Genomic DNA, 121,896 nt, shown 5'->3' on the forward strand with positions numbered 1-121,896 from the left:
AGCATGGCGGGGTACTGGACTTTAGATCAGGGAGTAGCTTCACGCAACCTGATAATTAACCTTTGGAGGATAGTTTCTGTATGGACTTTCCCCAAGAGCTCAGAGATCAAAGGCATCAACACAACAAGGGGGATAGGGCTTTCCAGCTTATGCGGCTCACTGAAATCCCAAGTGTCAGCCATCGAGAGCACAGCTTCACTACTTTAACAGTGGGGAGCGGGGCCCCGAAAGCTTCAAGCATAGGGGTCACAACGGACACTAATATACAGTGCATGGAGGCAAGGTACAGACCATCAGCAATACCAAAGGGAGCGGACTCCCGGACGAGCTCCCCTGAAGTGGCAGCGGCACCCAGAGACTTGGTTTACCTTTGTGTCAGAGTCTGCTTTGCGGTCGCAGCACTACCAACACTGCCTGAGTGAGTACACTGTCCTCCCCTGCTTCCAATCTGCACCACGCTCCTCACCACCTCCATCATCCAGAGTCCCGGGGCCTCCCCTACCCGTAGAGGGAACGTCATCTGGCTGCCCCACTCCATCTCCCTGGGTACTCCCATCGGCAGTGGCGGTACTCCCCTTATCGCGAACCACGGGTGGTGTCACAAACTCTTATCCCCTGTAAATACCCCCTTTTCATTTGAAGAGGCCGCAAGCCCCCGGGTCCGGAGACCCTCGAGCCACAGCAGCAACCCTCGGATCCGAGCGGTTCGACCGCTGCAGGTGCGGCACAGGTGCATATTGCTATTCCCTGCCTAACCGTCCCTGTGTACACTAGCATAGATAAAGAGATCTTTAGAAAAAGAATTTCTAAAGATCTTATATAGTATGCTAATGAGCGTGGGGACTAGTCCCCTGGGCATTGTTCCCCTTGCAAGTTGGCTTCATTAGCATGTTATTCCACCCTTGTTGGCGTGCTAACATGCTGATGAATGCGCAGCATCAGAGGATGATCTCACTCACCTCTCCACTGCTATCGCTGCCCGACACTGGATTTCGGCTCAGTGCGCATGACCCTGGAGGTTCAGTCATGCGAACTATGAAGCTGGATGTACACGTCCTGGCTTCAAACTGAAGTAGGGCACATGACCAAACCTCTGCGGTCATACGCACTGAGCCGAAATCGGACGCATGGCAGCGGAGAGGTAAGATAATGTTAGCACGCCCACAGGAATGTACTAACATGCTAATGGAGCAGACTGGCAAGGGGAACTAACGCCCCGGGGACTAGTCCCCGAGCTCATTAGCATATGATATAAGATCTTTAGAAAAGTATTTCTAGAGATCTCTTCATCTATGCTAGTGTATACAGGGATGATTAGGCAGGGATTAGCAATATGCACCCAGAACTGCTCGTGGTTCTGGGTGCATATTGAACCTGAAAGGTTCTCTTTAAGTGTTGCTGAACGACCGTTCCTTCTTGCTGTAAGTGTCGCGGGCGGGGAGGACGTCGCCGCTGCGCTCGCTAATGCTCGGGTCCGGCGCTGCTGCGGCTGCTGCTCGGTGGCTCGAGCGGTGGGCCAGATCCAAGGACTCGAGCGGCGCTCCTCGCCCGTGAGTGAAAAGGGTGGTTGGTTTTGGGGGATTTAGTCCGTGACGCCACCCACAGGTTGTGGTGAAGATGGGCACCACCACTGCTGGTGACGGGAATCCCGGGAGTGATGGTAGGGAGCAGCTGGGATGTTGTTTTCCCCCTCCGTAGGTAGGGGTCGGTGGTCCCGGGGCCCGGTGGTGTGACGGGGAGGCAGGGTCGGTGAGGTGAAGGGTTGCAGGGACAGCGCGGCGCGGTGCCGGATGGCACGGGTGTACTCACTCAGCAAGAGATGCACAAAGTCCTCGGTAAACCAAACGGCTGGATGGACGGGTCCTGAAGCCGGCTGCAGTGTCTCTCCCCGGACAGGTGATGGCGGCTGTCTTTCCCTGCACCTTTGTGTACTGTTTGACTACGATGGGTCCCCAACGGTAGTCCGCTCCCCGGTGTATGGATGCCGGAGGAGCCCGTTTGCCCGCAGGCGCTGGCTCTTGGGTCTCTAGTCTTAGGCGGTAGCTGTATACCCTCACGGTGCGGACGGTTGCCTTCTAACGGGTCTTTGGTTGTTAGGAAACCCCTGGGGTTCCTGTCACACTCGGATTTGACTGTTGACGGCGACTCCAAGCCTAGTCGGAGTCCGATGGCCCTGCCTGTGTGTGCTGGCTTCACTTCGCTCCCCGGTCGGTACCGGCGAGCCACCGCCCGTCCCCGGTCCTACGGTTCCGCGTTGATTCACCACTCCTGCAGACGGCCACCACCGTCTGCCAACCTTGTTGTCAGTGCCTGGGCCACAAACCCAGACACTCTCCACTTTACTCCTCTCACTTCCACCTTCTGGACTAAACTGACTCCTTTTCCCGCCTCCAGGCCTGTGAACTCCTCGGTGGGTGGGGCCAACTGCTTGGCTCCGCCCCACCTGGTGTGGACATCAGACCCTGGAGGGAGGCAACAAGGGTTTTGTGTTTGGCTACTGTTACTGTCTAATGGGGGTGGGGGTGTGGGGCTGTTACCTGTGACGACCTGGCTAGTTCAGGGCGCCACATAAGGAAGATCATACGAGGTTTCCGTCCCCAGCTACTTGGCGCCACCTGCAATGCTACGTCTTCCCGCTGGCGCCATCTTGGCTGAACACACCGCTGCAGCCTCTGAGAATAGGAAGGCATCCAGGGGCCCGGTAACCGATGAGGGAGGTGAAGAGGGTGCAGACCTGTGCAGAGGACGTTGACGCAACCCACGGACCATAGCGGGGGGATACAGGAGAAGAATGTAAGCATATAATACCGCCGATTTAGCTGATGCTGCGGGGAGCTCTGCAAGATGTTTCTCACTCTATCTGCTGCTGGGATCGCCCACACCCGGATATTTTTAAAACCGTGCGGATCCAGACTTTCACAGTTCGGGTCTGCCCATCATTAGTCTTGAGTTATTTAGAGGGCACACCAAATTTTATATTGTTATACAAGCTGTACACCGATTACTTTACATTGTATCCAAGTGTCATATCTTCAGTGTTGTCCCATGAAAAGATATAATGAAATATTTACTAAAATTTGAGGGGTGTACTCACTTTTGTGATATACTATATAAGGTCTAGCCTATTTACCAATCCCAGAAAAGAGTTACTGCACCATTTATTATAAATTGCTAAACAAAAATACATAATTGCTGGCAATAATAGAATGGTATCAAAACATAGGGCTTTGCTTGCCACATATGAAGCTGTGTAGCCACAGACTGATAAGTACCTATATTGACTCCTGTGTATCGATGAAAGCACAGAAAATGGCATGTTTGCATCAGAATTGGACCATGAAGCAGTTGAAGGTGACATGGTTGAATGATTCTCTCTTTTCCAAACTATGGTCCACTGGGTGCATGTGTATCACTTACTTGGAGAATATTGGCTCTAGGTCAGGAGTGGGCAATTAAGAGAGGCCATGTGAAAAACAATGACTTGTGGAGGGCTGAACCAACATGCTGAACTTAAGTCTGCTCATTATTATTTACATGTTTTATATTAATTTTTATCACTTAAAATTGAGCAGAATTAAGAATACCAACTAGCTGCTACTGCTAATACAATTTAAAGTACAGTTTCTTGTAACATGTATTCTTAACAGTAGCAGCTAATAACCATAGCATATATTGTGTTTTAGAAAACTGATTAAAAAACATAGAAACAGTAAGTGATATTGCTCTAATTATCCAGTCCTTGTACACACGTAGCCTCTCAAAAAGCACGATTTTCCCACAGAGCCCCCCACACAGTATGATAACTCCCCACAAAGCCCCTCATCTAGTATGGTGTTCCACCACAAAGTATGATTTCTCTACACAGTAGGATATACCCACACAGCCATCCCACATAGTATAATGTACCCACACAGCCCCCCACACAGTATAATATCCCCACAAAGCACTTTATCCAGTATGGTTTCCTACCACAAAGTATGATGCCACTACACAATATGATGTCCCCACAAGCCCTTCACGCACTATAACACCTCCAGAGAGCCCTCCATGCATTATGATATCCCCACAAAGCCTCTCATGCACTATGATGCCCCCACACAGCCCCCACACACAGAATGACGTTCCCACATTCCCCCAACTTAGTACAGAATCCCCAAACAGATCCCCATTCAAAATTATGTACCCCCACAGCCTCCATGCAGTATTATGTCCCCACACAATTCCCCATAAACTATGATGTCCCCCCACATCAGTTCATGCAGGATAATATCCTCAAGTTTCCCCCAAGTACTAACAATTTAAAAAAAGATGAAACTATTCCCTTGACCCCATTATCCCTTTGTTATGATCTTTGCAGTCTACAGAGGTTCTACGCAGTGTGCACGATGTAGTGATATCATCACATTTGCTGTGCTCTCAGGTGCACAGACTCAATGATGAAAGAGGGAGCTGATGGCTGGCTGTTCCATCATTTTGTACATTATTATGCTGGAGATATAAAGACACTGGGAAGAGAGCGGACGCTATTTCCAGCCCTCTAGCTGTCCTGGTCCACTGGTCCATGGGCTGTGCAGGAACAGTCAAAGGGCTGTACGTGACCCATGGGTTGCAGTTTGCTTAGGTCTGCTCTAGGTCGTACTTTGTTTTCACTAGGTTGTTTTCTTACCAATGTGATGTACTGATTCTGCTGATAATTTTTGGTAGTGGCAATCATGTGGATGTAATTTAACACCCCAACTATTTAAATATTGGTGCACCCTTTTATGGCATAAGATGAATTCTCTAATCGAGGTTGTCACTTTTAGCAGGATAATGCACCATGCCACACTGCAAAAAATGTTTATGAATTGATTAAGGTTCGTAGAGTTCATAGAGTTGTCTTGTGATTCAGATCCAAAATCTCAATCTGGTTAAGCATCTGTAGCACTGTTACTAAAGTAATGGAGGTCCAACGTCTCATTTCCCTGGACATTTATCCACTGCTCATGTCTCGGTGTCAGACAACACAGGAGTTCCTTTGGTATTCCATCCTTTGATGGGTCACACTTTTTATGACAGGCTGAGGGGGACCTACATAATATTTGGTAGCACTGTCCATATTCAGTCAATCAATAAAGAAAGCAAATGGTGTATTTTAAAAAAATACAGTACTATGGTACAAAGATGATTGGGGAACATTTCCAAGATTCGATTCCTAAGTGGAATCAATCAAATCTTAAAAATATTTTTTCTAGTGAAGGATGAATAATTATGTAAATTATTTTAGTTCCTATGAGTTACATGTTTTTATTCTCGTAAACTTCTTCATGACATATAGTATTTACTTGTAAAGCCACAGAAAATTAGAAAAAAAATCACATATTTAATCACACTTTATTACTAAGTATCAGCTGCTTAACACTAGAAGTCCCAGAGAGGGGTCATTTAACATTTCTACCTTTGGAACCCAGAGGCTGGTTGAATGACCTGAAGGATTTTAGCTAACTTCCTATAATCACCGTCTTTTGTTCTGTAATTAAGGCCATTACTGTCGTACCACAGGAGGTTGTTGTTTTCCATTCAGTTTAGCCATTTAGTTTCTAGTCAGTTCTATTCAGTTTGGACTAAAGCCCCCGTCACATTTAACGACTTACCAGCAATCCCGAAAACGATGTGACCTGATAAGTATCGCTGGTAAGTCGCTGGGAGGTCGCTGGTGAGATGTCACACAGTCAGATCTTACCAACGACGCAGTAACGATCAGCGACCTGTATAACGATCTTGGCGGGCGTTGGGACTGTGTTAGGAGGTCGTTGGTAGGCATCAAACACAGCGATGCGTCCTGCCGAGCAAGAAATTGCCTCTGAAGAAAATGGTCCCAACCATTCAGCAACGACTAGCGATCTCACAGCAGAGGGCCTGATTGCTGGTAGGTGTCACACATAATGAGATCGCTGCTGCGTCACAGAAACGGTGACGCAGCAACGGTCTCGTTAGCGATCTCGTTAGCGATCTCGTTGTGTGTGACGGGGCCTTAAGGGTCATTTGACCCTCTTTCGGGACTTCAGAGGGGTGCTCGAAATTTCTGGGAGTTCTAGTGTTAAACAATGTATTCTAGAGAAATCTGAATGCAACCTGAGAGCATAAGATTTTGCAAAATGCATAAATGTTTTTTTTTTTATCAAAGGCATTTTAATAATGATTTGAGTATATTTACTTGTGTAAAAAGCCCTTTAATATTTTCGTATTGTTACAAATGCATATACATAAATACACATATGTTTTTATATTGGGAAAAACGATACACAAATCAGTCATAGTCATATGGCACCGACTTCAGATGAAGATTGGTCTCATATGAACAATGAAGAACATTCAATGATTCAACGATTTACATTAGAATTATTATATATGACATTTGACCAAATTTCCAAATCATTAATCCCTTAAGGATGCAGCTAATTTTCTTTTTTTCGCTGTTTAATTTTTTCCTCCCTTTTTATTAGAGTCATAACTTTTGTATATTTCCATCAACATAGACATATGAGGGCTTGGTTTTTGTTTGTTTTTTTGTTTTGTTTTGCTGGATGTGATATGGTTGTGAACAACACTATTCAATGTACCATATAATAGAAAATGTGGGGGAAAAAAAATTGGTTTATTATTGAAAAAAACTTGCAATTCTACCATTATTTTGGAGGTTTTATTTTTAAATTGCTAAATCCAATTACTGAGATATCAGACATGTAGATTTTTACTTTTTTACTATTTTAGTGGCTTAAAAGAAAGCTAAACTATGTAAAAAAATATTTTGTTTGTGTCTCATTTTCTGAGACCCACAACTTTTCTATTGTTTTTTTGTCAATGGAGATGTGATTTTTTTCTCTTTTCTTTGTTTTTTTTTTTGCATGGCAAGCTAAAATTTTTATTGATACTTGATGAACACTATTTTTTGTTGACTTTTTATTGCATTTTTGTGAAAGATTCAACGACAAAATAATGGCAATTTTGAAATGTATTTTTTTTTCTTTATGACATTTACTGCCTTTTTTCAATCCATATCGGGGATTTGAACCTTGGATTGTTTGTACTATATACTGCAATATATAGTAAAAAAAAACCATGACCTGCCATGAAGCACAGAATGTGTCAGGACTTCATAGGAGAGCCAACATGGCAATAATCAGGGCAGACAGATGATATGGCCTGGAGAGGATTGTAGCGCTTTAATGCTGCGGTAAATAATTGACAGTGGCATTTAGTGGGTTACCAGCAGCAATCAGTGCTAGAGCCGATCATTGCTGTTAGTAACAGATGATGGCTTTGTAAAACAGCTGAGCTCACTCCAGACACCATGACTTGCTCCAAGAACATATTCATCATGGTGCATTAAAAGGTTAAAACGGACATTTACTTAAAGGGCTGATATGCCCAAGAGAGTTTCTGGTGGGATTCATACACATACATACATACATACATACATTCACATCTGGTGTTTCATATATATATATATATATATATATATATATATATATATATATATATATATATATTATATGAGGCTTTGAATATGATTCCAAGCTTTGCTTTTTGCAGTTACTAAGGCTCTGTTCACACTTGTATTAGGTCTTTTCTGCCAGATTTTCCTCATTTTTTGATGTTCAGAATAGTATAGTATGTTCTTAGGCTTTTATTCCAAAATATTAAAAACAGGTATCATGTATAAAATACATTTGGCTCACCAATGTGAAGAACGCTTACACGTTTCGGACTGGAGGCTCCTTACTCATAGCTATGAGTAAGGACCCTCCAGTCTGAAACGCGTAAGCGTTCTTCACATTGGTGAACCATATGTATTTTATACATGATACCTGTTTTTAATTTTTTGGAATAAAAGTCTTTAATTTTATAATCCTCTGGTCGAAGTTGCTGGAACATCCCTAAAGATTTGTGTCTACAAGATTATCCGGAATCCAAGTTCCCTGCACCGCCCAGGATTGATTGAATTCCTCCAGATACTACATGTGCTATGGTTCGGTGAGCTGACATATTTTGTTTTTTCTATAGTATGTTCTTGTATTCTATTCAGTAAAAATATATAGCATATATCTTACACAACCATTAACAGTCACGATTGAAAGAAGGATACTAAAGATTTACAATGTATAATGGATCGTGATGTGTCATAATTGATCCATTACGATTAGCATGGACCTTGTGAAACCAGAAACAATCATGCCAGTGTGAACTGACAATATGTGAGATAAGTGGTTTACATGATACATTTTTCTTTGCTAAGCAGTCTTTGGTGTTAAGTATAATGTTTGGTAGAGCAATGAGTTAATTCCCAAAAATACCACCATAAGGTACCTTAAAGGGAATTTGTTACCAAGTTTTTACTATGTGATCTAAAAGCACCATGAGCTGAGACCCTGATTCCAACAATGTGTCACTTAAGGGCGCTTTACACGCTGCAACATCGCTAGCGATGTCGCTAGCGATCGCCCCCGTCGTTTGTGCGTCATGGGCAAATCGCTGCCCGTGGCGAACAATATTGCCGATACGCATCACTTACCTTCCTAGCGACGTCGCTGTGGCCGGCGAACAACCTCTTTTTTAAGGGGGCGGTTCGTGCGGCGTCACAGCGACGTCAATCAGCGGGCCACCAATAGAAGCGGAGGGGCGGAAAGCAGCTGCATTAACGACACGCCCACCTCGTTGCCGGAGGACGCAGGAACACTGTTGTTCGCCGTTCCCGGGGTGTCACACGTAGCGATGTGTGCTGCCTCAGGAATGACGAACAACCTGCGTCCAAAATGAGCAACGACATTTGGGAAATGAACGACGTGTCAACGATCAATGATTTGGTGAGTATTTATGATTGTTAGCGGTCGCTCGTACGTGTCACACGCAACGACGTCGCTAACGAGGCCGGGATGTGCGTCATGAATTCCGTGACCCCAACGATATCTCGTTAGCGATGTCGTTGCGTGTAAAGCGGCCTTTACATGTCTGCTGCAGTAGTGCCAGTGCTCAGAATGCTGATCCCTGTATATCCCCGCTCACAACCCTGATTGACAGCTTTCAGTGGACACTGTACATTGACATACAAGTGGTAATCAGTGATGGGGTGCGATGACACAGTTGACTAGCAGGCATAAGATAAGTAGTCCTCTTGTGATAATCTCCTGCTAATAAAACAGATTTTTTTGAAACAACAACACACAGCCTAGCAAGTGACACATCTCCGTAATCCCAGTTTCAGCCCTTACATCATGTTACTCTCAGAATTCATAGCAAAAACCTGCTGACAGATTCCCTTAAATACGCATCCCATTTTAATGGCCTCTAAAATGTATGTGTCCATGGCTGGTTAAAATATCAAGTATAGGTAACAAAATGTTCCTGGTTTATTACCATATGACTGGACCAAGAACAATATCATTTTATTAAAAATGAAAAAAAAAAAAAGTAACGGTGTCTGTGACTATTCAGTTCTACAACAAATACCATTGGAACAGTATTGATAAATCTGTACGCCATGTTATTGTCTACAGAAGATTTAAAGCTCTGGTATACAAAAATATCTTATTGGAGAAAATATGTAAAAAATGTTTTTACCCTGTATAAGCTGAAAAATGACTAAGCTTGCCAAAATAAGAAATTCTATAAATAATGTATAAAACAATGTTCACTTGACAATTAAAAGCGCATTACATCTGTTTACTTCTCATTGCCTTCTGCCTTGCCGGTTTCTGCTGCACTGTCTCCTCCTTCAGACAAGTTGTCGCCTAAATTCTTATCTTTTATTGTCTTTTCAACTTTAGTGATTCTTTGTTTCAGTTTTAGTTGTGTGGAGTTGTACTCAGCTAGTAATCTGGCAAACCTTGTCTGTAAACTGTCAAAAGAAGCTGTCAGCTTCTCCACCTTTTCTTCCATGTCCTTTGGATCAGCCCCAGCTTTTGCGGCCTCCTCGTCAATTAGTCCATCTTTCATTAGGATCTGTTTTCCTTTTTCCTCAAGCACTGTCTTAGCCTCAGGGTACTCTGTGAGAGCCTCCATTAAATCATCCTTGGATAAACAAAACAAATCAGAATAACCAATACTTCGAATATTAGCTGTCCTTCTGTTTCCAGATTTGCTTCCTTTGATATTGAGTATACTGATTTCTCCAAAATAACTTCCATCGCTAAGGACTACAAACTGCGTAATACCATCATCTGCTACCACTGCGAGTTTACCTTCCTTGATAATATACATTTCCCGTCCAATGTCTCCTTTTCGACAAATATAATCACCAGGGCTGAACACTTGAGGCCTTAGCTTCAGGACTAACTCCACAAGTAATCCAGCCTCACAGTCTTGAAAGATTCTAACCTTCTTTAAGGTGTCCAAGTGGACATTAATTGCAATTTCTGCTTTCAGTTTGTCTGGTAGGTTTTTTAGGACTTCTTTTTCATCCATTGTCTTCTTATTTGTCCATAGATAGTCAAACCACTTAATAACCCTGGCTTCCAGATCTTTTGATACATTACGAAATTGCATATATTGCTTTATAGAGTCAATCTTGGACTGAAATTCTGCTCTTGACGCGTTCATATTTGAAATCATCGATCCCACATTACCAACAATAGTGGCAAATATCAGAACACCAATTAAGAAGTCAAATACCACGAAGATGTATTCTATATCCTTGACTGGAGGAGGTGTCTCCCCAATGGTAGTAAGAGTGAGAGTTGACCAGTAAAGACTGTAAATATATTTCCGTGCAAGGCGGCCATATTCTGGATGAGAAATATTAGGGTAGACCCATGTGTCATTTCCAAACCCAATGGCTTTAGAAATTGCAAAGTAAATGCATGCATTCCAATGTATGATGATTAAAATGTAAAGAACAAGAATTCCAATTCGGAACATATTTGGGTAATTGGTTCTAGTTTCAGTGCGATCGAAGAACTCAAACATCCTAGCAAAACGTAATAGACGGTTGAAGCGTAATTCTGGATATTTAAAGCCCACTTTAAAGTAGGCCAAGTCAGTTGGCAAAAGTGATAACATATCAAATTTAAACTGCACAGTTTTTGAGTAGTACTCCTTTAACTTCTTAGCATCTTTCACTAGTAAGCCTTGTTCAAGGAAACCTGAAAAATATAAGATTATATATCTTAAAAATGTTTGTTATATATTTAATGTAATAGGAGCTAATGTATGCATAATAGAGAAAACTAGCCGCTTCACGACTGGTTGAATTTGCGCTATCCGTTTTTTTTTTTTTAACTTACCTTCTTCTGAGAGCCGTAATTTTTTTATTTTTCAGTCAATCTGGTCATGTGAGGGCACATTTTTTGCAGAACGAGCTCTACTTTTAAATTAAAACATGAGTTTTACCATATAGTGTTCCAAATAGGAAAAATTGCAAAAAAATTGCGATTGCAGTATTGTTTTTGAGATATTTTATACACTATGTTCAAAATATGGTAAAACTAATGTGTTGGTGTGATGCCTGAGGTCAGTGCGAGTTCATAGACACCAAACATGAATAGGTTTACTTTTATCTAAGGGGTTAAAAAAAAAATCAGAAGTTTGTCCAAAAAAAGTGGCTTGCATTTTGCACCATTTTCAGCGACCCGTAGTGTTCTCATTTTTCAGCATCTATGGCTCATTGATGGCTTAGTTTTTAACAGTATTATTTTTGCACCGATGGTACATTTTGATCGCTTATTATTGCATTTTGTGCAAAATTTGTGGAGACCAAAAAATGTAATTTTGGCGTTTGGAATTTTTTTGTTGCTACACCGTTTACCGATCAGATTGATTGATTTTAGATTTTCATAGATCAGACATTTCTGAATGCGGCAATACCAAATGTGTGTATATTTGTTATATTTTTAACACTTTAATTTTCAATGGGGCGAAAGAGGGGTGATTTGAACTTTTATTTTTTTTTAAACTTTTTTTTATTTTACTAGTCCCCCTAGGGGGCTATAAGGATCAGTTGTCTAATCGTTCATTTATTTCTCCCAATCAGAGCAACACAGCTGATTTTGAGAGAAATGATCATGTCTTGTAACCTGCAGTACTCGGCTGCTGGTTACAGGACCTGAGTCATGTGAGCTACAGGAGTCATCACATGACCCTGTGCTACCATGACAACCATTGGATCCACATGATGAAGTCACATGACTTTCGGTGGCGGCCTGTGAGTATGCGATTATCGAGATCGCAATTAAAATAGCTTTGTCACATCTTGTGTGTGAGCTGAAGACATCGAAGAGGAACAACAGAGGGTGACGGAGGAAGTATATACAGTATGTACAGAATATGGGGGAGGGGGAGGGGAGTATAGGCGGCCACAGTATAGGGGGAGTGGAGAAATGTATATGTGGCCACAGTATGGCCAGAGAGGGTGAGGAGGGGAAAGTATATACGGCCACACAGTATGGGTGGGGAGGGGGATATATATAAGGACACACAGTATGGGGAGAGAGGGTGGAGAATTGGGATGTATATATGGAGACAGTATGGGGAGAGGGGGAAAAGGGATGTATATATGGCCACACAGTATGGGGAGAGAGGGTGGGGAGGCGGAAGTATATATGACGACACAGTATGGGAAGAGAGGACGGAGAGAGGGAATGTACATATGGCCACACAGTATGGTGAGAGAAGGTGAGGAAGGGGGTTGTATATATGGAGACAGTATGGGGAGAGAGGGTGAGGGGGGAGTGCATACAAATACAGTATGGGGAGCAAATGGAGGAAAGAAATTTTGAGGACACAATATTGGGAATTTAAGAACTATATGTGAGCAAGGGGGGAATTTTGAGTACATGGTATGGGGAGCAAGCGGGCAGAATGGGGAGTGAGAAAGAAATGTATGTGGACACAGTATGGATTGTGAGGAGGAATGAGTGCGGAGGTAGTGAGGAGACAGCATGGGATGAAATAAATGTGAGGGGGCTGTGACGACATGGACTCTCATGGGTTAAAGTTTCTTAACATTCAGCCAGGCAGGATGATAGATTGTTTATAGACGGGGATAAGTCCCTCATTGTTTTTACAAGACTCTTGTGGACTCATGTAATTGTGTTGGCCACTGAAAGCCAGACGTATTGTTTCTCCAGACTCTTCCAGTAATCATTGTATTGTAGTTGTGTATTGCTAATGTAATTACCTTAGTAGCCATTGTCTAGTCGGTGACTTGCAGATTACATGTATACCCTCAGTCTTTCTGTAGACATCATTTGGATGAACTTTGTCCATGCAGCTTGAGATTCATCCAATGGGAGAGGCGATCTTGTCCAACCAATCGATGAGGACGCAGTGTGCCCAGAGGGAGGGCTGTGGCTATAAGAGAGGATTTCTATAAGCCACCAGGTTGGTGAAGGTTGTTAATGGATGCTGAGGGATCCAGTCTAAGCTCGTAGCAGCTGACTAGAGAATCAGGATATCTTATGGCTTCAATCTAGGGACTCCGGTTCCGGTTGGAGACCATATCCACAGCCTAGGGATTTCGACTCCGGCTGCCAGGATTGTAACATCATACCAGGACTACCTAAGGAGGACACTCAGGTTGGGACAGTTCAGTCACCTGGAACAGACTTTGCAGACCTCAGACAGCTTCCTAAATCTTTCATTATTCCTTTCTCGGTGGGTGCCCACCAAAAGCGGGGTGCTGCTGGATTGGAGTAAATAGCCCTGGAACCTCTGAGGCATGGACATTCTAAATCCCTGGTGAGCCAGCGGAAGGGTGAGACTCTGTTGCTTGTTACATTTGTGTTTTGCTGGTTATGTGTTATGTGCCGTTAATTGTTTGGGGATCCAATAAAGTCTAATTATTGTGGTTCCCTCACCCTGTGTTGTCTGAGTAGTGTTACGCCCACGGTTAAGGAGGCCGGCGTTCAGTTGGGATGAGCCCTGAGCCACGCTGTCTTTCTAAAGGCGGCGGGTTTTAGTGGACGAGAGCACCCACTGAGCCCCGTGTCTCCACAATTGGTGGCAGCGGTGGGATACTACTCAGCCAGCCTGGTTTATCCAGGGGAGCTGTAGAGGACTTGTGTTTCTTGACACCGTCCAGGGCTCAACAACCGGGGAGGCACATAAGCATACCCAGCAAGCCATAGGGGAGGCATTCAGGTTTCGGACGCTGCCATGTCCAACCCCACCAGCTCAGCCATGGGACAAGGACAAGAGATAAGATACGACCGCAGCAGTAAATGGATGCTACAGGATCTGTGCCAGATGCAAAAGATTGAATACAGGAACACTGACACTCGGTCGGACTTGATCCAGAAATTGGTCCATTGGGATGCCCAGAATGATGTAGAGGATGATGAGGACACCGCCGATGTGGTATCAGAGGATGTAAACCGTATGTCTCATCCTAGATCCAGTGACAGTCTGGAAACAAACCAAGCCCACGCAGACCAAGTCAGGGAATTGTTGGCTGCATTGGGGCCTGAAGCTTCAAGAGAAGAGAGGGCTGGGGTTCTGCAATTCGTGTTTGGAGTTCCAATTTCCTTACCATCAGCACATACCTCCAGGATGGACCACCACCAACGAAGTCTTCTTCGCTACAGGGACGTGCCAGTGTTTAATGATTCCAGCACTGAGATACATGAACACTTGCAAAACTTTGAGGTGCTAATGCGTATGCACCAGGTGACCACAGATGAGTGGTCAAATACCTGTGGACAAGCTTGCCGGTGCGGGCCCAGGAGGCTGTCCGGTCACTTGGGCCTCAGGACTGCCTGGACTACGGAATTATTAAGGACACTTGGTTGGCCCTTTTTACCATAACACCCGAGAGACATCGCACTAAGTTCCGGACTATGTCTCGCCAGGGTGTCTCGTACGTTGAATTTGGCAGTCAACTCCGATGACACTGTAACCGCTGGCTCGATGGTCGGGCTGCCCACTCCGCTGCTGCCCTCCGGGATGTGATGGTGCTCGAACAGTTGCTGGAGAAGATGGACCGGGAAATCCGAGAATGGGTAGCTGACAGGAAGCCCGAAACCCCAGAGCAAGCAGCGCGATTGGCTGATGAATTTACAGCCAACTGACCCAGCTGGAGGCCCAATAGACCCACCGATCCGAGGAGGTCCCTCAACCATGGATCCAAGCGACCCCCAGACTCCCGTGCTGGACTAACTGATTACACCACAGAAGCCCCAACAAGACGAAGGTTTACCAACAGGGCCGGTGACTTGTCTAACCCACGGCGTTGTTATACGTGTGGGCGCCTTGGACACATGGCCAAAGAGTGTTTTCAAAGTCGGGGCCCCATGCCTGGAGCCCGTCTGCCAGTCCAACCAGTCATCATATGCAGAGATGAACCAACGAGACCCAAGGAATGCTACTCCCGAGAAACGCCAATAGCTGAGGAAGTGGTTTACCCAGTCCACACTCTACGACAGGCCGGACGCCGTAAGCCAGCCAACCTCCATCGCCGCATCCAGACGGTCAAGGTTGGTGATATACAGGCTCAGGGACTTCGAGACACTGGATCTTCCATCACCCTGGTCAGCCCAGATATTGTTCCCACCGAACATCATTTACCTGGCCGCCAAGTGACAATCTCCCTTGCTGGGGGCCAGCGCTTGAACATCCCTCTGGCACGAGTGCAGTTGGACTGGGGAACTCACCAAGGAGAAGTTGAAGTGTGACTCATGGTTGGCCTCTCCACCCCTGTTATTTTGGGAAATGACCTAGGACAAGGACTATCCAGCCAGTTTGTCACCGCCATCACCCGCAGCCAAGCCAAACACCATCCTGGTGCAGGTCATTCTACCAACCCTTCAGAGGAGAATCCTCCTCCTCAATCTTCAGCATCCTCCTCGGAGCCATCACATGTGAGTACATCAGACCCAACTGTGGCCATTGACTTGGGGAAGATAGATCGTAAGGAATTCAGAGAAGCCCAACTGACAGACCCCACCCTAGAGCTTATCCGTAGTGCGGCCGCCCAACCTGGGGGAGGAAATCAGGGGAAGGTGTATAGATGGGAAAAAGGCCTCTTATATCGGGAAAAGCCTGCATATTGCCCAGAAAAACCCTGGACCCCTGTACATAAGCTTGAGGTACCCCAGCAATACCGACCCCAACTATTGCGTTTAGCTCATGATGATCCTGCGGCTGGGCACATGGGGGCCAAAAAGATAGGGCGCGCCTGTTGCACAGTTTTTTCTGGTCAAAGGTCACTCAAGAAGTGCAAAAATACAGAGCCGCTTGCCCAGTGTGTCAATGTATGGGGTAAACCCCTTGTCTTGCCCCACTCCAACCCATACCCTTGATAGAAGAAGCCTCATTCTCAGTCTTTAGCCTCCTCCTCAGAGCCATCAAATGGCAAGAACCATGGAAATGCGGATGGGTTTTCCCGACAAGAGGAGAAGGATGATCGGAAGCCTATCATGTCTGGCTAATATTAAGAAGGGGGAGGAATGTGACGACATGGACTCTGATGGGTTAAAGTTTCTTAACATTCAGCCAGACAGGATGATAGATTGTTTATAGACGGGGGATAAATCCCTCATTGTTTTTACAAGACTCTTGTGGACTCATGTAATTGTGTTGGCCACTGAAAGCCAGACGTATTGTTTCTCCAGACTCTTCCAGTAATCATTGTATTGTAGTTGTGTATTGCTAATGTAATTACCTTAGTAGCCATTGTCTAGTCGGTGACTTGCAGATTACATGTATACCCTCAGTCTTTCTGTAGACATCATTTGGATGAACTTTGTCCATGGAGCTTGAGATTCATCCAATGGGAGAGGCGATCTTGTCCAACTAATCGATGAGGACGCAGTGTGCCCAGAGGGAGGGCTGTGGCTATAAGAGAGGATTTCTGTAAGCCACCAGGTTGGTGAAGGTTGTTAATGGATGCTGATGGATCCAGTCTAAGCTCTTAGGAGCTGACTAGAGGATCAGGATATCTTATGGCTTCAATCTAGGGACTCTGGTTCCGGTTGGAGACCGTATCCACAGCCTAGGGATTTCGACTCCGGCTGCCAGGATTATAACATCATACCAGGACTACCTAAGGAGGACACTCGGGTTGGGACAGTTCAGTCACCTGGTACAGACTTTGCAGACCTCAGACAGCTTCCTAAATCTGGCATTATTCCTTTCTCGGTGGGTGCCCGCCAAAAGCGGGGTGCTGCTGGATTGGAGTAAATAGCCCTGGAACCTCTGAGGCATGGACAGTCTAAATCCCTGGTGAGCCAGCGGAAGGGTGAGACTCTGTTGCCTGTTACAGTTGTGTTTTGCTGGTTATGTGTTATGTGCCGTTAATTGTTTGGGGATCCAATAAAGTCTAATTATTGTGGTTCCCTCACCCTGTGTTGTCTGAGTAGTGTTACGCCCACGGTTAAGGAGGCCGGCGTTCAGTTGGGATGAGCCCTGAGCCACGCTGTCTTTCTAAAGGCGGCGGGTTTTAGTGGACGAGAGCACCCACTGAGCCCCGTGTCTCCACAGGGGCACAAAATAGAGACTGGGTAGTGGGGGGTATGGAGAAAGGGCAGCATGGGGGGATAGTGTGAGGCCATAGCAAGGAGGAGTGTGTGATGAGAGGGCACAGCATAAAGACTGGGCAGTATACTATGTACACAGTGTAGAGGACAGTGTAAAGAGGGGGCTAAGTATTGAAAGGAGAGGGCACTGTGAAGGGCATGTACCATTAGAAGGACAGTGTTTGTATCATATTTTGTGCAGAGAACACAGTGAGGGGCAATTATTTATTCAGGGGCACAGCGTAGGGTAGATATTTTTATATATGAGTATTATAATCATTTTATTTATTTTTAAGGGTATCGTGTCGGGATGTGTGCTGCAGAAGACCGGAGAAGAGGGAACTCTGCAGAGAAAAGCTGTGAATGTAAAATGTCATAATGGTGTCTGGACAAGATGAAGAAAAGAAAGAGATGACTTGGATCAGAGACAACTTCATCTATAAGGTACCTGAATGTAAATGTTGATTTGTGATACTGACTAATTCTCATCAGTACTGTGGTTCCTGTATGACTGCAGACTGATAATGACTGATTACAACTTCCAGTATCTCCTTACCATTGTTAAGGATGTACTGATAGTTGTATTTTCATGCAATACAAATATATATGGGTCTGACCTGACAATACAATTGATATACCATATACTGATTGTGGTTCTAGCAATATATTTCTGTACTGACGAGGGTTTTAATGTTGTGTTTCTGTTCTTATGGGATTATATGGATGTATTTCTGTACTGCTGGTGGTTCTGGTGAGGAATTTCTGTACTACTGGTGGTTCTGGTGAGAAATCTCTGTACTGCTTATGATTCTTGTGAGGAATTTCTGTACTGCTAGTGGTTGTGATGCTGTGTTTCTGTTCTGATGGGGGTTCTAATTATGTATTTCTGTACCTATGATGGTTCTGGTGATTGTATACCTGTGCTGTTATTAGTTCCAATCCTGTACACAAGTAACAATTTATAACTTGTAATATTATGTTATACATGGCTATATTAAAGATGTTGTCAACTACTTCCTTAGGATAGGTCATCAATATCTGATGATGGATGGGGTCTGGCCCCCTTGCCAATTGGCTGTTCTAGCTAATGGCAGCAGATGGCCGGAGTGCTCAATTCCTGATCTTCTCCGTCTTCTGATATTGGACGTGGCTGGGTACTGCCCATCGGTGCCTATTCAAATCAATGAAGCGGATGTGCATTACCCGGCATACTTGTGCTCACATGACCTTCCACTCGTATCACTCGCATGGGAGAATCCTAAAAGTGTGCAGACCATGCATTGTTAGAATTCACAAGTCTGCAGTCACCTAGAGAAACTCAGGCATCACCACCATTAAGAGTATCCCTGAGGTTAGGGATATCATAGGGCCCCCTAGCTTGAGGGACAGCTTAGGAGCCCCGGTTCCCCTAAGCTGACACAGATGTCAGAGAAGATTAGGAAGTTCAGAAAAGAAAGAATGTGGAATACTGATAAACCTGGTTCCCCTAAAGTAAAAATTCCTTTAATAATGTATAAATTCAATACTTAGCAACCTGCACTTTACAAAGCAAGATTAATTTAAAGTACTTCCCTTATACTAAATATCGTAATGATATAAAAAATATTAAGATGGAATGGTATGTGATTGTAGTTGTAGTGTTAATAGGTAAACATTGGCAGCGCTCGTCCTAGAATAACTTACCAGTTCTGAATCTTACTAACGTGTCCATTATGTATATTAAATCTGCACTGTAATCCAGGACAATCCACAGGATAATGTTATTTCTCTGTAGTTCATCAAAACAGGATCTTCAAACACAGGAAAAAACAGTTGTCAGTATGACTGAAGCCAGTGAGAGGCAGGAGGTATCTTCTGCCATACTTACCTGCACACCAGAAAGCACCAGTTATACATGACAGGTACTGAGATGATTGACAACCACCTGTAGTAGAAGTTACTGGCTGGGTCAACTACGTAGATTTCCTTTTTCTTTCTATAATTAAATAATGCAAGTATTATGAGCACATCGTAGCACAAGAAATGTTACACGTATTAGCAAAGAGACTTCTGCAGTCAGTAAACTATTTACCTTTATATAACTGTCAATCAGGGGATTGTAAAACAATTACCAATTTAAAATGTGAAATATCAGGCTCATCGGCTGGGCCAGAATACCTGTATCTAGCGTTTTTAGGAAAAATATTCTATAATATAATTTCTCTTACGAACAAAGAAATATTTTAATTAATGTTATCATTATTATTATGATTAGTGTTATCCGGGAGTATTTTAATTTTATTTTTTCTCATGGGGCTAAGAACTGATTGGAAGGTAGTTGCTACCTACCTGCCTGTTCTGCCTGGCACCAGCTCAGAGCGGTCACGGGCCACTTCTGACAGTGATTCTGCCACACATCAACAGAGTAGGTCTTTTTCTTTCGGTCTGCTTTGTTGATGAGGCGTGACTGCCGATGTCATGCAGAGTTAGGGTATGTGCGCACGTTGCTTTTTACCTGCTTTTTACCTGCTTTTTTGCTGCTTTTTCTTCTGCGCTGTTTAATGCCAAAATGGATGTGTTCTTCTATTCAAGCAAAGTCTATGGGAATTTGGGTTTCTTGTTCACACTATGTTGTTCAAAATGCTGCCTTTTTGTGGCAGAACTTTGGTCAAAAACTCAGCTTTTCAAAGAAGCAACATGTCAATTGTTTTTGCCATTTGGGTTTTGCACTGCAAAGCTGAGTTTTTGACCAAAGTTCTGCCACAAAAAGGCAGCATTTTGACCAACATAGTGTGAACAAGAAACCCAAATTCCCATAGACTTTGCTTGAATAGAAGAACACATCCATTTTGGCATTAAACAGCGCAGAAGAAAAAGCAGCAAAAAAGCAGGTAAAAAGCAGGTAAAAAGCAACGTGCGCACATACCCTAACAGCAGTTAGGCAGCAGGGAGCCGGCTATTAATTAGCATGATATTGGGATGCCCCATTAAAAGAGCAGAGTGGAAAAGAAGCAGATGCTCTATTGACATGACATCAACGGAAGCCGCAGAATCACCAACAAGAGCGGTCCATTATCGTTCTGAGCCAGCAGAGATCAGGCAGAACAGGCAGGTAGTTTACAACTACCTGAATGTGTAAGGCACATGGGAAAGAAATCAAATAGCCCCAGATTAACCTTTAAACAATAAGAAACTTTAATAAAATTGAATGTATCAATAATTTAAAAGTTGTGGACACATTTGCATAGTGTTATATATTGTTCGTTCACTTCCTAAATGCAAAATTATGAAACTTTCTAAACAGCCTTCATTGACCATATGATAGCCTATGCTTTTGTTGCCTTCACACAGGTAGTCCTGTTTTGTTTTTTCCTGACAGCACTCTGCTTCTATCTGTGTCAGAATGGTTGGAGGGAAGCATCCAAGTCTTCAGGGAGTGCAGATCTTACAGGGTGTAGATAGGGAGAAAAAGAAAGCACACACTCCGGGGGACACATATCACATATGGTGTGTAGGAGCATATAGAGAACCTATGACTCCCACTGTACGTGAGCAGGGTGTAAAGAGACTCTTCTCATCGGCATCTGGAAACACATGAAAGACCTCCCGTAGGTTCTGAAAAGGCTAATGCAGTACAGGGATGAAACTTTTGTATATAAGAGGCAGTACCAGCAACCACTGACAACTAACAAACACATGAAAAAATAATTTTTCATGTCAAAGATGTCCATAGTATTTAATCTTCAATATTTTAATATATATATAGGGTCTGTGCGCACTGGGTAGATGTCTTTCTTAAGCAAAATCCGCACCCTCTGGCAGAATTCCGCACCTGCGGCAAAGAACGCACCCAAATTCTGCATGCGGTTTTACCACGGTTTGTTGTGGTTTTGGTGTAAATTTCCCACGGTTTTGTCCCTGCGGTTTTTAACCATTATCAATGGCAATACTGCAGGTACCTGCTGAAAAGAAGTGACTGCTGCTTCTTTTTGCTGCAGAAATTCTGCAGCAAAACCTGTAGGGAAAAAAAATGCACAGCATTTTGGATTTCTCATACATTTTGCTGGGGAAAAGACTGCATGAACTTTATGAACAAAAAACGCACCTATTCTGCAGCAAAAAAATGCGGCAAATCTGCGGCAAAAAAAGCAGTATGCGCACAGAGCCATAGAGAGGCTCTGTGCATATGGGACAGCGTGCCCACGGACTTTGCTGCAGGTTTGTCCGCAGGTTTCCCGCCGCTGCTCCCCGGAATCCGCAGCTATCCATTGCTGCGGGATTTGAGCATTTTTGTTGCGGTAAAACTGCGGGACAAGTGCGGAAATACCTGCGGAAGTCCCGCCTTCTATCTCCATAGTGAAAGGCGGGAATTCTGCAGATATTTCCGCATGAATAATTGACATGCAGTTACGTGCGACTGTGGGGCATCCGCAGCATATTCTGTGACGCCCTGGACTAGCCAGGTAGTCACTTACATACCAACATACACACCCCCACCCTAGGCAGTTACAACAGTCAGACAAAAACCCTTGTTGCCTCCCTCCAGGGTCTGATGTCCACACCAGGTGGGGCGGAGCCAGGCGGTTGGCCCCACCCATCGAGGAGTTCACAGGCCTGGAGGCGGGAAAGGTTTCAGATCAGTCTTGGAGGTGAAAGTGAGAGGAGTGAACACTTGAGGTGTCTGGGTCGGAGCCCAGGCACTGACAGCAAGGTTGGCAGACAGTGGTGGCCATCTGCAGGAGTTGGTGGAACTCCGCAGAGCCGTAAGGACCGGGGTCGGGCGTCGGCCCGCCAGTACCGGACCGGGGAACGGAGTGAAGCTAAGCACACAGGCAGGGCCATCGGACCCCGACCAGGCTTGGAGCTGCCGTCAATAGTCAAATCCGAATGTGACAGGAACCCCCGGGGTTCCCTAACAACCAAGTCCCGATTGAAAGCAACCACTCACACCGTGAGGATATACAGCCACCGCCACAGGCTAGAGATCCAAGGGCCAGAGCCTACGGGCAAAACGGGCTCCTACGGCACCTATACGCCGGGGAGCGGACTACCGGTGGGCAACCACAGGAGTCAGAACATTTCTAAAAGGTGTAGGGAAAGACAGCCACCATCAGCCGTCCGGGGAGAGCACAATATCAACACTGCAGCCGGCTGCGGGACCCGTCCATCCGGCCGTTTTGGTTTACCAGAGATTTGGTCAGTGATTGTCTGAGTGAGTACACCAGTGCTGTCCGGCACCGTGCCGCGCAGTCACTGCACCCCAGCCATCCAGCCTCCCCGTTACACCACCGGGCCCCGGGATCACCAAACCCCCTACCCACGGAGGGGACAACATCCCAGCTGCACCCCACCATCTTTCCCGGGATCCCTGTTACCAGCAGCGGTGGTGCCATCATCACCACGTCCCGTGGGTGGCGTCACGAACAATCTCCCTAACCAAAACCACCCCTTTTCACTCACGGGCAAGGAGCGCTGCTTGAGTCCCCGGGTCCGGTCCACCGCTCGAGCCACCGAGCAGCAGCAGCAGAAGCTCCGGACCCGAGCGTGGTGAGCGCGTCCCCTCCGCCCGCGACAATTCCGCAGCCGCACATACTGCAGCATTGATACAGCACTCCCCAAATCCCATAGGATAAGATGGGGAGTGTCTGTACTTGCATAAACCTGGTGACCGCTAATCCCCTAAGTGACTGACGTTAGCAGCCCTCTCTCATACTCACGATCCCCGATCCCCGGTGCGGCGTTGCACGGCGTTCACACTGCTCCGGCGGCTTTTACTATTTTGAAAAAGCCGGCCGCTCATTAAACAATCTCGTATTCCCTGCTTTCCCCGCCCACAGGTGCCTATGATTGGTTACAGTGAGACACACCCCCACGCTGAGTGACAGGTATCTCACTGCACCCAATCACAGCAGCCGGTGGGCGTGTCTATACTGTGCAGTGAAATGAATAATTAAATAATTAAAAAAAACGGTGTGCGGTCCCCCCAATTTTAATACCAGCCAGATAAAGCCATACGGCTGAAGGCTGGTATTCTCAGGATGGGGAGCTCCACGTTATGGGGAGCCCCTCAGCCTAACAGCTGAGCCTGACAGCTCAGCTGATCGCGCTACTTACCTCAGTTGCTGCGTGGAGCTGACAGGAGCAGCGGTGTCTTCTGCTGCTCCGTCACCTTCATGCAGCACAGCTGGAAGCGACGCTGGACTATCCTGGATTACGCCGGACATGGAGGGCTTTTTGGGGCTTATTAAATTGGTGAACCAGGGAATTTGTTAGTGTTTTTTTAATTCTAATAAATGATTTTTTCACGTGTGTGTGTTTATTTACTGTAACTTACAGAATAATCATGGAAGGTATCTCGTGGAGACGCCTGACATGATTAATCTAGGATTTAGTGGCAGCTATGGGCTGCTGCCATTAACTCCTTATTACCCCGATTTGCCAACGCACCAGGGCAAATCGGGAAGAGCCGGCTTCAAAATAATAAAAGCCGCCGGAGCAGTGTGAATGCCGTGCAGCGCCACGCCGGGGAACGGTGAGTATGAGAGAGTAGGGGAAAATGACCGACATGGACAGAGAGTGAGGGACAGAGATAGTGACGGACCGACAGAGAGAGAATAGAGACCGAGAGGGAGAGACCGACTGACAGAGAATAGTGATTGACAGACATTGTGAGACATCACTCGTTTCCAGTGTTTTAGGAAACATGCGAGAAATGTATTTAGAAAATCGGATGTCACTAGGATGGTGTGAGTGCCATCCCCTGACATCCGATTATTTACACGCTCACATAGACTTGCATTGAAGAGACTCGCAGTAGAAACTCGCAAAAAAGCAGCATGCTGCGATTTTTTTCTCAGTCCGATTTGGACTGAGAAAAAAATCGCAAATGCGAGCTGAATCATTTACTATTATGTGTCCAATTCCAATGCGAGTTTTTCTCGCATTGCTCTACTGCGAGAAACTCGCAAGTGAGAAGCAGCCCTAAGGGGTATTCCAGGTTTTTTTTGTTTTGTTTTGTTTTTTATATCTTTCTCTTTAACCCACTAAACCAAGGAAAAAAGTGGAGAGGAGATGCAGGCGGCTGAAAGTACTGGTTTGGCTAATTACATAGATTTCCATGGAAACAGCTTCAGGGTGGCATCACACATGGCCAGTTTTGCTTTGTTTTTTGTTTTTTTCTCCATTTCTGACAAATGATATCTGTAAGCTAAACACACTTTCAACAGAGAATTTTTGTGGGTTTCTTAGGAGGTTATTGGATTTTTTTTTTTCATATACCATGCTTCAGGTGTGGCATTTTTTACATACATGTTCTCAGAAACTTTGCTATAGGACTTAAGGGCCTGTTCGCAAGGTCATAAGTTAACCTCTATCTTCAGGATAGGGGATAACTTTCTGATAGCTGAAAGTCCAACCGCCGTGACCTCCACCAATCCTGAGATTTGAACAGCCCCAGCCGAATGGAGCGAAGGCCATTCCTCAAACCCCCAATCTATAATATGATTAAGTGATAACTTTTGAATTTGAGAACGTTTTTAAAATTTTGAAAGTTTAGAAACTATGTAAAAGATGTCTGAACTAGAAATAGCCACTTGAAAAATTGCTCGTTTTACATCAAGGAAAAAAAAAATGTGTAAAGGAAGCCTTAGACATTAACTTGTATGACCTGTATGTCCATGCACTGCACATATTGTATGATAATGACTCGCTAATGGAGCGACTGGACAAGTGGCAGCAGTAGTACTACTTCTGATACTTTTTCAATAAGGTTAAGTTAATTAAGGAGGATTATATAATGCTTATTGCACATCACCACTTTTTAACAGTTGATGTCGCAAACACACCTCTTTTCTCAAAGAAAAAAGTGTGCAGATATTTTACTCTTGACCCCTCTTTAGCAACAGCATAGCTATAATGAGCTACATAGTCTTGTAACACAAGTGCACCAACAGGCCCATTTTGCATTTACCATGATATTAACAAACAGGTTAAGGCCTCTGCCACACTCACGTGAAAATCACGCACGTGCCGCGAGACACGTATGTCCCCTGCGTGTTGCGTGTAGGTAAGTACATGTCTCCGGTACGTGTGGGCCACGTGTGTTCTCCATGTGCTATCCGCGATAACACACGGAGAACCGGTAATTTGCATACTCACGTGGTCCTTCCTGCTGTCCAGGGTACTGATATTCGGTCTACAGCCCTGCCGACTCCCCGCTGCTGCTGCGTCCGGCCACAGTGAAGTGAATATTAAATAAGCATAATGAGCGGCGGTGGGCACCAAGTGACAGCAGCGGCAGAGACAGGAGGGCTGGAGAAGGTGAGTAAAGATTTGTTATTTTTTTCTCTGACACGTGAGTTTTCACCGGCGCGTGTCACACAGGACCGCATCCACACTACATCCGTGTGGTACGGGTGCAGACCGTGTGACACCCGTGCTGCCGGAGAAAAACGGACATGTCAGCGTGTTGGAAAACGCACATGCGTACAAACGGACACAGACACACTTTCCGTATGGTTTTACGTGTGTGTGCCTGCTACCATAGGGTAGCATTGGTGTACGTGTCTCCGTGCCGTCGGTACATGCAAAAACGTACCAAACATGTACCGGCGGCACGGATGTGTGTTGGATGCCTAAAGCAGCAATCTAAACTTTTGTTCTGGGGAAGAATATCCTTGATATAGTTCTGACGGTGGTATTCATTGTTTTATTTATTTAACAAGCAAATTGAATAGATCACTCACCTGTCATTGCACACAGCAATGATGAAGAATTAAGTGACACGCTCCGCTCCATGTTTCATCATTCTCCCCCTGTACCTGCGCTCGATGTCACTGTGCAGCTGAGCGCGGTGACATCACTCCTGTGCGACTGCTGTGCTGAGACTGAAGCGCACAGAGCGCAGGATGGGAAGACGCTCTGACTGGAGCAGCGGGGGAACGAGGAGAGGTGAGGACTTGTTTGTTTTTTTTAGTCAGTAAGTACACGGTGGCTAGAGGCCTATAGGGATGCATTTTACATGGAAGTCTATAGGGCTGCATTATACATGGAGGTCTATGAGGTTGCATTATACATGGAGGTCTATGGGGCTGCATTATACATGGAGGTCTATGGGGCTGCATAATACAATTTGAAGGACACCTTATACATGACTATAGGGGCGCATTATACATGGAGGAATATGGGGCTGCATAATGCAATATGAAGGACACCTTATACATAACTATAGGGGTGCATTATACATGGAGGACTATGGGGTGGCATATTATAATATATAGGAAACCTTATACATGAACTATAGAGGTGCATTATACATGGAGGTCTATGGGGCTGCATTTTACATGGAAGTCTACGGGGCTGCATTATGCATGGAGGTCTATGGGACTGCATAATACAACATGAAGGACACCTTAGACATGGACTATAGGGGTTCATTATACATGGAGGAGTATGGGGCTGCAATATGCAATATGAAGAATATCTTATACATGAATATAGGGATGCATTATACATGGACTATAGGGGTCCATTATAGATGGAGGACTATGGGACTGCATAATACAGTATGAAGGACACTTTATACATGACTATAGAGGTGCATTATACATGGACTATAGCAGTCCATTATACATGGAGGACTATAGGGCTGCATAATACAATATGAATGACACCTTATACATGGACTATAGGGGTACATTATGCAGGGAGGACTATGGGGCTGCATAATACAATATGGAGGTCTATGGGGCTGCATTATAATACATATAGGACTATGGGGGCTGCATTATAATATATGGAGGACTATCGGGGCTACCTTATACATGGATTATGGGGATACATTATAAAACATGGAGGACTATGGGGGTGCATTATAATATATGGAGGACTATGTGGTGCAGTATAATATATGGTGTACTATGGGGTGCATTATAATATATGCAGAGCTATGGAGTGAATTATAATACATGGAGGACTATGGGAGTTGCATTATAATAATTTGAGAGCTATGTGGACTACTTTATACATGAAGGACTATGGGAAATGCATTATAATACATGGAGGACTATGGGGTTGCATTCTAATACATGAAGGATTATGTGGGACCCTTTATACTATATGGAAGGCTATGCGGGGGCCATTATTGTATTTGAAAAACTATATAGGATGGTGACAAAGATACAAGCATGGGATGGGAAAGTTTTGTGCTGAGGGAAAAAGGCTCTTTCCCTCAGCACCCAGCTTTCCCATGTTCTGATATGGGAAAGCTGGGTGCTGAGGGAAAGATGTATAGTAGAGCATGGGGAAGCTTGGTGCTGAGGACAAGATGGATATCAGAACATAGGAAAGATGGGTGCTGATAGAAAGAGGGATTGAAGATCCTGGGTGCTGAGCGAAAGAGCCAAGTGTCAGCGTTATTTTCCCATACTCCAAGTGTCCGCGTCACTATCACTTATACCATGTGTCTGTGTACGCGGAGGGGGGGCCATCCAAACTTTGCACCGTGGCCCATTAAACGCTATTTACACCACTGAGTGAATGCCTAGTGAGTGGACGTGACAGACTTATAGCTGGTCAGTTGTCTAGGTTGCATACAGTGGGTGGTTTGTGGTAACAGAGCAAAGGAATCAGAAGGCAAAATAGCATGAATCGAGAGAGAGAGAGAGGGTATGAACAGCATTGTAACTAGAAACCGATCCTCGAACGATGAGGCCCCAGCCTGTGTGAGCTGGAGGATGGAACTCTAACATCCAATCCTCTTAACTGTCAAGGTACTGTGTTACATTAACTGGTGTAGGACTCCAGTGGCCAGGTCCCTTACCCATCAAGGTACCGGGTTAACCTCTAGCAGTATGTATCGTAGTCAACCAACTGATCGGTGTCGACATCTCGCTGTGCAAAGCTTTATACCAGGCATTAAGGGTTGCCTAAGGGCAGTGGACCAGGGACTGCAGGAAAGGAAGGTGACTGTTACGCTGCACACTGTAATGCTAAATTGGGTTTCACTGGGACTCACAGGTGCAAATAGATCGGTTGTAACCCAGAGGGAAGTTGAACTGTGTCTGTTAATGCAAATTGAAAATGTAATATTCTGGAAGATATGTGCCATTATCTGGAGCATAAAGTTGTGAACAACAATGAACCGTCCAGTAAAGAGTTGTGGTTTAAAGTGAACAGTTGGTCGCCATGTGCGTGTTTGTCCTCATCTGGTTATGCCCAGCAGACATCAGTGGCAGCATGCGGATTACATAGGTTCCAAGCCAACACAGCCAAAGTCCACACAACCCGTCAGGACCAGGTATTTCATATAGCATGCTGGGGTTTCTGGAGTCAGTCCCTCGCACTTGACTACCACCTTGCACCACTGTACACCTGCAGGATCAGGAAATCCCTGTGGTACCCATACTAATAACTTATGTCATGATTGCCATGTCTAGTAGCCTATAGCCTGCTAATACAAACTAGTAGACTTCTGTAAAAATCAGCAATGTCTGCAGCCTGAACAGGCAGAGCCCGCTGTTTGTGTGAATTCTTCAAGGGAATTGTATAATCCATTATTGAAATATCTGCTAATAAATATATAAAAGGAACAGATAAAAGAAATCTCCTAATTGTTAGTCAAATTGATGACACTACACTTTACTGGTAATCCTTGTAAGGATACAGTGTCAGCCAATAATACTCAATCTTCTGTAGATTTTAAGAGCCTGAAGGCTCAAACATTGTCAATTAAGATTCTAAATCAGTGCAAAAGTAATAAAGATATGGCAACATTTCAGGTTAACAAAATGTTGCACTGTATGTGTAAGAGGGGGGACTTACGGTCGTGTACCCTCTGAAGACATCAATAATTGAATTGTATGTGTATTAGTGATAGATGTGTAAATTCCTCGTGTGTCTTTAGCTGCTCTGCTACCAGCCACCACAAGGTGTCACCGATCATGGTCTACCTAGGTAGAAGGACAAGCCTCGGTCTCAGGTAAAGGATAGGGCTGAGAGGGTTAATGAAAGCAAGTCCCACGCCCACAGTGAAGGGATATAGTATTTCCTAGTTTTAGTTAGTTAGGAGTAGTAGAGAAGAAAAGAAGCAGAGGTAGCAGAGTGGAGAGAGTGGTGTGTTGCTGTGAGGACGCTATTGAGGAGAGCAGGAAGAACTTACAGAAAGCAACTGATTTAGGCGACAGTGATCACAGAGGCAGCAGGTTTGAGTAGACATGAAGGGAGAAAAAGACTCCGAATTTAGGGAGTCCAGTGTTGTTCAGGTTTGGGGGACCCAGGGAAGTGAGGGTGCTGCCCGGCTGAGAAAAGAGTGAAAAGATAGCTGTTCTAGGAGCGAGCCTTGAAGGGGATCACGGTCTGTGGTAGTGGGCAGGGAACCCAGCGAAACATATTGACCCATGGGTTCCGGTGCCTTAAGAAGAAGGAATAGGTCAGCTTGCCGGCCAGTAAACCGTTCACAAGAAATTGCAGTCGCCAATAACTGTCATGTTTGTGCATAGTACAGAGGTACTATGCAGAAGATAAAATGAAGTGTACTGTCTGCTGCATCCTGTTCACATGTGTTGTGCACAGTAAAGATTGCCTAGTTGTAAATAGTGTATCTGTCATCCTTATCCGTGACTTCCATAGACCTGGTGAGGTTTGCAAAACGGCCAGCCCAGAGGTAACTAATTAAACAACCCCAGCACACACATACACCCAAACCTCTCATTTAAAAGCAGGGTATCGGGGTGTTGAACTTTCAATGCTCTCCTATGGTTACCACAACCCCGCCACGCTCACTTCATATACCTACTTATTGAAAGGAGAATTCTGCACCTTCTCCTAATGCATTCAGCCCTCACCCAGCACAGATTCCCATAGGCTACCCATGCCTAATCAGAAATTAGACCTTCCTGCCTTCAGTTAAAAAAATGTCAAACTAGCTTAGTTTTTTCTTGCAATTGGTTGCTACTATGTACACCAGTGATGCCCAACTTACACTCCTATGTTATGGGTAATTCCTATGTCATCTATCCTATCACCTAAAAGAATTCTAAATGTCAATGTTTATGATTATCTATTGTGAGATAGTAACAGGATAAGTGGTCGGGGGTTGCTATATTTTACTAAGAATCCTCCCATACACATCCAAGATTCCAGGAAATATATATTTCATTCATGACAGCTGGATATTTCTTGCAAAGTATAGTTTTGTGAGGGCTTTGTTTATTCCTGCTTCCTGGCTTGGTAGCCTTCAGTCACTAGGTTCCAGGTACAGTACAGCAGGACTGTTACCAAAGGCACCACTTAGGTCGGTTTCACATCTCCGGAATTTTACCGGAAGTGGGATCTGGCACACATGCAGTACAGTTACATTCATTTACTGTAGAAACGCGACACCATGCGGTTGTGTGCTTCATACACAACCGCATGTGTCCGTATAGTGTCGCGCTTCCACAATAAATGAATGTAACTGTACTGCATGTGTGCCGAATCCGGCTTCCGTCAAAATACCGGAGATGTGAAACGGCCCTTAGTGATTGGGCTGGAATAGCAGCAGGATGGAAGAGGCTGGGTTTAAAGGGGAAGTGACAGACATGGGAAAGAGGGCAGTTGGAAGATCTCAAGAGGCACCAGTTCAGAATAGGGTTTAAGTGTGAAAAGACGTGGCTTCACTGCTAGGGCCAGTCAGGGTAACCTTAAGATGGCCAGACCCTACAGCTCACACTGGCAGACTTATTCGTCTGGCTAGAGAGGGGCCCAGAATTGAACGAAGGTGAATGGCGTCAGGGGGAAGGAGACACAGCCCTGGGGCTTGAGTACGGGATCCGAGATAGCGGAGGGGAACAGGTCGAGGAGTAGTATCCAAAACTTAGCGGAAAGAAGGAAGGAAAGGAAGGCCATGTCTGTCATAACGGTGTGAAAAATAAAAGTGAACATTTCTGGTTGGCTAAGTGAGTTCTGGTGTTGCATGTGATACTGTCTGCGATGACTGCCAGCGGAGTAATGGACGCCCGCCTGAAGAAACCAGTAAGTGTCATGCACCACGCAAAGTCACATTCACATACAGAGTCTCTTTGGTGAAGGAGTGCGGTGTTCGTGCACCAAGGGCAAGCACCTTCCTTCATATGTGCTTCTTTCCTTATCAATGTTGCCTAACTCCTTCACACAGCCCTATCTAAATGTTTTATATGGTACCTTGAGTAAGTTCAGTCTTTAAGGCCCACCGTGTGTCAAGCTGACCCCACTGGTTTATACTGTAATACAGGGATCCCCAACCTGTGGCTTGACAGTCACATGTGGCTTGAGGGTCCATAATGTGTAGCTCGGAGCTATATGCCAATTTGGTTCATCAGCATCTGGTCTAGGAAACAGCTATGAAGAGCAGGTCTCGAGATGATGACTTTTGTGAATAGACCTGCACAGAAAAGCAGATCTGGGAGCGCTTGTACTGTGCTTAGATTTCATACTGTGGTGGGAGTGCTTGATGCCAACATACCCAATGGGGGGAATCCCTGGATGCTTGTACACTGTGATGAGCGTTCTGAAGGTGTCTCGTGACCCTCTCTCAGACTTGAATGTGGCTTTCAAGATATTAAAGGTTGGAGACCACTGCTATAGTATATAAACTGTAATCAGTCTATTATTTCCTATGTACTGAAAATGTTATATTTTTCTGTTAATACTTTAATCATAGCAAAACATTCTTTATATATTATTTTAAAATTAGGATTCCAAAAATATAGAATTTTTTATATGAACCGGAAAAAAACATGTTTTATCAATGCCTAGATGTTTAGTAAATGAACAGGTAAAGTTAAGATCTCTATGCAAATCATACCGATAAGTCCCTTTCCCAACAAGCACGACCTGTATATAAATATGCAGCCGCACAGTTCTTAGTACTTACTCAGGTTCCTTTTTATCTTCAGGTTTAGCATCTTTTTTTTCTTCCTTTTTTTCTTCCTTTTTTTCTTCTTTTTTTTCTTCCTTTTTTTCTTCCTTTTTTTCTTCCTTTTTTTCCTCTTTGTTCTCTTTTGGAGCATTCTGATCATTCTGATCATTCTTTTTGCTGTTTAATGCATTCACATGGAGAGTGGAAAGAGGCTTTTCAGAGAAGAGAATAGCACAGCCACAAGAGCGAGCAACCTAGTTTCTGCTGTATGAATTTGTGACCATTTTTTTTTCCAGACAGTGAGCACATTGTGAATTTGAAAGAATTGAATTATTTCTGCTTGACTTTTATATTGTAGAAATCTCACCAATTTAGTAAAAGAGGAAGGTTATGATGCTTGAGATATTATATGTAATGTGATGTAAGCCTTTACCTGACCAGGCTAACATTTAATGGGGCTAAAAAGACGTGTTTGGACAAGTTACAATGTTAATATATACAACGGGCTGCTGATAAGTCTTTGGCTTTACCCAGAAAGAAACGAGATAGGATGATGGAACTTTACATTTATTCCACATACTCTCCCCTGATGTTAACACACTTTTTACATCGGTATTCCAAGTTCTGTAAGCCTAGCAAAAAGAAGGATTTCCGTTGTGCCTCAAACCAGGCATCCATAGCAGCCATGGCATCAGAAATAGTGTGAAATTTGGTACCCTTCAGGTGTTTCTTCAGGTTTGGCAACATATGATAGTCAGAAGGAGCTAGATTTGGTGAATAAGGTGGTCGCTTGTGCAGTGTGAGCGGAGGCGTTGTCTTGCAGGAACAAGATTCATTTGGACAGCTTTCAGCGCCTTTTGCCCTTCAGACCTGGCTTCAATTAGTCAAAAAGTTCAATGTAATACCTTGCATTGATGGTGGAACCCTTTTGAAGGTAGTCCAGTAGCAGCACTCCTTCCTTATCCCAGAACACAGACGCCATCACCTTAGTGGCTGATTTTTTTAACCTGAACTTCTTTGGATGAGGAGAACCACTGTGCCTCCACTCTTGACTGCTTCTTGTTTTTAGGGTCATACAAATAAATCCAGGTCTCATCCATAGTGACCAGTCGATCCAGGAAGTTCTTATCACTCCGGAAACGCTGACAAATGGACCAGGAAGTTTTCACTCACATGCTTCTCTGATTTGTTGTCAAACATTTGGGGACCAACTTTGCAGATAGCTCCCTCATGTCTAAATGTTCATTGATCATGACACAAATACGTTCACGGGAAATCCCCATGATGTCTGCTATTTCTTTAGCTGAAATTCATCGATTCTCCAGTATGAGGTTGTGCACAGCATCGACGATCTCCAGAACAACAACCACTCTCTGTCATCCAGGACGTTCCTCATCATTGGTGCTGAAGTGGCCCGTTTTAAATTTGGCAACCCAGTTCTTAACTGTGGAATATGAAGGGCATTGATCCCCCAATGTCTGCGACATATCACCATGAATATCCTTTGCAGACTTTCCTTGCTGAAACAAGAGTTTTATCACTCCTCTGCTCTCAGTTGCTGTGAATATCACCTTAGAGTCCGCCAATTTGTTTTCCCGCGTGCATAGAACACTGTTGCCATAAGCAACAAACACAAAATTTTGAAAACATATATTAGACACATAAGGCTTTCATGTGATGTAACATCCGTTACTATAGAAACATAAAAAATCACAAAACCAAAGACTTATCAGCAGCCCCTTGTAGATAAAGACTTAATCATGAGAAAAAAAAAGTAAAGAAAAAATAAGTACATCCTCATTGAATTTAATGGCTTTACCGATTAGGACATAATAAAAAATAAAATCTTGTCTTTAGAAGGTCTTAAAATTAGGCAGATACAACTTCATGACACATTAACCGTATAGTGGTTGTAAACTTTGGATTTTAATATGGTGATGCTGCCGGTTATTGTGACTGCGTGACCTGTTTGTTTTTTATTATGACTATGTGGTTATATAACGTGTGCAGCATGAATGACTGGATAATGGACACAATTCTTACAAATACAATTAAAGCAAAGGAGATGACACAAGGGTCACTATACAGGGAGGTTGGACACATGACATCTATTGATTATGGAAGGTATATTTTGGAGTTCTCTACCACTGTCCACATCTAGATTTAGAGGTGTAAGAAGAATTCCACATCTCATTACAGCTATTACAAAAGACTTCTAGGGGTTTTCTTCTACAAAACAACTTACTCATCAGTATTGTTGTTGTTGTTGACATTGTACTTGGCAAGAACCCAATGACTGAAATCACATTAAATAATAGAAAAAAAAATTAATCAAACTACTTCCTAGAACAAGTAACACAGCAGATAAATAATGGGTTACTGCATGATCATTGGGGCTTTGTCTCAATATTAAAATTAACAACAAATTGGGTTTCCCTGATTGACAGTGGGAGGACAGACACCGATGAGTGACCTCCATCTACTCTGCCCTCTCTCTCTGTAGAGGACATCTATGATTAGATGCCAGCACATACTTAAGGAGGCGGTTAAAATGACCCCATTTACTATGGCCCATTTGTCCTCATTATTCCCACTGCAATTACCAAATCTGGTTATAGTAATTAACAATGTTATAGGTACTTGTCAACTCCTAGTGACCTTGTGCTTTAAGTATCATTTGGAATTTGTGGCTAATTCCCTTGATTTTAGCCTTAGGGTACCGTCACACTTTAGCGACGCTCCAGCGATCCTACCAGCGAGCTGACCTGTTCAGGATCACTGGTGCGTCGCCACATGGTCGCTGGTGAGCTGTCAATCAGGCAGATCTCACCAGCGACCAGTGACCAGCCCCCAGCGACACATGGAAGCGATGCTGTGCTTGGTAACTAAGGTAAATATCGGGTAACCAAGCAAAGGGCTTCGCTTGGTTACCCGATATTTATTTTGGTTACCAGCGCACACTGCTTAGCGCTGGCTCCCTGCACTCCTAGCCAGAGTACACATCGGGTTAATAAGCAAACCGCTTTGCTTATTTACCCTATGTGTACTCCGGCTACGTGTGCAGGGAGCAGGGAGCCGGCACTGGCAGCCTGAGAGCGGCGTACGCTAGTAACGAAGGTAAATATAGGGTAACCAAGGACAGCGCTTCACTTGGTTACCCGATATTTACCTTGGTTACTGCTTGCCGCAGGCTGCCAGAAGCTGGCTCCCTGCTCCCTGCACATTCAGATCGTTGCTCTCTCGCTGTCAAACACAGCGATGTGTGCTTCACAGCGGGAGAGCAACGTCCAAAAAATGAACCAGCACTGTGTGTAACGAGCAGCGATTTCACAGCAGGGGCCAGATCGCTGTTCAGTGTCACACACAGAGAGATCGCTAATGAGGTCACTGGTGCGTCACAAAAACCGTCACTCAGCAGCGATCTCGCTAGTGATCTCGCTATGTGAGAAGTACCCCTAACACCTTGAATCTCCAAGAAGCGTCACTTTTCAATTTTATTCATTTAATGGCCTGCTATAAACATTTAGTTTAGCCTTTAAAAGGTGTCCAGAGTAGGCAAGAATAAATAAGTCATTGTGTTCATAGAGGCCAGCAGCCTTTACTGCGGCACTGGGGTTGAGGGAACACATAAAGCACTACTGTATTATGGATAGAACCAACATGGGTGATATCCACTTGCAATGTAATTTTTTGGGACATTATGTACTGATATCATTGTGGGCATGATGCTTTGCATTTTGGAGTGTTCTGATTGGCACAATTAATTTGGTGGCACTATATGGACACTATTCACATTGGTGACACTATGAGAGCACTACGCTTAAAACAATTATTTTAGTGGACACTGCTATTGCTGGGGAAACCCTGCATGACACTATTGGATGCTCCAATTATCATAGTTAGTCTTTTGGTGTAAACTATGCAATTGCATAGGGGTGCAGTATGTTATGGCGCCCTACAGCTTTTATTAGATTCCATACTTTACAATTACTTTCGCATGCGAGACATGAGGACGTGATGTATAACATCAGGGCCCATTTATGGTGGTTGCACAGGGGTCCGCTACTATCTGTGTCTGTGCCCCCCCCCCCGCATATAGCTGTGTCTATACAAGGACAACGCCTAAGGTGAACACTTTACTCAAACGTTTTAACGCTTACTCACTAATCAATTGTAGAAGCTCTCCATATATGTTGTCTTTTAGAAGCCGTATCATCACATATTATTGTTTTTGTGGCACTATGTGGGCACCAACACAGACTCATGAGAATTCTACTTCGCATAAATATTGTTGGGACATATTCTGTCTGGGACATAACAGCAGGATGACACCATTAGGGCACCAGGGTAGGAAGATTGTGCTCGGAAAGTGGGTCATGACGTTTGCACAGATGAGTTGTGGCTGGAAGAAGCATTCACAATGGTCTCGGCTGGATGAAAAAGATATCTACACACAGTGAAGATGTCACCTGATAGGCAATGAGTGTAATTGCGTATTTTACCTGTGATTATCTGACCACTACTAAATTCTTATGTCTGTTCTGTAGAGCTGAATTTAATTTGAAAAGTAAAAATGTATTTAGAAACAGTGAACTGCTTTAATGTGTGTGGGGAGGAGGAGGATAAGGTACATATACATTGCTGTTTGTGCCCTTATCATTTTAATACTCTAGCAATGCAAATAGTACTTTATTAGTTTCTACTTTTCAGATCTTACAATCCAGTAGATTCTGGCTGGAAGCACACATGCTGTTTTCCTGCAGTTCTTGACATGGTTTAAAGAGAATCTGTCAGCTAAAAAAACATGATTAACCCGCAAATATGGAGTTAATCTGCAGGTTAATAGCATTCTGAAGCTGCCCGGCACCTGCATTGAGAGCCATGCTGAAATCGTGCCGCCCGTGCCCCTATCACTGAAAGCCTGAGGCTGCCGAGAGGAGTAAAGATTTTTTCCTCCAGGGGCTCTCACGACATCAGAATGCTTTTAACCTGCAAATATGGGGTAAATCTGCTGGTTATACATTCTGAAGCTGCCCAGTGCCTGCATTGAGAGCCTCTCTGCCTGACTGACAGCAGGCTCTGTACTGATGCAATTTTTAGTTGGCTGTCAGTTAGTGCAGGAACATGGTTGCAGCCGCTGGTCACTATACACTGAGAGGTGACTGAACCCGTGCCGCCCGCTCCCCTATCACTGAAAGCCTGAGGCTGCCAAGAGAAATAAAGAACATTTCCTTCCAGATATCTCATGACATCAAAATGCTATTCACCTGCAGATTAACCCCATATCTGCAGATTAATAGCAAATGTTTTTTATATGCCAAGTTTCCTTTAACTAGCGAAAGACAGAATTCCATACTAAAGGGAGCAAAAGTATAAAGCAAGCTCTTATAGTCCTACTCTCGTTTGTATCCTCTCCTATGTTAAAGTAAAAAAACAAACCTATATAGTATTTAGCTGGTGATCATTAGTAATGTACTGCATATATCTGATACCAATCAAATACCACTTCAGAAATAGTCTTATTACAGCTAAAATCATTAAAGAGTAACAGTCATTTTCATTTTTATTTCATAACTCGAAAGTACACATGAAGATCAAATGCTTTGTAATATATTTTGTTAGAGAAATTTGCTTCTTTCCTTCCTGGACTGATCATTCCTTATCAAAACTGTCAATCCTCTTGGAAAATCTTTCTTTATTGAATACATTATAGAGATAGGAGTGTAAAGGTGGCTCTACATGCTGCGACATCGTTAGCGATGTCGCTAGCGATCGCACCCACCCCCATCATTTGTGCGTCATGGGCAAATCGCTGCCCGTGGTGAACAATATCGGAGGTACACGTCACACATACTTAGCTTCCTAACGATGTCGTCGTGGCCGGCAAACAACCACTTTTCTAAGGGGGCGGTTCGTGCGGCGTCACAGCGACGTTACACAGCAGGCAACCAATAGAAGCGGAGCGGCGGAGAGCAGCTGCATTAACGTCACTCCCACCTCGTTGCCGGAGGATGCAGGAACACTGTTGTTCGTCGTTCCCGGGGTGTCACACGTAGCGATGTGTGCTGCCTCAGGAATGACGAGCAACCTGCATCCAGAACGAGCAACGATATTTTGAAAATGAATGACGTGTCAACAATCAATGATGTGGTGAGTATTTTGGATCATTAGCGGTCGCTCGTACGTGTCACGCGCAATGACGTCGCTAATGAGGCCGGATGTGCGTTACGAATTCCGTGACCCTAGCGACATCTCGTTAGCGATGTCGTTGCGTGTAACGGGGCCTTTACTGTCGCTTCAGGAGACCTTTCAGTGGAATCTCTGTCTGCCTCTAGCGCCTCCCTCCTTCCTCCTCCCTCCCCCACCTTTACCGCTAAATAGAATTTTAAAAGCAACAACTGCTATCTCCTATCTCAGAATAGGGGAAGTCTTCACTAAATACAGATTTTACCAATAAATTAAGAGTGAAAGATCAATCCAGGAGGAGAAAGAAGCAAATTACTCTGATAAGATATATCACAAAGTTGCCTATTTTCATGTGTATTATTGTTTTATATAATAAAAACGTACAATGAAGGTTATGCTTTAATTTGCCGGCAGTCTGGTTTGGGTGGTCTTTCATAGATATTTTCTTTGTATACCAAACCTAGCTATTGAAATAAATTGAGGTCCATTAACAGCTCTCTCTGTTCAGACAACATATGGCCTTGGAAGGTTTTTGATGCACAGAAAAGATAAGAAGGTGGATAAATACGGTGCATACAATGGATATAGAACATAAACCCAAGTCTTTTGTACATATGTTCTTGTGATTAATAAAATATACTGTTAGATTTATTACTCTATCATGCTAATCTTATTAACTGAGGCAATTTTCTCAAAAATGTTACCTGCATGGTGGTTTTGCACATGATGATCTTAAAGGGGGCTTTACACGCTACGATATCGTTAATGTTTTATCGTCGGGGTCACGTTGTTAGTGACGCACATCCGGCGTCATTAACGATATCGCAGCATGTGACACTGACCAGCGACCTTAAGCGACCTCAAAAATGGTGAAAATCGTTCACCATGGAGAGGTCGTTCCAAAACCAAAAATCGGTAATGGTTGATTATCGATGTTGTTTGTCGCTCCTGCGGCAGCACACATCGCTGTGTGTGACACGGCAGGAGCGAGGAACGTCTCCTTACCTGCCGCCGGCCGCAATGCGGAAGGAAGGAGGTGGGTGGGATGTTACGTCCTGCTCATCTCCGCCCCTCCGCTTTGATTGGCCGGCCGCTTAGTGACGTCGCTGTGATGCCGAACGTCCCCCCCCTTGAGGGAGGGATTGTTCGGCAGTCACAGTGACGTCGCCGACCAGGTAAGTGCGTGTGACGCTGCTGCAGCAATAATGTTCGCTACGACAGCGAACACACGATATCGCACACACGATGGGGACGGGTGCTTACATGCTCGATATCGCTAGCAATTGCTAGTGAATGTCGTAGCGTGTAAAGCCCGCTTTAGACTGTATTACATTTCATTGGCTAAAAGTCCCCGAAGCAATGACAATAATCATCACAGTGGCGGCCTTTGGTTGTAGCTTTAGTGTCTGTATCATTTATAGTTGTTTGACTTTATTTTTTATTTCCTTAAAATAATGTCTCTTAATGTGCTAAAATTAGAATTAGTTTTATAATAAATAAATTACATTATTACTATTATTGCATATAACCTACAGCTTAACAAAAGACAGTATTGTCCATCCACAAAGTAAATATAAGCATAGTAGACAAACGCCATACTTTTTAACCGTTTGAAAACCTGCCTGCTTTATTAAATTAAAGGGAATCTGTCACCAGGTTTTTGCTACCTCCAATTGATAGCATAATGTAGAGACAGAGATCCTGATTCCAGCGATCTGTCACTTGCTGAACTGTTTGCTGTCATTTTGATAAAATCAATGTTTTATCTGAAGCAGGTCTAGCAGTTATCTGACTTTAAAGCTCTAAAACTTAGCTTTTATTTAAGCTCTTTAAAATTCAAAGATAAACAGACAATTATAAAATACACTTAGGATCACCCTGCAGGTAGCCAAGGTGCATGTTACCATGCTGTAATGAACAACCCTTGGAAAAACACCAATAGGGGAATACAATTATGTGTAATGCAAATATCAATTACTGTCATACACAAAGCATTTTGAAGATGTTGGACAGAGGTTCCGTTATCTAAATGCCAAAAATTGGAGACCTATCTCCTCAAAGACAGTAAGATATAGACTATCTCCTTATACAGGGATCGCTTACACATAATAGAATATAAAACTTAAAAAGATCTCACCCATTTGGAGGATCTTCAGACGTTTGGTACGGCAGTTCGTCTTTTGGAGGGGTCACAAAGGGGCCTGTGGTCCAGGCTGGATATAGCTCGCCCTAAACCCCCTTGTCTCCCGTCCTTACAAGGACGGTCCACATCTGAACCTGTGTCCTTGCAAAAAGTAGTCCCACATGCCTCCCACCTCCCGACGCGTTTCGTCACTTTCTGTGACTCCTCAGGGGTCCAAGCATGAAAGATCATGTAGTGGGTCAAAGAATGGTGTGTGACCTGCAGAGTCCAAACACCAAATGCTGCCAACCGCCAGCCCCCTCATTGTTCATCTATAAGTATATAGTTAAGGGCCCGCACAGCCAATCCTAGCAACCTCCAAACAGGTGCAACTCATGAGTAATATACAAACTCACCATTTGGTTCATAGTCGTCGCCATGCCAACGGGTTTCCACGTGTCCCGGGCATTATGATGTTATCCAGACTCCATTATCCCTAGGCGTGCACCGCACTTCCGGGTGGCGGTCACGAGAAAGAGGCCTGATCCGCATCACGTGGTGCACTCGGCACCACGTGGTCAGACATGTGATCCGGCGCGTCACCCTGTCCTTCAGTGCGGTCCTCCGATATCAGGCACGCCCACAGAAGGAGGCCAGTTCCGCATCACGTGGTGCACTCCGCACCACGTGATCAGGCATGTGATCCGGCACGTCACAGTGTCCTTCAGTGTGGTCCTCCGATATCGGGCACGCCCACAGAGCACACAATCAATAATCACGCACAAAGTACAGAATCCCTCAAAGTGATTCATGGTGTTATAATGTCGTTGTTATACTCAATTATGTAAATGTGATTTTATATCAGGGAACCCCTCAACGCATGGAGGAGACCCAGAGATGTCACGTGATGTAAACATCACCACGTGATCCACCCTACCATCGTATCAACAACAGAGGGATTGCAGGCTATAAGCAGGCCCCCTGCCCCTCTAAAAGGGGGGCCAAACATGCCACGTAGAGTGTAATGTATTGCACTGTGCATATTAAAAACAATGCCATGTATCAACCAACAGTGGAGGGGGATACATATAGTAGGCAATTGTACTGCACATGTGACCAAAAACCATTACCTCTCAGAAGGGGACTGCTGCAGGTGAAAACACATATTTACGTGTTGTAGTGACTCATGATTACAAAAAAGAGTCCTACAAACACATGCAGCCTCATATTATCCCTGATATATTTCACATACATCACTAAATTATATGTCTAGATGTTGTGATATCACTTATACTTAGTAATGCAGCTCAAATTACACAACAACAATTTTATTTCAGGGGATTACTTAGGGTTATTTCTTTTCACCCATTCCCCTAGGGGAGTGTATATTAATCATGAGTGTAGTAGGAGTTAGTGTATTTTAACAAAATGACAGGGTGGCAGAAAAAATTGTTGTCTTTTGCCACACATATACAAAAGGAGGGGCCATAGTACACCCCAAAAATGTCCAGTAATATTTAGACAGATTAGAAGATGGCACATGTTTATAGATAGTAGTAGGAGTAAGTTCATAGAGGGGTGTGCGTCATATTGAAGATATGATGGATATGGGTAGCCAGGTTAAATATAGCAGCCATATTGTAGTTGTTCATTAAGACCCCTGGGTGAAACCGTATCCAACTTAAAGATCCACCTAGTTTCACGCTGTAGGATCAAGCGATCCCAGTTTCCACCCCTGATTGGTGGTTCGACTTTATCGATGCCAATGAAGGAGATCACAGTTTTCCTTCCTCCATGTATATTATTCACATGGCGCGCCAAAGGGGTCTCTCTCTTGTGTTCCATGTCACCCAAGTGATCCCCGATTCGTCGTCTAAACTCTCTGATGGTCTTCCCGACATACTCCACTCCGCATTCGCAGGTGGCTTTATAGATAATCCCTCGAGAGCGACAGTTGATAAAGTGACGTATGTCAAATTGTTCATGGGTGACATTAGATTCAAATTTCTTTGAGGTTTTGATAAATGGACAAGCTACACATCCTCCACATCTGTAACAACCTTTTACATTGGATTTCAGCCATGTTTCCTGCTGAGGTGTTTGAAAATGGCTATGGACGAGTCTATCCTGGATAGACCGTCCTTTTTTGTACGTGACATGTGGATATGTGCCAATCTTATCCTCAAGATCTTTGTCCATCCGAAGGATGGACCAATGTCTGTCCAGGATATTTCTTACCTGGTTTGATCCATTAGAAAAGGTCGTAATGAATCTAGTAAGACCCTCATCAGCCTTTGCAGGGGCTGGGACCAGGAGATCTGCTCTGTTCATTTTTTTAGTGTCATTGTAGGCCTTCTTTAAGACCCTGTCAGGGTAACCTCTTGCCAGGAACCTCCTTTTGAGGTCGTTAGCCTGGTTTTTAAAGGTACCCTCATCCGAGCAATTTCTACGCATTCTAAGATATTGCCCTTTAGGTATTCCCCTCTTGAGGGGAACAGGGTGATTACTTTCCCATCTTAGAATGGAATTAGTAGATGTCGGTTTTCTATATGTGCTCGTTCTGAGGGTACCCCCCTCCATTTTAGTGACCAGGACGTCCAGAAAGGGCAGGCTGGTGTGATTTGCCTCATAGGTGAAATGTAGTCCAATAGGGTTGCCATTCAGACTCCTCACAAAATCCCCAAGAGCGCTCTCCGTGCCGCGCCAGACAATGAACACATCGTCGATATATCGTGTCCAGAATTCAATTCTGTTTGTGTCACTTCCTTCGTCCTCACCGGTGAAAACCATCGTCTCCTCCCACCAGCCCAGGAGCAAGTTGGCATACGAGGGGGCACAAGGGCTCCCCATCGCGGTGCCCCTGCGCTGGTGGTAGAAACGGCCATCAAAGACGAAGTAATTTCTGGTAAGGCAGAAGTTAAGTGCTTTCAATATGAAGGCATTGTGTTGAGCAAACTGGCAACCTCTAGTGGACAAAAAATATTCCACCGCCTGTAAACCCTTGTCGTGTGGTATAGAAGAATACAAGGCCTCCACATCGATGCTCGCCAAAATGCAGTCATCGTCTATACATATCCCCTCGATCTTCCTGAGAAAATCCATGGAGTCCCTCGTATGCGACTGTAGGGATACGACGAATGGACGCAGAATAATGTCTAGGTATTGTCCCAGATTTTGGCAAATACTATTAATTCCTGACACTATAGGCCTACCCTTTAATGGATCCAGCCCTTTATGCACTTTCGGTAATCCATAAAAAGTAGCGACTACCGGATTTTGGGGCAGCAGGAATTCATGTTCTTTCTTATCAATAGACCTGAAGGCCAAAGCCTCATCCAACAAGTTTTTCAATTCAGATAGGAAAGGCTTAGTAGGGTTTTCCTTAAGAATGTCATATGCCTCTCTGTCTCCGAGAAGGTTCATGCACATATCGCGATACCTCTCAGAGTCAAGGACCACCACATTGCCACCCTTGTCAGAGGGCTTAATGACAATGTGGTGGTCCTGCTCCAACCCACGCAGAGCCAACATCTCCTCCCTGGTACAATTGAATGGCGCAAATACATTCTGTTGCCTCAATTTTCTCAGGTCCTCCGTTACCAGGTTAACAAAGACATCCACAGCAGAGATGTCACCCTGCGGGGGTGGCATCTTAGTGCTTTTGCCCCTAAGGCTGGTAAAGGGACCTTCACCTCTATCATTGGGATTTATCTCAGTCAAAGAGTCGAGCAATCTTACATCAGACAACATGTCGGGAGGAATTCCCAACTCCTCACAGGTTTTATTATCCTGCCTACAAAAATGCTTCCTCCATTTCAGCTTCCGCGCAAAGAGGTTGAGGTCCTTAACACTTTCAAATAGATCAAAGTCCGAAGTGGGAACGAAAGAGAGACCTTTTTTAAGAATTGATTCTTCCAACTCACTGAGGGGTCGTGAGGACAGGTTAAGGACCTGCATGCCTATTTTGGGAACTGGCCCCTCCCCTCCGTTCGGCTCCTCAGTGAGTACTCGCGATCTAAAAAATGAGGCCCCTGTGTGAATTGGTTACCTCTGCCCCTGTTGGTATAGGAGCCCTTTCCCTTTCGTCCTTGTCCCCCTCTGCCCCCCCTGGTGTCACTTTCAGAAGCCTCTGTATCAGAGGAGGAGGGGTCTATGGGAGTCTCAGTTTGCAGGGTTTTATTATTAAGGAAAACGTACGCTCTGTTTTCCCTAAAGTCTTGGAGATCGCGGACAAATTGTTTATGTTTCCTTTCTTTCACGTTATGTTGAAATCTCTCGATATCGTTTTGAAGTGTCAATTCTTTTTTAGAGAAGTCAACCTCTCCAGAGAATTTTTTAGCTGAATCTATCAATTCTCTGAGGCTTTCATTGAGGTGTGAGAGAGTATTTTTCTCCTCCTCCAGGAGAAGTCTCATAAACCTATGAGCACTCTCCGTGGCCTCTCTCTCCCACTTTTTGATGAATTCTGGACTTTTAGATCTATTCCCTGGGTTCAGAGTTATTCTAAGACCTCTAGGTACTATATTTTCTTTCAGATAGTTTTCCAAAGTTTGTACCTCCCACCAAGAAATGACTTGGTCTTTATACAGTCTGGTTAGATCCTTAAATATCAAACTATAGGTGGGGGTATATTTTTTGGTTATAGTGACACGATCAGAAAAAACCTCTCTTGCTTCCTCCAACCAGCTATCCGTCTTTAGGCCATCAGACAAAAATCCTGCCATATTACAGTAATATAAGAATAAAGCAAGAAATCACCAGTTGGTGTTTCTGGGGGACAATACTCACATACAGTTGGATATTTAGCACCAGTGAGGATAAATTACTAAAACTTAGCTTTTATTTAAGCTCTTTAAAATTCAAAGATAAACAGACAATTATAAAATACACTTAGGATCACCCTGCAGGTAGCCAAGGTGCATGTTACCATGCTGTAATGAACAACCCTTGGAAAAACACCAATAGGGGAATACAATTATGTGTAATGCAAATATCAATTACTGTCATACACAAAGCATTTTGAAGATGTTGGACAGAGGTTCCGTTATCTAAATGCCAAAAATTGGAGACCTATCTCCTCAAAGACAGTAAGATATAGACTATCTCCTTATACAGGGATCGCTTACACATAATAGAAAATAAAACTTAGAAAGATCTCACCCATTTGGAGGATCTTCAGACGTTTGGTACGGCAGTTCGTCTTTTGGAGGGGTCACAAAGGGGCCTGTGGTCCAGGCTGGATATAGCTCGCCCTAAACCCCCTTGTCTCCCGTCCTTACAAGGACGGTCCACATCTGAACCTGTGTCCTTGCAAAAAGTAGTCCCACATGCCTCCCACCTCCCGACGCGTTTCGTCACTTTCTGTGACTCCTCAGGGGTCCAAGCATGAAAGATCATGTAGTGGGTCAAAGAATGGTGTGTGACCTGCAGAGTCCAAACACCAAATGCTGCCAACCGCCAGCCCCCTCATTGTTCATCTATAAGTATATAGTTAAGGGCCCGCACAGCCAATCCTAGCAACCTCCAAACAGGTGCAACTCATGAGTAATATACAAACTCACCATTTGGTTCATAGTCGTCGCCATGCCAACGGGTTTCCACGTGTCCCGGGCATTATGATGTTATCCAGACTCCATTATCCCTAGGCGTGCACCGCACTTCCGGGTGGCGGTCACGAGAAAGAGGCCTGATCCGCATCACGTGGTGCACTCCGCACCACGTGATCAGGCATGTGATCCGGCACGTCACAGTGTCCTTCAGTGTGGTCCTCCGATATCGGGCACGCCCACAGAGCACACAATCAATAATCACGCACAAAGTACAGAATCCCTCAAAGTGATTCATGGTGTTATAATGTCGTTGTTATACTCAATTATGTAAATGTGATTTTATATCAGGGAACCCCTCAACGCATGGAGGAGACCCAGAGATGTCACGTGATGTAAACATCACCACGTGATCCACCCTACCATCGTATCAACAACAGAGGGATTGCAGGCTATAAGCAGGCCCCCTGCCCCTCTAAAAGGGGGGCCAAACATGCCACGTAGAGTGTAATGTATTGCACTGTGCATATTAAAAACAATGCCATGTATCAACCAACAGTGGAGGGGGATACATATAGTAGGCAATTGTACTGCACATGTGACCAAAAACCATTACCTCTCAGAAGGGGACTGCTGCAGGTGAAAACACATATTTACGTGTTGTAGTGACTCATGATTACAAAAAAAGAGTCCTACAAACACATGCAGCCTCATATTATCCCTGATATATTTCACATACATCACGTGGTGATGTTTACATCACGTGACATCTCTGGGTCTCCTCCATGCGTTGAGGGGTTCCCTGATATAAAATCACATTTACATAATTGAGTATAACAACGACATTATAACACCATGAATCACTTTGAGGGATTCTGTACTTTGTGCGTGATTATTGATTGTGTGCTCTGTGGGCGTGCCCGATATCGGAGGACCACACTGAAGGACACTGTGACGTGCCGGATCACATGCCTGATCACGTGGTGCGGAGTGCACCACGTGATGCGGAACTGGCCTCCTTCTGTGGGCGTGCCTGATATCGGAGGACCGCACTGAAGGACAGGGTGACGCGCCGGATCACATGTCTGACCACGTGGTGCCGAGTGCACCACGTGATGCGGATCAGGCCTCTTTCTCGTGACCGCCACCCGGAAGTGCGGTGCACGCCTAGGGATAATGGAGTCTGGATAACATCATAATGCCCGGGACACGTGGAAACCCGTTGGCATGGCGACGACTATGAACCAAATGGTGAGTTTGTATATTACTCATGAGTTGCACCTGTTTGGAGGTTGCTAGGATTGGCTGTGCGGGCCCTTAACTATATACTTATAGATGAACAATGAGGGGGCTGGCGGTTGGCAGCATTTGGTGTTTGGACTCTGCAGGTCACACACCATTCTTTGACCCACTACATGATCTTTCATGCTTGGACCCCTGAGGAGTCACAGAAAGTGACGAAACGCGTCGGGAGGTGGGAGGCATGTGGGACTACTTTTTGCAAGGACACAGGTTCAGATGTGGACCGTCCTTGTAAGGACGGGAGACAAGGGGGTTTAGGGCGAGCTATATCCAGCCTGGACCACAGGCCCCTTTGTGACCCCTCCAAAAGACGAACTGCCGTACCAAACGTCTGAAGATCCTCCAAATGGGTGAGATCTTTCTAAGTTTTATATTCTATTATGTGTAAGCGATCCCTGTATAAGGAGATAGTCTATATCTTACTGTCTTTGAGGAGATAGGTCTCCAATTTTTGGCATTTAGATAACGGAACCTCTGTCCAACATCTTCAAAATGCTTTGTGTATGACAGTAATTGATATTTGCATTACACATAATTGTATTCCCCTATTGGTGTTTTTCCAAGGGTTGTTCATTACAGCATGGTAACATGCACCTTGGCTACCTGCAGGGTGATCCTAAGTGTATTTTATAATTGTCTGTTTATCTTTGAATTTTAAAGAGCTTAAATAAAAGCTAAGTTTTAGTAATTTATCCTCACTGGTGCTAAATATCCAACTGTATGTGAGTATTGTCCCCCAGAAACACCAACTGGTGATTTCTTGCTTTATTCTTATATTACTGTAATATGGCAGGATTTTTGTCTGATGGCCTAAAGACGGATAGCTGGTTGGAGGAAGCAAGAGAGGTTTTTTCTGATCGTGTCACTATAACCAAAAAATATACCCCCACCTATAGTTTGATATTTAAGGATCTAACCAGACTGTATAAAGACCAAGTCATTTCTTGGTGGGAGGTACAAACTTTGGAAAACTATCTGAAACAAAATATAGTACCTAGAGGTCTTAGAATAACTCTGAACCCAGGGAATAGATCTAAAAGTCCAGAATTCATCAAAAAGTGGGAGAGAGAGGCCACGGAGAGTGCTCATAGGTTTATGAGACTTCTCCTGGAGGAGGAGAAAAATACTCTCTCACACCTCAATGAAAGCCTCAGAGAATTGATAGATTCAGCTAAAAAATTCTCTGGAGAGGTTGACTTCTCTAAAAAAGAATTGACACTTCAAAATGATATCGAGAGATTTCAACATAACGTGAAAGAAAGGAAACATAAACAATTTGTCCGCGATCTCCAAGACTTTAGGGAAAACAGAGCGTACGTTTTCCTTAATAATAAAACCCTGCAAACTGAGACTCCCATAGACCCCTCCTCCTCTGATACAGAGGCTTCTGAAAGTGACACCAGGGGGGGCAGAGGGGGACAAGGACGGAAGGGAAAGGGCTCCTATACCAACAGGGGCAGAGGTAACCAATTCACACAGGGGCCTCATTTTTTAGATCGCGAGTACTCACTGAGGAGCCGAACGGAGGGGAGGGGCCAGTTCCCAAAATAGGCATGCAGGTCCTTAACCTGTCCTCACGACCCCTCAGTGAGTTGGAAGAATCAATTCTTAAAAAAGGTCTCTCTTTCGTTCCCACTTCGGACTTTGATCTATTTGAAAGTGTTAAGGACCTCAACCTCTTTGCGCGGAAGCTGAAATGGAGGAAGCATTTTTGTAGGCAGGATAATAAAACCTGTGAGGAGTTGGGAATTCCTCCCGACATGTTGTCTGATGTAAGATTGCTCGACTCTTTGACTGAGATAAATCCCAATGATAGAGGTGAAGGTCCCTTTACCAGCCTTAGGGGCAAAAGCACTAAGATGCCACCCCCGCAGGGTGACATCTCTGCTGTGGATGTCTTTGTTAACCTGGTAACGGAGGACCTGAGAAAATTGAGGCAACAGAATGTATTTGCGCCATTCAATTGTACCAGGGAGGAGATGTTGGCTCTGCGTGGGTTGGAGCAGGACCACCACATTGTCATTAAGCCCTCTGACAAGGGTGGCAATGTGGTGGTCCTTGACTCTGAGAGGTATCGCGATATGTGCATGAACCTTCTCGGAGACAGAGAGGCATATGACATTCTTAAGGAAAACCCTACTAAGCCTTTCCTATCTGAATTGAAAAACTTGTTGGATGAGGCTTTGGCCTTCAGGTCTATTGATAAGAAAGAACATGAATTCCTGCTGCCCCAAAATCCGGTAGTCGCTACTTTTTATGGATTACCGAAAGTGCATAAAGGGCTGGATCCATTAAAGGGTAGGCCTATAGTGTCAGGAATTAATAGTATTTGCCAAAATCTGGGACAATACCTAGACATTATTCTGCGTCCATTCGTCGTATCCCTACAGTCGCATACGAGGGACTCCATGGATTTTCTCAGGAAGATCGAGGGGATATGTATAGACGATGACTGCATTTTGGCGAGCATCGATGTGGAGGCCTTGTATTCTTCTATACCACACGACAAGGGTTTACAGGCGGTGGAATATTTTTTGTCCACTAGAGGTTGCCAGTTTGCTCAACACAATGCCTTCATATTGAAAGCACTTAACTTCTGCCTTACCAGAAATTACTTCGTCTTTGATGGCCGTTTCTACCACCAGCGCAGGGGCACCGCGATGGGGAGCCCTTGTGCCCCCTCGTATGCCAACTTGCTCCTGGGCTGGTGGGAGGAGACGATGGTTTTCACCGGCGAGGACGAAGGAAGTGACACAAACAGAATTGAATTCTGGACACGATATATCGACGATGTGTTCATTGTCTGGCGCGGCACGGAGAGCGCTCTTGGGGATTTTGTGAGGAGTCTGAATGGCAACCCTATTGGACTACATTTCACCTATGAGGCAAATCACACCAGCCTGCCCTTTCTGGACGTCCTGGTCACTAAAATGGAGGGGGGTACCCTCAGAACGAGCACATATAGAAAACCGACATCTACTAATTCCATTCTAAGATGGGAAAGTAATCACCCTGTTCCCCTCAAGAGGGGAATACCTAAAGGGCAATATCTTAGAATGCGTAGAAATTGCTCGGATGAGGGTACCTTTAAAAACCAGGCTAACGACCTCAAAAGGAGGTTCCTGGCAAGAGGTTACCCTGACAGGGTCTTAAAGAAGGCCTACAATGACACTAAAAAAATGAACAGAGCAGATCTCCTGGTCCCAGCCCCTGCAAAGGCTGATGAGGGTCTTACTAGATTCATTACGACCTTTTCTAATGGATCAAACCAGGTAAGAAATATCCTGGACAGACATTGGTCCATCCTTCGGATGGACAAAGATCTTGAGGATAAGATTGGCACATATCCACATGTCACGTACAAAAAAGGACGGTCTATCCAGGATAGACTCGTCCATAGCCATTTTCAAACACCTCAGCAGGAAACATGGCTGAAATCCAATGTAAAAGGTTGTTACAGATGTGGAGGATGTGTAGCTTGTCCATTTATCAAAACCTCAAAGAAATTTGAATCTAATGTCACCCATGAACAATTTGACATACGTCACTTTATCAACTGTCGCTCTCGAGGGATTATCTATAAAGCCACCTGCGAATGCGGAGTGGAGTATGTCGGGAAGACCATCAGAGAGTTTAGACGACGAATCGGGGATCACTTGGGTGACATGGAACACAAGAGAGAGACCCCTTTGGCGCGCCATGTGAATAATATACATGGAGGAAGGAAAACTGTGATCTCCTTCATTGGCATCGATAAAGTCGAACCACCAATCAGGGGTGGAAACTGGGATCGCTTGATCCTACAGCGTGAAACTAGGTGGATCTTTAAGTTGGATACGGTTTCACCCAGGGGTCTTAATGAACAACTACAATATGGCTGCTATATTTAACCTGACTACCCATATCCATCATATCTTCAATATGACGCACACCCCTCTATGAACTTACTCCTACTACTATCTATAAACATGTGCCATCTTCTAATCTGTCTAAATATTACTGGACATTTTTGGGGTGTACTATGGCCCCTCCTTTTGTATATGTGTGGCAAAAGACAACAATTTTTTCTGCCACCCTGTCATTTTGTTAAAATACACTAACTCCTACTACACTCATGATTAATATACACTCCCCTAGGGGAATGGGTGAAAAGAAATAACCCTAAGTAATCCCCTGAAATAAAATTGTTGTTGTGTAATTTTAGCTGCATTACTAAGTATAAGTGATATCACAACATCTAGACATATAATTTAGTGATGTATGTGAAATATATCAGGGATAATATGAGGCTGCATGTGTTTGTAGGACTCTTTTTTGTAATCATGAGTCACTACAACACGTAAATATGTGTTTTCACCTGCAGCAGTCCCCTTCTGAGAGGTAATGGTTTTTGGTCACATGTGCAGTACAATTGCCTACTATATGTATCCCCCTCCACTGTTGGTTGATACATGGCATTGTTTTTAATATGCACAGTGCAATACATTACACTCTACGTGGCATGTTTGGCCCCCCTTTTAGAGGGGCAGGGGGCCTGCTTATAGCCTGCAATCCCTCTGTTGTTGATACGATGGTAGGGTGGATCACGTGGTGATGTTTACATCACGTGACATCTCTGGGTCTCCTCCATGCGTTGAGGGGTTCCCTGATATAAAATCACATTTACATAATTGAGTATAACAACGACATTATAACACCATGAATCACTTTGAGGGATTCTGTACTTTGTGCGTGATTATTGATTGTGTGCTCTGTGGGCGTGCCCGATATCGGAGGACCACACTGAAGGACACTGTGACGTGCCGGATCACATGCCTGATCACGTGGTGCGGAGTGCACCACGTGATGCGGAACTGGCCTCCTTCTGTGGGCGTGCCTGATATCGGAGGACCGCACTGAAGGACAGGGTGACGCGCCGGATCACATGTCTGACCACGTGGTGCCGAGTGCACCACGTGATGCGGATCAGGCCTCTTTCTCGTGACCGCCACCCGGAAGTGCGGTGCACGCCTAGGGATAATGGAGTCTGGATAACATCATAATGCCCGGGACACGTGGAAACCCGTTGGCATGGCGACGACTATGAACCAAATGGTGAGTTTGTATATTACTCATGAGTTGCACCTGTTTGGAGGTTGCTAGGATTGGCTGTGCGGGCCCTTAACTATATACTTATAGATGAACAATGAGGGGGCTGGCGGTTGGCAGCATTTGGTGTTTGGACTCTGCAGGTCACACACCATTCTTTGACCCACTACATGATCTTTCATGCTTGGACCCCTGAGGAGTCACAGAAAGTGACGAAACGCGTCGGGAGGTGGGAGGCATGTGGGACTACTTTTTGCAAGGACACAGGTTCAGATGTGGACCGTCCTTGTAAGGACGGGAGACAAGGGGGTTTAGGGCGAGCTATATCCAGCCTGGACCACAGGCCCCTTTGTGACCCCTCCAAAAGACGAACTGCCATACCAAACGTCTGAAGATCCTCCAAATGGGTGAGATCTTTCTAAGTTTTATATTCTATTATGTGTAAGCGATCCCTGTATAAGGAGATAGTCTATATCTTACTGTCTTTGAGGAGATAGGTCTCCAATTTTTGGCATTTAGATAACGGAACCTCTGTCCAACATCTTCAAAATGCTTTGTGTATGACAGTAATTGATATTTGCATTACACATAATTGTATTCCCCTATTGGTGTTTTTCCAAGGGTTGTTCATTACAGCATGGTAACATGCACCTTGGCTACCTGCAGGGTGATCCTAAGTGTATTTTATAATTGTCTGTTTATCTTTGAATTTTAAAGAGCTTAAATAAAAGCTAAGTTTTAGTAATTTATCCTCACTGGTGCTAAATATCCAACTGTATGTGAGTATTGTCCCCCAGAAACACCAACTGGTGATTTCTTGCTTTATTCTTCTCTGAATTTAAAGCTCTGTATAACCTCTCACACAACACCGATTGTCAGCTTTCTGTCCATATACAGTGTACACAGAAAGTTGCCAATCAGTGAGGGCGGGGTTTTACAGAGCTCATGAATGTGCTTGTAATCAAGTCAGCAGGTTTACTAGTCCTCTAATGATAATGTATGGCCAATAAAACAGTGATTTTATCAAACCTACACTAAGCAGCTTAGTAAGTGACACATCACTGCGATCAGGATCTCTGCCCCTACGTTATCCTGCTCTCAGATTAGGTGACAAAGCCACATGACAGAATCCCTTTCAGTGTTACATACCCCTCCTGTCCCCCAAACTATTTTAGCCTGTGCTAGACCAAGAGGCAGCCTATTAAGTGGCTACCGATGGCGATCCTGAAGGCCTTGATAACCCATTAGCAGCTTTTGGCATCTAACTTGTGAAACATCTAAGGGGTAAACTGCCCAGATTAAAGATGCAGCAGGGCGCCAGCTTTGTCACACAGCAGCAGTCACCAAGTAATTAGAGCGGTATGATGGTATGGCACAGGTCTGAAAACAGAATATACTGTAGGTTAAATGGCTTCTCAGTTTTGAACAATCAATATCTTCTATAAGGGAGTCTTGAAAAGTAGATCAAATTGTGTCTCCACCTTAGTACCCCAGCAATCAGCTGAGAGGAAACCCAGGAGCAAGTGTTCAATTTCCCAGCATAGCCAACATGGAAGAAATGAAATATGACAACCTGCAATTCATTGTTATGCCTGTGTAATGCAGCCAGGACATGTTGTTGAGAGAGATAAATGTTCTTTGATGTTTTCTCCCCTCTGACCAAGAGTTGGGGATCTTTAAATCCCCTAAGAGTCGGAGGATTTTTAAATATTCTGAAAGTGCATCTATTTGATACAATGTAATTTACCTTCCAAACAAATGCTGTTTCTTTTTCTCTTCATTCAATAGAAAAAATAATTATAATAAAAAAATCAACAGAGAGAACACAATACACCTAATATATTATAAGGAACAGATTTGATGTAACATTATTTTAAAGGGAAGATATGGCTCTTTGCTTATGATTGGGATTAATGATGGGCAAGCATGCTCGCCACTGCTCGCTACTCGATTGAGCATCGGGTGCTCAGGTATTCGCTGAGCTCGGCCGAGTATCACAGGTGCTCAGATGTGTCGTTCATAAAACAACGAATACAAAGCACAGGCTCTCTTCATTGGATGATGTGTGCAGGGAGACCCATTAGTAGTCTTTGAAAGGCTTTCACTGGGGGGTACAAAAACATTTTTGGATGTAGTGTGTCCAAAAAAAGCCAAAAAACTCAGCTCTCCCTATATTGGAAATGCTGTTTTTATGGCTGTGGTCAAAGAGACGAATTGGCCAATCACTGATTTCCATTATACTTGTCACTCAAGTTCAGCTCGTCCAAGCGTCTGACCAGCTCGATCGAGTAACAAGCACTCGGGCATCGTAGTATTCACTCATCACTTTGAGTACCGAGCACCGAACATTTCACTGCTCACCCATCATTAATTGGGACCCCAGATTCTCCAGAATATTGTCTCAATATCCTATACACTGATCTCGAGAATCTCAGAACAATCTCACAATGAGCCTAGGATCCCACAACAATCCCACATTTTCACATTATGAGAGATCTCAGCACAATCATACACTGAAGAATCTTACAATAGTCGCACACTGACAACAGGGATCACACAGCAAACACACACTGACACCACTATAACACAGACACCACAGTAACACACTGACACCGCAGCTCCAAGAACCATGATACAAAAAATAAAAATGGAGCAAACTGGTGCACGTAACATTGTTATAGCAATACCTATTTGCCTTTTCCAGCTTGTCTGGATTTTGGTTTTCTATTACAGATTGTGTGACGCTGTTTCTGCTAGACACCTCTTTAATCTCTGGCCCTCTAAATCTTTCTAAAAATGAGTCTGGGCGCTGATCTTCTCGATTCAGGTGTCTCATGGCCCAGGTCCGCATCGTTAGAAGAAATCTTGACAACCTGCAAAGAAATGAATAATAAATATTTTTCTACTTTTACTGTCTAATTATGCCTTGAAAGACAAGTTCTTTTACAATAGGTTTCATTTTGTTTTTCACAAAAATATCAAAACATATATTTAGAATATTCCTGTATTTCTTTGACAAATGATGTTCTGCAAGAATCTCAAGCAGATAAAAGGTGCCTTAGTGAGATTACCACCGTTGGCAGTAATTCGGTGGCACGGTGGCTCAGTGGTTAGCACTGCAGTCTTGCAGCGCTGGGGTCCTGGGTTCAAATCCCACCAATGACAACATCTGCAAGGAGTTTGTATATTCTTCCTGTGTTGGTGTGGGTTTCCTCCCACACTCCCACACACATAAAGCTAGGGAATTTAGATTGTGAGCCCCAATGGGGACAGTGTTGCACTTCTTTTTCTAATACCTATTTAGTTGTGATAGCAGTTTATAGGGGTAAAAATGGTGATAGACTTTGTTTAATGGACCATTTAATGATTTTCACATAGTGTATAAACATTCAGATGTATAATAAGCACCCACACACATATTCACTCCTCATCATTAAAATTTCGAAACCAAGAAGGAAAAGTCATTGACTTATCAATTCACACGATTGATAGATATGTTAATTGTAGGCAAATTCTTTTTTCAGACAAACATTGGAATTTTTTTTCACCAATTAGATAAAAGTAGAACTATATTTTTGGTTTCTACGAACTCGTACAGACCTGAAGAATCATAATGCCAGGTTAGTTTTACCATTTGAACATGACCCAAAAAACAATCATGGAATACCACTTTTTTTTGTTTTTTTTTGCAATTTCACCGCACATAGAATTTGTCTCTCATTTACCAGTACAATATGGGGCAGAATGCAGGGTGTCAGTCACAAGTACAACTCGCCCCGCAAAAAACACAAGCCCTCACATGGCCATATTGATGGAAAAATGAAAAAGTTATGGCTTTTGGAAGAAGGGGAGGAAAAAAAACTATAACGAAAAACAGAAAATTGCTGGGTGGTGAAGGGGTTAAAGGTGGAGAGGAAATTGTAAAACAGTTGAAACAAAATACACATTTTTTTGTGCAAAAATTCTCATAAATACTTTACTGAAATTAAGATTATTATCAGTAAAAACCTGTGAATGTCCTGATTCATTACAGCTCTTATTTACTGTGTCTAATACCTGGCCATTCCTCCTCTTCCAGTGAATGAGCTCCTGCGGGACTCGGTAAGGCCTCTAGGATCCAATCCAATAACCTGCTGAAGCTCGGATGAGGTGTCCTCACACAGGGAAGGAGCCCTTCAGAGTAAAAGAGAAAACATAAGTCAGATTTTGCTGGGGGTAAGGTTTTTGTGTTATACTAAAATGATACAAACAAATATATAAGGAAAATGTAAAAATGTAAGAGAAATACAGTACCGTTATAGGTTTTAATCAGATGTGGAAAAAATGCAGATTTTTATCGATTAACAAAATATAAAGTAAATGAACATAAGAGAAATCTAAATCAAATCAATATTTGGTGTGACCACTCTTTACTTCAAAAATAGTTATTTATTCTAGGCACACTTGCACATACTTTTCATGGAACTTTACAGTAAGTTTATCCCAAATATCTTGGAGAACTAACCATAGATCCCCTCTGAAGGTAGGCCGGTGCAAATCCTTCTGCCTATTCATGTGATACCAAACAGACTCAATGATGTTGAGATCAGTGCTCTATGGTGGCCACATCTTTATGTTGCCTATGCTCTTCAGGACATGGCTGTATGTTTGGAGTTGTCCTCCTGTAGACTAATATGGAGCCAATCAGACATCTCACTTGTGGTATTGCATGATGGATAAGTATCTACCTTTATTTCTCAGCATTAAAAACACTAAGAAATGGCCAATGAAGAGAAGCATTGATGCAGAGATCAACCAAGGAAATTTAGTGCAGCAGATTAGAGACACAGTGCCATCAGATCAAAACTAGCAGAAACCAGGGGACCCAGCTACACCCATATACTGTTTGACGAAGTCTGTCCAGAAGTGGGCTTTATGGTAGAGTTATGGGCTAAAACCATACCTTTGACATGAAAACAAGGTTAAACAACTCATCTGTAAACAAAAATATATTAACTTGGGTGGAAAAAAAAGAAAAATGTGCTCTGGACTGATTATTCAATATGTGAAATTTTTGGCTATAACATAAGACAGCTTGTTCACCACATAGCTCAAGTGCAGTACAATCATAAATGTCTGCAGGCAACAATGAAGCATGGTGGTGGATTCTTGCTAGTTTTAGACTGCATTTCAGCAAAATTGTGTTGGGATTTTGTCAGGATTAATGGTTTCCTCAATGGTGAGAAATAAAGCTTAGCAATTATGTAATATCATTGTGTAGGGATCCCATTGGCTCTAAATTTCATTAATAACTATCTTCAGTTTAAAGATGACAAGTAGTCCTGGAAATGATGAAAAGGCCCCCAAAGAACCAAAAAGCACTAACTGCAATATCACAGATTCTGTATTGAATTACATGAAGAGACTGAAGTCTTTGCACAAGTCTACGTCCACAGAAGATCTGTGGTTAGTTCTCCAAGGTATTAGGAACAACCTCTCAGCTGAGTTCCTTCAAAACCTGTGTGCAAATGTGCCTAGAAGAATTGATGTTATATTGAAGACAAAGGGTGGGTCACCTTAATATTGATTTGATATAGATTTGTCTTTTATTGTTCCACTTTGCATTTTGTTCAATGATAAAAATAAACTAGTAACACTTCTATTTTTAAAAGCATTTTTCCAGACCTGTCTAAAATATCTGCACAGTACTGTATATTGAAGATATTGTAAGTAATAAAGGTAATCAAAAGAAAAGTATGCAGCTCCTTGGTCCCAGTGCAATATCTGTAATAGGATTACTACCTACCAATTGACAATTATAATAGGGGCCTTTGGGCCCAAAGGGGTTCGCCACTTGATCTTTATTTAGTCAGGTGTGTTGGTGACATGATTATGTGGCACATACTAATACATAAGTATTACAGATGCTCCTCCTGCACTTTTTAGGGCTGCTTTCCTTACAGATTGCACGTCACACTAGGTATGGAAAGTACCAAGCGAAAAGGAATGGAAACCTGATTCTAAGGAAGGGGGAGATGGTGGCCCCTTACCAAAACTACCGCTGGTCCTGGGATCCCTCACAACCCTAGATAGGTTCCGCAAAGATGCGCCGAGCCGGATAACTGACCGTAGGTATCACTAGTGCTAGACCCTAAATAGGGAATGGGTACGGGATGGATGAGCTCTTCGTCAACCCCACTAAACACTAGAGAAGACACATGGGGGACACACAGGGGGAAAATGCATGAACTGCTTTCCCGTGATGAAGTGTTTACACGAAACGTGCGTCAGGGGGTGAGCAGTGACCATACGCTCGCTGGTAACTAATCCATTTTTTGCTCTATTTACTCTGCATGTGCCAAGTGGTTGAATGGTGAGGCTCACTGTGGGTTCTGAGTAATCCTCACCAGAGGTTATTTAAATGGATTAATCCCATTTGTTTCCTTGATCTTACTTATCTGGTGCCTAATAACATCTGACTATCTTTATGAGGCAGCATATTGTTGTTTTCATTTTAGATTATTGTGTATCCTGAGGTTATTTGAATTGATTAACCCCTTGAAGGTTTCATTTATTTAATTGATTTTACTTTTCTGATGCCTAATAATATCTGACTGTTCATTTTCATGTGGTAGCACAGTTTTTGCATTTTAGATTGTTGTGTATTCTGAGTATCATAAATCTATGTTGGAGAGGCACATTGCTGATTTTTAAGTGTGTTGGTTTACCTTATTATATTTTTTCATATATACTTTTTTCCGCATTGTGTGTCATATATTTCCTCATTCACAGTTCCTTGTCTAATTGGATTAATTAAATGAGCTCACTGGTAAGGCCCTTTGCAGGTTTATCGGTATATTAGTATTTACCTTATCTTAAGATATTGTCTCCAGCATCCTGTCTCATCTATTTATTTCTTTATCTCTTGAATACACTTTCATGCTCTGAAATATTCATATTAATCCTTTTTTTTTGTTAGATGAACAGCACAATATTTGCACTTTATTGTAATTAATAATATATATTTTTTTTCATTACAACTTTTGGATGCACTTTAATAATTGTTGGTTTATTGTTTAGTATGGTCTTTCATGATATTTTTTTATGTATACATTTTTCACTTGTATTATTATCGTCACTAGTTATCCAGCACCAGATGATTCGATTTTGGAACAAATCTTTTTTGTTTTATATTAAAAATGCCTTTCTCACATTTGCTTTATTATTTAATGTTCTTGTTTTCAGTTTTATCTGAAGCTTGTTACCAGTTTGCAGCCTTATTTTGGCATCATTATGTATGTTTGTCCTGCTTTGTGTCTATACATCTCTCCTGTATAATTTTGTTTCTATAGTACCCCTATATTATTTAATAAAGGATTTTTAATGTCAGGTTTATATGTGGAGTCATGCGATTGTTTGGAATTTTGATAGTATTGTGACTTACAGATAACTCAGGTAGAAGTTCATCAATGTTCCAGCAACGATACTACAGATGAGTATAAGCCTCCTGCTTGCAACTAGAGCTTGAAAGAACTGAATAATATCACAAGCACAAGTCCAGGGAAGATGAGAGTATTTAAGTACAAGGGGAATACTGATATAATCATCAGTTCGGTGGAAGGAGCGCTCCGCTGGGTGCTAAAGGGGAAGAGATGAAAACCCAGCAGTAAGGGTATGTGCGCACGTCTGCGTTCTGTCGTGCTAAATCTTCCGCAGCGTTCGTGCGTTTCAGAACGCAGCCGAAAAACTGTGTTCTGGATGCATTGTTGAATGCAGAATTCATGCAGAAATCATGCGCTCTGGATGCTTGCTCTGCCATAGACAGAGTGGGAAAGGCATCCGGAACGCACAAAAGAAGTGACATGTTGCTTTTTAGAATGCAGCATTTTGGATCAAAATTTCAGCATCTGAAACGCTGCGCTCTCAAACGCAATGTGCAGTTGGATTATGCACAATCTTCATAGATTGTGCTGGGGACGCAGGACGCATGCAGTTACGCTGCAGTTCTAAACGCAACATAAAAGCATGCAACATAGACGTACACACACAGCCTAAAGCTACCTACAGCAGGAACAATAGAAAGTAAAGGAGCATTTTGGGCAGCCAAACACTGTCACCTTATATTACCAAAAACCACATGACTGTCTGTCATTGTGACACACCTGTGACAGAACAGTTCTCCTCTGTATACAATGGCAGCTGATGGGGACGCAAGTAACCAGAGTTGTCCACCAGCCTCCTCCAATTGAAAAACACTGCACATGGGAAAGTTGGTTCTCTATCAACATTCATTTTATGGATGGGAGAACTGTGCAGTTTGTGATGAAAGCGGCTCTAACAAGTGCAGGAGGAGAACTGTAATGTCTTAGTAGGTGCCACAAAATCATGTCCTCCACATATCCATTAAAATAAAAAAGTGTGCACCCCTTTAAAGCAACAGAACCCAGGTATGAGATATTTGGCACATCTATATATATATATATATATATATATATATATATATATATATATATATATATTTATATATAATTTTATAATTTTGATTCACAAGTGAAAAAATTATAAGACAGATTAGCTGATACTACTAACACATCCTTCAGAGATACATTCAAGCAGACATAGGTACTGAAGTACCAGATACAGTGGTGCTCAGTTTAAGATAAAGCAATGCAAACATTGAGCAAAAACAGCATGAAAAAAACTGCAAAAAAACTGAAAAGAGTCGCACTCACCACTGCTACATGAAAAAGTCAGCACTTTATTGTGGTCATCACATAAAGAGAGGAGACAAAAAGGTAAGAAGCAGCTGCTTTTGCATAAACTACATTTAGGTGGATTAGGCGTATTTACATGAAACAGCTGTTATTTACCTCTTTTTTTCTCCTTTCCTCATGTGACGACCACAATAAAGTGCTGTCTTTTGCACATACCGATGGTTAGTGCCGCTCTTATCACTTTTTGTCATGATGTTTTTGCTCAATTAATTCACAAATGTTCTTGAGCTGTTTCAGTGATATAATATTATTTTCAAAGCATCCATTATTATAACTATGTCCCAGTGAGTAAAAGTAAATTAAATAGATTGACAACCACTGATTCATCAATTCAGGAGGACCCCAATTGAAATAATACCAATCTATTATCACCTCCCACATCGGTGCCCTTCCAGCGATGTTAATGTCACTATTCCCAGTGAGTGATGTGGCATTTTTGTGTCACGTGCCTTCTATAACCAATCAGCAATTGCTGATTGCCTGCAGTGGTCACGTGATACAATATAAAATCATCCTCTGAGGACAGCAGTGATATTATTGCAGGAATTTCACTGCTTTCATAGGTGATATTAGATTATTAGTGGAGAACCCTTTTAATTAATATTATTTCTTATTAAGCACAGAACGCTTGTATTCTGCATCCACTGGAGAGACCAGCTGTCATGTCTTCCATACTATATATAAGATGACTAGGTTCTTATATGGCATCCAATTGTTACTAATTCATGGCTTGTAAGAACCATTAATAACACTTTGTGATGAGATAAATGGCTGTAGGTGGCAGTGTTATATAAGTCACAGCGAGGGCTTGTTTACCAGGTCGCAGCTAATAGGGATAAGCATACATGTCCTTTGTGAGGGATTGCTCTATTTTCTCTCTTTGTCTATGATTAGTTTTCACACATTGACACCTTTAATGAAAGCAGTCACACTTAGCATTATGGTTATCACTAGTGATGAGCGAGTACTAAAAAGCTCGGGTGCTCGAAGCTCGGGCCGAGCCTCCCAAGATACTCGTGTACTCGGCCCGAGCACCGAGCCCAATGTTATCCTATGGGAGACCCGAGTATTTTTGTGAAATGACCCCCCGGCAGCATGGAGAAACCCTAAAAATGTCACAAAAGTCTCAGAAGAGTGCTCAAATGACATGGCATCAGCATGGGGAAGACCCCTTGAAGCATTTATCACTCAAAAGTCACAGATGTGAACAATTTTGTCCGAGTTTTACGCCATTTTTACGGACTCACCAGAAAACCTTCCAAAATGACACCAAAATGAATTTTCATGGCGGAAATGTTAAGGGCACATACCCAATAGTGAGATAGAGCTGGTGTATGTTACTTTTTGAGATTAATACATGAAAGATTTTACATGAAAACCTTGTGTGGCACTCCGATGTCCAAAACGCACGTTTTGTGCTTTTTACTAGCGATGTCGGTCATTTTTTTTTTTTTATTCTATCTCCCTCAGTCCGTCGGTCTGTCTCTCTCTGTCTTGTCTGTCCCCCTCTCACAGTCTGTCGGTCAGTTCCCCCCCCTCTCTCTTACTTACCGTTCCCCGATCACTGCCGCGGCGCTGCACAGCTGTTCAAACTCCGGTGGCTTTTCCTCTTTTGAAAAAGCCGGCCGCTCATTAATCAATCTCCTATTCCCTGCTGTCCTGCTTTTCGGCGCCTATGATTGGTTGCAGTGAGACACGCTCCCACACTGAGTGACAGCTGTCTCACTGCAACCAATCACAGCAGCCGGTGTGTGTATACTGTGCAGTGAAATAAATAATTAAATAATTAAAAAAAACGGCATGCGGTCCCCCCAATTTTAATACCAGCCAGATAAAGCCATACGGCTGAAGGCTGGTATTCTCAGGATGGGGAGCTCCACGTTATGGGGAGCCCCCCACCCTAACAATATCAGTCAGCAGCCGCCCAGAATTGCCGCATACATTAGATGCGACAGTTCTGGGGCTGTACCCGGCTCTTCCCGATTTACCCTGGTGCGTTGGCAAATCGGGGTAATAAGGAGTTAATGGCAGCCCATAGCTGCCACTAAATCCTAGATTAATCATGTCAGGCGTCTCCCCGAGATTCCTTCCATGATTAATCTGTAAATTACAGTTAAAAAACACACACACCCGAAAAATCCTTTATTAGAAATAAAAAACACTAACAAAGTCCCTCATTACCAATTTATTAACCCCGACAAACCCTCCATGTCCGGCGTACTCCACAGTCCTCCAGCGTCGCGTCCAGCTCTGCTGCATGGAAGTGACAGGAGCTGCAGAAGACACCGCCGCTCCGGTCACCTCCACGCAGCTAATGAGATGAGTAGCGCGATCAGCTGAGCTGTCACTGAGGTTACCTGGATGCAGCGGTGGATGCAGCGGTGGCCGCGGGTAACCTCAGTGACAGCTCAGCTGATCGCTATACTCACCGCCGCTCCAGTCAGCTCCATGCACCAACTGAGGTGAGTAGAGCGATCAGCTGCTGTCACTGAGGTTAATCGCGGCACCGCTGGATCCAGCGGTGGCCGGGAGTTACCTGACTGACAGCAGCTGATCGCGCTATTCCCTTCATTAGCTGCGTGGAGGTGACCGGCGGCTTTTACTATTTTGAAAAAGCCGGCCGCTCATTAAACAATCTCCTATTCCCTGCTTTCCCCGCCCACCGGTGCCTATGATTGGTTGCAGTGAGACACGCCCCCACGCTGAGTGACAGGTGTCACACTGCACCCAATCACAGCAGCCGGTGGGCGTGTCTATACTGTGCAGTAAAATAAATTAATAAATAATTAAAAAAAAACGGCGTGCGGTCCCCCCCATTTTAATGCCAGCCAGATAAAGCCATACGGCTGAAGGCTGGTATTCTCAGGATGGGGAGCTCCACGTTATGGGGAGCCCCCCAGCCTAACAATATCAGTCAGCAGCCGCCCAGAATTGCCGCATACATTATATGCGACAGTTCTGGGGCTGTACCCGGCTCTTCCCGATTTGCCCTGGTGCTTTGGCAAATCGGGGTAATAAGGAGTTAATGGCAGCCCATAGCTGCCACTAAATCCTAGATTAATCATGTCAGGCGTCTATGAGACACCCTCCATGATTAATCTGTAAGTTACAGTAAATAAACACACACCCGAAAAATCCTTTATTAGAAATAAAAAACACACACACATTCCCTGGTTCACCACTTTAATCAGCCCCAAAAAGCCCTCCATGTCCGGCGTCATCCAGGATGTTCCAGCGTCGCATCCAGCGCTGCTGCATAGAGGTGACCGGAGCTGCAGAAGACACCGCCGCTCCGGTCACTTCCACGCAGCAAATGAGGTGAGTAGCGCGATCAGCTGAGCTGTCACTGAGGTTACCCGCCGTCACTGGATCCAGTGACAGCGGGTAACCTCAGTGACAGCTCAGCTGATCGCACGGCTGTCTTCATTAGCTGCGTGGAGGTGACCGGAGCGGCGGTGTCTTCTGCAGCTCCTGTCACTTCCATGCAGCAGAGCTGGACGCGACGCTGGAGGACTGTGGAGTACGCCGGACATGGAGGGTTTGTCGGGGTTAATAAATTGGTAATGAGGGACTTTGTTAGTGTTTTTTATTTCTAATAAAGGATTTTTCGGATGTGTGTGTTTTTTAACTGTAATTTACAGATTAATCATGGAAGGAATCTCGGGGAGACGCCTGACATGATTAATCTAGGATTTAGTGGCAGCTATGGGCTGCCATTAACTCCTTATTACCCCGATTTGCCAACGCACCAGGGTAAATCGGGAAGAGCCGGGTACAGTCCCAGAACTGTCGCATATAATGTATGCGGCAATTCTGGGCAGCTGTTGGCTGATATTGTTAGGGTGGGGGGCTCCCCATAACGTGGAGCTCCCCATCCTGAGAATACCAGCCTTCAGCCGTATGGCTTTATCTGGCTGGTTTTAAAAATGGGGGGAACCGCACGCCGTTTTTTTAAATTATTTAATAAATAATTAAAATTAATAATTAAAATTAATAAATAATTTAAAAAAACGGCGTGCGGTTCCCCCCATTTTTAAAACCAGCCAGATAAAGCCATAAGGCTGAAGGCTGGTATTCTCAGGATGGGGAGCTCCACGTTATGGGGTGTCCCCCACCCTAACAATATCAGCCAACAGCCGCCCAGAATTGCCGCATACATTAGATGCGACAGTTCTGGGACTGTACCCGGCTCTTCCCGATTTGCCCTGGTGCGTTGGCAAATCGGGGTAATAAGGAGTTATTGGCAGCCCATAGCTGCCAATAAGTCCTAGATTAATCATGTCAGGCGTCTATGAGACACCCTCCATGATTAATCTGTAAATTACAGTAATAAACACACACACACCAGAAAAAATCCTTTATTAGAAATAAAAACACACACATATACCCTGGTTCACCACTTTAATCAGCCCGAAAAAGCCCTCCATGTCCGGCGTAATCCAGGATGATCCAGCGTCGCATCCAGCGCTGCTGCATGGAGGTGACCGGAGCCGCAGCACACACAGCCGCTCCGGTCACCTCCACACAGCAAATGAACACAGCCGCGCGATCAGCTGCTGTCACTGAGGTTACCCGCGGCCACCGGTGGATGCAGCGGTGACAGCGGGTAACCTCAGTGACAGCAGCTGATCGCGCGGCTGTGTTCATTTGCTGTGTGGAGGTGACCGGAGCGGCGGTGTATTCTGCAGCTCCGGTCACCTCCATGCAGCAGCGCTGGATGCGACGCTGGATCATCCTGGAGTACGCCGGACAAGGAGGGCTTTTTCGGGCTGATTAAAGTGGTGAACCAGGGTATATGTGTGTGTTTTTTATTTCTAATAAAGGATTTTTTCGGGTGTGTGTGTGTTTATTACTGTAACTTACAGATTAATCATGGAGGGTGTCTCATAGACGCATGACATGATTAATCTAGGACTTATTGGCAGCTATGGGCTGCCAATAACTCCTTATTACCCCGATTTGCCAACGCACCAGGGTAAATCGGGAAGAGCCGGGTACAGCCCCAGAATTGTCGCATATAATGTATGCGGCAATTCTGGCCAGCTGCTGACTGATATTGTTAGGGTGGGGGGCTCCCCATAACGTGGGGCTCCCCATCCTGAGAATACCAGCCTTCAGCTGTATGGCTTTATCTGGCTGGTATTAAAATTGGGGGGAACCGCACGCCGTTTTTTTAATTATTTATTTATTTATTTTACTGCACAGTATAGACACGCCCACCGGCTGCTGTGATTGGGTGCAGTGTGACACCTGTCACTCAGCGTGGGGGCGTGTCTCACTGCAACCAATCATAGGTGCCTGTGGGCGTGGAAAGCAGGGAATATGAGATGGCTGTGTACAGAGCACAGCGCGCCGGCCGGTATAAAGGCTCGGTCACGCTGTGCAGGCCAGCCAATCACTGCAATTCCACAACTAACAGGGCTGTGGCATTGCAGTGGTCTGCCAGCCAATCCCTGCATGAGGGCTGGCTCTCAAAAGAGCGCCAACATGCAGGGATGAAGACCACGAGTAAAGCACGAGTATTGCAAAATTACTCGGTACCCGCCGAGCAGCCCGAGTACAGTGATACTCGTGCGAGTACCGAGTAGTTACAAGCATGCTCGCTCATCACTAGTTATCACCAACAAGAATGTACTATGAAGTCACCCAGAACCATATTCTCATTAGTTAGTCTCTATGAGGTTATGATAAGTGAAATACTATATTATATGAACATAGGGATTCGATTGGACGAGTAATACAGTATAGTAGGATAAGTCAGATAGGAATTATAATGATACGTGTTACGTGGTTAAAGCTGTTAATGTCTAAATGTCTTAAAGTCAACAGAACAAGTCAGTGTAATTGATAATAAAACATGGCTAAAGTCTGAACTACAAGTTCTGTCCGTGAATGAGGCTCCGCACACATCAAAGGTAGAGAGAGAGGCCATTAATAAACTTTAGATGTGCTCTGAGCTCTAGTGAATTAAATCTCAATTATTAATGTTTAAAGGCATGGGGATTCAGAAGAAATGTCATCCGACCCGCAGGAGAACTACCTTGTTTGAATGTACAATTTATAATGCCCGATGTTTGAATGTACAATTTATAATGTATTCAATACCATAACATAAATCTGCTGATGTATAGTCAGAAGTGAACCGTGCTGATCAAAAACAGTGGAAAAGGGAAGACAGTGTCAACAAGGGGGAGTACAAAAAGGGGCGTAAAAACCACGGTCGCAAAGGTCACAACTGCGAACGGGCCCGGGGGTGCAAGGGGCCCGCTGGCCCCAGCACCTGTTTCAGCTGGATGTGCATCCAGCTGAAATACATTGCAGCGCAGGGACTTATTGGGTCCCTGCACTGCGATGTGCTGGCCGCCGATTAAGGGAGTGAATAATCACTGCTCCCCACGACCATAATCCTGGACATGGGGAGCAGAGAATATACTGGCACAGCTGACAGCACTGTCAGTTGCCAGCATGTAAGCACCGGAGGAGGATGCCAGGGGAGCAGCGGGAAAGTGAGTGTAATCATTTAGTTTTTTTTTGTTTTTTTTTAAATGTACGGCACACTGCAGTTTCATACTTACCAGGATGGGGCTATATTCCAGGATGGGGACATGATCTGGACCTATATACCAGGATGGAGACATGATGTGGCCTTATATACCGGAATGGGGACATGATGTGGCCCTATATACCAGGATGGGGACATAAAAAAGCTATATACCATGATGGGGACATGAAGAAGCTATATACCAGGATGTGGACATATATCAGGTTGGGACTATATACAAGGATGTGGCCAGGATGGGGACATATACTAGGTTGGGGCTATATACCAGGATGGGACATGATGGGGCCATATATACCATGATGGGGCCATATATACCAGGATTGGGACAATATATACCAGGATACCAGAATGGGGACATGATGGGGCAATATATGTATATATGATGGGGACATACACCAGAATGGGGTTATGATGGGAGCATACACCGTGTGTAGAATTATTAGGCAAGGTGTATTTTAGAGTATCTTTTCATGTTCTCAATCAACCCAAAAGACTCATAAATATCAAAGCTTAATATTTTTGAAAGTTGGAGTGGGTTTTTTTAGATTTGGCTATCTTAGGAGGATATCTGTTTGTGCATGTAACTATTACTGTGCATAATTATTAGACAACTTAATAAAAATCAAATATATTTCCATCTCACTTGTTTATTTTCACCAGGTAAACCAATATAACTGCACAAAATTTAGAAATAAACATTTCTGAGATGGAAAAACAAAACCCCAAAAAATTAGTGACCAATATAGCCACCTTTCTCTATAATGACACTCAACAGCCTACCACCCATAGATTCTGTCAGTTGCTTGAACTGTTTACAATCAACATTGCGTGCAGCAGCCACCACGGCCTCCCAGACACTGTTCCGAGAGGTGTACTGTTTTCCCTCCCTGTAGATATCACATTTTATGAGGGACCACAGGTTCTCTATGGGGTTCAGATCAGGTGAACAAGGAGGCCATGTCATTATTTTTTCATCTTTTAGACCTTTACTGGCCAGCCAAGCTGTGGAGTAGTTGGATGAATGTGATGGAGCATTGTCCTGCATGAAAATCAATGCTTCTGATAAGCAGCTCACTGTCAATACACAATGTACATACAAAGCTGCAGTGTGGGCAAGATAGGCACACCTACAATAAACACTAAACAGATGGAATATGTAAAAACAACTTGCTATTCATGTAAAAGTCTTTTGAGCTTCCTTCAACCGCTTCAGGTTTCTAAAGACTCAAAGCAATTAAAAGAAGTGACCGGACCATTCTTTAGGCAGCTTTTGCTTGGAACTACTCACTAATTTACAACAAAAAGGCAAAAAAATGCCACTGGTGAAGATGACACAAAAAACCTCAGAAACATGACTGATAGGATGTATAAAAAGTTGCTTCTGAACAAAAGACATCGGTCTGTCCTGAAACATCTCCTCTTGAAAAACTTGGCAGGTCCCTAGACATTTAAAAGATGTGTGCACATAACCTAGGTGTGTCCACATGAGGTTTTGAGGAGTCTTTTGGAGTATGTCTACTCAAAAAGATACCTGAAAAATTGCTAAAACAAACAAAAAAAATGCTACAAAGACCCTTCCTATTCAGTTTTATTGTAAATGGCTTGCCATTGTTTAGTCTTTTAAGCATTCTTCCACTACTTTAGGTTTCAAAAAATGCCTGGTAAGAGAAAACATGGATGTCACTTCCTTAGAGCGGTGCCTGATGGAATCCACTCTATCTGGGCCCTGTCCAATCAGAAGTCTGCAAAAAAATACTTCAGGAAAAAACCCGTAGGTCACACTTTAACCCTGCTGTTCTGTTCGCATTTGCTATACACCTGTACTGTTCCCGGGTCAATATGACCCGACCTATTAATTCTTGATTTTTAGCTACTCTAATTATTTTATTTGAATACTTTTTTCATTGAAATACTGTATGTGAACATGGTTGATCATAAACAAATGAAAAATTTAAATTCAAACTTAATTATTTATTTTTTTTCATAAAAAGGTTACACAGGCTTTTTGCAATTATCTTTGATTGTTGACATTCTGCACACAAATAATAAAGAAGCTTTACATTACTATTACTAAAACATGAAATTTAACTTTTTGAAAACAAATTTTATAAATCAACAAATGAAAAATCATAAAAACTTCAACCTTTTTAGAAAGAAAAAAGAATAAACTGAACATGTTCATGCGTTTTTTACACTGAACACAATAATAAGACACATGTCCTTTGCACAGATATTTTGAACATCCAGCACATGTCAGATTAGTCTTATCGTCACAGGAAGATGAACAGACGCTACATCTCTTCCTTTTTTTGCTGGTAGCTGTGCTGGTGGAGGCCGTGGATGTGGAGTCTCTTTCTTGAACATGCTGGACACTTTTTACAATGGCTGTTGCTCCATCACTTCTGGGGGTCACTTTTCTGCTCTCAATATATGGCCTCACCAGGGATTTTCCCAATTCCTCAAGAAATAATCTTCTTTTATGCAGCTTATTCCGGTTCCAATCAGGGTTGATTTCTCTCCATAAGACAAATGCATTGTATGCAGAAACGTCCAGTATGTTATAAAATAAAATCATTGGCCACCGATTGGTTTTGCGTTTGCATGTATATGTTGATATTGCTTGGTCTAAAGTATCAACTGCTCCCTTTGTGGTATTATAATCCAAAATAATGTCAGGCTTTCTGTCTTCTCTATCACTTACGGCATTGTCATGGTGCATTGTGCTCATTAGAATTACCTGTTTGGTTTTTTTGGAACATAATGAACAACAGTTGTTTTTTCAGAAAAATAAAAAGTAGAACTGCACACCTCTCTCTTTCTAAGGATACCTTGCGGTAGTTCAGGTTTGTTTTTTCTCATAGTACCCAGCATGGTAAGATGTTTTTTCTTCAACATCTGGCCTAGTTGATAGGATATAAAAAAGTTGTCACATGTGACATTTTGTCCTTTTAGTCCATGGGTCAAATCTAGAACAACACGCATACCCTGATTTTTTTCAGGTCTTTCATCAGGGGTTTTTCCTGTATACACCATTTTGAGATGAAGTACACATAAAAAAACATAACTTTTGCAGTCAGAAATAATCAGAGACGTGTAGAACAGTATAAAATGCTATCGGGTCATATTGACCCGAACAGTACAAGTGTAACAATCAGCGTGTAGCAAAAAGTAAACAAAAAAAAAAAAACAAAAGCAAAAAAAAAATGTAGAGCTCCACAAATGAGGAGAAGTCAAGGAACCACTAGTTTCAAATCCTCATTAAAAAAAATCTGCAGGGTCTCAAAAATCATTTTGGGTCATATTGACCCGAACAGTACAGCAGGGTTAAAAACTCTTCAAAATTGCCTTAAGGAAAGAAAAACTTGATAAAAAACAAAGGAGCTTTTTTTTTTAAGCAGTTTTCACTGGTTTTGACAACCTCTAAAAATCTCAATAAGCCTGTGCTTAATACACAAAGCTTAAAGGGGTTGTCCATTACTTTTATATTGATGACCTATGAGTTGGATAAGTTAACAATATCAAATTGCTGTGGGTATGACACCTGACATTGCCGTCAAACAGTTGTTCCCGATGCCAGTGGTGACTGGATGAGATCAATGGCGGAATTGATAGTGGACAGGGCCAGATACTGCACATCCTCCATTCTAATGGCTATGACTGGATCTACTGTTTCTCCTGCTGGGAAGACCATACAGTTGACAACATATTAAAGAGACAGGTTGGTTTTAGGACCTTCAGAAAGACAGCTAATGCTATGACAAGCATGTTCTGTGTTCTAGTTTTGTCTTTTGGTGTAGTTGATCTTTATCATGTTATCATCAGCATATCATTGATTTGTCGTCCTCTACGTTGCATGATACATGTATGTTACATTACTTTACCTGCTGTTTCCATTTTCAATTCTTTCTATATCTTCATCAATTGTCCTGACAGATATCCGATGCAGCACTGGATATGATGATTGTGTAGTCACTATGGCAGCCATCCTGAATCACAACAACTGGTCTTCACAGTGTAGTAAATGGCTAAATAAAAAAAAAAGATTTATATTAGTATAATAGGTGACCAAATATTAGGAAATTGAAATGTGAACTTCCATCTGCAGTGTTGTTAATTTGGAGTAATGAATTAATTCACATTGCCCGTGTGCCTATAGACAGAGATATAGTTTATAACCCTAATGCATTATCATGCTATATCAGTGAAGTTATTAATGGTTGACTGAAGAATGTTCTGCAATGCTGAATGCACTTGAGCAAGCAAATCATCAAGATCTGCTGATGGCGGCGTCCTTTGCAATTGTCAGGCCATTAATGCCTCTAATGTTGCCAAAGAGAACCAAGTCTGGAGACGATGCAGGCCATGGCAGCTTGTTTAGATATTTGTTGCTCTGTGCATTTACAAACATTAATCTGGAGTTTTCTGCTTTTTTTGGAGTAATGGCTTCTTCCTGGCAGAGTGGCCTTTCAGCCCATAATATTCATTTCACTGTGGATAATGACACAAGCTTACCAGCTTCTGCCAGCATCTTCACAAGGTCTTTTGCTATTCTTCTTCGGTTGATATGGTCATGTCTGACCAAAGCATGTTCATCTCTGGTTCAAAGAACCTGTCTCCTTCCTGAGCAGACTCAGTATGTCCATGTACACAGAAATACAGTAAGGTGGGTCATATATAAATCGCCACACCACTGTGGAGCTACTCCAATAGCATAATCTGAACAGAGAACAGAGAGTAAAAAAGCTTCAAAATCGTGATTTATTTATACAAAATTCATAAACATAGAAAATACATGGTCAAAGGACCAGGATAATAGGGCACAAGAGGTGACAGGGGATGAAATAGGCAAAATGAACTGGAAATCTGCACTTCCATGAAACTCTGTCTCTATCAAACACCCATAGGCCACATGGGAATGAGGGAATACAATGGCATATATGAAATCAACACATGAGCCTTGTAATAACCATGTGAGCCATGACCACTGAGGAAGGATTCTCCGGTCGTGATGGTTAGTATACCCAACTTAACCTAAAATAACACACCGACTGCATGTGACTTGGTTAAACAAATTGGCCACAGCAGCCTTTATTACCTATTATTAACATACTAACACAAGGGGGCGCCGTCCAACGGGCGACCCCAAACACACAATAATAGGTAACACATAATAAACAAAACATGAAAACCTTATGTAGGCCCGATCCAGAAACCAATTCCTACGCCAATATCCCTGGCCGCAACACTCCGACCCAGAGATGAGGTATTAATCACCCCACGGATTAATACCCCCCAAACTTTGCAGAACCCCGTGCCTGCAATTTACCGGAACCCGGAGACACCATACCCAGACAGTGCCTCTCGGTCCAGCTACCAATCCCTTACAACCGCTTCTGGACCAGACCTACCCCCGCTGCTGCGACAAACATACATCCCTTTCAACATTCGTTTTTTTTTTTGTTTTTTTTGTTTTTTTTTTTTTTATTAATATTACTTTTCCCCTTTTTTTTTTTTTTTTTTTGAACATAGCTAAAAACAAAACGCCTTCACAAACCACTAAGGGAGGGTGGGCGGGAATCTGTCGCCGTCCGGAGTCAAAAGGGGAGGTAAGACCCCTCCCCATTACTTATATACTTCCCCCCCCTCCCCTATAGGGACCCTTTCTCCACCAATCCCCTATATCCTCCCATAATGCCCTATTTCAACTTTATTAACCCCCTCACTCCCTTCCTTCCCTCTGGTCATGTCGCCCCTCCCCCCTATGGGGTCCATGGCTTTCTTGACCACTGAGGAAGGATTCTCCGGTCGTGATGGTTAGTATACCCAACTTAACCTAAAATAACACACCGACTGCATGTGACTTGGTTAAACAAATTGGCCACAGCAGCCTTTATTACCTATTATTAACATACTAACACAAGGGGGGCGCCGTCCAACGGGCGACCCCAAACACACAATAATAGGTAACACATAATAAACAAAACATGAAAACCTTATGTAGGCCCGATCCAGAAACCAATTCCTACGCCAATATCCCTGGCCGCAACACTCCGACCCAGAGATGAGGTATTAATCACCCCACGGATTAATACCCCCCAAACTTTGCAGAACCCCGTGCCTGCAATTTACCGGAACCCGGAGACACCATACCCAGACAGTGCCTCTCAGTCCAGCTACCAATCCCTTACAACCGCTTCTGGACCAGACCTACCCCCGCCACAGGACAGGACACGTGACACCTTACGTGGCCTGGACCCGCCACACACCCAAGGCTTGCTCCACGCCATCATGCAAACCCAGGGCCCATAAATCGGGACCAATATCATTAAGGTGAACCCCATCACTCCTCCTAAACTGCCACTTCGGCGACTCCAGGTCCACGTGCCTCACCACAACACCGCCATTTTTCCGCACAAAACGCGCAACCACCCTGTTCACTTGAGCCCGGGCGCGGTTAAGCTTTTCACCGACCGGGCCCCCCTCCACCATAATCTGGCCACAATATCCGACCACACCACTATCAAGCCCGGATACCGTGTCCATAAACGCAAGAGGTCCATCTTAATGTCCCCCGATCAGATCGCGGGATGCCCGCGAACCCAGGTCATTCCCCCCCACGTGCAAAACTAACACGTTCGGAGGTCTGACCATCCTGCAATAATATTCGAACTCCGGCACGACCCTGCTCCATTCCATGCCACGCACTCCAATCCACTTGACCGACGCCAGCGATCCGTCCACACCCAACTGCCGACCATTTTGGACGAGCGTCAGCCCAACGGGCCCCCCCAGAAAAACGACAAGAGTGCCCCCAAAATCCAGATCAGACACACTCCCATGATAAAAGAAACAACTTTAACAAACAACAGCACCATTTCAAATTGCCCAAGGAACAACAACCCCAACAGCAACACAAACGAAAAACTCCAACCGAAACCTCAATGAGATAACAACTGTGGGCGCACATAACCCCGAAAACGATAGGACTGCCACCGACCAATCCGTCTCACCACGTAATCTCCAAGGCCCCAACGAGAAGCCTCCGTCGCTGTCCTGATCCTAAAGGAATGAGACCCGTAATCCTCTGGGCGCTCCCCCGCCCAGCGCAGACAACTCCTCAGCACTGCTACAAACTGGTAACGAGACAACCAAGCCCAGTCTTCGTGACACAACAGCGGGCCCGGAAGACCGCCCCGCCATCCACAAAACGTACTCACCACCTGCACCGGGCACAACTCATCCCCTCGCACCGCATACAACACTACCAACATGCCTCGACCCATCTGTTCCATTTTGGACCGCCGGAGCCAACACTCCACTCTCTGTCCCACTACCGACACACCCTCGGATAGCAATAACCGCCCCCATTAACCCTAGACGGGCTCACCAACTCCCCAATCCAAAAAGCCCCGGAAAAGCTAACACAAAAGCGGTTTCAAACAGCACCGTCTCATATGCTGAGACACAAAGAACCCGCAAACCATCCACCAATCGCCGTAACAAGTCCAACGAAATGGGACGCCTAGTGTCCCGCACCTTTACCCCTTTCTGAAAAAACCCTTCAAGGCCTGCCGCACGCGGAAATCCCGCGAAACGTCTTGCTCACCCATAACCTTTAACCAGAAGGCCACTGCGCCACAGCCGATGCTGACCTCCCAGCCTTAAAATCCTCACTCACCAATGCCAAGAGCGCCAATAAATAATCCACTCGCCCAAAATTTCTAATCAAGCCCCACAATCACTGCCTCACCAGGCTCCCCAAGTCCTCTGGACACACCGCTCCGATCTCGTCCGCCCCCGGCCTTAAGTCCCGAAACCTGTGGAACTGAAAACGAGATAAAGCGTCAGCCACCCCGTTATCCACCCCCGGCACATGTTTTGCAACCACATGAATATTCCACAGTAAACACTTGAGCACCAAATGCCGCAGATATGCCACTACCAGTCCAAACTTTGCTGACAAGCTGTTTATTGCATGCACCACCGCCTGATTATCGCAATGAAAGCACACTTTACGTCCCGAAAATTGCGACCCCCACAACACCACCGCCACCACGATTGGAAACAACTCGAGCAGGGCCAGATTTTTTTTACCAGGCCACTCTGCCGCCATTCCTCAGGCCACCTCCCAACGCACCAATGTCCCTGAAAAATAGCGCCGAAACCCGCCGACCCGGCCGCATCCGTATACAGCTCCAGCGCACCCTTAGGCACCGCCTTCTCCAACCACAAAGCTCTACCGGTAAAACGCCTCAAGAAGACATCCCAAACCAAGAAATCTTCCTTGATCTCCCGCGTGACCCGCACAAAATGCCCCTAGGACCGCACGCCTGCCGTAGCCGTCGCCAACCTCCTGGCGAAAACACGTCCCATTGGCATAATCCTGCATGCAAAATGCAGCTTCCCGAGCCAAGACTGTACCACCTTAAGCCGCACTTTTTTTTTTTTTTTTTTTTGCTGCCAGCATCGCCGCAACTGCGCTCTGCAAATCCACAATCTTGTCCTCCGGCAACCTACATTCCATAGCCAGAGAGTCAATTGCACTCCCCAAGAACTGCATAACCGGCGCCGGCCCCTCCGTTTTCTTGCGCCAAAGGGATCCCAAACGATCCGCCATTCTCTGCAAGGCGAACAACAAACCAGCGCACACCATGGAACCCGCCGGACCAACGCATAGAAAAACATCCAAATAGTGGATAATGGAGGACAAGCCAGACACGTCCTGCACCACCCACTCAACAAAGGAGCTAAACACCTCCAAATACGAACAAGAAATTGAACAGCCCATAGGCAAACAACGATCAACATAAAACTTTCCACCCCACCAGCACAACCCAGAAGGTGCTGACTCTCCGGACGCACCGGCAATAAACGAAACGCCGCTTCTACATCCGCCTTTGCAATCAATGCACCGCGTCCCGCCGCCCGTACCAAATCCAGCGCTTTGTCAAATGAGACGTAGTACACCGCCGACAACTCCGGCGCGATGCCATCATTCACCGACGACCCCTCCGGAAATGAAAGATGACGAATGAGCCGAAATTTGTTCGGCTCCTACTTTGGCACCACCCCCAGCGGGGACACCACCAGATTACTGCACGGCGGGCTCTCAAATGGGCCCCCCATCCTGCCCAGCTCAGCCTCTTTACCCAACGTCTCACCCACAACCATAGGGTGGCCCTTGCCGACCGTAAGTTACGACAAACCAGAGGCAATGCCTCAACCGCCGACGGAATCTGAAAACCGTACAAAACCAAACAACAAAAGCGACGCCGCTGCCCCGTCCGGATACCTACTTAAAACGGCGCCATCGCCCTTATTTTCACCGGCGTCCCCCCTTTTACCAGACCTGTCCCTGGCCTTGCCTCTCCCTTTCTTAAAAAACATTTGGACAAACTATGTCCCCCCCCCCGCAGCCGGAGCACTCATGATGTAACCTACACGCTGCACCAAATTTCTACTGGCCTTCGTTAAATTGCCAGCACAATCCCTTTTTCTGGATACCCGAGGGCCCGGCTCCCGTTCCCCCGGCGCCCCCACGAAAGGGCTGGCTCGGGGCCGCCATTAATGCATCCATAAGGAAATGACCTTATGGTCCCACCGCAAGCCGGGCCGCAACGCCTTCCGCTGCCTAAACTGCTCAGCATACCGCAGCCATGCCAAGCCCCCATACGTGCGATACGCCTCCCCGATTGCATCCGTATAGCCAAACAGAGCCGAGCAATGCTCCGGCTCCTTTTCCCCTATCACGCTGGCCAAAATTACGAACGCCTGCAACCAATTGGAAAAGGAACGAGGAATGAGCCTATAACGGCGTTTTTTTTTTTTTTCTTTTTCTCCTCCTTTTCCTTCTTGGAATCGCTCGGCTTCACCTTGTCTAGGTTAAATTTCTCCAGGGGTAGTAGGGAAAATATCTCCACCTACTCTCCTTTCCAAATTTTTTTTTTTTTTTTGAGGTGCGCCCCTAGCGGTCCCCCAAAGCACACCTACACCTCGCTCTTCGCCCTATCATCCAGCTGCACCACCTCATCCTCCTTTTCCTTCACCTGTTTTGTCACCCACGGACTCCACTACTCCGCTAACTGCACCCGCCCCCACCGGCGCCTTCCCGCCGTTGGCCGCTGCTGCGCCATCCGCCGCTGACCCCGTCCAGGCCGCCGCCACCAGCGCTCGCGCTAAACCCTGCAAAAAACCCCAGCAACTGACTGAGTAAAGCTGACCCCTCTGGCGCTGCCGTACCCGCAGCCACCTCCCCAACACCAGCACCCCGCGCCGCAAGCAATGCCGAATCCACGGCTAGCTCACCCGACCGTGACGCAGAGATGGAAATCGAAACTGTGACGTCCTCTGCCATCTGCTCCTCTGGTTTGTCCCCCGACCTGAGGGCTCGTTCTTCTTCCTTGCTGTAGTCGTCCTCCACCGTCCCAGCCCCAGAGGACGCAGCCGATGCGTCCCCTCCACCACGGCCGCCCTCCTGGGCCGCCGCGTGGGCACTGTGCGGCGACAGCCCACAAGACCGTCCTGTCCCCTGGGCCGCCGCTGACCGCATCCTCTTTCTGGAGGAGCCTCTCCCCGGGCTTGGGGGGCTCCCCACCGTCGTTTCCTGCCCTCCAGGGCCTCCGACCGGGACCTCCCGCTGGGTCCTCCCCCGCCCGAGGGAGACCGCGGCCGCCGGACGCAGTGCTGCTGACCTGAGGGACCTGGCAGTCGCAGCAGGGCTCCCGCCGTCCCTCCTTCTCTCTGCAGCCTCGCAGGTATCCTGGTGGCGCCTGCCCACCCGGTCCCCCCGCTGGCTGCCTGCGCCCGGCCCCCCCCCCCCCCCCACTGTCCTCGGGGGGGGGGGGGTACAGCTGGCCTCCATCATCCGCTGGGCCCGCTTCTATATAGGAGCAGCCGCCGGGACGTGCCCCACCGCCGGGGGCCCGGCATCCACAGCAGGCCCCAGACCGGACACGCCCCCTCTCCGTGCCTCCGATCCACGCTGGGCACGGCCCGGATCCCGGGCTGCCGCTGGCCTGCAAATCTAGCCCGAGGCCTGGGACCGGAAGTAGGCCCCAGGCCGGGCCCGCCTCCATCCAGGCCACCGCAGGCCTCAGTCCATCGCCGGGCTCGCTCCCGGCCGGGAGACGCCGCTGGGCTCTGCACTCCAGCCCGAGGCCTGACATCGGAAGAAGGCCCCGGGCTGGCCACGCCCCTTTCTCGGCCGCCGCGGCCTCGCCGGAGATTCCTCCCGGCGGCCGGGGCAGACGCTGGGAGCTGCTGCCGCCCGCCCCGCCGCGGAGGGTCCCGAGGGGGGCTCTCGCTGGGCCTCCTCGCCCCCCCCTGCGCCCGGAGAATACCTGAACGGGGGCCTGGAACGCCGCCCGCGGCTAGAGGGGGAGCGAGGGGCAGGTGCCGACGGGGAAACCCAGGCAGCCCTGACGTGGGACTGCACTGCCTGGGCCCCGTGCACCGCCATCGCCGGTCGTTTAATCTGGTCCCACTTCTGAGGGTCCGCCACGTCCACGCTGCCGAATCTGTCGCCGTCCGGAGTCAAAAGGGGAGGTAAGACCCCTCCCCATTACTTATATACTTCCCCCCCCTCCCCTATAGGGACCCTTTCTCCACCAATCCCCTATATCCTCCCATAATGCCCTATTTCAACTTTATTAACCCCCTCACTCCCTTCCTTCCCTCTGGTCATGTCGCCCCTCCCCCCTATGGGGTCCATGGCTTTCTTATCAGGGATAGTAACAGGGTAAGCAGGCAGTAATGTTAAGACACATGCATCATGTTCCTGCGTTATAGAGGTAAACCGAACCAAGTGTTTATTGAGTTAAATAATTTTAGAGGATAAGACACTGATGCATGTGTACTTCACAAAAAACCAACCTGCAGATCTGTACAGATGAAATAATACACATGGGTATGCAGATAAATCCGGAGGTGACGAGAAGGGTGAGCCCCCAAAGTAAGACTCCAACGTACGTTTCACGTTAGTGTTGTATTCGCTTCTCGTCACCTCCGGATTTATCTGCATACCCATGTGTATTATTTCATCTGTACAGATCTGCAGGTTGGTTTTTTGTGAAGTACACATGCATCAGTGTCTTATCCTCTAAAATTATTTAACTCAATGAACACTTGGTTCGGTTTACCTCTATAGCGCAGGAACATGATGCATGTGTCTTAACATTACTGCCTGCTTACCCTGTTACTATCCCTGATATGGCTCACATGGTTATTACAAGCCTCATGTGTTGATTTCATATATGCCATTGTATTCCCTCATTCCCATGTGGCCTATGGGTGTTTGATAGAGACAGAGTTTCATGGAAGTGCAGATTTTGCCTATCATCCCCTGTCACCTCTTGTGCCCTATTATCCTGGTCCTTTGACCATGTATCTCCTTCCTGAGCAGTATGATGACTGGACATTCACATTTTGTTTGTACTAGCATATAATTGTTTGTACAGATGAACGAGGCACCTTCACATATCTTGAAATTGTACTCAAGGATGAACCAGACTCAGGGCTGCCACTAGAAATTTCAGGGCCCCATACTGGCAAAAGTTCGGGGCCCCCTTGAGGCTCCGCCCCAGCTCCGCCTCCGCCCCAGCTCCGCCAACCTTCTATAGTCCCACCGCCACTCTTGGAAAACTTCACTTCTGCACTACAACCTCACCAATCACACATTAACCCTTCACATTGAACACCGTATCACACACGCAGCCATCAAATTTTGTTTTGGCCAAAAGATTTTTTTAAGCCTGCCACCATGACAAGGTGGACTCTTTTGGCAGGGCCCTACTTTACTCTAACTTTTTTTTTTTCTTTTTAAATCTAACTTCTTTGGTATATATTTATTTTTGGTATATCTATTTTTTTTTCTTTAAGGGAATGTGTCACATACAGTTTTTAATGTAATTGAAACCAAATTCTGATAATGCAGACTTGTGGATTTAGACCTGACAACCCCTTAAAGGGAATCTGTCAACAGGTTTTTAGTCCAGCGTGTCCGGGCTCCCCCTCCTGCCTCCTGCTCACTGCATGGCCAGCCCTGCGAAATGTACTGTCAACTCCCCCTGCCCTGGTGCCCGGTGAGAAGAGGAATGAAAGGGGAGGGGCCTGTCAGCGTGTCTGAGCCCCCTCTCCTGCTGCTCACCGGACCCAGTACAGGAGTCCCAGTAGTAATGCCCTGATGGCAGCCCTGACCAGACTTGTGCAAGTCCACAATTCTCTTCCTGAGATCTTGGCTGATTTCTTTTGACTTTCCCATGATGCTACACAAAGAGGCTGCGTGTCAGGTGTGCATTAAAATACATCCACAGGTGTATAACACTGATGGAGAAACCACTCATACACTACCAATCCATGGAGGTGGTGATTGCTTAATATTAAAAATTGCACACAAATGGCTTGTATAGGGCACTGTTCATACATGTAGGTGCACAGTGTCTGGCTTACAGCCTATTGATGACGTCCATACTATTAGACTAGGCAGGCTGCCCAGCACTATATCAATGCACCACACAGGAACAGAGACCGTAGTTTACAAGGCCTACATTAATGGGTCTGGCTGCATCCTGTATAAATGAGACAACTGCGCCACTGGATGAAATTTGTGAAGGTTAACAGGTGCGTCACTTAAGTTGATTAGAGACAACCAAATTATTTTCTGCCCAAACATGATTTGTGTTCCAGAAATTTTTATTCAATTTTAAAGGGGAAATAATACAGGAAATAGAATGAATCATTAGCAGATGAATTAAAGCAAAAAAAAAATATTTCCATAAAGCAGATTCCTAAGGAAGGAGTGGGTAGGATAAGGAACGGGGTAAGGGGATGGGAAAAACTTTAATAGGGAAGGGGGAGAACAGGAGGGGAATGGAGGATCAAGGAGTATTCTTAAACATAGCTGAAAAAGCTTAAAATGTTGATTTCTGATAATGCATTAAACGTAAGGAAACATAAACAAAGTCCACAAGTAAATAGTGATAAAAAAGGGGGAAGCGAGAGATGATAAAGTAAGAAGAATAGAAAAGAAAAAGTAAAGAGAAAATATTGAAGAGAAGAGGTGCTTAGAAAGGACGAGGGAAAACTTCTGTCCAAGGCTGTCATCTACGGTAATAGGAAGAGAAAGTATTGTTTACAGTAGCATAACACATTTCAAAATAGTTATGAAGGGATACTTTACCAATAATGTCTGTTATGGAAGGTAATGTAGTTTTTCTCCAGTTTGCAGCTATAGCATTCTTCGTAACAAGGAATATGTGAATATCAATAGGCCTAAAAGTAGGAGGAATTAGGTCTATCTCTAGAGCAAGAAGTGCCAGTTGTGGAGACAAATTAATTTTGCAATGTGTAATTTTGTCAACCAGAGTATAAACATCATTCCAGAGGGATCTCACTTTTGGACAATACCAGAAGATATGGAGAATATCCCCTCTACATCCACAATTTCTCCAGCAATAGTGTGAATTTGCTGAAGAAATTTTGTTTAGTCTAACGGGTGTATAGTACCATCTGTAATAAAGTTTAAAATGCGATTCAAATAAATTGGTACATTCACTTGATTTATAAGCCCACTCAAGGCTATCCTGCCAATTGTATTCTGAGAAAGTCTTATTGAGATCTCTCTCCCAGTTATGAACATGCAATGACTTTGCAAACAGGAGATCCTCATTAAAAAAATCATAAATATTCCTAGTTTTCCATCTGGATGAAAATTCTGGATTAGACAGAAGAGAACCCACAGATGAAGGGATAGAATATTTGTTTGCAATTAATCTTTTAATAGCATTCTTAATAGACAGGAATGGGATGAATTCCAACTCCGGTATAGTAAATTTCTGTTTCAGTTTTTGAAAGGAGACAAGATCAGACCCCTCAAAAAGATCTCCAACTGTTCCAATACCCCTATCAGGCCATGTTTTAGGAACCTGTAGCTCTGAAAATTCCTCAATTACGCAGATAGAGAGATCTTTAATATTATCTAGCTTTGAGGAATGGGATTTTGGAGATTTTATAGCTATTTTTTTCCAGGCAGATATGGTGGCTGAAATAGATGGGTGGTTGGGGAGGTGAAGAAAAGGATTCGTAATATGGTCAAGAATCAATCTACGGAGAAGAGTATTTATTATAAAAAAGCTCCGGATTGATCCAAGCCGAAGCTGAATTATTAATGATCCAGTCCCGAGTTTGATTGACTAAGAAAGAATAGTAGTACGCTGTTATGTTGGGCACATCAAAACCTCCTCGAATTTTTCGCTTAAAAAGAAGAGTCTTCTGTAGTCTAGGCTTCCTATTATTCCAAATAAATCTGTTAAGGATGTTTTGAAGTCGGTTTTGATATTTGTAGGGTATAATCAAAGGGATGGCTCTAAAGACATATAAAAGCTTGGGGAATGAGATCATTTTAAATTAGATGATTCTTCCCATCAATGAGAGATCTTTCTCTGTGAAATTTGTAAAGTCGTTTTCGAGTGTTTTGATGACTTTATCCATATTTAAGTCAATTAAACAATGTTCGCTTTTGGCTAGTGTAATACCAAGATAAACAAAGGAAGCATCAACCCATTCAAAAGAGGAGATTTTCTTGATGTTGGTTCTGGAGGAATTATCAAGAAAAAAGGGGAGGATCTTAAGCTGGGTTCACACATAGCGAAAGCGACAACGACGTCGCTGTTACGTCACCATTTTCTGTGACGTAACAGCGACCTTGTAAGTCGCTGTTATGATCGCTGCTTAGCTGTCAAACACAGCAGAAGCAGCAGCGATCATAACGACGCTGTGCTACATGTGCAGAGAGCAGGGAGCCGCGCTTACCGCTGGCTCCCTGCACTCTAGCTACAGTACACATTGGATTAATTACCCGATGTGTACTGCAGCTACATTTGCAGAGAGCAGCAAGCCGCACACACTGCTTAGGCGCTGGCTCCCTGCTCTCCTTGCTACAGTATACATCGGGTTAATTACCCGATGTGTACTGCAGCTACATGTGCAGAGAGCAGGGAACCGCGCACACCGCTTAGCGCTGGCTCCCTGCTCTCCTAGCTACAGTACACATCGGATTAACTACCCAATGTGTACTGCAGCTACATGTGCAGAGAGCAGGGAGCCGCGCACACTGCTTAGCGCTGACTCCCTGCTCTCCTAGCTACAGTACACATCAGGTTAACTACCCGATGTCTACTGCAGCTACATGTGCAGAGAGCAGGGAGCCGCGCACACGCTTAGCGCTGGCTCCCTGCACGCCTAGCTACAGTACACATCGGGTTAATTACCCGATGTGTACTGCAGCTACATCCGGCACTGGCAGCGAGGGCGGACGCTGGTAACGAAGGTAAATATCGGGTAACCATGGAAAGGTCTTCCCTTGGTTACCCGATGTTTACCCTGGTTACAGCTTACCGCAGCTACCAGACGCCGGCTCCTGCTCCCTGCTCGCTTCATTTCGTCGCTCTCTCGCTGTCACACACAGCGATGTGTGCGTCACAGCGGGAGAGCGACGACCAAAAAATGAAGCTGGACATTCAGCAACGACCGGCGACCTCACAGCAGGGGCCAGGTCGTTGCTGGATGTCACACACAGCGACAGCGACGGGACGTCGCTGCAACGTCACAGAAAATGGTGATGTAGCAGCGATGTCGTTGTCGTTGTCGCTGTGTGTGACACCACCTTTAGATTTGGTCATATTTAGTTTGAAGTGGGAAACATCTGCGAAATACTTCAGCTCTCTTAGCGTTTCCTCAACAGAGTTGAAGGGATCTGATAGAGAAAGCAGGGTATTATCGGCAAAAAATCCAACTTTATAATTTCTTTTTTTAGTACATATTCCTTTTATTTTGACATTACTTCGAAGGCATTCCGCCAGGGGCTCCATAAAACATGAGGTTTTGCTACAATTTTACTACAGAAAAAAAATTGCAGTAAATCGCGCTGTGTGAAGATAGCCTTTTAGAGCATGGATGTTGGGTGGAGAATGATGCTCAGCTTGTCTCTCCAAAATTGCCCATAGTTGATTCGGTTGGGTTCAGATCAGGAGACAGATGTGGCCACTGAATCAATTTCACCCTGTTCTCCTCCAGACCTTCAGAAATATAACTATGGACTGAAGAAAACATGAGGGTCAAGTAAGTATTTTTGTTTTTAACCAGTTCCTGGTCATTTTGAATCTAGTCAATATGGGGTCCAGATATTATTTTTCTGGACTTGCGTAAGTCAAAAAGCAAATAAAATTAGATTCTGGAGAATTCTTATCTTCCTGTGAAATTTGAGGCAAATTCAGTTTGCATTGAAGTAATTTGATCATTACTAGTCCCTGGCACTTTCATTGTGTAAGGAAAGTAAAACACCTGGTTGCCAATTATAGCACAGAATAATTATACCAGGGAGAGGGAGCTGAAGTTTGTGGAAGATGCCATGGGATACGATATGCTCAACATGCCACTGGAAGTGCTTTTCACATAAGTAAGCAGGTGCGGAAGCTTAACCTACCCTGCTGAATGTAGATGAGAGGAGAACCACTCACTCATCAGCATTCCTGCTATGACCTCTCTGGATCTTACCACCTTATAATATGGACCAAGCACCTGTTCCATATTATAAGGTGCTATATACACTACAGTTCAAAAGTTTAGGGTCACTTAGATATTTCCTTATTTTTGAAAGAAAAGCAAATAATTGTTTTTCAATGAAAATAACATTGATAATTGGCCTTGGGAATCATTATTTGCTAATATTTTTATATACTTTTAATATTATTGATTGAGGTGCCAATTAAGGTTCCCATGATTTTATATATCACTGAATAATTTCACTGCAATTTTTTAGCCCTATAATTCTTACCAATCGAGAGCTCAACCATAATCTAGTCCAACTAATTTAATCTGTTTTATATGTAATTTCTATGTAATATTTATGTAAATCTATATGGTTTTTTTTTCATAATTTATATCAGTAATTTATCTTCATTCACATCAAAGTTTCATCACACAATTTTATACTAAAAAAAAAATAAAAAATCAACAACTTTTTTAGGATTGATTCATCTCTAATTATCCATACATTTCCTGTAGGTACTTATACTATATATATTTTATTACTTTGCAGTTTGCTATTTCCTGGTTCTTTCAAAATATAATTTACACTCCCAGGGTATAGCTCTAGATAATATTAATAATTGGGAAATACCAACATCATTCTTAATCTTATTTTAATTTTTATGTCATAACTCTTATGCACATTTATTCTAATTGAATTAATATAACCCCTGACCCCAATGATTCATCCCATAATAATCTAGTTCTGACACTCCAGATTGTTTTTTGGAGATCTGTGGGTTAATTACATATGGGGTAATCAATTCTTAATTGGGACCAACACTGAGGGAGGGTCTGTGCATTATCTTATCCTTTCATTGTATATACATATATGTGTCTGGTACACTTTTATCTTTATGCTACCTGAGGAAGGGGGAAATTATTATTATTTTATTGTATCTCTGAAACGCGTTGTAGCTCAAATAAATTTTCACTACTTATCTCCTATCTCCTTTGTGAGCAGCGCCCTTTACACCGTGGTTTTTTTTCTTCTTCATTAAATTAAACAGAAATACAATCTTTTACATTGTTAATATGGTAAATGACTATCCTAGCTGCAAGCGTCTGGTTTTTAATGTAATATCTACATAGGTGTATAGAGGCCTATTTACAACAACCACCACTCCAGTGTTCTAATGGTACATTGTGTTTGCTAACTGCGTTAGAAGGCTAATGGATGTTTAGAAATACCTTGAAAACCCTTGTGCAAGTATGTTAGCACAGCTGAAAACAGTTTTGCTGATTAGAATCTATAACACTGACCTTCCTTTGAGCTAGTTGAGAATCTGGAGCAATACATTTCTTGGTTCTATTAAACTCTCAAAATTAGCAAAAAAAGAGAACTTTCATGTGAAAGTCGACAGTCTATTCTTATTCTTAGAAATGAAGGATATTCCATGTGAGAAATTGCAGAGACTGTCGAGAAATTGCCGAGAAATTTCCTACAATGGTGTGTGTGACGCCCTGGCACCGCCAGGTGGTCACACAGAATAGGCCCCCGCATAACACCTTCCCACACAGGGTTACACTCAGCCAACAAAAGCCTAGTCAGCCCCCCAGGGTAGGAAAGGAACACCAGTGGGCGGGACCAGGCGGATAGAGAACGCCCACCTAGGGGTCTGGAGAACCCGGGGCGGGGAAAGCAGTAGTTCTAACTTGGAGTTCAAGTAGAAAGGAGTGAGACTAGTGGAGTGGAGGAGCTGAGAGGAGAAAAGTGAAGTGCGGAGTCAGAAAGGAAAGGCGTCGGGGTTGGAGCCCCGGCATACTGGGTAGGTGGCAAATGGTGGTCCGTGTCTGTCAGGAGATGTCAATATCCAATGATAAAGAGCCATACTGTGTACCCTTCCAATTTTATAGAGTGGTTACCACTGACTTAGAAGATTCTTGGTGTTTATATGATGAAACTTTGCGATTTGTATCAGTAGTAATGGCGTTACTAAGTGAATATCAGTTTGAACTTCCAAAAGGTATTTACATTGTTTGTGGGGAAAAAGCTTATAGATGGATTCCAAAGGGGGCGGAGGGAACCTGTACATTGGCTAGATTGGAACCTGCAACGTGGGTATGGAGTGAGGATGATTTCCCATATAAAAACATTCCTCAACACATGCTTGCAAAACGTGATACCGACACAAAATCTAGTGAACAGACACAGAAGCATTTGTTTAGTACACCATGGTACATGCAGGCAGGAATGGTACTGACAGGTCCATTAGGAGTAATGTTGGGGAACATGAGAAATGCCCAAATGATTCAAGAACTAGGAGATATTTTTGATAATGTAACTGATCTATTATTTGATGCTATAAATATAGAATCAGCCTACACAAAACAGCTCATTATCATTACCAATCAACACTCAATGGTACTTGATTATCTCACTGCTTCTAGTGGAGGTTTCTGTCAGGTGGTGGGGCCTTCATGTTGTCACTTCATAAACCCTGAAGGACTGATGCAGGTTACACATGATATAAACCAAGCAGAAAGACTTAAAAAGGGATTTAAGGAAGCCAATGCATTGAGTGAACTACCCTTCCCTGAATGGCTTTCCTGGTTAAACCCACTGAATTTATTCAAAGGTGTGGGCGGATGGATCACAGGGATAATACACTATGTCATTCAAGGAGCGTTTATAATATTAGTAATTGCAGTATTGGTAAAATTATTTGTAATGCTTGTAAAGAAAATTCTAGGAGCTAATTGTAGCTGTTTTTCAGGAACATACAAACCCCAAAAGAGAGAGGCTATTGATACTGAATCCCTCCAGACTCAAGTAATGATGACCATAACAACCACAAAGAGATGCAGATGTATGATATGTGACAAAGATACCCTGGCGGACTTAACCGACTGTGCCTACTGTGGAAGTCCTATGGAATCGTTTGACCACAAGATGCAAGAACATCAGCATGAAAAGAACTTTAACACTATACACCATAAAGTGTGTGATATATAAACACACTACAAGGACTATACAAACATATATCACATTTATATAATGAATAAACTGGTAGAACATACATATATATGACATTATACTACATATATAGCCTTCAGTATATTCCCCTCTAGGAATAGTAGATAGGATGGGTATAGGGACATGTAGGCCGATCCCACAGAGCATGTTTGAATGGCAGGACCCCATGATGCACGTAGGGAAAGCCTAGTGTATTGTGAAGTAGGACAAGTCTCTGCGGTCTACCCTATAGGAAGGGACAGATAAGATAGAACATAATTAATCGAAAGAGGGGAATTGTTAGAGAAGCCATTTTGTCTCCTTTTTAGCTAAGTTCAAATGTTCATTGTGTGTTCGTGCACATATGGGTTTTGGACCGGTTGTGCAATCTTGAAATGAGTAATTGATGTTCTATTCCACATCTGCTATTTGATATGATTATCATCAAGGATTATTATTCTTGTTTATATGCTCCTCTTGCCATATGGAGTTTGTATAACAAAGTTTGATTGATTACATCCTTTGAACGCTTTATATCTCTTTTGGCCTTGAAACATTATCTTTTCCTTATGTGGTAATATATTCTTTGAAGCTTGGAAATGACTATATTTGGTATATATCTAAAAGTTGTGTAACCATATCACATGTCTCATATTGCATAATCAGCTTGGAAGGTATAAGAAGCCTTCCGATTCCATTAAAGACCAGAGTTATTTGATATACTATAGACTTGTGTCTGTCTTGGTATTTTAAGCTTACTCTCACAACCGGCCGATCCTTCATCTACCTGAGAAGGTATAGCGCACCGGCTCTAACAACGGCTGCCAGAGATCCGAGGTGGACTGGGGCAGGGTTGGAGCCCGCCGGTACTGACACCGGAGAACCGACCCGGAAATAGTGCACAGAGGGGGTACTTGGACCCTGAAGCCAGGACCGGAACCAACGGCCTAGCTAATTAACCAATTGAGGGCAGGATTCTAGGTCCTGTCCCAACCAAAGTCCCAAAAGCAGACAACAGCCCACCGCGGGGGATAGGGCATCCACCAGGGCCCGGTAGATCCCAAGGGCCAGTGTCAGCAGGTACGGCTCCCAACCAAAGTACCGGGAGCGGACTCCCGTGTTTCACACCGGGAAGTCATCACAACAAAAACACAGTGCAGAGGAAAGTGACACAGACCATCAGCCCTGGTGTGGGACCAGAATACACCCGGCCGCAGCGGCCAGCCACCAGCACCTTGGTTTACCATTGGACGTGTGTGATTCATTCAATCGTGAGTAAACTAACATCCCCCAGTCTGACCGGGCGCGCCGGCCCCTGCAATCACCAACCTCAGCACAGAGACACTGGGCCCCAGGGCATCCATCCCTACCCACGGAGGGGTTAACATCCAGCTGCCATCCCATCGCCCACGGGTGCCCCACAACAGCAGCAGTGGTGCCACACTTCACCACACACTGTGGGTGGCGTCACCGACTGTTTACGGCAAATCCCGTACAAATACGTCCCCTTTTATTTGAAGTGTCCGTGCGACCCCCGGGTCCGGTAGAATCCCTCGAGCCACACTGCGGATCCAATCCGAGCAGCCCGGCTGCTGGCACAGGGGCGGCACATGTGTACTACTCCCTTCAGAGGAGAGCACAAACAGCTCTAACCAGGGTAGAAAGAGAACTGGGAGGCCCCGCTGCACAACTGAGCAACAAGACAAGTACATTAGAGTCTCTAGCTTGAGAAATCACAGGTCTTCAACTGGCAGCTTCATAAAATAGTACCCGCAAAACGCCAGTGTCAACGTCTACAGTGAAGAGGCGACTCCGGGATGCTGGCCTTCAGGGCAGAGTGGCAAAGAAAAAGCCACATCTGAGACCGGCTAATAAAAGGAAAAGATTAATATGGGCAAAGGAACACAAACATTGGACAGAGGAAGATTGGAAAAAAGTGTTATGGATGGACAAATCGAAGTTTCAGGTGTTTGAATCACACAAAAGAACATTTGTGACCTGCAGAACTACTGAAAAAATGCTGCAAGAGTGCCTGACGCCATCTGTCGAGCATGGTGGAGGTAATGTGATGGTCTGGAATTTCTTTGGTGCTGGTAAACTGGGAGATTTGTGCAAGTTAAAAGGGATTTTGAATAAGGAAGGTTATCACTCCATTTTGCAAAGCCATGCCAAACCCTGTGGACAGCGCTTTATTGGAGCCAATTTCATCCTACAACAGGACAATGACCCAAAGCACACCTCCAAATTATGCATGAACTATTTCGGGAAGAAGCAGGCAGCTGGTATTTTATCTGTAATGGAGTGGCCAGCCCAGTCACCAGATCTCAACCCTATTGAGATGTTGTGGGAGCAGCTTGACAGTATGGTACGCAAAAAGTGACCATCAAGCAAATCCAACTTGTGGGAGGGGCTTCTGGAAGCATGGGGTGAAATATCTCCAGATTACTACAGCAAATTAACAGCTAGAATGCCAAAGGTCTGCAAACCTGTAATCAATGGCGTAATTGCCGTGGTCACAGGGGTCGCCATTGTGACCGGGCCTGACAGGTTAGGAGCCCAGTGGCTACCCTGCAGGTCAGCAGCCAGCTCCTTTCTGTGAGAGAAGAGCTGCGCTGATCTGTCACAGACCACGCGGCCGCTATATGACCCAGTGCCGCCTCTGGTGACACCGGGCCCCCCTGCCCCGTTATCGTGCACACCAATGATAAAGCTTAGAGCAGCCTGTGCCGCTCCCTGCATCATCATTCTCCCCCTTTGCCTGCACGGTAACGTCACTCCTGTGCGACTGCTGTGCTGAGCTATGTAGAGCACAGAGCGCAGGATGGGAAGACGCTGACCGGAGCAGCAGGGTATTAAGAAGAGAGGTGAGAATGGAGCAGCAGTGGAAGGAGGCGAGAGGTGAGTACTTTTTTTATTTAATTAGTGACTACACGGTGGCCAGAGGCCTGGTGGGGGCTGCATTATACACATGGAGGCCTGGTGGGGGCTGCATTATACAAAATGAAGGACACCTTATACATGGACTATAGAGGTGCATTATACATGGAGTATGGGGCTGCATTCTAATACATATAGGACTATGCGGGCTACATTATAATATATGGCGGACTATGGAGGCTACCTTATACATGGACTATGGGGGTGAATTATAAAACATTGAGGACTATGTGGTGTAGTATAGTGTATGGAGTACTATGGGGTAAATTATAATAGATGGAAAACTATGGGAAATACATTATAATACATGGAGGACTATGGGGGTGCATTCTATTATATCAAGGGTTATGTGGGACCCTTTATACTATATGGAAGGTTATGTGGGGGCCATTATAGTATTTGGAGAGCTATATACGAGGGGGGCAAAGATACAAGCTGGGGATAGGAACATTTTGTGCTGAGGGAAAAAGGCTCTTTCCATCAGCACCCAGCTTCCCCATGCTCTGCTATACATCTCTCAGCACCCAGCTTTCCCATGCTCTGCTATACATCTTCTCTCAGCACCCAGCTTTCCCATGCTCTGCTATACATCTTCTCTCAGCACCCAGCTTTCTCATGCTCTGATATGGGAAAGCTAGAAGCTGAGGGAAAGATGTATAGCAGAGCATGGGAAAGCTGGGTGCTGAGGACAACATGCATATCAGAACATAGGAAATCTGGGTTCTAATAGAGGGATTTGAGATCATGGGAAATGTGGATGCTGAGGGTAAGAGCCAAGTGTCAGCGTCATTATCCCTGAATGTCAGTGTCATTATCCCGTACCCCAAGTGTCTGTGTACGTGGAGGGAGGGCCCAGATCCGAACTTTGCACCGGGGCTCATCAAACTCTACTTACGCCACTGTCTGTAATTGCTGCAAAGGGAGCATTCTTTGACGAAAGCAAAGTTTGAAAGAGATTTATTTTAAGTAAAAATCATTATTTCTAACCTAGTCAATGTCTGGACTATATGTTCTACTCATCATGCAACTCATTTGATAAATAAAAGTCTGATTTTTCATGGAAAAGACAAAATTGTCTGGGTGACCCCAAACTTTTGACGGCAACAAAACGTGTGCGCGTCGGGGTGGGCGTCATGTTAAACTTAGGAAGCAGTACTCCACTAACTACCTGGTAAATATTTCACTACTATGTGTATCTCTGTGTTGATTCTGACACTTTGTTTAGTCGCTATATAGGACTGGTTCCCTCTATGAATTTCACTTGTAATCTGAGGTTTGGGTAAACTACTCTGGTTATAATGGCTGCTTTGGTGGCAACAGGCGCTGGACTTTTTGTGGCATGACCTCTGGTCACATTTTCTCTAGTGCTTGATGTTCTTACATACAATTATATTGAAACAACCTTCTTTAACTCTTCCACTTTAACCATATCTTTGTATGTTTAAACATACATTTACCTTCGTGACGCCCTTTTCTTCCAGCTAATGGTTGTGTTTTTTTAAAAATATATGCATAAAATGTTTATCTATTTGTTTCTAAATGAATATTAATAAAGACTATGTGTTTTTATGACCTCTTGTTCGGTTTTTCGTCTTTGGTGATATATTATCCATGTTGAAGCCTGGTTCTTTGGATTCCACATCACTGAGGCTTGCCACCTTGCAACACATACCTCCCGTCTAGGACCTGTCCAGCTGCCACTTTGTAAAATATATGAGGCTCTAATCACAGCTACATCCTGGATTCAATTTAGAACATAAACCTTTGTAAAGCAAAGGTATGGGAAATTAATTTTTGCTAGGGTCCACATGAAAGACCATGATTAGTGTGGCGGGCCGAACCAACAGGCTAAAATTAATTCTGCTCAATATTAATCGCTCCACCTCCGAGCCTGTTTTTACCTTCATCACTAGGCCATTTTTTTCAATTTTGACCAGTGTAACTTTTTGATGAAATAATTTTGGAATGCTTCAACGGACCCCAGTGATTCTGAGACTTTTTGTTTTCATGACATATTGTACTTCATGATAGTGGTAAATGTAGAACAATATTTGTTGTGTTTATTATTGTACAAATCTGAAATTTGGCAAACATTTTACAATTTTCTAACTTTGAATTTTTATGCCCTTAAACCAGAGAATTATGTCACACAAAATAGTTAATAAGTAGCATTTCCCACATGTCTACTTTACATTAGCACCATTTTTGAAACATAATTTTTTTTGTCAGTAAGTTAGATGGGTTCAATATTTATCAGCAATTTCTAATTTTTTTTAAAAAAAATTTACCAAAACCATATTTCTAATGATCACATCACATCACATTTGAAGTGATGTTAAGAGGCCTAGGTGACAGAAAATACCCAAAAGTGACACCATTCTAAAAACTGCACCTCTCAAATTGCTGAAAACTACATCCAATAAGTTTATTAACCCTTCAGGTGCTTCATAGGAACTAAAGCAATGTGGAAAGAAAAAATGAAAATTTTACTTTTTCCCACGAAGATTTTACTTTAGTCACAAATTTTGCATTTTTACAAAGGTAACAGGAAAAATGCGCCATATGATTTGTTGTGCAATTTCTCCTGAGTACAACGATACTCCATGTGTGGTATAAATCTACTGTTTGGGTGCATGGCAGGGCTTGAAGGTTCAGAAGCAACATTTGAATTTTTACAGCGCAAAAGTGTCTGGAATAGATAGCGTATGCCATGACGCGTTTAGAGAGCCCCTGATGTGCCTAAACAGTGAAACCCTCTCACAAGGGACCCGGTTTTGAAAACTATAACCCTTAAAGAATTTATCAAGATGTTTGGTGAGGACCTTGAACCCCCAAGTGCTTCCCAGAATTTTATAATGTTGAGCCATAAAAGTGAAGAAAAAAATTAAACCCAAAATGTTGCTTTAACCCCAAACTTTCATTTTCACAAGGGTAACAGAAGAAAATGTACTATAAAATTTATTGTGCAAAATCTCCTGAGTACGCTAATACCTTATATGTGGTGGAAAACTACTGATTGGATGCATGGCAGGGTTCAGAAGGGACGGAGCGCCATTTGACTTTTTGAATACAAAATTGACTGGAATCGTTAGTAGACGCCATTTTGCATTTGTAAAGCCCCTGATGTGCCTAAACAGTTGAAACCCCCCAGCAGTGACCCCATTTTGGAAACTACAAACCTTAAGGAATTTATCTACATGTTTGGTGACCATCTTGCACCACCAGGTGCTTCACAGAATTTTATAATGTTGAGCTATAAATAATAATTCTTTTATCACAAAAATGCTGCTTTAACACAAAAACTTTCATTTTCACAAGGGTAACAGGAGTAAATGCAATTATTGTGCAATTTCTCCTCAATTTGCCAATACCCCATATGTGGTCAAAAACTACTTTCGAGGCACAGTACAAAGTTAAGTAGGGAAGAAACGTCATATTTGACTTCAGATTTAGTTGCAATAGATTGCGGTACCATGTCACCAGCATACATACACAAGTGAGTCGACCAGTATACACAAACATTGGGAACATGTGGAAGAGACCTTGGATCAAATTTCGGTGGAAACATGCTTGGAGGAAGAAGAAAGATGAGTACAACTCCAAGAACATCATCCCAACCGTGAAGCATGTGGGTGGAAACATGATATTTTGGGGGTGCTTTTCTGGCTGGAGGATGGATGGGGTCATGTATTGTGAGATTTTCACCCACAACCTCCTTTCCTCAGTAAGAGCATTAAAGATGGGTCATGGCTGAATCTTTGGAGGGAGCTGAAACTCAATTTTTCCCAGTGACAGCCCCGAAACCTGAAAGATCTGGAGAAGCTCTGTATGGAGGAGTGGGTCAAAATCCCTGCTGCAGTGTGTGCAAACTTGATGAAGAACTACAGGAAACCTCTGTATTCAAGACAAAGGTTTCTGTACCAAATATTAAGTTCTGTTTTTCTATTGTATCAAATACTTATTTTAAGCAATAAAATGAAATTATTTAAAAATCATACAATGTGATTTTCTGGATTGTTTTTCATTCTGTCTGTTACAGTTGAAGTGTACCTACGATAAAAATGACAGACTTCCCCATTCTTTCTAGGTGGAAAAACTTGCAAAATTGGCAGTGTATCAAATAGTTATTTCCCCACTGTATATACAGTGATGAGCAAAAAGGTAATAATGTTTTCAACTTTTGACTTTCAGGCTTCATATCTCACCATCCAGAACATCTTTGAGCTTGGGACTACCTTCAATTTATTCATCTTGGCTATCTCATACATAATTTGACTTGCAACTATTTAGCACATGATTCTTGTCATATCACCGCACTGTTACTGTTTTGCTCCTGGTGTTTGAATTTCTTTTTCTTCCTGTTTACTATTTACTACCTGTTCTCACATTCCCTAACACCCATGAAGATGATTTCCCAAGAAAAGGGAAACAGCATCATCCAGCTCATCGATAACGCCATAACAGCTGGAAGAATACAAAATGAAGTCCATCCATCCGTTCAAAAGCCAAGAGGTGGATGTCCAGGCAAAATACCATAGTCAACAAGTTGGTTCATCATAATATCTATCAGTTCCGGTGCGACAAACACAGCAGTGAAGGTGGCTCATATGCTTTATAACAGTGATATCCCAGACGTTCATGCAAGCACTGTGCAACACATGTTACACAAGTCTGGATTGGTGGCCCAAAAAAGGTCAAGAAGTCTCAACTTCAATATCATCATCAGAAGCATCAATTCGAGTTTGCAAAAAAGTGGACAGTAGAAGATTGGAAATGGGTGATTTGGAGCGATGAGACGAAAGTCAATAGATTATACTTTGATGGGTATAAATGGGTCTGTAAGAAACAAGGAAATAAGGGGCTAGTTGATCGAGAAGTTAAAAGAACTATCAAGTTCGGTGGAGGAAGCCTGATGATATGGGACTGTTGGATACTTGACCAGGATTGATAGTGGTCTCAATGCTGACCTATACGTATCCTATAACATGACTTAGTTTGTACACTGGAAAAATATGGGTATGAAAATATTGACATAGTGGTCTAGCAGGACAGCGACCAGAAGCATGCGTTGAGATTGGCGAAGAAATTGTTCAACAATAATGAAATAGCGGTGCTGGTTTTCCACCCACAGTCCCCAGACCTCAACCCAATTGAACACTTTTGGGTAGAGTTGCAGAAATAGCTATATACAGTTAGGTCCAGAAATATTTGGACAGTGACACAAGTTTTGTTATTTTAGCTGTTTACAAAAACATGTTCAGAAATACAATTATATATATAATATGGGCTGAAAGTGCACACTCCCAGCTGCAATATGAGAGTTTTCACATCCAAATCGGAGAAAGGGTTTAGGAATCATAGCTCTGTAATGCATAGCCTCCTCTTTTTCAAGGGACCAAAAGTAATTGGACAAGGGACTCTAAGGGCTGCAATTAACTCTGAAGGCGTCTCCCTCGTTAACCTGTAATCAATGAAGTAGTTAAAAGGTCTGGGGTTGATTACAGGTGTGTGGTTTTGCATTTGGAAGCTGTTGCTGTGACCAGACAACATGCGGTCTAAGGAACTCTCAATTGAGGTGAAGCAGAACATCCTGAGGCTGAAAAAAAAGAAAAAATCCATCAGAGAGATAGCAGACATGCTTGGAGTAGCAAAATCAACAGTCGGGTACATTCTGAGAAAAAAGGAATTGACTGGTGAGCTTGGGAACTCAAAAAGGCCTCATACTTTCTTTGGTGAAGAAGAACCCGTTCACAACATCAACTGAAGTCCAGAACACTCTCAGTGAAGTAGGTGTATCTGTCTCTAAGTCAACAGTAAAGAGAAGACTCCATGAAAGCAAATACAAAGGGTTCACATCTAGATGCAAACCATTCATCAATTCCAAAAATAGACAGGCCAGAATTAAATTTGCTGAAAAACACCTCATGAAGCCAGCTCAGTTCTGGAAAAGTATTCTATGGACAGATGAGACAAAGATCATCCTGTACTAGAATGATGGGAAGAAAAAAGTTTGGAGAAGAAAGGGAACGGCACATGATCCAAGGCACACCACATCCTCTGTAAAACATGGTGGAGGCAACGTGATGACATGGGCATGCATGGCTTTCAATGGCACTGGGACACTTGTGTTTATTGATGACATAACAGCAGACAAGAGTAGCCGGATGAATTCTGAAGTGTACCGGGATATACTTTCAGCCCAGATTCAGCCAAATGCCGCAAAGTTGATCGGACGGCGCTTCATAGTACAGATGGACAATGACCCCAAGCATACAGCCAAAGCTACCCAGGAGTTCATGAGTGCAAAAAAGTGGAACCTTCTGCAATGGCCAAGTCAATCACCAGATCTTAACCCAATTGAGCATGCATTTCACTTGCTCAAATCCAGACTTAAGATGGAAAGACCCACAAACAAGCAAGACCTGAAGGCTGCGGCTGTAAAGGCCTGGCAGAGCATTAAGAAGGAGGAAACCCAGTGTTTGGTGATGTCCATGGGTTCCAGACTTAAGGCAGTGATTGCCTCCAAAGGATTTGCAACAAAATATTGAAAATAAAAATATTTTGTTTGGGTTTGGTTTATTTGTCCAATTACTTTTGACCTCCTAAAATGTGGAGTGTTTGTAACGAAATGTGTACAATTCCTACAATTTCTATCAGATATTTTTGTTCAAACCTTCAAATTAAACGTTACAATCTGCACTTGAATTCTGTTGTAGAGGTTTCATTTCAAATCCAATGTGGTGGCATGCAGAGCCCAACTCGCGAAAATTGTGTCACTGTCCAAATATTTCTGGACCTAACTGTACATACTCAAGTGAGTCGACCAACCAATATGCACATTGGGAATGTGTTGAAGAGATCTGGGATCAGATTTCAGTCAAGACATGCTTGAATCTGACTGACAGCATATCCAGAAGAGTTCAGACAGTGTTGAAAGGTAAAGGTAGATTTACAAAATACTAACAACATTAAAATTAAAATTTAGATTTTTTTTTTAGCAGAAAAACAGTGACATGACAAGAATCTACATAACTAATCATATGCTAAATAGTTGAAAGTCAAATTTATGTATGAGATAGCCAAGATGAGTGTCTATAAAATGAAGGTACTTTCATGCTTAAAGCTGTAGTGGATGGTGAGATATGAAGCCTGAAAATTAAAAATTTAAAACATTGTTACCCTTCTGCTTGTCAGTGTATATACCAGGATGGTGACATATTGACCAGGATGGTTCGAGGATGGGGGACATATTAATCAGGATGGGGAACATATATACCAGGATTGGCCCAGGATGGGCACATATATACTAGGATACGGACATATTTATCAGGATGGGTCCAGGATGAGGGCTACTGTATATATATATCAGAATGGGGGACATGTATATCTGGGTGGGCACAGGATGGGGGTCATACAATATATACCAGGATGAGGGACATATATATCAGGATGGGAGACATAGAATATATACGAAGATGGGGCTCAGGATAGGGGGGAAATATATACCAGCATGGTGCCAGGATGGGGGACATATATACCATGATGGGCCCAGGATGGGGACATATATACCAGGATGGGAGACATATAAATCTGGAAGGGGTCCAGGATAAGGAACATTAGTACAGGATGGGGGACATTACTACTTAATGAAGGGGTAGGGGGAGCAACCCATAAGTCTTTATATGATTTAGAAAGCTGCAGGGGCCTATATATCTGACTAACATGCAGGGGGGTGTGAATGGAGAGGGAGTAGATCCCAATCTTGCACTGGGGTCCATTGAATTTTAGTTACGCCACTGGTATGGAGGGCCCTTATACAGTGTGGGAGCTAATGTGGGGTCATTATACACTGTGGGCGCTAATGTGGGAGTCATTATATAGTGTAGGAACAAATGTGGGGGTCATTACATAGTGTGGGAGTGAATGTGGGGGCCATTATATAGTGTGGGAGCTACTTTGAGGGCCATTATACAGTTTGAGGGCTACTTTGGGGGCCCTCATATATTGTAGGGATTATTATGGAGGCCATGTACAATATGTGGGCTATTGTGGAGACCATTTAACAGTGTGTATAGGGGAGGTGTAGGGGCATAATATTTTGTATAGTGGAGCTGTACATGGGGCAGGGGACTCAGGGGATATTATTAATGTTATGTGGGCAGTTAAGAACCATTATTGTTATAAGGGCACTCACAGTATTGTGACCGTCAAATGTGCACATATTGCATTATTACTTTCTAGTTGCAAAATATGGACACTATTCTTGGGCACTTACACAGGGCATTCATATTTTCTATGAGAACATTTTTCCCAACTAGAGGGCACAAGAGAGGCATTATTACCATGTAAGGGGCACAGAGGAGGCATTATGTGGGGCAGCAAGAGGAGCCCTGCTTTTGTACCACATAGCAGGTGCAGTAATAAGGCCACAGGCAGCATTGGCTCAGTATTGGAATATCAACAGGATGAGGAGTTTGTGCAGGTTGGGAATAGATGGGACATTGCTGGAAATGTGAGGAGCGAAATGTTTCTTTGTTGTAATATTTGTAGATGAATCATGGCTGGAAGAAGTTGTCATGTTGGTCTGGGCCAGATGGAAAAGATGGGAAAAGTGAACAACTGCATAACAAAAGAACGTCACCTGTAAGTCACTGTGTATAACTGTACAGTAATCTCTTCTATGTTTTGCAGGACTGGCATCTACTGCTATATGGTCACCATTTAGTGGTAATATCGATAATATCAATGTTGGCCTTTACATAGAAATGTATTTCCAGTAACAGTGACTCCCTCTGCGGAGGTTCCCCTGCACAGTTGGGGTGTGTCACCATGGTTACCTGCTTAGGGGCCCACTCAGATTTTAGTAAAGTCGTTATCAATTTTAATTGAATAGGAACCAAGCTGCAATTCTCACTGGAGCCAAGAAAAAAACTGAACCGTGGAGGCTATGTTTACAGGGAGTTTTTTGAGGTTTTGTTTTGAGTGGCTATGCTCTAAAATCTTCCTCAATAACCTCATCAAAAACACATAAGAAAAAATTAATTTCTATAGAAAATACAGACCTTAGCTATCTGATATCCTAAGGACCGATCACCAATATTATAAGTCTGGACAACTTTTTTAACCTATACACAGTCCCACTACATGATAATGTGATGCCCGGGCCTATCAGGTCATCACAGGGTATTGTGCAATCTGCCCTTCTGCATGATATCCGCCTACTCCTTAGTTACGGGTCCCTGACCTTTGGTGTTGCTAAGAACAAGCTAATCAAAACCCTAGGAACACTCTGCACCACACCCACCAGACACACCAGTGGACGGCCTGAAGGGAATAGGGTTGGCCACTTGGAGGGTTGGTCAGGAGTGTCAGGAGACAGTGAGTTGTGAAGTGACTCTCGAGAGGAGAGGTCAGGAGCTGGGCTCCTTGGTATACTAGGTGGCAGACGTTGGTCTGGGCCTGGTAGGAGCTGCACCCCGGTCACAGGTCAATTAACAAGGAAGGGTATCGTGACAAGGGGCACGGACTGTCGAGGAGGGCAGCCGGCGGCCTTGTGCCATCCCCGGGCAGGGGACAGGGCACGACGGGGTACGTGGACCCTAGGCCGGGAAGTAGCTTTGGGCGTCCTGGTAATTTACCCGACGAGGATGGAGCCTTCAAGGTCCATTCTCCACCTGCTCCAAAATCGGGGTGCTAGCGCAACGAGGGGGATAGGACTTTCCCACTGCATATTCCAGAAAATCCCAAGCGTGAACCCTGAGAGCAAGCTCAATCCGATAGCCATACGGGTAAGCGGGCAAAACCAGGTAGTCACAGAAGTAGTCCACCCTCCTTGATTCCAACACAACAACCCACACCCTGGTACAACACATAGCCATTAAAGCCTAGCCACCCCCTCATGACAATAGGGACACACCAGTGGGCGGGACCAGGTGGATGGGAACGCCCACCTAGGGGTCCTTGAGGTGTCAGGGGTGGGAACACAGTAGTCAAGCGCTGACAGTTGAAGTCTGGACAGACAAGAGAACTGTACTGACAGTTGACATTGGAGTCAGGGGTTGGGGCCCCTGGACTACCGGACTAGGTGGCAGATGGCAACAGGACCATAGGCGACGGAGATCCGGTGGCGGGAGACCTTAAGTGGACCGGGGCAGGGTTGTAGCCCACTGCTGCTGACAGCGGGAATCCGGTCCGGAGGCCTTGCATAGTCGGGGTACCTGGACCCTAGGACGAGGACGGTTGCAAGCTCCCTTGTTAATCGACCAGCCAGGGACAAGGTTTCAGGCACAATAACGCCCATCTATAAGTAGTCAGACAAACTTTACCTAAGTGACACAAATAATCCTTACTGTAGTGCCCCAGCATGCGGTTCACCCACGACAAAGGAGGCATTAGTTTTACTGCAGCACAGTCAGGGCCGGTTGTAGACAAAGTGGGGCCCTGGGCAAAAGTTTAAACTGGGGCCCTAAATGTTCATATCACACTCAACCATGTAGATTACATTTACATGCGCTAAGTTCAGACTGGTAACTGAGCGAGATCGACAATATTCAAGTCCTTGGTGCTTGTTTCCGGTCCTCTTTATACAGGTTGAGGAAGAATGATGGGTAGAATGATCACTAGTAGATCTATCTGTCCGCTATTACATCATGTTATCAGCAGTACTTCTGCAGTTTGTACAGGGTGATGTGCTGCTGAGAAAAATTATTTATTTTCCACTATAATCAATCCGATAATTTAATGAATGAGCATCATTTTGCCCGTTTGTTGGGTGATTGCTGACATGTTTACACCTGTGAACTCTTGTCTGTACTGCTGGGATTTATATGTGGATGCTACATACACACATATATATTCACACATAGCACACATGCATGTATACACGAAGCATATACATACACACGCACACACACACAGCATGCACACATGTATACACCGAGTACATGCAGACATATTTATACACATACATAGCACACACACATGTATACACCAAACATATACATACACAAACACACACACACACACACATAGCATATACAGAGGACATACATACACATATGTCTTCACACATATATATATATATATATATATATATATATACACGATGACGAGCAAAAGGGTAACATTGTTTTGAACTTTTGACTTTCAGGCTCCATACAGTTAGGTCCAGAAATATTTGGACAGTGACACAATTTTCGCGAGTTGGGCTCTGCATGCCACCACATTGGATTTGAAATTAAACCTCTACAACAGAATTCAAGTGCAGATTGTAACGTTTAATTTGAAGGTTTGAACAAAAATATCTGATAGAAATTGTAGGAATTGTCACATTTCTTTACAAACACTCCACATTTTAGGAGGTCAAAAGTAATTGGACAAATAAACCAAAGCCAAAAAAAATTTTTTTATTTTCAATATTTTGTTGCGAATCCTTTGGAGGCAATCACTGCCTTAAGTCTGGAACCCATGGACATCACCAAACGTTGGGTTTCCTCCTTCTTAATGCTTTGCCAGGCCTTTACAGCCGCAGCCTTCAGGTCTTGCTTGTTTGTGGGTCTTTCCGTGTTAAGTCTGGATTTGAGCAAGTGAAATGCATGCTCAATTGGGTTAAGATCTGGTGATTGACTTGGCCATTGCAGAATGTTCCTTTTTTTTGCACTCATGAACTCCTGGGTAGCTTTGGCTGTATGCTTGGGGTCATTGTCCATCTGTACTATGAAGCGCCATCCGATCAACTTTGCGGCATTTGGCTGAATCTGGGCTGAAAGTATATCCCGGTACACTTCAGAATTCATCCGGCTACTCTTGTCTGCTGTTATGTCATCAATAAACACAAGTGACCCAGTGCCATTGAAAGCCATGCATGCCCATGCCATCACGTTGCCTCCACCATGTTTTACAGAGGATGTGGTGTGCCTTGGATCATGTGCCGTTCCCTTTCTTCTCCAAACTTTTTTCTTCCCATCATTCTGGTACAGGTTGATCTTGGTCTCATCTGTCCATAGAATACTTTTCCAGAACTGAGCTGGCTTCATGAGGTGTTTTTCAGCAAATTTAACTCTGGCCTTTCTATTTTTGGAATTGATGAATGGTTTGCATCTAGATGTGAACCCTTTGTATTTACTTTCATGGAGTCTTCTCTTTACTGTTGACTTAGAGACAGATACACCTACTTCACTGAGAGTGTTCTGGACTTCAGTTGATGTTGTGAACGGGTTCTTCTTCACCAAAGAAAGTATGCGGCGATCATCCACCACTGTTGTCATCCGTGGACGCCCAGGCCTTTTTGAGTTCCCAAGCTCACCAGTCAATTCCTTTTTTCTCAGAATGTACCCGACTGTTGATTTTGCTACTCCAAGCATGTCTGCTATCTCTCTGATGGATTTTTTCTTTTTTTTCAGCCTCAGGATGTTCTGCTTCACCTCAATTGAGAGTTCCTTAGACCGCATGTTGTCTGGTCACAGCAACAGCTTCCAAATGCAAAACCACACACCTGTAATCAACCCCAGACCTTTTAACTACTTCATTGATTACAGGTTAACGAAGGAGACGCCTTCAGAGTTAATTGCAGCCCTTAGAGTCCCTTGTCCAATTACTTTTGGTCCCTTGAAAAAGAGGAGGCTATGCATTACAGAGCTATGATTCCTAAACCCTTTCTCCGATTTGGATGTGAAAACTCTCATATTGCAGCTGGGAGTGTGCACTTTCAGCCCATATTATATATATAATTGTATTTCTGCACATGTTTTTGTAAACAGCTAAAATAACAAAACTTGTGTCACTGTCCAAATATTTCTGGACCTAACTGTATCTCACCGTCCACTACAGCTCATATCATGAGACTAACATCATTTCATAGACAATCATCTTGGCTATCTCATATATACATTTGACCTGCAACTATTTAGCATATGATCAGTTATGCAGATTCATGTCATGTCACTGCATTGTTACAGTTATGCTCCTGGTGGTGGAAAAATATTTTCTTCCTGTGTACTACAAATTATAACACTGGCAGACATACCACCAGTGCAGCCGATGCAGTTGCACTGGGACCTTGAGGTGAAGGGGGACCCATGCAGAGCGGATAGTAATGAGAGCAATCTGGCCTGTTGTTCAGAGCCCAAGGCTCCGGGGGGCCCATGGCCAGATTGCCCTCATCTGTCATAAGTTGTGCGCTGGGCAGGGAGCAATTCTGCTGCTCCGCTCCACAGTGTAAGCAGCAGAGCCGTAGGAATCCATCCCCTTTGGCTAGAATGGAGTTGATGCTGTGAGGTGATGATGTCATCAGAAGTGGTGGGTTTCCTCCTCTATTGCGGAGCTGATCCCATCATCCCAGTGCTCCGCATCATGCTGTAGCTGCTGGAGATGAGGAGCTGTGGAGAGGTCACAATGAGAAGACTGAAAGGCTGCACCACAGAGCGAGGGGCTAAGAGTGAGTAATGTGTTTGTTTTTTTGTGGGTACATGATAAAAATAAATAAATCATAATAAGTGGATGTTCCTACATGGGGGATGCTTACTGGATGATTGTACAGACAAGGTGCTGCATATTGGGGGATTGTACAAGGAAGGGTGTGATTTTACAGACATGGGCTGGATGGGGAAAGGGGTGATATTGTAGATGTGGGGCTGCATGCTGGAGGCTGTGCAGGAAAGGGGGTGATGTTACTCGCTTGGGGAAGGAGGAGGTGATGTTACAGTTATTAGTGGTCTGCGTGCTGGGGGGGATGTATGCTGGGAGCTGCATGGTGGGGGGCTGAGAACTAGGTAGCTGAGTGGGGAAAGGCTAGATTTACGTGCATTGGGCTGCAAGTTTGGAGGCTGCATGGGGAAGGGAGTGATGTTGCATGCTGGGGGGGCTGCATGGTTATGAGGGTGATGGTACATGCAGGAAGGTGAATAGGAAAGGGGGTTATTTTATGCTTGAGGGGCTGCATGGGGAAGGTTTACAGTTACTTGTGTGGGGCTGCATGGGGAAGCAGGTGATGATATGTATGTAGGAAAAGGGGTGATGTTACATATGGGGAAGGGGGTGATATTACTTATGTGAGAAAGTTCTCCCCACCTCACAATCCATTGTATGGTACTCAGTGTCTTCCCCACCCCACAATTCATTATATGGCCCTCATAGCATACTCCTCACCCCACAATTCATTATATGGTCCTGATAGAGTTCTCCCCACCCCACAATTCATTATGTGGTCCTCAGTGTCCTTCGCAACCCCAAAATTCATAATATGGCCCTCATAGTGTACTCCCCACCTCATAATTCATTATATAGTCCTGACAGAGTCCTCCACAGCCCACAATTCATTATATAGCCCTGATAGCACCCTCCCCACCCAACAATTCATTATATGGCCCTCATAGCATCCTTCCAACCCCACAATTCATTATGTAGTCTTCAGTGTCCTCTGCAAAACCACAATTCATTATATGGCCCTCCCCACCCCACAATACATTATATGCCCCGAGAGCATTCACCCCACCTCCCAATTAATTATATGGTCCTGATAGAGTCTTCCCCACACCAAAATTCATTTTATGGCCCTGAAAGAGTCCTCACCACCCCACAATTTATTATATGGCCATGATAGCATCTTCCCCATCCCACAATTCATTATATGGCCCTGATAGAGGCTGCATGGGGAAGGGTTACAGTTACTTGTGTGGGGCTGTGTGGGGAAGCGGGTGATGTTATGTATGTGGGGAAGGTGGTGATGTTACATATGTGGGAAAGTCCTCCCAACCCCACAATTCATTATATGGTCCTCTGTGTCCTTCCCACTACACAATTCATTATATAACCCTCATAGTGTTCTCCCCACCCCCATTTCATTATATGGTCCTGATAAAGTCTTCCCACCCCATAATTCGCTATATGGCCCTGATAGCATCCTCCCACACCACAATTCATTACATGGCACTCATAGCGTCTTCCCCACCTCACAATACATTATATGGCCCTGAGAGAGTCCTCCTCACCCAATTTATTATATGGCCCTGATAGCATCTTCCCCACACCACAATTAATTATATAGTGCTGATAGAGGTCTCCCCACCCCACAATTCATTATATGGTCTTGATAGTGTATTCTCCACCCCACAATTCATTATACAGCCCTGCTAGAGTCGTCCTCACCTCACAATAGATTATATGGCCCTGTTAGAGTTCTCCTCACCCCACAATTCATTATATGGCCCTAATAGCGCCCTCCACACTCCACAAATCATTATATGGATCTGATAGAGTCCTATATCCACCCCCCAATTCATCCAATGGCCCTGATAGAGTCCTCCCCACCCCACAATTCATTATATGGCCTTGATAGAGTCCTCCCTCCACACCACAATTCATTAGTAGACTCTGATAGCATTTCCTCCCACCCTCTAATTCATTATGAAGTTGGCAGGAATGAATTCTAAGGGTAGAAAACAGTACTGGGACTAAGGTTTTGTGCATACATTCAGGTTTTGCAGCAGAAAATTCTGCTGTAAACATGGATATGTTGGCAGGAAGAACACTGCATAAAATACATGTTTTTTACATGTGTTTATGTTGCACATTTTCTCCCAGTCATTAGTATGAGTGAAATATGCTGCAAAAACCCTGCAAGAATTGATATGCTTCAGATCTGAATCTGATGTAGATCTGCAAGGAAAAATAATCAATGTGTACATGAAATTTCCTTAGGGCTTGTGGCACGTTGCGTACATCCATGCATTTACGCTGCGTTTAGCACTGCAGCGTAAATGCATGCGTCCTGCGTCCCCAGCACAGTCTATGTAGATTGTGCATAATCCATACGCACGTTGCTTTTTTGAACGCAGCGATTTACAGTAGATGCCAAAATTTTGACACAAATCCGTGCATTCAAAAAAGCAGCATGTCAATAATTCTGTGTGCTTTGGATGCAGCTCCCACTCTGTCTATGGTGGGAGCAGCATCCCGAGCGCATGAAATCGGGGTTTTTTCTTCTGAAACACTGCATCCATTACGCAGTGTTTCTGCAGCGATTTGAAGTGTACATGTGCAGACAAATCGCTGCAGAAATTTCAGCAGGTACGTGCGAACATAGCCTTATACTGTAAAATGCTGCATATTTTTCCATGCTAAAAATGCAATGTATGCACATTGCTTTAAAATTAATTTTGGAGAGAGTCACAGAGACGGATTAGTTTATATTTAATTGTATATTAATGGGGGAGTACATACAGTTAGGTGACGGTCTATATATATTTGGACACTGACACAAACTTTGTTTTTTTTTTACCTGTTTACTGAAACATATTCAGTCTTGACTTTTAGCTTTCATTTGAGGGTACCACATTATAATTTGATGAAGGGTTTAGGAGTTTCAGCTCCTTTCCATGTGCCAACCTGGTTTTAGGGTATGACCGCACTTTACTTTTTACCTGCTTTTTTGCTGCTTTTTCAACTGCAGCGTTTAATGCCAAAATGGATGTGTTCTGCTTTTCAAGCAAAGTCTATGGGAATTTGGGTTTCTTGTGCCCACTATGCTGTTCAAAATACTGCCTTTTTGTGGCAGAAATTTGGGCAAAAACTCTGCTTTTCAGTTCAAAACGCAAATGGCAAAAACAATTGACATGTTGCTTCTTTGAAAAGCACAGTTTTTGCCCAAAGCAAAAACAGCAAAAAAGCAGGTAAAAAGCAGGTAAAAAGCAAAGTGCGGTCATACCCTTAAAGTCCCCAAAAGTAATTGGACAGTTAACTCCATGGCTGCTTCATGGGCAGGTGTAAGCAATTCCTTTATTATTTCATTCTTAATTACGCTACTTTCACACTTCAGGTTTTTACTATCAGTCGCAATCCATTTTGTGACTGATGCGACTGATCCGTCACAGAGAGTGGTAAAACGGATCCTGTGAAAAAAACGGATCCGTTGTATAAATTTTTATTTCCTGGCAAAGGTTATTTACCATTGAAAAACTATATGAAAGCATCCCGGGGATCCCGTGGAGGAGAGAGAGAGAGAGCGAGAGAGAGCGAGAGAGAGCGAGACAGAGAGAGATTTTTCCAGAAGGTAATTTACACATTTACACATCTGAGCATGCTCGGTTGCTAAAAGACAGATCCTTCAACGGAATCAGTCATTTGACGGATTCCAACGGACCTGTCGCCCGTAGGCTTCCATTACAAAACACGCCGGACGTCGACGGATCCGTCGCTGCCCGTTTTTTCACAGCACACAAAGAACATTACATTCTGTGTTGCTTACGCCCGACAGTTAGTCATTCCACGACTGATCCGTCGCACGGCGGATGCAACGCAAGGCAATCAGTTGCAATCCGTCGTTAATACAACTCTATGGGGAAAAAACTGAATGCGACGGATTGTGATTGATGGAAAAAGACGGAAGTGTGAAAGCAGCCTTAAGCACATAAAACACCTGGAGTTGATTTGAGGTGTTGTGCTTGCATTTTGAAGTTTTTGTTGAGAAGTAAACATATGGTCAAAGGAGCACTGCATGCAGGTAAATCAAGCCATCAATTGCAAGCTTCAATTGCAAAAACAGAAAAAATGCATCCGAGAAATTGCTACAATATTAGAAGTGGCTAAATATACAGTTTGGTACATCCTGAGAAAGAAAGCACTGGAGACCTCAAAAATGTAAAAAGACCTGTACGCTTACAGAAGACAACATTGGTGGATGAACACAGAATAATTACCACGGTGAAGAGAAACCCCTTCACAACATCCAACTAACAAGTGAACAACACTTCCCAGGATGTAAGTGTATCAATATCCAAATTTACCATAAAGAGAAGACTGCATAAAAGAAAATACAGAAGGTTCCGTGTGCGGTGCAAGCCACTCATAAGCCTCAAGAACAAAGAAGGCTAGATTGGACTTTGCTAAAAAAAAATCTTAAAAAGCCAGCACAGTTCTGGAAGAACATTCTTTGGACAGATGAAACGAAGATCAACCTCTACTAAAATGATGGAAAGAAAAAAGTATGGTGATGACATGATACAGCTCATGATCCAAAGCATACCACATCATCTGTAAAACACAGTGGAGGCAGTGTGATGGCCTATTGTTTATTGATGATGTGGCACAGAACAGAGCAGCCGGATGAGTTCTGGGATTTTCAGAGATATACTGTGTGCTCAAATCCAGCCAAATGCAGCTACACTGATTAGTCAGCATTTCATAATACAGATAAACAATGGTCCAAAACATAAAGGCAAAGCAACCCATGAGTTTATTAACACCTTCACGACCGGCCGATTTTGCGCTTTCTGGTGTTTTTTTCGCCTTTCTTCTTCTGAGAGACGTAACTTTTTTAGTTTTCAGTAAATATGTTCATGTGAGGACTCGTTTTTTGTAGAACGAGCTGTACATTTAAATGAAACCATGAGTTTTACCATATAGTGTACTGGAAAACAGCAAAAAATTTCCAAATGCGGAAAAATTGCAAAAAAATGCGATAGCACTATTGTTTTTGAGATATTTAATTCACTGTGTTCACGATATGGTAAAACTGATGTGTCGGTGTGATGCCTCAGGTTGGTGTGAGTTCGTAGACTCCAAACATGAATAGGTTTACATTTATCTAAGGGGTTAAAAAAAATCAGGTTTGTCCGAAAAAAGTGGTGTACGTTTTATGCCATATTCCGTGATCTGTAGCGTTCTCATTTTTCGGGATCTATGGCTCAGTGATGGCTTATTTTTTGCGTCTCAGGCTATAGTAAGCTCGGTTCTGCTCCCATATCCCTCTAGTAAGCTCGGTTCTGCTCCCATATCTCTGTAGTAAGCTCGGTTCTGCTTCCATATCTCTGTAGTAAGCTCGGTTCTGCTCCCATATTTCTGTAGTAAGCTTGGTTCTTCTCCCATATCTCTGTAGTAAGCTCGGTTCTGCTCCCATATCTCTGTAGTAAGCTCGGTTCTGCATCCTCATCTCTACAGTAAGTTTGGTTCTGTTCCCATATCTCTGTAGTAAGCTCTTTGCAGTTCCCATATCTATGTAGTCATCTTGGTTCTGTTGCAGTATCTATGTAAGCAATAAGCGTGATTCTGTTCCCATGTATATGTACCAGTCTGTTCATAAAGCCTGTTACCACTGCTGCTTTAATGCAGCGTCCAGAGATAAACAGACCAAAAGTGGGCTGCCGCAACTTGAGGGTCACTGCCTTATGATTGCCCCCAGGCTACAATGGGCCAGCCAGCCCCTGCCTGGCAGGCACATGTCAGCTGTAAAAATCAGCTGATATGTGCGCCAATTGCTGCAAGCTGCTTGCAGCCGACCGTGGGCAATAACACTATGACCGCTAGGACGTAAGAATACTGCCCGCGGTCGTTAGGGTGTTAAAGCAAAGAAGTAGAATATTCTTGAATGGCCAAGTCAGTCACCTGATCTCAACTCAATAGAGCTGCATTTCACATGTTAAATACTAAACTTCAGACAGAAAAGCCACAAACAAACAGCAAATGAAAACCACTGCACTAAAGGCCGGCAGAGAATTAATAAGGAGGAAACACAGCGTCTGGTGATGTCCATGAGCCCAAGACTTCAGGCAGTCATTGCCAACAAAGGGTTTTCAACCAAGTATTAGAAATTAACATTTTATTTCCAAATATTTAATTTGTCCAATTACGTTTGAGCCCCTGAAATGAAGGGATTGAGTTTAAAAAATGCTTTAGTTCCTCACATTTTATCCAATCATTTTGTTCAATCCACTGAAGTAAAGCTGAAAGTCTGAACTTCAACGACATCTGAATTATTTTGTTCAAAATCCATTGTGGTAATGTACAATACACAAATGTGAAAAATGTTGTCTCTGTGCAAATATATATGGACCTAATTGTATTTGTAGTCAGTGCAGTGTGGGGGAATTTTTATTCAGGAGGAAAATGTATTTATACAATTTATGTGACCTTGTTATTTTCAGGGCTGCAGTGATCAGTGTGACAAGACAAGTCGTGGCTGGAAGATGGCGACATGAAGGTCTAACCAGATGGAGAAGAAACAACAGAAAACTAATCAGATGAGGCGTCAGCAGTAAGTCACTTTATTAAAATATTTATTCTGTACGGTATGACTTGGAGTTATGTTATTATTTGTTAATTCCCTTAGGTAACAGTCTCACATTCGTGTGTTATCTCCGTGTGCAGCCAGATTTTTTTATTTGACGTTAGAAGTACTCACAGAGTGTAAAAAATGCACATGTGGTGCCCCTGAGGCATCAGTCGCCACAGGGTACTGCATCTCCCTTAAGATGTAGTACTCATCCCAGGTAAGGAGAGGTTAATCGCTGGTGTTTCTCACATTCACATACTAAACACAGTTAAGTGCTTTCCCACCAGGGGTTGGCTTGGGGTAGATAGGGGGGTGGCCATCACGAAGCATGGGACTTTCCTGGTCTCTAGAACAACCACCTGGGTTGCGGGCACCACTTGGGGAAAAGAAAAGGAGCATCTTGACACATAGCCAGTCAACCCCAGGCACAGCTTGGGGCGAGAGACACACCTGGGACCTTGGACCAATCTTCTTTTACCTCACAATTCTGGGAGATCCATAGGACCCGTGGCTTGGAGCATCCAGCTCAGCCCGAGTTCTCTACAGCTACACGGGATTCCAGGGTCTGCGAAGAGTACAGGAAACACCCGCAGCCCGTTCCATTTTCCACATACACCAGGATTGGAGGGACCCTGACTATAAAAGACTCACAATGGGAACACCGGCTGTGACCTCGAATTGCTTGGAATCGGCTGGAGCCCATCACAGCGGTGGCTAGTACTTCGAAAGCAGCAACTGGGTTACCTAAAGAACTGTGAGTAAAACACCTGGAACCCACAGAGACTGTGCCCGCCTATCATTCCTGGCACCGGCGCCCCACTCTTCGGCGCCAACGGCCATTACTACTCCCCTCATCATCCTCCCCGGGGCCCGCTCCACCTATGGGGAGCAGAAACATCTTAGCTGCTACTACCATCAGAGGACAGCGACAGCAGCGGCGGCTAATTCCCTGGCCGCATACCGCAGGTGGCGTCACAAAATCAAACCTCAATTATCACCACCCCCTCCTTTACCTTTATTGTACACCTCGGGGACACGAAACTGGGCAAAAGGGCCACCTCGTGACATCCCCCTGACCCGACATCACCGGCCCGGTGACGAGTAACTTAACCCCTTGCCCCGTGGGTGCTACACACATATCTGTGAAAATCACAGAGCCGAGAATGAGATCTGAGAGACTCAGAGCATGAGCTGTTCAGAACTGGTTATAAGGAATAGGACATACTCAATGGGTCTGTGTGCTGTTCGAGAAAAAAATAAGGCAGCACACCGACACTTCACATGGTTGCAGGTATATAGCATTATGTAAAGCACCGTCCATTAGTATTAAGTGTACTCACTTACTATGTAAAGCACCATCCTTAAAGGGAACCAACCACCTTGAGGAGGACTTTACAGCGAGGACCCAATCCACAAAGGCCTATCCCATTGCACCCGTCAATCAAAGTGCAGTGCATTTCTGCAACTTTGATTAAAGATATTTCTGCAACCAAGCATCGGATCTTTCTATAACAGGTATGCCTGGATTTATCATCTTAGTGTCAGTATGGCACTGCCTTTAGTTCATATCGTAAAATCCTGGTGGTTGGTCCTCTTTAATTACATAGTTTCCTTTTTTGCTATTTATAATCCCCCCTTCACACGCCCGTGTCTTCGGTACATGTTTGGTCCGTTTCTGCACGTACCGGAGACACGGGCACACGTAGACCCTTTAAAATCAATGGGTCTGCGCACACGTTCGTGTTTTGCCATGGAACGTGTGGACGTGTGGAGCATACATGTGTCCGTGTAACGTGTCAGAGAAAAAAATAACAAATCTTTACTCACCTTCTCCAGCCCTCCTGTCTCTGCCGCTGCTGTCACTTGCTGCCGACCGCCGCTCATTATGCTCATTTAATATTCACTTCACTGCAGCTGGAAGCAGCAGCAGCGGGGAGTCGGCAGGACCGGAGACCGAAGATCAGCACCACGGACAGCAACGCCAGGGACAGGTGAGCAGAAAGTTCCTGTTCTCCGTGTGTTATCATGGATAACACACGGAGAAGACACGTAGTGCCATAAACACGGCTCACGGAGGGGAAACGCACCTTTGACACGTCCATGAAACACGTGCGTGATTTTCACGGGCGTGTGCCAGAGGCCTAACAATGTGCCTTATTATATAGCGTCCTCTGTTGTTATGTATACTTACATAGCGTATTCTTATTTTTATTATTCACAGCACCCTCTCTTTATTATATAATCCTCTCATTTTAGATATAAAATGACTGCTGATGAAGCAACATTTGACCAGAAGACCAGTCCATCAGAAGAGAAGCTTTATCATGTTCCATTTGCAGACATGTCATTTTATATCTAACAAGAAGGGATGCTATGAAATTAACAGAGGGCCCAATAAATAGCAAAACGAACAATAGAATCCAATGTGTAAGGTATGGTATGGTAATGTACATAACAAGAGAGGGCACTATGTAATATATTTTATATATATATATATATATATATATATATATATATATATATATAAATATCTATATTTGTAGCTTTGTCACCATAAAAGAAGGGGGACCCAGGCACAATTTCTTGCACAGGGGCCCCAAACTGTCAGTGTCCGCCCCTGAATTACAACCTGTTCCCACATTCCCCAATAGCTCAGTGTGTTATATTAAGTTGATTCCCAAGGATGCAGTGCTCACTTCCTGTTGATTGCTTGTTTGGTCCAAAGGCGGGGAGACAGAAGCTGGTGCTGGTTCGTCGCGGGGCTCGCAACGCGATCCGCGGCACTGGTGAAATGACGTCCGTATGGGAGGTGAGTTTAGGCTTCTTTGTTTTATCTGGGGGAAACATGTAAAATCAGAAGGGCTTGTCCTAGTAGTGGATAACCCCTTTAATGCCTTGTAAGTTTTGTCTGCCTTAGAACTGTCTACAAATTTAAGAATTAAGGAGGAACCCTAACCCCAATTACAATTTAAATATATGACTATTTTTTAGTTTGTTGGTAAACCCATCATGGATATGCGAAAAATGAAGCCTGCAGTGGGCTGACGTGCTGCTATTATACGGCTATTACAAGGATTTTAACCCTTTCACTCCAGTGCGATTTTCTGTTTATTCATTTTTTATTTTTCTCCCCTTCTTCCAAGAGCCATATCTTTTTTATTTTTTTTTATAATGCTGTATGAGTGCTTGTTTTTTGCAGGATGAGTTGTACTTTTAGATAAAACCCATTGATTCTACTACATAGTCTACTGGAAAATGTGAAAAAAAAATTCCAAGTGCGTTCAAATTGCAAAAAAAGTGCAATTCCAAAATAGTTTTTTGAGTTTTTTTATTTACCATCTTAACTACATGGTAAAACTGACCTCACAAAGATGATTATTCAGGTCGGTACGCGTATGCAGATACCAATTGTTGTTTGATATTACAGTGGTGAAAAAAAGATTTGAAATTTGTAAAAAAAATTTTTTGCTTTTGTTGACTTTTTCCAAGACCCATAACCTTTTCATTTTTTGGCATATGGAGCTATGTGAGGGCTTATTTTTTACACTATGAGCTGACTTTCTTACTGATACCATTTTGGGGCAGATACAATGTGTTATGGAGGTAGGAATGGGTCCCTTACCACTTGGACCCCTGTCCAGTTCAACAGTTGCACCAATTACGGTATGTGTCTGTGGTGCCCCTGAGGCTTCAGTTACCACAGAGTATTGCATCTGTCTGAAGGTGTAATACTTATCCCGGGTGAAAGGAGGTAACCACTGGTTCTCACTTACAAAAGCAGTCACACAGAGATATTACACAGAACATCTAGCATGAGTCACCACACACAGGAAACCAGGCTTTGGCACCACCAGCTGTCCCCATCACTCTCGTCCTCCCTGGGGCTCGCTCCACCTGTGGGGAGCTGGACTATCTGGGCTGCGGTAACATCAGCCCCAGAGGAGAGCGACATCTCACAGCGGTGGCTAATCCCTGGCTGCACACCACGGATGGTGCTGCAAAGCATCTCCTATTCCCATCTAACACAGCCCCTGGAAAAGGAAAAGTCTCAGGAAGGGACGGCGGCGGAGGAGGCCAAGACCTCAGTCACCGCTGCAACCGGTGACACGCTTCCCGGGGACCCTTCGCCCTCCTTCCATCCCCCTTTACATCCTACACCCACTTGTTTGTCTTTTTCATGTAGCCGACGGGGCCACGGAGCCAGGTCAGGCCAGTCACAGCAACCTCCCAAAACCACTGGCCCGGTGACGAGTAACCCCTTTGGCCCCGTGGGGCGCTACATGTCCACCCATAATTTGTGTGAACAAAAGTTGGCATTAGTTGTACAATATATAATCCAGTGTAATTGAGTGATAGCTTTATCTAAAAGATACATTTTATTTTAAAATTTCAGCAATAAAATCGATGTGTTTCAACAGATTGACCTTACGTCTCTGGATTAAATTTTGGTTTGATACTGTCTAAACATTGCCTAAGTGAAGAAGTTTGACGCTCCCTGACAAAGCCAGGATGAATTGGGCATGGTGTAGTCTCTCAACAAAAGTATTACTTGACACGTTCATTTTTATCTCTCATATCCTGTTTACTAGAGATGAGTAAACCCGAGGTTTGGTTTTCGAACCGAACACCAACCTAAAACAACAGGGTTTGGGTTTGGAGTTCAGATGCTTTATGTGCAAACTTAACTCGCGTGAGCAACGCTGGGCTCAGGTACACTTGGTGCCCAGCCCTGTGCGAGCAGCTTGCAATGTTTGAATGCCTCCCACTGAGGGTAACAACATTTTTTTTTAAATCTTCTTAGAACATGGTGTAAACCACATAGAAATTTGTTGTTTTTGTATGTATCCTAAGTAAAGAATTTCCAGGTCATCGTACAATGCTGTAGTTAGTAGTCTGGAGGGGTTGAAAAAATGCATTTACATAAAGTATACTTGTAGAGTTCATCATACTAACACCGAGTTCCCCCTACATGCACAACTGATCTTATGATTACATTGTAAAGTCTATCCTTCACTTCAAATTAAAGGGAATCTGTCAGCAGGTTTTCAGCAATGTAATCTGAGGATAGCATGATGTAGGGGTTAACATACTGAATGCAGTGATTTTTCACTTATTAAGTTATGTGCTGTTGTTTACTAACAATGAAGGTTCTATAACCAGGAGATAATCACTGCCTGAATTAGAACTCGCGTGCCAGTTAGACCAACCACACCCCCTCCACTGAAGAGTAGCTGACTGTCAATATACAAAGTTGTGGTGTGAGAGGGTTAGCTTTCTGAGCCCTGCTACATGCTACATCTAAGAACTCTGAATGTGTCACAACTGCTGCACCCAGTAAGCTAAGTGATACATCATTGGTATCAGGGTCTCTTTTCCTACATTATGCTCTTCTCAGAGAAGGTAACAAAGATCTGGTGACAGATTTCCTTTAAATAAATGGACTGTTCATATAAGGGTTGGGTTACACGGACAGATCAAAGGCACTAAACGAGTGCCAATCGATTAACATTTACCAATCAGCAGTCGTCTAATAGCTTGTTCACAGAGGCAGACCACAATCAAAGCTACGCACTGAGAGATCTGTCATAGATCACTCAGTGCACATAAGCTACCTCTGTTGTCAGCATCTTAAGTCCTGTTTACACAGGACGATGTACTGTTGAGAACATTGATCTTTGCGGTGCGGAAAAGATATTATTAGATGAATGAGTATTTTGCTCATTCATCAGGCGATTGGCAGTCTGTTTACACGCAAAAATTATTGTAAAATGAGCCTTTTTAAAAAAAACACTCGTTTACGATAATCTTTCAGTTTAAATGCAGGTTCATGCTTGGATGTTTTGGGTCCTCCAATGCAAGAGACGCACTATTCTATCTGATAGAAGCCAAATGAGGGGCCCCGAAAAAGTGCTTTTGTGCTATATATAGAAGGTCTGTACACGGCGTGATAGTGCCGGATGAAGATTCTGGCATGACACTGACATGTGTTGCAATATCTACTTTTAGCCTTTTTTTCTTTCTCCACCATTTTTTTGTGTTATTCAATTATTTATTTTTCAATATTTTAAGAAAGCATTCATGAATCACACATTCTGCTAAATTCTCCGTATTCGGTAGTGCCCAAGGCTCAGAATTTTCTCACATACTAATTACACTGATTTGCGTAATAGTGCTTCTGAAAATTGTTTTTCTAAAGCAAACAATCCCTTTAAGACTGTTTTCTGGGCCAACAAGTAACGTGCTTAACCTCACATACCATATCAGGCTGGACCTACACGTGTCCAGGATTACCACATTACTACACATGTGAAAATACATAGGGTCAAGTAGTTATTGACTGGTAATCTAAATCTGTCAGCCCAACTTTAAGCTTAAAGGGTCCCCTTGATATGTATGTGCAGGGAAGTCATTAATATGATTGTTTTATGTGTTATGTAGAAAAGCCACTTTTTCCACAGTGTTAATCTTAGTTTACTCTGGCTGAGATTAACCATTTGCAGGGTTTTTTTTTTAAGACACTTTTCATTTTTGTCTTGTATTACTTGCAGTTTTTTGACCCAAGTACTTCAAGATGGCACATGTGAAACATGAATTTTGTAGTCAAAAATTGTCTACTTTTTTGAACCTTTTTAAGAAAAAAATGTTGCAGGTTCTTCAAAATGTTAAAAAATTAGTGCAAAAATTCTAAAATCATTTCTGGAGAAAGCTGAAAAACATTTGCAGAAAAAATGTTGCTATTTATTAAAAAATTGCATTTGATAAATCCGTCTAAAACATCTGGAAAAGCCGAATTGATGCGAAAATTAACTTAACAACAAAAGGCAACTTATAAACGGAGCAAATTTGGATGAGTTTGTCACAAATAAAAGTCACCGAGTGTTATTCACCCCCCAAAAAAGCAAAAATGCAATGAATCGGGTCCAATCTCATGTAATTTCAGTCTCATGACTCACAAAAGAGTCTCCAGGGAAAGAAAAGATGATATCTGGTTAGATTATATATGATAATTGCTTCTTTGATGTTTCCTGGTACACTAGATTCTCATCTGGACAAGTTTCATATTTTCTTTTTTACAAAATTACCTCCGAACGGTGATGTTTAGATGTTGAAAAAAAATCTTTCATTGTTAAAATAGATGAGCCATCATCCAAATTAGAGGCAGGATCTGATTTACTGAAGATAACGTACTCATGGCATCAGGATTCTGATATGATTGAAGTTATTTCAACAAGTTTGTTACCATAATATAAAAACATATATAACTCAACAGGTTATTGTTTACATTAATAGGTTATTGTTTACATTAATAGGTTATTGTTTACATTGACAGGTTATTGTTAAGGAATAAGGAACCTTGATTTTATTTTCCTTACTATTCGCCAACAAACACAATGGGCAACCTTCCCTCTTTGTTCTGATGTGATGAAAAAGGACAAAAGCGAGTGAAAATATCAGCTGTTATCATAGGGAAGGTATATTTACTGGCTATTGAGAAATGAAATGCTGTACTGAGCATTTCTAAATGATTGTATCTTAATAGCGGAGCCATTGTTTAAAGCGCTGCTGTTGTTTTTGTCCTTGGAAAAGTCATTTCAATTTCATGAATATAGGAAAATCCATTTAGTCTAATCCATATATACATCCATATGACAGTAATACAGAGGAGATGGCAGTTCACAGGGAAATCAGCCGCAATTCTAAGCCTAGAATTGTTATATATGTATAGAAATCTACATTTATAAAATACTGTATCATACAATTATGTTTCTCCGTCCTTATAGATATGAGAGGAATATGAATGGAATCAGTTTTCTTTAGAGTAAATATATTTGATCTAATTATTTCCACATCTTTTGAGGTTTCTCAGAACCACAAGTGCAATACATCATTGTTACAGGCTAAACTCCACCAAGACATATTTTTCCTTGAAACAACAATCATCTTAAACTAAAATGATCTGGACTCTGAACAGAAATCTTTCTGATCCAGGGACAATTAAAGTGAAAGCCTAATTCCCCTGATCGCAGAGAGGAGCCAGGACTGCTATCTTGTTAAGTGCTTTGTTAATTGTGATTGCTATGGCAACTGAACCTTTTGCTTAAGGATCCCCTGTACATAAAGTAATGTAACTTTGGCACATAGACCCCTGCATACATACAGACCCCTGGATTTGGAGAACTCACCTTATATCCAAGGTGTAAGCATAGTGAGAAGTTTATTCCTGCAGACACAGAAGGGAGCAGCTGTAGGAACTCTTTGGCACAGTGTAATTCCTCCAAGGCTCAGAATGTTCATAGATGATGGGGCTGAGCTGATAATGGATCATCCTTTATGTGTGTTAGGTCCCAGGTCAGATATTGTGGTGAGTGTCCATCTCTGTCATCAGCTCTCCATGCCTGTGCCTTGGAGACATCCAGCTGCCATCCCTCCCGCTCTGTGTCTTGTAGGGTGAGATGAGTGAGATGAGTGGCAGGGGCAGCAGATAATGGTTGGCACTGGCAGGTCTGGCAGTCACAGGCTTTCAGCACTAGGTGTGTGGACAGCTCCTGCTTCAGCTGCTCTGGGACTGTCCCTCCACCCAGCTCCGATCACACAGATCCAGCCTAGCTGCTCTGCCCTCCTCCCCCTGCTGCTGCCACAACAGCATGGACCTGTGCCTAGCACTCGTGTGCCTGTATGGTGGTGACCACTGCCTCATCTGTGCCATTTCCTCATCAACTCTCACTTCACATGCCTATATGAGAAACTATTGCATTAGTCTTACGCTTTACCTTCTTGAAGTTCACATTCTCTAAAGTACAAGTCACAGTGTTTACAGGGCTGTTCAATATATGTATAATGCCTGTAAAGGTCAATGCACATTATGCATTTTTAAGCACTTTTTACTGCATACAAATGTATAAATATTATCAAATTATGTATTTACTTTTTAATGCAAATATGGCTTGTTGTGTATACTTTTTTTTGTATTAAAAAGAATGCACTTCAAACAGCATTAGATATGCTATAAAATTAGTCCAATATTGATAACAATATTCAAAATTCATATATTACCTATACATTAGAAAGGTTTTCTGAGCGTATAATCACGAGACGCTGCATTCAAGATAGTGTCATCCCTCTTGTAGAGACTCTAGAGTTCTCCTCGATAGAACGAAGCTCCGTGCCCACAATCGAGAGACACGGTGTTCTAGATGCAGTGTCATCCCTCCTGCAGAGATGTGATTCTTCTCCAATGAAGAATGCAGCATCTTTGCCCACGATTCAGATGACACTGGGTTCTAGACGTGTCATCCCTCCTGCAGAGATGTGATTCTTCTCCAATGAAGAATGCAGTAATTTGCCCACGATTCAGATGACACTGGGTTCTAGACGCGTCATCCCTCCTGCAGAAATGTGATTCTTCTCCAATGAAGAATGCAGTAATTTGCCCACGATTCAGATAACACTGGGTTCTAGACGTGTCATCCCTCCTGCAGAGATGTGATTCTTCTCCAATGAAGAATGCAGCATCTTTGCCCACGATTCAGATGACACTGGGTTCTAGACGTGTCATCCCTCCTGCAGAGATGCTAGTGTTCTCCACAGTAGAATGCAGCATCCTTGCTCACGCCACAATCAAGAGATGATGTGTTCTAGATGTAATGTCATCCCTCATGTGGAGACGTGAGTGTTCTCCATGGTATAACGCAGCATCCATGCCCACGATTCAGATGACACTGTGTTCTAGATGTAGTGTCATCCCTCCTGCAGAGACACTAGTGTTCTTCCATGGTAGAACGCAGCATCCCTGCCCACAATCAAGAGACGCTGCGTTCTAGATATAGTGTCATACCTAATGCAGAGATGTATGTTCTCCATGGTAGAACGCAGCATCCGTGTCCACGATTCAGATGACACTGGGTTCTAGATGTAGTGTCATCCCACCTGCAGAGACACTAGTGTTCTCCACGGTAGAACGCAGCATCCCTGCCCACAATCGAGACGCTGCGTTCTAGATGCAGTGTCATCCCTCATGTGGAGATGTGAGTGTTCTCCGTGGTAGAACATAGCATCCGTACCCACGATTCAGGTGACACTGGGTTCTAGATGCAGTGTCATCCCTCATGTGGAGATGTGAGTGTTCTCCGTGGTAGAACCCAGCGTCCCTGCCCACGATTCAGATGACACTAGGTTTTAGATGCAGCGTCATCCCTCATGCGAAGATGCTAGTGTTCTCCACCGTAAAACACAGTGTCCGTACCCACGATCAGGAGATGCTGCGTTCTAGATCCAGTGTCATCCCTCATGCGTAGACGTGAGTGTTCTCTGTGGTAGAACGCAGCGTCCGTACCCATGATTCAGATGACACGGTGTTCTAGATGGAGTCTCATCCCTCCTGCGGTGACCTGAGTGTTCTGTATGGGTGAGAACGCATCATCCGTTTTCATGATCAAGCTTCTGGATGCAGCGTTTTTTCACTGTGCTCTCCTGCTGA

General features: G+C 43.9%; 1 protein-coding gene across 1 annotated transcript; it reads right to left on the reverse strand.

Moving 5' to 3' along the window:
• Positions 1-7,853: 7,853 nt before the first annotated feature.
• CNGA3 (cyclic nucleotide gated channel subunit alpha 3) lies at positions 7,854-120,001 on the reverse strand. The gene is made up of 7 exons (XM_075334311.1): positions 119,603-120,001; positions 71,781-71,924; positions 56,641-56,757; positions 55,272-55,457; positions 19,354-19,461; positions 19,170-19,276; positions 7,854-11,120 (listed from the first exon to the last, which is right to left on the reverse strand). Exons 2-7 carry the CDS (start codon positions 71,882-71,884, stop codon positions 9,703-9,705), a joined length of 2,040 nt encoding a protein of 679 aa, XP_075190426.1. The 5' UTR covers positions 71,885-71,924; positions 119,603-120,001; the 3' UTR covers positions 7,854-9,702.
• Between the last annotated feature and the right edge of the window lie 1,895 nt (positions 120,002-121,896).

The sequence above is a fragment of the Anomaloglossus baeobatrachus genome, chromosome 2 (assembly GCF_048569485.1).
Source record: "Anomaloglossus baeobatrachus isolate aAnoBae1 chromosome 2, aAnoBae1.hap1, whole genome shotgun sequence".
NCBI classification, from domain to species: domain Eukaryota; kingdom Metazoa; phylum Chordata; class Amphibia; order Anura; family Aromobatidae; genus Anomaloglossus; species Anomaloglossus baeobatrachus.

Bases quoted from the DNA above. Each gene is read 5' to 3' on its own strand.
- CNGA3 (XM_075334311.1), bottom strand. From the start codon at position 71,884: ATGGCTGCCATAGTGACTACACAATCATCATATCCAGTGCTGCATCGG. The intron at 19,462-55,271 runs GTATTGCTATAA...ATTTAATTATAG, and splicing joins AAGCTGGAAAAGGCAAATAG to AAAGAAAAAGGAAATCTACG. The intron at 11,121-19,169 runs GTAAGTTATTCT...TATATTTTTCAG, and splicing joins GTTAGTAAGATTCAGAACTG to GTTTCCTTGAACAAGGCTTA.